The sequence below is a fragment of the Camelus dromedarius genome, chromosome 3, assembly GCF_036321535.1.
Source record: "Camelus dromedarius isolate mCamDro1 chromosome 3, mCamDro1.pat, whole genome shotgun sequence".
NCBI lineage: Eukaryota > Metazoa > Chordata > Mammalia > Artiodactyla > Camelidae > Camelus > Camelus dromedarius.
In genome coordinates, this window is record NC_087438.1 from 28419174 (window position 1) to 28541069 (window position 121896).

General features: G+C 37.8%; 3 protein-coding genes and 1 non-coding gene across 10 annotated transcripts; 2 read left to right on the plus strand and 2 right to left on the minus strand.

Moving 5' to 3' along the window:
- Window positions 1–39589: 39589 nt before the first annotated feature.
- PTGER4 (prostaglandin E receptor 4) lies at window positions 39590–51672 on the plus strand. The gene is made up of 3 exons (XM_011000707.3): window positions 39590–40179; window positions 40638–41557; window positions 49715–51672. Exons 2-3 carry the CDS (start codon window positions 40679–40681, stop codon window positions 50303–50305), a joined length of 1470 nt encoding a protein of 489 aa, XP_010999009.3. The 5' UTR covers window positions 39590–40179; window positions 40638–40678; the 3' UTR covers window positions 50306–51672.
- Window positions 51673–61872: 10200 nt separating this feature from the next.
- On the minus strand, window positions 61873–90324 carry TTC33 (tetratricopeptide repeat domain 33). Of its 6 annotated transcripts, none has more exons than XM_064480300.1 (6): window positions 90199–90324; window positions 85918–86139; window positions 75335–75484; window positions 68568–68649; window positions 66998–67129; window positions 61873–63902 (listed from the first exon to the last, which is right to left on the minus strand). In XM_064480300.1, the coding sequence occupies exons 2-6, from the start codon at window positions 86136–86138 to the stop codon at window positions 63549–63551; spliced, it is 939 nt and encodes a 312-aa protein (XP_064336370.1). In that variant the 5' UTR covers window position 86139; window positions 90199–90324; the 3' UTR covers window positions 61873–63548. The 6 variants fall into 6 exon arrangements, with proteins under 6 accessions (XP_064336370.1, XP_064336373.1, XP_064336367.1 ...); XM_064480303.1 differs by lacking the exon at window positions 90199–90324 and adding an exon at window positions 90113–90160; XM_064480297.1 differs by lacking the exon at window positions 90199–90324 and adding an exon at window positions 90058–90130.
- Window positions 90325–93771: 3447 nt separating this feature from the next.
- Window positions 93772–120593, minus strand: PRKAA1 (protein kinase AMP-activated catalytic subunit alpha 1). 2 transcript variants are annotated; one of them, XM_011000726.3, is made up of 9 exons: window positions 120457–120593; window positions 110734–110875; window positions 108964–109057; window positions 105541–105685; window positions 104099–104186; window positions 101954–102178; window positions 99641–100127; window positions 99402–99528; window positions 93772–96693 (listed from the first exon to the last, which is right to left on the minus strand). In XM_011000726.3, the coding sequence occupies exons 1-9, from the start codon at window positions 120581–120583 to the stop codon at window positions 96449–96451; spliced, it is 1680 nt and encodes a 559-aa protein (XP_010999028.3). In that variant the 5' UTR covers window positions 120584–120593; the 3' UTR covers window positions 93772–96448. The 2 variants fall into 2 exon arrangements, with proteins under 2 accessions (XP_010999028.3, XP_031300322.1); XM_031444462.2 differs by lacking the exons at window positions 108964–109057; window positions 120457–120593 and having other exon boundaries at window positions 110734–110861.
- TRNAA-UGC (transfer RNA alanine (anticodon UGC)) lies at window positions 97881–97953 on the plus strand. Its single transcript has one exon. It is a non-coding gene; the product is annotated as a tRNA-Ala (tRNA).
- Window positions 120594–121896: the final 1303 nt, after the last annotated feature.

Consider the following 121896-nt stretch of genomic DNA (forward strand, 5'->3'; position numbering starts at 1 on the left):
AATTTTAGCTATTCTTGGAAATACATAGTGGTAGCATACTGTGGTTTTAATTTGCATTTTCCTGTGATTGTAAGTATAAGATGCCATTGGTATTTAGTGTGCTATAAAAAAAATGCTGCCAGTTAAACAATGACACAATGCTTTTTTATCACCTAGATATTGTATGTTGTAGCCTCCCTAAAAAGCTTTCTTAGTCTTATGTAGGCATAGTCTTTCTATTATATATCCCTCACATATAAATTAAAAAGTATATAAGCAAAATTAATTGGTGAAGAAACCCCTAAAACTTATTCAGATTTAGAGTCCAGCTCTTCTCAATCACGTTTTAGCTCAGTTATTGATGCTAGCATTTTCCATATTATTTTGAATTCTATGTCAACAATGGTACTGGGAAGGCAGTCTTTTATTTTGGAAATCTGCACCATTGTTGCTTCTGAGGTTTTTCTACAAGCCACTAACAGCATTAACAATATTCTGCACATTTTGATGCTGACACTTACTTATTATCAGACTGGATTGAATTCCTTATCAGAAAAGGTTAGTGTTTCTTGCAAGCGGCTTATAGACTGAAATGGCAAAAGGTTTCAGTTGTCCAGTCATGCTACCAGCAACGACCATCAAGACTGCATATGCCCAGGCAATGACAAATGAATCAGCTGCCCAAAGGTAGTTATTGTAAAATATCATCAATTGTAAGATACACTCCAGTTTCAGAGGTGTAAGAATATGTAAAATGGTGCATCTTGGAAACATGAAATATAGAAGCAAATAAGCATACTTTTAAAAGTTGTCTTCGTACATACAGATGGCCAACAGGCACATGAAAAGATGCTCAACATCACTAATTATTAGAGAAATGCGAATCAAAACTACAATGAGGTATCACCTCATACCAGTCAGAATGGCCATCATCAAAAAGTTTACAAATAATAAATGCTGGAGAGGGTGTGGAGAAAAGGGAACCCTCTTACACTGTTGGAGGGGATGTAAATTGGTGTGGCAACTATGGAAAACAGTATGGAGGTTCCTTAAAAAACTAAAAATAGAGTTACTATGTGATCCAGAAATCCCACTCCTGGGCATATATCCAGAGAAAACTTTAATTTGAAAAGATACATGCACCCCAATGTTTATAGCAGCACTATTTACAATAGCCAAGACATGGAAGCAACCTAAATGTCCACTGACAGATGATTGGATAAAGATGTGGTATATATATATATGATATTACTCAGCCATAGGAAAGAATGAAATAATGCCATTTGCAGCAATATGGACTGATCAAAAGATTATCATACTAAGTGAAGTAAGTCAAAGACAAGTATTATATGTTATCACTTATATGTGGAATATAAAAAACTAATGCAAATGAATTTATTTACAAAACAGAAATAGACTAACAGACATAGAGAATAAACTTATGGTTACCAAAGGGGGAAGGGAAGGAGGATAAATTAGGAATTTGGGATTAACATATGCACACTACTATATATAAACTAGATAAACAACAAGAAACTATTGTATAGCATAGGGAACTATATTCAATATCTTGTAATAGCTTATAATGGAGAAGAATCTGAAAAAGAATATATGTATGTATAACTGAGTCACTTTGCTATACACCTGAAACTAACACAACATTGCAAATCAACTATACGTCAATTTAAAATATATATATATAAACTTGTTTTTATCTTAAAGCTGTGTATTTCAATACAGAAAACACATTGATAAAAACCAAACATCCATCATTCTTGAACTGCATTATGCAATTTAGCAATTAATCATAATCTTAAAATACACTCTAATGGTTTACAAGTTAGTTTTCTCTCCCCAAGCAGACCACAAGCCCCTCTCCTTCAGAAATGTTACCTTGATTCCTCTTATATTGTTTACATCATTGCTTCTTAAATTGTATGTAACAATCCATTAACGAGTCATGAAATCACTTTAATGGGTCATGACCAGAACTTTTAAAACAAAATAGAATAGAATAAAAAATGTAAAAGTGTAATTTATAGTAAAGGTAAGGACCACTTCATAAATGTTTCAAACATTTCAAAAATGTCTGTTTTGGTCAATTATATTATACATGTGAGTACTGGTTGTGATATCAAATGTATTTCTTAAAACATGCCATAATAAAAAAAAGTCTGAGAAACATTACTATAATAGCATGAAAAGTATTCAATAAAACTGATTAACTGATTTTTGCAGATAGAAGCCAATTTTAAACTTTTTTAAGTGGCCCCAAATTTTTATCCCATTTTTAAAAGTTATTATCAGGTTGGTATATTTTTAACCTTCTTTCAATGAGGGCAATATTAGAATATGATTATAATATCACAATCTAACTTATTTCTGTTTCTAAGGGGAAGAGTCTCAATTCCTGACTCACAAATGAGAAAATCAGATTTGAGTCATCTGGACAGCACCCAAACTTTTGAGTCCTGGGTGATTAATTATTTAGCACTCTTTCAAACTTGAGATTCTTTAAACAATTATTCAACCTTTCTTTGAAAGAAAACGTGTTCTTCAATTCTTTAGTGAGTAAGTCTGACCCCAAGTCTGCGAATTCAAACCAATGACACAAAAATCTCTGATCCATCTCCCTTGAAAGCAATTCCAGGACTTTTTATTTGCAGTTTTTCAAACACACAATTTGGTGGGATCTCACCTCTCCTGCACATGACTTATCAAAATAGCTATTATCTCCCTACCTCCTTCTTCCAACTTAATTTGATAGTCTTCCAGGAGGTTTATACACACACACAGACATACATACATATATATACTTTCTTCCATCTCTCTTACTTTTCTGGTAATGTCCAGCTCCCTCACAAACTGGCTTCCTCCAGAGCTGTCAGGCTAATTTATCTCTTACTCCCCTTATTCTAGGTCTGGCAACACTAGGAAAATCTCTGCCCTGCAACCGGAAGATCTGAGTGCCCACCCTGGCCATGTCACACAACAAATGACCTCTGGCATTTTACTGAGACTCACTGGGCTCCAATTTCTTCATCCATGGACAAAATGAGCTCTCTGACTTTATGTGATCCGATGCTCTTTGATGAATAGTTTGCATATCTGCTCCACAATTCTATATGTTTTAAATATTTTTAAAATTATAGTCAGTTACATTGTGTCAATTTCTGGTATATAGCATAATGCTTCAGTCATACATATCCTACATATATTTGTTTTCATATTCTTCTTCATTATAGGCTATCATAAGACATTGAGTATAGTTCCCTGTGCTATACAGAAGAAATTTGTTTTTTTAATCTATTTTCTATATAGTAGTTAGTATTTGCACATCTCAAAGTCCCAACATAATTCCGTATCTTTGATGAACAGTTTTCAGATCTGCTCCAAGAGACGGGGGTTATAAGTAGTGGGAGTATGGACTCAAGACCATGCCCTCCTTTTAGCCATAAAAATTCTACTATAATCAGTTTTGGCGGTTAAACCTACATAAGATTTCATTTGAATGAATGATTCCTTGAACAAAAAAATAAATATATTATAGGAAATTTATTCAAATATTTTTTGAGTAGCCCCTATGTGCCAGGCCTTGTTCTAGGTCCTGGAGTTTTCCCTGTGAACAAGACAGAGAAGGCCCCTGCCCTGGTGGATATTTGAGAAAGTATTTATGTTATATAATTTGTAAGCTTGAAAACACTACACCAGGTAATATGCTTAATTACATTAAACGGAGACAATTTTGTAAAAAATAATTTATTTCATTGTTAGAACATTTCTATCAGACCTAGTATTGTTATGGTCCACAAGAAGAATATGATTGAAAACATCTGTATAATCAACTGGAAAATATAAGCATTGTATGAAGAGAACTAAATTTCTGTAAACTATATCTTACCAAATCAAGTTAACAAAGGTATTACAGCATTTCCTTTCAAATAAGGAAGTGCTGATAGAGATTAAAATCATGAGAAGAGAGTGAAATAAATAAGAACATATCAGTATTATTCTACTTAGTAGTAACTATCTCTTTCATAACAATGTAAAATCCTTGAGAGCAGGAGAGATACATCTATTATATACCTATTTCTTTCAACAGCACCTAAAATAGGGCTTTATTACATATAAGCCTAATGAATGAAGTATACCAAGCACTCAACTCTGGGAGATAATACCTTACTGCCATCACCACTGTAAGCAGAGTGACTATACGACCCTGGGTTACCCAAGACAGTCCCAGTTTAAGCCTATTGTAGGCTAACAGTGCCCTTCTCCACTCTCTTGGGGCCATGTTTTACAAATACATCATATGCTTGCCCTAATCATAAGCCTCAGCCATATTCACCCTGCCTTTAAGCTCCTTTTAAGGTAAGAAATTCTAGAACATTTGGCTCTAGTTCCTGATTTTATTTTACTCTATGAGCAAGTAGAATAAGTGTAGACCTTGCGAAATGTATTCCTGTTCCACTTTCATTATAGGATTATGGAGAACTACAATTCTTTGGGGGAAAGTTTATCTTGGGGAGACTGAGCTAAACAACACATATACCTTGCCTGTAAAGACAAGGCCATCAAGAAACTTGAATGAAAGGCAAGAAGTCTCAAGTTTCCACCAAAAATAAAGACATGACCTGGAGGGAACCTTTCACCTCAATCCTAATGATCTGACATTTCTATTAGGCGGATGTGCCCTGCTGCCTGCTACATCCAGGGATTTAGGAAAATAATTAGATCACATCTGTTAATCACTTTGAGTTCCATAGAAACAGATGTCAGATAAATTCCTGGCTTTGTCAGAGGAATGTTACAAAGGCCAGACCGTAGGAGAACTTTTCACTAGTCGTAACTTCAGGGAAATTATCCTAATTTAGACTCCAGCTTCCACGAAACACACATGATAATCATAATACAGTAGCACCATCTGACTTATCCATCTGCTTTCTCACGACAACACCATGAAAATGGATGGGGACGCAACAACTCTGGGAAAATGGTGGAATGTTAACATTTTACATTAGGGAAATGTGGTCCTGAGTAGCCCAGTTTTGAACATTAAGAATAAGCTTGATGAGAAATAAAGCAAAAGCAATCTACATCATTTGTATTGATACAAATAAAGTTCAGGGCACTGAGCCATGGACTTCTGATTTCTAATCCTCCTGACTTGGGCTTGGCAGTGATGTAAGCAGTTACATGGCAGCCCTAACAATGTACCAGATGCCCTAGGGAGGAGGTCCCAGAAAAGGAAGAACCACCTCTCTTCTTCCCAAGGTGAAGTCAATTCCTGCCCAGTTTTAGAAGTCTAAAATTAGATAAAAGAATCCTGAAGGCATTCATCTGACCCTAGGGAAAGTCTGAAGCTAGGTACCCCACTCAGGTACTCTTAAGAATAAGAAATGTATAAATTTATGTCAAATTGACAGGTATATGTCACCCTGAACCTAAACAAGATAAGGCATGTATCCCAAATTTAGTTCTGGTAACATTAACATATTTACTTCTCTTTTCCCTTTTTGCTACTTCTTAGCTACTGCACTTTATTACCCCAAAGTGACAAGTTAACCTCTCTCTATTTTAATTTCTTTATTGGCAAAATTATGGGGCTGCTGGGAGTAGAATGGGGGCAACATTTAGGCAACAACAACCCAGAGTATCAGAAATGCCTTGTATTTTTTTCATGAAGCAAAGGAATAACTATAATCTCCCTACCAATCATCCTGGCAAAGTGTGGGTGCCAAAGTGAAAGGAATCTAAGGCACCAACATCAAAGCAAACTAATTCTGTTGCTACAACAAAGGACAGTTATGGTGTAATCAGAGCCATACCAGGTTCCATAAAACACTTCAGTTACCCACAATACTCACTGCAGCTTCTTCCTAGTTTCTCTCTGTCTTCAAGCTGAGTTTGCAGTCAAAGTGTCTTGCCCACTCTGTGGCCCCAAATGACTTGCTCCCAACTGCCCTGACCATAGAAAGGGCACAGAACCAGACATGGAGAGCCTGGGACCCAGCACACTCCCAAACAATAACTAGTTCTGTGGCCTTGGTGCAGGAATGTAACCTCCTGGACCTTTTTTTTTTTCTCACCTGTGCAATGAAGGGTTTGATCTCCATGAATTTTAATATCCCTTCATATTCAAATATCTCCAGTTCCCTAAAACTCCACTACTGTTTTTTTGTTTTTTTTACATCCCCTCCTTTCTATCTTCTTACAGTTGTGCTCATGTTCCCAAGCTTGGCAGAGGCAGAATGGCTCAGAGGTTAAAAAGCACAGCTTTGGCACCAGAGAAAGCAGAATTCATGGTTCAGTCCTGCCTTCATACCAGCTGTGTAACTTTGGATAAGTCATCTTGCCTTATCTGTAAAGTGGGATTAATAATTGTACGGCCCTCATAGGGTTGTTGTGAGGGTTAAAGAAGATACTGCATGAAAAATGCTTAGCACATATTCATTTAATTATTCAAGAACCTGCCATGTGATGGACATAGTGCTGGTCCCCAGAAGTACAGCAGTGAGAAGAATAAACAACGCCTCTGCCTATATGGAGGTTATAGTCGTGGAGCAAGCTCTTGAGCAAGTTCTTGCCAAAGTACAAGAGTGATATGTGCTATGAAGAAACCACCTAGAGACAAGATGCTAAACTATGTAACAGGGAAGTTAATTTGGGGGATGGCATGGCAAGAAAAGTGTCCTTAAGGAAACTTTAAGTATGAGTAGTTGGGGAAGGGCTTATGGAAAAACCCTAGAACTAGAAGGAGTGGCCATGACCAGAGACCCTGAATGCAGGAGAGACTAGAGAAGTAAGCATGGGCTCCATCATGCAGGCAGAAAAGCCATGAAAATGTTAGCTGTTGTCCCCACGAATGTAACACATCCAAAATGGAATCTATCTTTTCTTCTATAGCAACTCCTCCCTCCTGCCTTCCCCCCTTTCTTGTCACAGTAGTGTCATTCTCTAGAACTTCATATTTTGAAGTCCTCTTTGATACTTTTCTCTCCTTAGCCCCTTCCACTCATATACTCTACAAATTTTAAGTACCTACTGTGCTCAAGATACATAATCTATTGTTTCAACTTTTCAGAGTTTCTTCCACCCTGTGCCCTTGTTTCTGCTCCTACAGCTCCTCCCAAGGCCTTATGATCTCATGCTTGAGTTACAGCAATAGCCTCCTAACTAATAGCCTTATCTTTATTTTCTATTAAATCTATAAAGCCTGTCTACAGACTAAATGCCACTGTTATTCTTGTTTATTACTGCTTAAAAAAAAAGTGGCCTCTTATTAACCTTCAGATGAGACCAGTTTTCAGAGTCCTTTGAGAGATTTACTGCCTACCCATGGGCTGCTTCACAGGGGGGAAGTGGGACCTCTGTTCTCTTCAAACTGATCGCCTCATGTCTCCAAACACATAAGAGTTCATTACAGATTCTAAGTCAGTGATTCTCAAACTATGGGGCCACCTCAAAGGTTCTTAAAATACCCGTGTCTGGCTCATCTGTAGAGATTCTGGAGAGAACCTCAGTCATTGGTAATTTTTTTAAGCATCCCAGGTGATTCAAATGTGCAGTCAAGGCTGGGAGCCACTGCTCTATGCACTCAGCCTTGCTATCTCCCTGCCTAGGATGCCTCCTCTCCTTTCTTCTTTCATCCTATCTCCTCTGTCCTTATGAGGTCAGCACTCTGGGTTGTCTTTGTTTCCTCCTGACCATCCAACTGCCACCTTTCTCAAGACCCTTAGAGTATTAATGGTGTGAATCAATTATTTTGGTAACTCCACCATAGAAAGTTGTTTCCAAAAGCTTCTAAGTGGGAGTTCTAGAACTCAGTACCTCAGAAATATCATGGGATAAATACAAAAACTAACGAGTCAGTCTTGGAAACTCACCACCATTTATGCAGTTTTATCTATGGAAGGGTAAATCTTTTCCTATTGAAGAACCTAAAGACTATTAGGAAAATGGGTTCAGATTTCCAACTTGACCTTCCAAGCATGCATCCCTGCCTGTCCTTATTGCCCTTATCAACTCTACAGGAGCAAGGAATTCCATTTCCTTAACATCTCACATGCTGGAGACACAGGACAAACCTTCAAGTCCCTGACGACAGCTTTCATGTCCTGAGGCACCTACTAGAGCCTCCACCCCTATTCGTACCTGTCACCTGGCTGAGTACATAGTATACATGCTGCATAAGTAGATGTATTTTCTCTCCTCATCTTGGAATGAAGCCCTTAATATAAATGGATTTTCTAAATAACCTAAGTTTACCTCTTTGAAGACATTTTTTTGTTTGGTTTAACCATTTTGACAGAAATCTAATTGAACACAGTCTTACTTACCTTACTGAACAGAGTAAATGGATTGAAATAATTTCTTGATCATTCTTCAGTGAGCAGGAGTGCTATGTAGCACCATATAGATCCCTGAAAGTGTTTTGAAAGTATCTAAACTTTTTTTCCCATACATATTCAATTATCTCAGACATAAACAGTTGGCATGAATAACTGAAAGGAAGTAAAATAAGTCATGACCATCCACCTTGTACCTGAAACCTTCAGTACTTGTGATCAAGTGCCTACACTTTGCTGTGTGTACTCTGTGTCTTATGGATGAAGGCCTGAGGGTCACTCCTCCTCCAACCTTCAACAACAGGCTTAAATTCTGGGACAGATATGTTTCTACACTGCTTAGAGGCCTTTTTGTTTTATGAATCATTAACCCCAAGACGGTCAGAAGCCTGAAATAAAGCGACTGTGTAGGAGGGATCGTCTTGGGTAACAGTTACTTTGCATTAATTATGCAAGTAATTCTGGTCTTCTGGTGGGAAAATTGCAGTAGTCAATGACCTACAAGTGAGTATTAGAGCAATATCCCCATCCCCACCCCCACCCTAATCATAAAACATAAAAATCTAAGTAGTCTTTGTTTTTGTTTTTTTTCCTAAGTAGTCTTTGTATTACACTGAATATCTGCTTGGAATTAGAGAGCCATGGACTTAGAATATTTCCAAAAAATCTGCCTGGCCCCCAAAATGCACAGCTAGATCCTCAAATGTACTCCATGACCCTCATATAGTAAGGCTCATAATTCCCTAGTTATAACCTTATACAAAAGGTCCTGGAGCCTTTCCAAAATACCCATCACATCCAAAATAAGACATGCTTTAGATTTAGGCCAAAGTAAGTATGCATATCTAACATGTTATGAGCAGCTACAGGCATAAGGTTCATTTGCCCTATTTGATAATTTTCTGATTGTTGAACCTGGGGTAAGTATTTAATGCATATATTTTCTTCCTACTTGAAGCTCCTGTTCTTTCTCAAAGAAGAGTAAAAACTATTGCTGTTATGGAGTCTTCACATCTGCAAATAAATCCTCATTTGTACATTTTGTTGGTGGTTTCTCTCTCTCTCAATTATTGGAATCTTGAAATGAAGGTGAATCAGCAACAATGACTGCTGCACTTAAGGAAATGTGTGATCTGGTTTATAATTTATGTATTAGCTCCTGTAGGAACTTGAGTACTTAACTCCCAATTTACGATGAAAGTATGAGTAACAGCCTCTCTCAATTTACATCTGATTCAGCTTGCTCATTTTATCCAAATCTAATGTCTAGATTTAGTTCTCATTCTACATTCATTTCACCGGCAGTTTAATCCCTAAATGTGGAGCTGCAATAAATTTGCATTTCCCCAAAACACATTCTTTCTAGTTTTGAGACAAATCATAGTATAGCGTCTTTGACATTCTCAGAAAACATAACTGCTCTACCTGATGGTAAATAGCATTAAACAAAGGAATAATTTTTCAGGGAAAGAAAGAGAGAAAAGGGCAGTCATACAAGGGAAGCACTTTTTAATCTGATGACTTAAAAATCAACTAAATATCGCCAAACTTTTCTAAGGATCATTTTATTTGTTTCTTTTTTATCATCACATCAGATTTCAACTTCCCTGCCGGGGGTGTGGGGACAGCACAAGTGGCAGAGCACATGCTTAGCACGCACAAGGTCCTGGGCTCAATCCCCAGTACCTCAAATTGACACAACATTGTAACCTAACTATACTTCAATTAAATAAATAAATAAATTTAAAAATAAATAAATAGAAAACCTAATTACCTCCCCCCGTCAATAAAAAATACACAAATCAATAAACTTCCCTGTCTGGCTTTCCTTATGACACTGTCCTTCCCACCTAGTCATATTTTCCACTTGCCCCCAACACAGAGTGTCTGCTGCCTTGGGTCCCACACAAGCTCTACTTAGTCCCACCTCTGTAACTGTGTCTCTTGACCATCTAGGAAATGTGTGCATACTGGAAGGAATGCTAGAGTAGGAGCTGGGGTGAGCCTGGATTTTATTCCTTTCTTGTTAATAAACTGAGGGACCTTAGCTATGTTACTTAACCCCTCTGAGTCTTGGTTCCTTGATTTATAAAATAAGAGTATATTAGCTTGATACAGTCTAATTATATCACTTCTCAGGCCATTCTCTATGTCTTACTAACCAAAGTATCTTTTTTTTTTAATTGAAGTATAGTATCTTTTAAATTTCCTAGTACTTACATCATTTGATATAATATATTTTTATTTATTTATTCTCCTTACATACCTCTATTAGAATGAAAGCTCTGGATGGACAAATTTTCTTCCCATTTTGCTCACTGCTATTCTGCCAGCACTTAGAAAAGTTCAATGCATCATAGCCACTAAATAAATATTTGCTAAATGAATTAAAGCATCAAAGAATCATATGTATTATTCTTCCTTAAGCAGACTCTGCAAGTCAGATTTCCTCCCTCAGATTCTGCTGACTACTCCAAACCCAAACCTTCCTTCCACGCACTTCTAACGCAATTACAGTTAGGGCTATATATTTTGGCACTTAAGAATTGTCTGACTATTTCAGATGTGTCAGCACCAGCTTTTTGTTGTTGTTGAGTAGACATTTCTTAGGGCCAAAGGCTATGCCTAGTCTGCCGTATCTTTTCTAGGTAACTCATTGTTTGAAATGACGGAAAATGTCAGCCTTCTGTTAGGAAACTAACTCATGTTTAGTCATCGGTAACTCTTATCTGCTCATCTCCACCTCTTTTCTCTAGACAGGGCTCATGTAGGTAATAAAACCACCCAAGACATGTCTGAAAGCAGCAAAGGAGAAGAGCAGTCAACATTTCCTTAGCCAGTCACTATCCCATCCATGAAAGCATGTAATAGTGTCTGCTGGTAAGAGAGAGACTGCAGGGGGCAGGGGACGTTTTTTAGGGAGAATCAGGTTAAAAATAATTGGAAGAATCTTTCAAATAGGAGAAAGAAGTAGAGGACTTGAATTCAAATTTTAAAGATAGAACAGAATTAGAATTTATGGAGAGAGAATAGAAAATAGAATTTTAGAAATAAAAAAGCATTTTAGACATTGTCTCTTACACTGCATCTGTCTGAGAAAAATTGAGGATTACAGAAGTGAAGTGACTTGTCTAAATGCAAACAGAAGTTGAAGTACAATGAAACACTGCTGATTAAAATCTGATCTGATAAGTTGAATTTTCTCATTAAAGATAATTTTCTCATTATGCATTTGATTTGTAGCTACGATCAAAATGCTTTCTAAAATATATCTGCAATCATATACAATATACGGGGACACTTGTATTTCTAAGCATAGCCTAGTTAAAGTAACTGAATCTGCCTTTGATATTTTAGGGACATATTACTGAGCATCAACTATAACTGCAGCATATTAAAGATGTGAAAATTAAAGAAGCAAGAAGAACTGAACTCGCTAGTCTCCAACAGTGGATTTTGGGACATTGGTTTTTAAAATACATTGTTTTCTGTTGATTTGCTTCTTTCTCCTAAAAGTCAAATGCTTTAAAAAAAATTAAATTAGAAGTCCAAATTAGTTCATTTCCAGTTCTCATTTTATAATCACAGAATACAGTTTTTTAAAAAAATGAATAAACTATATCACTGCAGAAACTCTGATTTTGCTTTTATGCAGAGGTGTTAGTGAATTAGTGAAATACATCTTTATTGACTATGCTACTATTTCTATTGCAGAATCATGGAACATTGGATTTGGAAGAGAATTTAAAGAACATCTTGTCCTATCCCCTCACTTACCCATGAGGGGACTGAGGTCCAAAGAAGCTAAGTGACAAGCCCAAAGCCATACAGCCAGTTAGTGTTAAGGCGTCTAATAAATCTAATCTAATAAATCTTAATTCCCCTGATGGTTAACTTCAGGACTGTGACCAAAGGTATCCAAGTTGCTAGAGGAGGCAACCTCCCATGGGCTACCAGCATTCACCTGTAACTCTCAGTTGCTATAAATCAAGACACACACACACCACTTCCTTGTAATTCCATAGGCCTATTTGTGAGAATGTAATTCTTCATCGCTGGACATTGCCCTGTTGGTCCTACAAAGGTTGCCAAGTGAGTGCTCCTGATGTCCTACTGAGCCCTCGATCCTTCCTGCTAAGTGACCCACAACATGAAAGCCACACCTGTGAGGTGTTGAGAAAAGTTCATTCTGTGCTCTAATCAAATTTCTGACATGATTCCTTTCTAGGGCACTAACATCAATCCTGCCAGAATTTCACTGTAATCTTCTTTTTTTTTTTTTGAGTATTCATAACACATGGCACTCACTGTAAAAGACCGAGGGAGCTACAGTTTCTAAAGAAGGCCATTGTAGCTATGCTGGTAAACTCTCAAATTTGGCCTGGGAAGCAGAAATCTTAATTCCCCAGGTTAAATTTTACTTTACTGGTGGAATACATTCTGCAGTGAAATAACTTTGTTTTATTTGTTCATTTGTTTAATTGTAACATTGAGATAGGAGGAAAGGGGGCAGGGCATAACCACTGAAGGAATGACACAGAAATGAGGACACAACAGACTGCTTAGAACCACGATGGTGGAAGATTCGACTTCCAGTAGACCTTGAGCCTCATGGCACACCTACAGGAGCCATGACAGTTCCTAGGCTGCCCATAAAAGTAGGCAAGGGAGCCCTGTTCCTAGAAATCCCTGCCCCTTCCCCAAAGTAGTAGGAATAATCCTCCTACTCATTAGCATATGAAATTACCAAGCCCATAAAACCTAACAACTCTGTACCTCCGGGTTACTCTCTCTCTTGCCTTCTGAGACAGCCTGCACTCTGTCTATGGCGTGTGTGTCTATTTTTACTTTAAACTAAACACCTCTCAGCCTCTCTCCCTCTCACCTTTTTGAGATGATTCGAATTCTGCTTATGGAATGTGTATGTTCTAAGCTGTTTTCCCTTCTGAATGAGATGGACCCCACTCTAAATAAACTTGCTTTCACTTCATGACTTGCTCTTGAATTCTTTCCTGTGCAAGGCAAGAACCCATTCTCCAGCAACAACACCTCAAGTGCAGGAGACAGCTGGGTTGGGGGTCTACACCTATTTCAGTGAATTAATAAAGACACCTAAAAAAGCAAACATTTATAGCACTTAGGAGGCACCAGGCATTCTTCTAAGAGCTTTACATTGTTAACTCATTTAATCTTCAGACAAACCCTAAAAGGAAGGTGTTAATATTATCCCATTGTATAGATGAGAAACTCAGGCACAGATACAGTAGGTAACTCGCCCATTGTCACACAGCTAATAAGTGGTGAGGCCAGGATTATGAGCCCAGCAGTTCCCTTTACCACTATGCTAATACAAGTAATTTGAGAAGAGAAATTAAAACAGCCTTTTAACTTCCATTTTCTAAGCATTTCAGATTAAAGTATTTTGGGATCTGAAATAATTATATGGACAACTGAACCAATAGCTGAAGACTCAACCACGCAATCAACTGACAATTTTTATCATTATTCAGTTCACATTTTCACAGTTTTACAAAACAGAGTCAAATGCATGAGAAAATTTCTATACTATTTGACCTTGATAAATAAAATATGTCACTAGCTACCTACTATGTGCCAGGTTCTGGAGCAATAACCATGAATTAGTCATGGTCCTTCTCAAGACGCTCACTGTCTTATTGGTGGAGACAATATTTGAATGTAGGAAAAAATGGCAACAACACAGGCAATGCATGGTACATGTCAAACTGGGAGGCTGACAGCAAGTGTGAAAAAAAAATCCTTCTAGAAAAAATCTGAGCATTCAGCATTCTAAATACTAAAGAATAATTTAAAAAAAAGCCTCTTGGAATAACTCAAAGTTAGAAAATTGTGAAAAGTTTTGTATTTTCTATTACAATTTGAGGAGCTATTACTTTTCCAATCTTGGTATAATCAAATAAACATTTTACTAACTATACACTCTAATTAAAATACTTTGATTAGGATTTAAAAGGATTTTGAATTGGATACCAGGTAAATATTTTCTTTGTTACTGAATAACATCTTCTATTAAAGCTTCAGTGTGTTTAATGTTTATAGTTTCTTTCCATGTCTGCTTTTCTTTAAAAAATAATAAAGTAACATAAGTCCCTTGACTATAATAGTAGCAAGTTTTCAAAATAAACCATACAAACATCAGAAACACCAGCACTCTTAACAAGTTAATTTCCTTCCCCTACAAATGTATGATTTCTTGATTATTCATCATGCATTAAATGTGCATACTAACTTTATTTTATCTCAATTTGATTTTCAGTTTTAATTTTCTTTATTTTGCACAATAGGTTAAGGATTATCTATTGTTCTTCAGTAAAGTATAATTAGTTTGAACGATAATAGTCATTTTCATTCCCAACGAAATCTGTAAGAATAACAAAAAGCTCTAGAAGAATTTATCCATTGTCATGGACTGAATGGTGTCCTCCCCACCTAAATTCATACTTTGAACCTGAACTTCAGAATGCGACTATATTTGTGGATAAGACCTTTAAAAGAGGTAATTAAGTTAAAATGGGGCCATTAAGGCATGCCCTAATACAATTTGATTGGTGTCCTTATAAGAAGAGGAGATTAGGCCACACCGGTAATGTGCCCCCACAGAGGAAAGACCATGTAAGGAGAACACAAGAAAGAGGCAACCATCCACAAGCCAGGAAGAGGGCCTTCACCAGGAACTGAATCAGCTGCACCTACACCTTAGACTCCCAGCTTCCAGAACTAGGAGAAAATAAACTTCTGTTGTTTAAGTCAGCCTGTCTGTGAGATTCTGTTATGGCAGCCCTAGCAAATGAACACACCCTTGGGCAGGCTTACTTTCTTCTCCCATAGAGCCAATTTCTTAGAGTCAGTGCTTCAAGACCTGGTTGAGACATATTATCACACTTTCTACCAGCCTCTCCATGTCAAATTTCTTCTCCTCTTCTCTACTCAATCAAGTCTAATTTTAAAATACAAGCTATAGCCCTGGTGAAAGGGTCATTTCTGAAACACATGCAAAAATGCTGACAACTTTTTTATTTTTAGCAAAGACAGTAGTCAGAGCTTCTCTACAACATTAAAAACATTTGAGAGCCATTAGTTTTTGTCATGATCATTTAAAAATATCTTTTATCTAAGCATAGTTGATTTACAATGTTGTGTTAGTTTCTGATGTACAGCACAGTGATTCAGTTATATATATATTCTTTTTCATATTCTTTTTCACTATAGGTTATTACCATATATTGAATATAGTTCCCTATGCTATATAGTAGGGCCTTATTGTTTATCTATTTTGTATACAGTAGTTTGTATCTGCTAATCCCAAACTACCCCCTTTTCCCCTTTGGTAATTATAAGTTTGTTTTCTATGTCTGTGAGTCTGTTTCTGTTTTGTAAATAAGTTCATTTGTGTCATATTTTTTAGATTCCACATATAAGTGATATCATGTGATATTTGTCTTTCTCTGTCTGACTTACTTCACTTAGTGTGATAATCTCTAAGTCCATCCAGGTTGCAGCAAATGCCATTATTTTGTTCTTCTTTATGTCTGAGTAGTATTCCATTGTATATATACACCACAATTTCTTTATCCAATCATCTGTCGATGGACATTTAGGTTGCTTCCTTTAAAAGAAACCTAAAAATAGATTTACCATATGATCCAGCAGTACCACTCCTGGACATATATCAGAAGGAAATTCTAACTTGAAAAGATCCATGCACCCCAATGTTCATAGCAGCAATATTTACAACAGCCAAGATATGGAAGCAACCTAAATGCCCAATGTCAGATGACTGGATAAAGAAGTTGCATCATGATCATTTTTATTTTGTATCAACTATTGTTTTTAATCAAGCAGTAAGAGTATATATAAAGTTAAAAATGGAAGCTACCCCTACTTGTTGACCATTTACCAAATCCTTCTCCAAAGAAATATTCACTGTTGAAAATTTGGTGTCTAAAACTGCTTTACATATAAAATGATTATAAATCAATAAAAAATGTTAAAAAAAAAAACTGCTTTACATGGAGGGATCCCCCTTAAAACACATTTGCAATACTCTACAGGCTGCCTCCTGATTCTGTGAGCACTGCTCTAGCAAATGTCTCACTCCCTAGGAGAAAACATACCTTCTTCACTTCTAGAGCTGGAGACCCAGTCGCAGCCTCACAACCTGAATATCTGCCAGCAAGAGCAGAATGCCAGCCTTTGCAGACAGCCTTCCATAAAATCGTAATAAAAGTAGCCCAGCATTACTTAAACATTACATGAGTAACTGTTCAGATTTATTTGTTTCTGACATAATATGCCAAACCCTTGCAGTTGAAAATTAAACCATAGTATACTTCCCTCTCTGTTCTACAGAGCAATCACCTGTTTCCCTGGTGGATAATCAGAGGCCAAAGGGTGGGTGATTTATCACAAAAGAGAAACGGGAGGATCGCCAAGACTAACAAAGGGGCAGTGATATCCTTGTTCCTACTACATGGCGCAGGTTTAATTAAGGCAAAGCTAATAAACTTTCCCAGCAGTGTAAGGTCAAGTCCAGTCTTCTCCTTAAAGCCAAGGTGGCCAGCCAGACCACAGAAAATAGGAAGTAATAGATATTATGTTAATCACCTTTTTTATGGTCAATAGCTATGTTCCCGGGAATCAAAAGACTAGTGTATAATGATCTAGTTGGTTTCTCTAAAGCTCTCTGATAAAAGTTAATACAGCTATACAAATTAATGTAGGCCACACTCTCAGGAACTAAAAGAAAGACAGGCTTCAGGAAAAAGATACAAAGTCATTAAGAAAATTAAGTTCTGTCTTTCTTTTTTAAAGTTAACTTATAGGTTATTTTTCATGAGAGTGGCATATGTATGTGTGTGTGCACGTGTGTGTGTGTGTTTAAGTGTTTGAAACCTCTGTGTTCATTTTCACAATCATGTAATAATTGAGCCTGTTTAACAAGTTGCTAGAGATGATAGAGTAAATAGAAAGTAGTATTAATAAGTAGATAGGGGATTTATGCAAATTTTGTAGCTGCTAAATGTTGTTTGCAGGCTCAAACTTATATACATGGAAAGGGTGACTGTGGCTATATACACAAAATGGAACAAGAGAATTCAAAGTCAATGCTTAGATAATTAATGTGGAAATGTGTAATGATATACATAAAGAAGAGATGAATTACATGCCTCGTGTGGGGACACATTCTTAAGGGGACTTTAGGAAGAACAGCTAATATTTATTAATAAGGGCTCACTATATACCAGGCATTACTAACTATTCAATCCCCACCACAACCCTGTTTGGTAGGTTGTATTATTGTCCCTGTTTTACTGATAAGAAGATCAAGGTCCAGAAAAGTGAAGTGACTTGCCCCAAGTCATTAACAAGTTGGTGAGATGGCCATTGGGTCCCAAGTCCCATGCTCATCGTCTTTCAATGTCTCTTCAGGTCATGGAATCCCAAAATTGAAAAATATCTTAAAGGTATTTTATTTCAGTTCTCCATCAAAACCTTGAACAGGAAGTCCCCCAGCCTCCCACTGGATATCTCTGGAGGGAAAGGAGGCTCACTGAAGAAACCTCTATAGGAGCAGCTCTCCTGGAAATTTCTTCCTTCTAGGTTGAGCTGCACTTATTTCAGCTGGAACTTTCACTCATGCGTTCAGTGTCTGGTCTGCACCCCTCCCATAGCAGAGCTAATCCCTCATTCACGAGACAGCTTTTGAACATTTGTGGAAGACTTTCATGTTATTCCTTGAGACTTCTCTTTACTAGATACGTAGAAGGAGAGTGTAGCTCAAGTGGTAGACCACATGCCTAGCATATACAAGGTCCTGGGTTCAATCCTCAGTACCTCCTCCAAAAATAACTAAGTAAGTAAACCTATCTCCTCCACCAAAAAAAAAAACCCTAAAAATAAAAATTTTTTAAAAACCCACTCTCTTTACTAGATGCTGAAAGTAATTTCCCCACAAAAACAAACCAGATCACATCACTCCTTATTTGAAATGTCTGTTGACTCCTCTTTGCCTGTGAGATAACGTCCAAATTCCTTTGCATGGCATGCTTACATCCTGGCTGAAACCAAATAGAGTCTATTTCTTATATTAAATCTAAAATGGATGTTCCTTATCCATTGGCACTTACGCTCCAAAAGGTTATTCAGGAACCCAGGCTTTGTCCATCTGGTGGCTTTGACATCTCCAACAAGTGGCTTCTAAGGTTGCCACGCATATCTAGAGTGAGATGGAGATTAGCATGGGGGTGATTTAGACCTAGAATGGAGCAGATCACTTCCACCCAATTGCAATTGTGAGGACTCTACCACACGGCTTAATTTAAGTGCAAGGGCAATGGCTGTGCTCAGGAAGAGGAGAAAACAGCTTGGGATCAGCCAGCCGCTCTCTGGTGACCTGATCTTCTCTTTTCTGCCTCAAGTGCCACCATTTTCCCTTAAGCCACTGTATTCAAATCCAACCCACTTCCTAGTATTCCAGAGTGTATCAGGTCCTCACCTGGCTTTCTGCATGCTCTTTGCTATATCTAAGTTCTCTTTTTTGTCTCCCACTCTTTCTCATCTCTCGTTGCCAACTACCTGTGTTATTTTCTGACTCCTCTGTGTTCCCACAAAACTTGAGATATTTATGCATTGTAAATTTCATATATCTATGTGCTTATACATAAAAAATCCATTGTACTATACTCTGGTGTTTATGTTCTCTTCGAGATCTCTCAATTTTCCTTTTCTCATGTCTGTAGGCCTTCAACATCTCTTACCTGGACCACTGCAAAAACCTACAGCATATACCTTTCCGACCACCCTCCACCCTCCACACAGCTCCTGGAGTAATCTATTGAAACTGCAAATCATGTTGTGGAACCCACTTCCTACTGAAAACCTTATAAGACACAGGGCCTAGAGCAGCTAATCTTAAAACTGAGGGATTTCCCAGAGAGTTTCATGCTGCAAGTCTACAGTAGGGTCCAGGAAGCTGCAGTTTTAATAAGAGCCCTAATGATTTAATAAGAGCCCTAATGAATGTGAGTTTGGTAGGCCTTATTTTAAGAAATAATGAGTTACAGGATAAAGTACAAAATTCCTATCATGACTCTTATTCTATTAATACCAAGTTATATGTATGTCCCTGTAGATACATTACATTTTGAGTCTGCTGTATTTCTGTGCAAGCTTTTCTGTATACTCAAATTGTTCCTCTCCAAGTGACCTTCCTAATGGCTTTCTATTCACTCTTGAAAATGCTACCTAGACTTCGTCTATCTTGGAGCCCTCCCAGGCCCTCCATATAATTTCTTTCTCCTTATAATTTTCTGAGCATTGTAAATATATTTCTACACGTGTCACATTAGCAGAGATACCACTGGCTTGGACTGAGGGACAGAAAGAGTGCAAAGTGAAAAGAGGTCATTAGACTCCCCAACTTCTACAAGCAGGTAGTAAGCTGCAAGAAACTAGTCAGCTGTAGACACACACTATCTCTCGTGAAAAACAAACAAACAAAAAAACAATGGCCCAGAGGCAGGAAATGAGAGCAGAGGGTGGAGCCAAGAGCCATTCAAAATTATTTCCGGAACTGCACCCTGTGCCCATTTGGCTTTCAGAATCTCCACAGACTAAGGACCCTTGTGCATGTTACCCTTTATTCTTAATAGGATGGCTATAGTGGTTATGCCAGGACCATCCCACCCTGACAGGTTGGCTGTGGGAGGAGCAGATAACTTGTCTCTTCAATTAATAGGTCTTTGGATCAAGAGGAATTGGTATTAAAGGAGCTACATTTAAGGGACTACATCCAAAAAGTCTCTCCACACTTGGACCTGATTTTGAAGCCAACATTCTACATTTTAAGCTGATAATTTAAGGGAATGAGACTCTTGAGGGATAAGGGGCTAGTTTAGTATATTTTGCATGTGGGGGCATTATAAGTAATTTGTGGCCAGAGGAAGAACTGTGATGGTTTCCAAAATGTCCACAAATTGTTTGATACTCCTCCCTTCCAAAGATGGAGCTATTTCCTCTCCCTTTAATTGTGACCTGTACTTGGTGACTTGCTTTTAAGAAGTAAGATGCAGTAAAAAGTAACACGTGATAGCCGAAATTAGGACATTGATGGCCTACTCCTTAATCACCTTCTCTTTTAGATCATACCTCTGGGAGAAGCCAGCTGCCACATTAGGAGAACACTCAAACAGCCCTGCAGAGTAGCCCCTGTGGCATGTAATTGAGGCCTCCTGCCAGTAGTCTTAATAACCTACACAAAAATTAGTTAGTGAGTCCTCTTGGAACAGATCCTACAGCCCCACTCAAGCCCTCAGATGCCTACAATCTTGGCTGTAGTAGGGAAGAACAAATCTGACTCCATATTAGATCTGTCCCTTTGGTTCTAACCCTGTGCTTAGGCATGCTGGTTCTGCACCTTTTGTAAAAGAATGCTGCCTGTAGCCTGAAATATACAGGATAGCCCATCTTTAAGGCTCTGACCTTTAAGGGTATTAACACTTTCCCATTCATATAAAGATAAAAAGTGGTAGAATAGAAAATAACATTTGTCTTGTTGGAGGTTTACAGGGACACCGTGACCTGACATACATGGACAGCTGCAAGAACAAAGGATTCTGACACCAAGAATTTGCAACAACCAACCACGCCCCTTCCCTTTTTTAGTATAAAAGGAGCCTGAATTCTGACTTGGGTAAGATGGTTCTCCAGGACATCAGTCTCCATCTTCTTGGTCTGCTAGCTTTCCAAATAAAGTCGTTATTCCTTGCCCCAACACCTCCTCTCCTGATTTATTGGCCTGTCAAGTGGCGAGCAGAATGAGTTTGGACTTGGTAAAAGGCTGATATATTGACTATAATTCATGAGAGACTCTGAACCATAGTCGCCCAGAAAAGCCACTCCAAATTCTTGGCTCATCAAAATTATGAGATAAGAACTGTTTGTTACTTCAAGTAAATATCTAAGTTTGTGCATCCATTTGTTACACAGCAGTAGATAACTAGTGCACCAGGTAATTACAAATCTTTACTTTTATTCATTCAGGGCCAGGTGCTCTGGTAGGCACCTGGATATAGTAATGAACAACATGACCATAATTTTTCTTTCAAGATAGACTAGTGGGAAAGGCAGATATTAATAAACACATGCACATATATTTACATATTGTGATAAGTACTGAGAGAAGAGAATATGAAAGGAGGAGAAAAATGGGAGAGACACAATTTAGCTTTGGAGGAACTCCCTAAAGATGTGTCATTTAAGCACAGATCTAAAAGAGGAGCAGGATTTAGCCAGCTAAAATAGTGGGAAGAGACTTCCAGGCAGAGGGGACAGTTTGCACCAAGGCCCTGAGTTAGGGAAGGGTATGGATGGGTTAAAGAACCAAGGGACAAAGGAGGCAAAGTGACTTGAGCATAATGAGCAAGATGGAGATGGGGCTGGGGTTGGAAAGGGAGGCCAGAAGCAGCTCATGCAGAAACTTGTGGACCATGATGAGGACTTTTAGCTGAGGAAAGCCTCTCAAGGATTCTAGGCAGAAGAATGATGTGATTCAATTTATGTTATTAAAATGACCACTCTGAGATTCACGTGGAGAACTGATCAGAAAGGGATACAAATAGAATGGGGAACCTCTGAGCCTGGGAGCCTCTAAATGCAGACCAGGAGGGGAAAGAAAGTGGATCAACGTAGGTGGTGGAGATGTAGAGAAGTAAATGATTCAGGTAATACCAAGGGGTCAGAATCAAAAAGCCTTCAATCTGCCGAGTCCAGCAGAACAAGCAAAACTTCTGATTAATATAATTTAAAGCAAAAGCCAATCCCATTAAAATTTTTCTGAGTTATTACCTAGTATTTTACTGTTTAATAATCATTCCATTTTTTTTCTAAAATGACTCTCCAGAAACATAAGAACTCTACTGTTTCTCAATGTCTAGAGAAAGGAAACAGAGGAATACTTTTCTGAAGTTTGATTCTGACTAAAAATGTGAATTATCAAGCCTTTTATAAGATGATCCAATTATATAGCTGCAGCACTGAAGAAGTGAACTTGAGTTAAATAGAATACTACCTGAGAGAGAGTCCATTGTTTGTTGCTTCCATTTTATTGCTACTTGTGTAGTCATGTAAAACCTGAAGTTACATGTTTTACGTGGCGACCACAATTATACAGATAATATGCCCATAAGATTGCCAAGGTAAATAAGCTAAGGGTGATCCTTTGAAAAGCTAGATCTATTCTACCAGGTCAGTTTCAAGGATGTTGCAATCAAGGGGTGTGTTTTGAACTGAATGTTTCCTGTTCTGGTTACATAAACTGCACCACCCCTATGTTAAATACCATATGTCTTGGGCTACAGTTAGGAAAGGCTAGAAAAGAAATAAAAACAAAACACATTTGACTCCACAGTTCTAAAAAACTGAGGTCATGCAACGTAGAAGGGTTTCCTAAGAAAGTAACTGCTTCGGAGTGCTTTTCTTCAATTAAAGACATTTATACTTCAGAACAACAGTCCTCAAAGTGTGGTCCACCTGCATACATCAGCAATACCTGAGGTGCTGATGAAAATACAGTGCTGATTCAGTGAGTCTTAGCTGGGCCCCTTGTATCTGTGTCTTAAGCATTGAGGGAATCCTGAGTTTTACATATACACTAGAATTTGAGTATCTGTACTATAGGATACACTCAGACGGTTTGATAAAAACTAAGTATATGCAAAATTATCTGGTTTGATAGCCAAATGACATCAAACCATTTCAAAAGAAAGAGTTTTTTTGGTTAAATATGTATCTAATATTTTACTTTGTGGAGACTGACAGTGTTAAACACACATAAATCTTTCAAAATCTTCCATTCTTCATAGTTCAAAAAATTACTGTTGGCTATCAAAACTAAATTGCTCAAAGCAACATCAATTTTCTTTGAACTCTGGCTTTTTAAAGGGGATGAACAAAGAGGCCTGGATTAAACATTGTCTTGTGATATTTCTATTGCGGAAAAATGTGTTACAGCTCGGTGTTACAGCTCAGTTGTGACAGCAACCTGGATCCGGGCTAGAGACCAAGCAGCACTTGGAGAGTTGGAGAACTCAAGTTTATTACGCCAGCAGGCCCAGAGGAGTTAGCACTCCAAGTTTTTATAGGCTGCCAGTTTTACACTTTGCAACATCATATGCAAATAAAGTGTAACAGAAGTTGACCAACCAGGAACAAGCTTTGTAGAACTAGACCAATCAGGAGTGAGAGAAATAACCAATCAGGAGTGAGCTCCATGCAACTGAAGTACTACAAATGGACCAATCAGAAGTTAGGGAAGTGGACCAACCAGAAGTGAGAGTAATAACCAATCAGGAGTGAAGGAAATAACCAATCAGAAGTGAGCTCAGGGAACCAACAGAATTTTAGGGGTAAGTAAACCGTTTCAGAGGCAAAAAGTGTGATAGAGACTCTGGGCCAGGGAACCGGATGGTGCCCACACAAGAGTACTGGCCCTGCCTGGGCGTCCTGCTGGTCTTTGTATGGGGCTTCCCACCTCATTTCTATCATTTCTTAATCGTACTTTCAGGAGTCAGAATGTCTGTGGTTTATGGTGGTCCATGGCTTTGGGATGTGTTAGCTCATCTTGCCCTAGAGATACAACCTGAGACTGTACATTAATGATGATCTCTAACAGCAAGTGTAGCCATCTGACTCTGGTTGATTAGTGTTCAGTTAGCTCTGGATTGAGGTCAGAGGGGACAAGACTGTCCTAGATATCAGGCATAATAATAACAGCTAACAATTTTGGAGGGCTATGTACCAAGCATTGTACTAAATACATTTTAATGTGTTAACTCATTTAATCCTGAGGGAGGTTAGTATTATTATCCTGATTTTAAAGATTAAAAAAAAATCCTAAGGAACAGACAGGTTAAGTAACTGTGTGAGGTCACAGAGCCAGTAAGTGACAGAGCCTGGCAGAGTTTGTATACATAAACAATACATTACATTGCCCTAACAATAAGCAGTTATAAAATGTAATAGGTCACAAGAGCTCATTCACAAAACAATGAAGAATCGTTAAAAACAACCAAAAATCAAAATGAAACACACAAACAAAATCCTAGCAATAAATATAACCAAAAAAGTTACATTTTTAAAAATTTAAAATAAGACTAGTTGAGAAGACTCAATATTACATTAAATGGATGTCAATTCTCCAAAATAACAAAGAAATGGGGTGGGGGGTGAAAAAATAAGTGAGTAAGCCTCGTCCTCCAGATAGTCTTGTCCTCCAGGCAGTCACTAAGGAAATTACTGGAAGCTTGAACTGCCATGTGCTCCATTCACACAAAGGTAGTTCAAATCCAGCAATCTGGCTCAGCTACTTTGAGAAAAAGGCATAAGGAGGTGTCAAACAATGCACGTCACAAAATGAAGCGTTCTGCTCCACTGCCACCCAGGAACCCAGGCATCAGCAGGACAGCCTGGTCAGCATTCATTCACTAAGGTGTGGTCAGGACAACATTTAGCCACTGTTTTCCTGATAAAGATAGCAATGCAGGTTATAATTCTCTAGCTACACAGAAATAAAAGAGCCTTCCCTGAATCTCAAAGTGCACAAAAGGGGTTAACAGATCAGGCCCCTGCGATATCCTTCTGTTCACACCAACATTGTTGAGCTGAAGTCAACCAAGATAGTCTCCAATCCAGCTCTATGTACAGATAAGGAAACTGAGGTCTAGAACCGCTTGGCCTCCCAGATCACAAAACTATTTTAAACCAGAACCAGAGAGCTAACTACCCCCTTTCCCCAAGTTTCCTTATGGCCAGTCTCAAGATGCACATCCAAAGTACTGCAACCTATTTATAGATTAAACCAGCATTTCCCAATCTTCAGACATCTTCCTTCCAGCATCACGATTTCACCACACTATGTATTATGTCTACTACTATTGACTTTATACTTTCTTTGAATATACTCCTTTTTTCATACATTAACTAGCGCTTCATTCTAAGCAACAATATCCAGTCAATTATGAATGAGATGTGTATTTTTCCTCACACATCAAAATAAGTATGTCTCTACTGAAATTATTATGCTTGTCTCTAAACTACTCAGAAAAATAAATCATCCTTTGCCATATTTGGAAAGATCTTCCACATGTGTTCCAACAAATTCTGATCTGTTTCATGTTAATAGGTGTTAGTGATAAAAGAGCAAGATCAAATAAATCTAGGGCAGGCTAACTAAAATGAAGTTAAACAGTTTTGAAATTTTTTCATGATTGGATATCTCAGGGCCTTTCATAAAGCATGCAATGAGACTTTCTAAGGGGGAAACATAGTGCAGTATTTCCAAAATTTATCTATGAAACCATTTCTTCTAGGCAGAATCAATGTTGAAAATATGTTCTAAGTTCTATTTATTTTTATAAGGCAACAGTTTTTCTTTCTGAGCCCATAAATTATAAAAACAGATAGTGTATATAATAATTTACCTTGTATTCCTATGAGCATATTTAGAATATTTTTATGGTTGAAAAAAAGAATGGGTAGAAAATCTTACTCCCTCTTGCCATTTCAAAGAGTCAGTCTCTTGGGGAAAGGTAACTCACCTTGTTTATACTGAAACCCTACAGTGATACTGGGCATTCTAAAAGAAAACAAATCACTTCTAATAAGTCATCCAAATCTCCTACATTTCTGATAGTACTTCATGACACATAGGCTTTTTATGAAGGTTTGTTTTTGTTGCCTTGGGGACTTCTAGGTGGAACTTTCAAGAGTGACAGGCCTATAACATCACCTCGGTCCGTGACTGGGTGAAAAGGTGTAACTGATTTACCATCCAGGCATTTTTTTTTCTCTCTCTCTCTCTCTCACTCTGTCTCTCTGTCTCTCCTGGTCCCTCCCTTCCTTCCTCCTTCCTTTCTCTCTTCTCCACCCTTCCTCCTTTCAAATGCTTTGCTATAAAAAACCAAAAAGGATTTTTCATCTTTAGGCATTTTTAAGTAGTTGTCTTTTCATGGGGAAAACATCCCATAGTTACTAAATGAATCCTTTAAAGCCAAAGTGTATAAATATTTCTTCCTATTGCATTTTCAAATAAAATTAAGAACTAAGATTCAAGGCAAAGAAAATGCTGTCATACCGTTCTTCAGTATTCCTGTTAATGAAATTAAGCATTCCATTAGTAAGGAAGCATGCTGAACTGTTAAGAACAAGATGTTCCTTCATCCCACTGTGCACCAAGTCACAGACCATCCTGAGTATATTACTCTTAAATACTTATTTTTTTCCCAACAACCAAAATTTCACACCTGACAGAGGTTATTAAATTATCGAGTGAATTTTTAGCCTATGGAATGCTTTTTATGCTCTCACTCAAAAATATTTATTAACTAGAAAGTTACGTTCTTCTGAGGTTCCTCACCGAACACTGGAGTCAGGAAAACATGCAGAAAAACAATTCAGCTCTTGTGAGAGTCCACTAATGCAATGCAACAGAATCAGCCCAAATACACTCAATTCTCTGAAATATTTAAAGCAGATACAAACAGAGTAAAAATTGAGTTTTCTCCTCTCACTAATTCCAGAGTCAACTCTGCACTGCATTCTTAATGAAGAAATAAATAGTGTTTCACTCTTTTGGTAAGGGAGATAAATAAGAATTCAACTTGTATAAATATAATTTAAAATGTGTATCTTACTTTATATGAGTGAGAATTATTAAAATACACAAACGTCAAGAACAAAAGATAAAATAGAGATAGTAAATGTTTGATCCTTTAGGAAACATTCCCCAAAAGGCTCTGTTATTTCATCAAACTTCTGCGCCATAGGTTTCAGATGATTCAAATTTCCAAATATTTACTTTTGTGTATATTTAAACATCATACAATATCTACTGAACATAGTTAGGTTTTAATGATTGCAATTCATCTTTTTTTTTTCAATCATTTACTCCCTACTTAATTCCCCAAATTCTATTCAAAGTATTGGAAGGTTTAGCTAGTTCATAAGACATGAAAGCAGTCAGGCTGAAATGTTACAGTTTGACCCAAGAACAATCCGTTCCTGCCTCTTCTTCAATTTGTGTTCTGCAGCTCCCCCAATTGCAAATGTGGGTATTTTGCATAAAGATGTGTATGATACTGTTAGATATGCTCCAAACATCCTTGAAATACCTTTTTTATAGGCAGGAGCCTCTACCTTAGGTGAGATTTTTTTTTTTAAGTTACAATTTAATGATCATGAGCTCTCTCCTGCTATATCTTTTTCATAATCCCTTGGCACAAAGTTTGCCCTCCAAAGCAAAAAATTCGATAAAAGGTCTTCAGAGTGCTTCTCAAATCATCTAAGCAAAAAGCACCTCCCATACATACCTCTGAAGTTTACGGAAACATCTTCTACTACAGTCTATTCGAATCAGTTCTGTACATAGCATACGCTAAATCACGTGTGGCAAGTAAGTTTCCATTTCTCATGCCATCACTAGCAGGTGGGTGGTGGGCCCTTGAAGGAAGGTATGATGTTGTGGATTAGCAATGTCTGTAATGAGAATAGCAAGACAGGAAAGGATAGATGATGTATCTCCCACTCCCCCCATTTGCATCTGAATTTATGCTAATCCTTCTTACCTATGCCCATTCCTACCCCATCTCCCATAAAAGAGATGCACCAAATGACTGCAGATTTTTTGACTTTACATCCTGCTAGACCTGTAGGTGCAATACCGCCACCTCCCTTGTAGGTTTACCATAGGTTTATCTAAGATAAATACAAAAGGTTTAGCATAATCCCCTGCACGTAGTTTATACTGGATCAATGTTTTTCATGTTATTGACACTACTCTCCATTTTATTGTCATGCATGGGTTCAACTTAAGCAAAAAAGTTGATTTGGGTTGGGTGTTTGTGAACAGAGTAAGACAGAGGATACAGAAGTATTTGATTATTTAAACGTCACAGAAGCTATTATAGATCCCCTTGGTAGTTGCAGAAGTAGTAAACTAATCCACATAAAATAGAAAATAAATTAAGTGGCTATAAGCTCCCATCAGAAGTAACTGTGAATTTTCCATTTCCTGCTTTTTGCACCTACTTCCTGAACACCCAGGGATGAGTGGTCAGTGGCCAGACTAAATATACCAGAGAAGTTTTACCTTAATCTTTGATTGAAATGTGGTGGCTTCCTTCTTTAGTACATTAAGGGATGGGGTGAGGTGTTAAGGAGTGATCAGCGCTGGAAAGGAAGAGATGGTGTAATCCAGTGGTCAGGAACACACACTCTCTGCCACAGCACTTATGAGCTCTGGGACCTTGGAAAAATTATGTAACTTCTCGCCATTTCTGTGTCCTTATTTGTACCATAATAAAAAGAATTCACTGAAAGAACTTTGCACATTGCCTGGCACCGTGGTAAGTGCTTACGAAATGTTAGTTGTTGAGGCTGTTGATAGAGTGAGAAATGGAAAGAAAGGGGGAAAGAAAAGAAGAAAGGAAAGAAGGAGGGCAGCTCTACCTGGCGTTGCTCCCTCCATCATCATTTTAGGAGGCTGGCTGGCTTAATTCCTGGGTTTGTTGACTCAGGACTCAGAGACAGCTATTCTAGGGAGGAGGGGAGAGGCAGTATTGCAGAGCAGGGAGAAGTTGTAAAAAAAAAGAAGCTCCCAGGAGAGAGCCTTAATTTGAATTATAGGAAAGCTCTTATCATTATTATGGATGGAAGAGAGGAGAGATATTAGTATTTGTCTATGCTTAAAATACCACAGCAATTTACACATTAGCTCAGAGATCAGAGAGTGGGTAAGGGCTCTGCAAAAGAAATGATTCCTTCAAGCTCATTTAAAAAAAAAGTGTCCCACTAACCACCACAGAGCAATATAGGGATCATCTGGACAGAACTGAACACTTTCTAATAAATACAGCTTTTATAAAGTAACGGGGATCTCAGGCACTGTTCTCTAAAAGTGAATGTGCAGATCTGTAAAACAGCAGACCCGATCCTCCAACCTTCCTACACAAATCTCATCTCAGAAATACACAAGAAAAATGATCAAATGCAAAAACACGTTTTGTCAAAATCCAAAGAGTGTAAAGTAACCCTTTAAAAACAGCAAGGGAAAAATCTTTTAAAAACAGAAAGTACTGATTTTTTCAAAAAATTTATTTTAAAATCTTTCTTAACGCCAGCCCTTGGCAAGGGCTAAAAATTTTGATTTAGGGTTTAAAGCTGACTGGTTTGTCATTTAGGCCAAAAAGAGAGACCTTTGGACTTTCTTTAACAATCTGGGACTGATGGACACTTCATAAAAATTTCTAGCACCACTCTTTGAAGTCCAGGTGACTGTGCATCTTATAAGACCCCAAAGGAAACTGTAAACAGGATCTCCAAAATGATGTGAGCCCAGGCAAAACCTCATCTAAAGGACGGTCTCTTCCTCAAGAGAATTTATTTCATTTATATTCTTTTAGGGGCATTTTTCAAAAATGTTCAAGTTGGAAAATAAAATAAAAGAGATGAAAGCCAGAAAAAAAGAAAAGAAAACTAATACTTTTTTATGGTTTGTTTGGTTATAAAAAAAGTTTTAATCCATAGATAGAATATTCAGATAAGAACTGACTTCTATCAAAGTTTGAATTGTATGTATATAGTTTAGAGTTAATCACACTTTAGACAATTTAGACTGCCAGCAGATCTTCTGAAATCTCTGCGGCATATCACATTTAGATTACCAGCAGATCTTTTAAAATCCCTGTCAGCACTGGCAAAAATATGATCAGAGACGAAGACAAATCATTAACACAGACAGACAATTTTGAGAAGGGTATGCTGTTCTTCCAGCTGCTAAAATTTCTCCTAATTTTTACTTCTTAGCAACTGACACTTTTACACTAATTCACTACTGAGAGAAAAAGAATTTGTATTTGATTCTTAGTCCTCACATTTGATATCTTCAAAATGTACTTGTTTTTTCAACTTAAGTGTCCATCAGTAGATGAATAGATAAGGAAGATATATACAGATATACACACACACACAAAATGAAATAAATCAGAAAGAGAAAGATACAAAAGACCCAGAACTGCCAAAGCAACATTGAAGGAAAAGAACGAAGCTGGAGGAATAACCCTCCCAGACTTCAGACAATACTACAGAGCTACAGTAATTAAAACAGCAAGGTATTGGCACAAAAACAGACATATGGATAAATGGAACAGAATAGAGAGCCCAAAAATAAACCCACACACCTATGGTCAATCTTCAACAAACAGGGTAATAATAAACAATGGAGAAAAGATGGTCTCTTCAATAAGTGGTGTTGGTTAGGAAAGCTGGACAGCCACATGTAAATTAATGTAGTTAGAACATCTCCTCACACGAGACACAAAAATAAACTCAAAAAGGCTTAAAGACTTAAATATAAGACAGGATACCATAAACTCCTAGAAGAGAACACAGGCAAAACATTCTCTGACCTAAATCATAGCAATGATTTCCTGGGTCAGTTTCCCAAGGCAATAGAAATAAAAGCAAAAATAAACAAATGGGACCTAATTAAACTTATAAGCTTTTGCACAGCAAAGGAAACCATAAACAAAATGAAAAGACAACCTGGGACTGGTAGAAAATATTTACAGACAATGCAACTGACAAGGGCTTAACTTCCAGAATATGCCAACAGCTCAATAACAACAACAAAAAAAGCAAGCAAGCAATCAAAAAATGGGCAGAAGACCTAAACAGACATTTCTCTAATGAAGACATATAGATGACACATGAAAACATGCTCAATATTGCTAATTATCAGAGAAATGCAAATCAAAATTACAATGAGGTACCACCTCATGCCAGTCAGAATGGTAATCATTAAAAAGTCCACAAACAATAAATGTTGGAGAGGGTGTAGAGAAAATGGAACCCTCCTACACTGTTGGTGGGAATGTAATTTGGTGCAGCCATTATGGAAAACAGTATAGAGAGTCCTTAAAAAACTTAAAAAAGACTTACAATGCCATCCAGCAATCCCACTCCTGGGCGTACATCCAGAGAAAATTCCACTTTGAAAAGATACGTGCATCCCAATGTTTATACCAGCTCTATTTACGATAGCCAAGACATGGAAGCAACCTAAATGTCCACTGACAGATGACTGGATAAAGAAGTTGTGGTGTATGTACACAATGGAATACTACTCAGCCATAAAAAATAATGAAATAATGCCATTTGCAGAAACATGGATGGACCTGGAGATTATCATACTAAGTGAAGTAAGTCAGACAGAGAAAAACAAATATTACTTGATATCACTTAGATGTGGAATCTAAAAAAATGAGCCAAATGAAGTTATTTACAAAACTGAAACAGACTCACAGACACAGAAAACAAATTTATGGTTACCAAAGGGGAAAGTAGGGGAGTGATAAAAATGAAGAGTTTGGGATTAGAAGAAACTAACTACTATATATAAAATAGATAAACAACAAGGTCCTACTGTATAGCATGGGGAACTATACTCAATATCTTATGATAACATATAATGAAAAAGAATATGTATGTGTGTATATATTATATATATATATATTACATATATAATATATATATTACATATACACATATGACTGAATCACTATGCTGTACACCAGAAACAAACACAACATTGTAAATCAACTATATTATAATAAAAAAGAAAGAAAAAGAAAAAGTGTGATCTCATTTATATGTGAAATCTGAAAAAAAACAAACACAGACTTATAGATACAGAGAACAAATGGATGGTTGCCAGAGGGGAGGGGAGTGGTGTGGTGAAATAGGTGAAGAGGATTAAGAAATGGAAACCTCCAGTTAGAAAACAAATAAGCCATGAAATGTAATATACAGCATAAGGAATATGGTCAATAATATTATAATAACTCTGTATGGAGACAGATGGTTACTAGATTTGTTGTCCTTTCATAATGTATGCAAATGTCAAGTCACTATGTTGCACACCTGAGACTAACATAATATTGTACATCAACTATATTTCAGTTGAAATGTATCTGCTTTTCTTCTGTTACATTAAAGCAATGAACCTTACTGCAGAACTGCCTTAGACAAATTTTACGGTTCTTTTAATATATAACCAACCTATTATTTTATAGGAAGATACACAAAATAATTTGGCATCAGAAATTCATACTAAAAATTGCTGTTTATATGAACAATCACATCTCATTTCTTATTAGATCAAGCACTATAGCTTTTTAAAAAATAATAATAAAGAAGTTGTCCTATAAAACAAATAAATAGCCTTCACTTACTTTGGAAGGTCTGCTCTGCCTCAGACTTTCATACATTTAGATCTTCTTAAACTACAGGAAAGTTTTAATTATAATTTTAGTTTCCTTTGTGATCCATACCCATTAACCTGAAATGCAAGGAGCAGGCCAGGCCTGAGACTAATCTGGGGCTTGATTCTCAACAGATGGCGAAGTTGGAATTATCCTCAGAAAGCAAGCTGCTTCATTTCTCACCCCACCTCACCCTCCCCAATGAAGAGCTTTGAACTTCTGTTACAGGAGTTCACTAAGCATCACAGTCAAGTGACAGATTCTCTCAAGTCACAGGTTCCTCTTTCCAAACTTTGATATTTTCCTTTACTTCAGTGCACCTCACATGGGTTTATTCAGCTCCTAGTTTCCTCAAGATCCATTCACTGAATTCTCAGAAGCCTCCTCTGCTCTAGTTGTTGGTCTACAGGATGTCCAACTGACTTGAGACATTAGACAGAGTGGATGCGGAGCTCCGAGCCAGAGTACGCGTAGTGCTTCCTGTACTTGGAGTGGAAGATAACCTGTTGTTGACCAGAGAGCTATTTTGAAGGGACGCAAACAACCCCCTGGTTACAAGATACCACCTGTCAGAATGGCCATTCCTGCTCTCAAATCTAAATGAAGGCTGTCCTTTCTTTTTTCTCATAGCATCGATCCCAGTTTGTAAATGTCTAAGTGTGTATGCTTATTTGAACGCCTGTTTCCCTTTCTGGACAGTGAGTTTTCCCCATTACATAGTAAGCTGCATGATGGCAGGAACTGTTTTTGTACAAAGGATGTAGTCAAAGGTTAGCCCAGCCTTATATAGAAGTACTTGTTGATCACACGAGTGAGTGGAAAACTGAAAGGAAGAAAAGTTTGTGGTTGGTCATTTCAGGCACAATGAGTGCACCAGGCAAATGCACCGTGCTCAGGGGAGAATGAAAACGTCATGTTTCTCCATGTGCTTGGTCCACTGGAAAGATCTATGTCTGAGGATGCACACGGGGATGTGTCTGTTGGTGGGATGGGGCAGTGACTCGTGTATATGCTCTGTAGGTTGCATGTGTATCTACACGCATATAGGTATTGGAAGTGAAGAGACTGCTGTGAGACCAGATGCAAAATGGACTACATACAGATTACAAAGGCCAAGAGGGTAAGTTCTTGAACACTCATGCTACCCTAGGTGTGCCAAGCATCCTGCTAAGGTACTAATAAGTTTTTGCAGGACAGGGTCCCAGTGGCACCCTGGATAAGCTGATGCCAGGCCAAGGGACTCTACAGCTACATATAGGTAGTATCTCGTAGGACAAGCTGAGTCCTTACACCTGTCGAAGAACAGCTTCTTTCCTCAACACACTTCTGTTCACAAAGACACTTGTTCTTTTTCTTTTCATTTTTGACTGGAAATCTCCCCCTCCTCGTCCCCCTCCCCTCTGCAAGGTCCTCACATTGACTTCCTGCTTCCAGGCAGATTTTCGTTCATTTCTCTCAAATAAATGTGCTTCTGTTCTTCTTATAAAGATCTGAAAATTAAAAATTGGAAATTTATTCTGGAGGAAAACCAGGTAAATTCGCTAATATCTCCCTAATAGCTCAACTGTGATTACACGATCAATATAAGATGTACTCCTGAGAAATGATCTAATAAAGTTAAGCAGTATGAGTAGGCAACAGAAATCATCTCATTGAAAGTAATTCTTCCTTTCTCATCAAGGGAAGAGAAGGGGATTGCCTAAATTATCTGAATAAGTACTTTAATTCTCTCTTTGTGATTATATACATAACCAGTCTTTGGGTTGTTCTCGGGCAAAAATAAGTTCTACCAAAGTTATACTTACTCAACTTACTATGATGCCCTTTAAACATTTTATAACCAACAACTAATCATAAAATAATTAGAAACAAATTTGGTGAACACAACTGTATGTAATAATAATAACTACTGTATAACAATAGGTTAATATTTATTGTTTTTAATATGTGCCAGACATTTTATTTATATGGATTATTACATTACTTAAAACTTCGAAAGAACCAACTTAGTAAAAGCTCCTTTTCACTGAAGCTTAGGCAACTCAGCTTCCCTATTATGACCTTTTACCCAGACTTTATTTATCCCAAAGACAATGATATTGAGGGAGAAAAAAAGAAGACTATGAGTCATATGGTCGGAGTTCCAGTTTGGGCTAAAAAATATAAAGATTAGGGATAGAGGTTTGGAGATCAGACAGCCCTAGATGAAAATCTTTGCTCTGCTATTTATCAATACAGTGATCTGTAATTTATTCGACCTCTCTGTGCTGGGTGGGGTTATTATTCACAAACAACAGAAACTGATTATGGTCAGTTTAAGCAGGAAATAATTCATTGGAAAGACAATCAATCATACAAGGAGTCAACAGAAAGGCTGGCAGCAGCCAACTCATCCAAGGTCACATTAATCAACCTGGTGCTTTAACCAGCAGCCACTTAGACTGCCAGACTCTCAGCACCACCGTCCCCAGAGGCTGAGTAGTCTTTTAAGAAATGATCATGTCCCACACATTCCTTCATCACACTTCAGTTTGCTCAACTGTCAACTGGGCCTACTGCTAGGTAGTACCTTCCTCACAAGTTTATTCTGAGGATTAGATGACTTACGCATACTTCACTCCACACAGTGTCTCAAACAGGCTAAGCACTGGCTAAATTTCAGGTGGCATTACGAATTCTTGTGCCTGTGAGCAAGTCTCATAGCTTTTCTGTGCCCACCTTCTCATAACTAAAGAGAGATGACTCCAATCATACTGTGTTAGTCAGTTGGCACAGGCAAACTGCCCAAACAAGAAGCCCCTCAGCTCTCAGGGGATTACTTCTCTTTTGCATCACTGTCCAGTGAAGGTCACTGGGCTTGGAATGAGGTCCCTACTCCATGCAGCCATTCAGGGACCCAGTCACCTTCTATCTAGTGACTCTGCCATATACCAGGGCCTCGTATCTTGTCAGAAGAAAAGGGAACACAGCACAGAGGGGTCTCTAAGGGACCAGGTCTAGAAGTGGCACACATCACTTCCTCCTGTTTTCCATTGTCTAGAATTCAGTCATACAAGCTTCACCCAAACAAGGAGAAGTCTGGGAAGTAACATCCAGCTACATGTTTAAGAGGAAATGGAAACAGGGTTTGGTGAAACGTCAGTCTCCATCACACCTACCTAACATCCTCGGGGGTTGCTAATCAGAGCACATGTGAATGCAAATGTGAAAGTGCTATGGGAAGTGGTCAACAAGCTACAGAGGATGCTGGTGTTGATGATTAAGCCAGGGAGTCCCTGTGTATATTCTGAAGTACTAAAATATACAGCAATTTGGGAGAAGAAACTGAACTATAATCAGAATGTCCATCTTCCTATAGAAGAGACACCTGAATGCTTTATCTCTGCACCTGTACCTTCAAAACTGAGCAATACTAAGTAGACAATCTCCTGTGTTTGTCCATTAGCCCAATCCACAAGGAGAGCGCAGTGGAATTATCTGCTTGGAGAAGAAAGAGAGGAAGATTAAATGGGTAGAAAGCCATCCCTTGAGGAGTGTAACTGTCTGAGTAGAAGGCAGCCTGAAGCAATCACTTGGTGGCGACCAGCCTCCACAGCAGTACTTTATCCCCAGATGAAGACATTGGGGAGTTAATCACAGTAATGACATGTGTAACAACTCCAGGCACTAGACTCAGCATAAAATTTATGCTTAGAAAATGAAAATAATTAGGAGGCCAAACATTTAAAATACACCACTAAAGAGTGAGGGCAGTCCTTAGGATCACAGTCCCAAACGTGGACCTCTTTTCATGCCTAAAATCAGGTTAATGCCATGCTTCTAATTCACTGAAACAACAGGGTGAGCGTGTGAAAGGCAGATGTAGCCAAGGGTACTGTATTATTTGTACCTGATAGATGCCTTTTTCACTGTTCTGAGTATCCGTATGGCCTGTCCGGAATGACAGAGAGCAAACACAACTTACACAGTCTTTGCTACATAAATGTTAGCACCCTAGGAATGCTCTAAGATCTGGCCAGCTTTGGATTAGGAAGAGGTCTAGGCCAGATCTGATTCATCCTGCTGCCTTTCTCCCAGGAACCCATTGTTACCCATTCATTTGACCCAAGGAAGATTCAACCTAGTCAAACGGAATGTGGTCCAGAGCCTGCAAGCAGACTTTGCTTTTAAAGGAGCTCCAACCTTATGGTGTTTACTTAAAAGAGCAGTCCAATAGTTAGCTAGCAGAGAGCAATCACACTGATCAGTCAGGACATTCTTGGACCAGTGCAAACTTTCAAAGAGGGTTCCATGACATTTCTAAAGAAGTGAACCAGGATCTTCCAGTGCAGAGAAGTAGATATTGGGGCAGAAATTGCAAGGGAGGATAGAAAACAATGCTTAGAATAAACGTCTTTTCATTAAATATGCAATGACAAGAATTGTCCACACAATCGTGACAATTCTTCTTTTCCTTCTGCAATGTAGATTCTCGGTAGAATATGAGGGAAACTAAATTACACTGTCCCATTTTTCAAATTAAGAAAATAAGTATTTGTTTCCCAAATCTTCAACTGTACTTCTAAAGGCGAAACTTAAGTTTTAATAATTAATGCACCAAAAGAGAGTACAGGTAAACCTCATTACATTTTGTTTTTTTTTAAGTCTTGTGTCCTGGATTCTTATTTATTTTCATTTTCCTAAAGCTACCATGGAAAGAAAATTTAAAAGACTAGTAAGAAAAACAGCTCTACTGATAACAAGCCCAGTTTATCCATGACGTGGTAAAACCTGTACTACTTACTAATTCTCTCAGCAGCGTGCCTCAATTTTTATATGTAATACACTCTTCACCATGAAAAGTTAACAAGTGCCAATCTTAACTGTTTTTCATTTTAGGAATTTCAAATGGAAAAAAAAAAACAGAAAAAAATACTTTTTTTTTTTTTAAACAGAAAGTGATTATAAAGGGAACTTCCCACCTCCCCGTCATATTTTTACTGACAACCACCTGACAGGGTAGTAGTGATGCAATGTGGTCAGGGAAGACTGCGGGTAGAATGTGCAATTCCCTTTTTCTAGTGTTGATTCGTTTTCAGTGCAGACACAATCCTAGAGTTTACTACTCAACGGAAGCACAGACAACAGGAGTGGTTAATAGTGGTGATTAAGAGAAGACTGAGAAACTGGCCGCCTTCCATTCTTTTTATATTGGCTAACAAATGTGTGTTTTTCTTTCTGAATCTCTGGTATTCATGAAACAATACAAACAACTGAATTATGCTATATATATATATCCACATGGTGCCTGTGTGATTCTAGATATTTTATGTCTGTAATTAGTTGAAATCTGGAATGCCCTCCATGTTTCTCCTATTACTCATTTGTCACTGTGTCATCTGAGAATAACTGGAGAACCAGATAAATTCTTAGGTTTGTTCATTCACGAAATAACATTTAAGGCTTGAGCGCCTGCTTTACCATATGAAAGAATTATTTACCTACTCTGTGAGGAAATGCAATGTGTTAAAATGCATGTGTATAACCCATGAAAATAGGTTTTCCTAAGAACTGAAATTGCGACAGCTCACATAATCTCGTTTTATGGTTTAAAAAAAATGGTGAAGCAGTTATAATTACTCCACGAAATTTTCCTTTTTTTTTTTTTTTTTTTTTAGTTTTCCCTTCTGACTTTAGGTAATAGCACAAAAAGAAGCGAACAATGAGTAGACCGAAAAACTGTTCCCTCCACAAAAGAAGTTAAATTGTATCTGGAGATAAAAGGTAGAGCAAATAGGATTTTCCAAGAGTTTAACCATGGAGGTAATGAGTGGAGAATTCCTTTACTCGAATGACTTGCAAATCCTAGTTTCACTGCATCAGCCTTTCCAAGGATTCCTGGTGAAGGTGTCTAACAAATATAACAGGGCCAAGGCACGAAGCTGGGTCTAACCGTTCTAAAAGGGCGGAGAAGTCCTTCGGAGCCAGAGAAAGGCTTCCGCGGGCAGGCAGACAGTCCTCCCACCCTTACCGACCCTCCCCTGGGTCATCTCATCGCCACTTCCCTGGTGGTGCTCATCTGCTCCATCCCGCTCGTGGTGAGCGGCTGGGGCGAGGGCCCCACTCGGCCCTTTTCCTGCATTCTCCTCGCCTGTCGCGGGCCATCTCTCCGCACCGACGCAGGGCTCTGCCACCTGCGCCGGGAGAGGTTGCTGTCCCGTCTCCTTTTGCCTGGGGCTGCCCTACCGAGCACAGCCCACAGCCTGCGCACTGCCAACAAACTCCTTTCACGGTGAGAGGATGTAGTCTTGGCTGCTTCCCCGCCCATCCACCCACACTACCGTTGCGCTCACCCTACTTCTGACCCGGGGCCACGCGCCCACACATCCTAGTTTTCCACCCTATTTCTCCTCCCGCGGCCGCGCGCGCGCACACACACCTCGGCCGCTCCAAGGTAGGGTCCTAAGCAGCTGACCTCCCTTCCAGCACCCAGATGTTGCGACCCTGGTGTGGAAGGTGCGAGAAATAGCCCACTCGGAGCGAGAGGCAGTGAGGAAGAAGAGATGCTGTTTTCAGAGCTGGCCCCCCTGGATGCCGAGTTCGGAGTAGCTTAAGCATGCGCACTGGAGAGCGCCGGGGCTTCCCCGAGGGTCTCCACAGACGGCAGCCTCTCAGCACCATCAGCCTGAGGCGCCGGGGCCACGTCTCAACCACCCCCGCCCCTCGGAGGGCGGGAAAGCCGCGGGGAGCCGCCCCGCGAGGCGCTGCGGGACCCGCGCAGCCCGGAGCCCCGCCCTCCAGCCCGCCGCGCTTCCTGGGGGCGCGGAGGAGCGAGCACGCGCCCCGCCCCTTCCCGTCTGGCCAATGGGAGCCCTGGCCGCGCGCTGTGTGTCCCCGCCTCCTCCAGGGAAACTTGAAGCAGGAGAAAAGTTTGTACAGAGGCTGGAAGGGCAAGAGCGGAGCTCGAAACCCGGCAGCCCGAGAGGAAGATGAACTGCCCCAGGTCAGAGCCTCAGGCCGAGTGGACCTCAAGCCGCCCCCAGGGCACCATAAGCTGTCTCAGCTGCAGCCGCCAGCCCCGGTAGCCGTCCGCGCTGCCCTGGGCTGGGAAGGAGGGCGACCCGAATCGGGGACAGAAGCTCAGTGCCACCTGCGCGCGCGGCTGCACACCTGAGCGCTGTCCGCCCGCGAAAGAGACCTGCGGACCCCTCAAAGCTTGGATCGTCTTTGAAGAAACGAAGATAGAGGGGAGGGGAGGGGGGGAGAGAGAGAGAATCCAAGATCAGTCTTCGCTGACCCATCCCGCTGCCCTTCTGGTTCTCCAAGTTTTTGAAAGCTGACCACGGACGGACTCCAGTTCCGGAAAACTGGCAGCCAGCGAAAGTAGGCTCTTAGAAAGCGAAGGCTTGGCAACTCCACATTGAGCGGGGCAAGGCTGAGTGCAGGTTGAAGGCGTGTCCAGGACAACTGAGGCTTGACCCTGGAGGCTTACGCAGCTGCCATCGCCGCGGCCACCACAGGTGAGGTAGGGTTGGGGACACTGGGCAAATGTGGTGAGTGAGGGCTCCTTGAGCAGAGCCAAGGAGGAAAGAGCGCGGTCTCCAAATTATCTAACATATCTTGCTTTCAATGAGACTTTTATTGACTCAGAATCTGCCGGGAAAACGAGAGAGCAAATTTTCCCTTGAGATAGGTCTTGTTCATCTTGGCAGTGGAGTGAGTTGGGTTGGGGGAGGAGGAGGAGAGAATGGCAGTATCAATTTATAAATATTAATGCCAGTAGAGTGGTGCTGCTAGCAGGACGTATCCGGACCCTGGAGATTTCGATAGCCGCAATTGGTAAGTGGCTACAGTCCACAATGTAGGATCGAGTTGCTCCCCTGGTCTCACCACATACTGTTTCTTGGGCGCGGGTCTGACACCTTGCAAGTGGTCATTTCCACTCACCGCCTCTTTGTCTATCTCCTTCCACCCCCAGACCCAGCCTTGCACTCCAAGACTGTACTGCCGGCCACCACCATGGCCACGCCTGGGGCCAATGCGTCCGCCCTGGCCGCCGACCGACTAAACAGCCCGGTGACCATCCCGGCGGTGATGTTCATCTTCGGGGTGGTGGGCAACCTTGTGGCCATCGTGGTTCTGTGTAAATCGCGCAAGGAGCAGAAGGAGACGACCTTCTACACACTGGTATGTGGGCTGGCGGTCACCGACCTGCTGGGCACGTTGCTGGTGAGCCCTGTGACCATCGCCACGTACATGAAGGGCCAGTGGCCCGGGGGCCCGGCACTGTGCGAGTACAGCACCTTCATCCTGCTCTTCTTCGGCCTGTCGGGGCTCAGCATCATCTGTGCCATGAGTATCGAGCGCTACCTGGCCATCAACCACGCCTACTTCTACAACCACTACGTGGACAAGCGGCTGGCGGGTCTCACGCTCTTCGCGGTCTACGCGTCCAACGTGCTCTTCTGCGCGCTGCCCAACATGGGCCTCGGCAGCTCGCGGCTGCAGTACCCGAAAACCTGGTGCTTTATCGACTGGACCACCAACGTGACGGCGCACGCCGCCTTCTCCTACATGTACGCGGGCTTCAGTTCCTTCCTCATTCTCGCCACGGTGCTCTGCAACGTGCTCGTGTGCGGCGCGCTGCTCCGCATGCACCGACAGTTCATGCGCCGCACCTCGCTGGGCACGGAGCAGCACCACGCGGCCGCCGCCGCCGTCGCCGTGGCCTCAGCCGCCTGCCGCGGCACCCCGGCCGCCGCCTCCCCCGCCCTGCCGCGCCTCAGCGACTTTCGCCGCCGCCGGAGCTTCCGCCGCATCGCGGGCGCTGAGATCCAGATGGTCATCTTACTCATCGCCACTTCCCTGGTGGTGCTCATCTGCTCCATCCCGCTCGTGGTGAGTGGCTGGGGCGAGGGCCCCACTCGGCCCTTTTCCTGCATTCACCTCCCTCCTGCGTCTCCAGCTCCCTCCTCTCCCTCTCTTCCCGCGGCGGTAAACGCGTCTCCTCCAACTCGGGACTGGGGGTCCCACATTCAGCTTCTCACAACGGGCCCAACCCCCTTTTAGGCCGCATCCCTTAAGAGATGTAACAGGTGCTTTCCCCTCACATCTCCGAGTTTCTTTCCCCGAAAGCCAAGTTTCCCTTCTACCCCCGGGACAGCCCCTACCCTTTGCTGCCTGACATTGGTCTTGAGCCTTCCGGGAACACCTGCCACTCTCTGTCAGATGTGGAGGGGAAACCGCTGTAGTGTGACTTGGCCTCGTCTTCCACTCTGTCAAGGGCAGAATCCAAACTCAGGGGTTGTGATCTCTTTGGTGTACGCTCCTTACAACAGTGGGATTTTTATGTTTTGATTTATGTTGGGTTTTTTTTTTCTTTTTTTGTAGCTTATGTAGAGTTTTAGAGCTAGAAGAGATAATGGTTGCTTTCTGGTCTAGTCTAACTCCCTCACTTTACATAGGGAATGACTTGCTTAAAATACGCTGTCAAGCTACATGCCCTGCTCTTTACCGTGCTGTGCCCTGGGAGAGTATCTCAGTGGGTCACACTTCCTACCCAAGCGTGGCCTTAATCAGGGTCCTTCTTTTTCTCTCAGGACCTGGCAAGCAAAGTTTCTCAGAGGGCCTATTATGGGCAGGCTGATGTACAAGGGGTATTGAATTTGAATTCTCAACTGTGAGAGGTACAGTGTCGTTCTAGAGAAATGGAGCTTTAGAGAGGGTTGTCTTATTTACTGGAGAGCCAGAGTCTTGCAGCTTGTGATGGACCTCAGACTCATCTGACTCCAAGCCCTGCTCCTGTAATATTACATCATGTCTCCCTCTAATTTTGACTTACCCAATAGTATATGTGTTTGAGTTTTGGTACACCTCATTTTCAGGACACCGCTTTCTTTAAAATTGCCTTTGGGTTAACTTTTGAAATACAAGCAGGAAGCTGGAGGACCTACCTAGTTCTCCTGAACTTTGCCTATCACTAGAAAAGAATGCACTAGGGGGTGGGGGGGATTGCTCAGTGGTAGAGTGCATGCCTGGCATGCACAAGATCCTGGATTCAAACCCCAGCACCCCTGTTTAGGGAAAAAAATTAAATTAAAATTTAAAAAAAAAGTAATGCACTAGAAACACATGGGCAGATGCACATAATACTTTAGAGTTTCTCTTGAAAGGAACTAGTTCTGAGTTTTTCCATCTCTCAAAACACTGCATTCCTGGAAATTCTAAACTGCCTACTCAAAAAGTTTTGTTTCTTCCTTATGCTGATTGGGAGCAAGAGAAAATAAACATAACAGGCTAATATTCCTTCTTTTCCCTTATTAATACTCTTCAGGGATCTTTAATATAGAAATAATATTTCTTTGGTAAAATTGACTGTAAATGGAAGGAGCTTCGAGGTGGCTGAGAGCCAGCATACAGTAGCTTCTTGCCAATTTGTCTAAACAGAAGTAAATATAATTGGGCAGAAGGGCCTTTAAACCATTCCAGGACCCAGTATGATTTACAGAGTTAATTGAGCCACATAAATATATTTTACTGTCTGTAATGGTAACTCAGAATAAAGTGAGATTTTGGAAGAAACAACCCTGTTCCTACTGGGGCTTGCTTCTGCGGCCTCTGCCTTATGTTTTACAGAACAGTAAATGCCAAAGTGAGTGGTTATTATTTACAGAACATCCATTTTGAGGAACTGAGGAATTAGGGCTAGAAGCTTAGCAACATGCACATACTTTTAAAATGTGGTTTGGTTGGAAGTAAGCATGTGAAGCTGTTGATTACTGCACAGTCACAGATGAACTGTTTTCTTCAAGCCTCTTGTGGGCTGAAATGGTAGATCTGACCCTACGGTGCAGGGTCATTTATCACAGTCTTTGACGTTATTGGAGAAGCAAGAAATTATAGGAGCAGTATTTGTGGTTTGAAAATTAACCACATTTTAACTAACAAGGACTATCCACTCTACATAAAGTCAGTATCGTGTAGTAGATAGTAGGTAATTTTACTCTGAAAACTGAAAATGGCTCCGCTAAGAAGTAATTCCATAGACATACCTTTAGAGGTAATAAGGGATCATACAAGTAATGGGGCTTCAGTTTTTAGCCTTTAGTTTTGACTACTAAAATCTAATTTCAGAGTTAACTTAATTGTATTAATGATGAGCAATGGGGTCATTGTCCTACCCACCACCCACAGTTTAGCAAGTACTGAAAGAATTAAAAGAGAAACTTATCCACAACTGTGATCTTCCTTGGCTTACTTTTACAACTGCCTTGTTTTTTCATGTTTCTCATATTCATTTTGTAATTTAAGTTTCAAGTTTCTGAACTCTGACTTTTAAAGCGGACAGATCTATCTTCAGTTCCAAGGAAACTAATGAAGCATCTCAAATCAAGCTAGTTGCTAATCCTATTTGAGGCAAATCAAACCCTTCGAAACATTTTAAATGCTTTGGAAATAACAGATCAAATGCACTTTACGTGGAATTTTAGCAAGCTTCACTTACAAGGAAAACAAGGAGTCACTGCAAAGTGGCCATGTTTTTATCTTTTGGACACCAGGAAGAAAACTACAGTGAGTCTTAGAAGGCAGGTGATATTGACTTGAGTATCAAAAGTAAATTTTAATTTGTCATCCAAAATATAAATGTCTCATAAATAGAACTGAGAATGAAAATTGGAGAAAGGCTGGAAAATTAGTTGTGGATACATAAGGAATTGTGCTGAATTTGCAAAATTTCTAAAGTGAGTCATAAACAAGAAAGAGAAAAGGTGCAAGTACAGTCAGCAGGGAACATTCCATGACAAAGTATAGTGGGAAGGTGGTGCTTAGCATTTTGTCTATTTTTCTATTTATAACCAGGCTCTGGTTTTTTAAAACACAAGAGAAGTTCAAGTAATAAAAGAGTCTATGCTTCAGGTAAATAAGAAGGATGAATTCTCTAGAAATACACAAGCAAGACAGCCTCATAAGGTCCTAGTGTTAAATGCTGCAGCTGTGGACGTCTGGTGCCTAATTTTGCAGTTACTAATGTTATAATAATGATTATAATCCAATCTTTTGCCTCAGGGCTAAACAGATACACTGTAGGACTTGGAAAGGCATTTTCCCCCATGCAGGGGCAAGCCAAGGCCCTATTTATTGCTTACTTGTTTCTTTTATTTCCTTTCTCCTTACCTGAAGTAACAAGCATTCATCCCTATTAGGGAGAGAATGGCCAGTTTGATTCATCTTCTGCCTGGGATGGGTAAAGCTTAGGTCTTCAGGAAAATAGCTTCCTGTGAGTGTTTATTTGGTTCCTTACTATAAACTAGCTGTCTGTGTAAAGCTTTCATCAGCATTTGATCAGCAAAGGTTTATTAGAGCAGAGGAAGACTGTGTAAATAGATACACTTGTTTACTGTAGACAGACTGGAAATGGAATCTCAGAACAACTTGCTGGGGTTTCAGATGACTGAGAATCACATCTAGAGGTCCAGGAGGGATGCCGTACAGCCAGGCACTACTACGGCAGAACCTGAAGGATTTGATTACTTTTTCAAAGAAATTCGGCAAAATTAAAAGAGAACATTTCCCCAAAGCAGTTTTTTAGTTATAACACAAAACTGCAGACCCAGTAATAGTGCCGTGAAGACTTCAGAGAAGCATATACAAGTATGGTATTTTTCTGTATCTCATCTGAATCTTGAAAACAGTTCTAGGAAGAAAGTTGGGCTGGCTGATATTTTCACTCGTTTTGCACCTCAGATTCCTCAGATGAAGGCTTTACATCACCCTGCAACTTCCTGGGTGGCTGTGGCGGAGTCCTGGTCTAATGCTTTCTTGCCAGGTTTTGCTGAGCTGTCAAGGCTTGGTTTTCTGGAACACCAGCTAACAAGATATTTTCCCTCTGGAGCTGACGTGATTCTTTAAAAAAAAAAATTATAATTTATTTACATTTTTTCCCCTTAAACAGAGGCAGTGGGGATTGAACCCAGGACCTTGGGCACACCAAGCATGTGCTCTACCACTGAGCTATTCCCTGAACTGGTTCTTGAAGGTGCCAATTAGAATGCTGAAAGTTAGAGTCTAAAAAAATCAAACACTTCCAAAATAAATTTTTGATGGACAGACTGACCTATGGAGATTGTCATTTGCCCACAGTTAAATGGCCAGTTTAGTGACACAGAGGGAAGCAGCTCTGAGAGCTCCTTCCACTCTCCTTAGTGATTTTTTTCTCACTCAAAAAAAAAAAAAAGTGATAGGAATTTCTAGTAACAGCTGTGTCAATTTTGGACTCTTCACAAGGCAGTTAGATAACTGAGCACACACAGATCATTCCTTTTATGTGCTCGGAACAGAACAAGGAGCATACACGCAAATCCAGTTATAGGATCTCGTTATTTATTGGAAAGCATTTCTACTCTGACAGTCAATTACTGAGTCAGTCTAATCAAAATTTCACATTCTTTTTTAATTAGACATTCCCTGCCAACAGGTTAATTCTTAAATAGGAAGTACGTGTTTTTGATAACGTGTCATTAACTATACCCCAAAGGTACCTCGAAACTGTGGTTTTCAAATTCTTGATATATCCCACAGTGGCCAAGCTCCCACATAATTGCACTAAGCACTTACATAATTTGTACATAAATTATAAGGAGCAGAGCGAGGACTGGAACAGAACGTGGGTATTTCTCTTTACAACATAGAGCCTCTCTTACACTTTCCTGTCATCATGTCTTCTTCTGAATTTACCAGATTTTCTTCAAGTTATGCTTCAATACTCCTGAATCTTAATCTCTAGTCATCCTCAAGAAGTTTAGAATATTGTCACGTTTGTCAACATTAACGATAAACCACAGGTGTAAATCGGCAGCTGCTAAAAAACAGACTAACTTTTAAAATTGTAAGAGAATACATATGTTGTTTGGTTTGTATTTGGTGAATCCTTTGAGAGTGTTTCCCCCTCCCACCTCCAACTCAGAGATTCTGTTTTATCAGCAGCACACCCTTCCAACACTGAAAATTGCCTGAACATGTTTATTTGTGTAACATACAGAGCCCGTTGGACAAGAATTCCAGAAAAGTGCTTTCACTCCCAACATGACACTGAGGCACTGGTGTAGACAGCCCCATTTTCATCTGGGGTTTCCCCCTGTGGGAAGAGCAAGTCAAGTAGCCTTTAAAGTTAGGCAAAGATTTGCTCTATTTTTTTCAAACCTTACGAGGTACGTGGAGCTTTTGTTCATTTTTGTCTTCTTTTTCTCTACTTCAAGGCAATCTCCATTGAGAACAGGCTCCAAAGGAAAAATCATGCATCTTGATGTTTTTCAAATGATTTGACCAACTTTTGAGAATGTTTTACCTGCATTTGGACCATTGCTTTTCATACTCATCCTTATTGCTACCCTGGGAGCTCCTCTTTACTGAAAGGCACTAAATGACCAGGTTCAGTAGCTTGTGTTAATTGTAAGCTCCCCTCCAGAGTGGAACTCCAAAACAAGGCTTTCTTTTATTCCCTTATACAGTAGTCAAAATTAACTGCTGTGGAAGTAGGTCACAGAGATGATGCTTTCTTTGCCTCTCGTCACCTTTGATTATGAAAGCCCATTATTAATTATAAATTATTTACAACACTGACTTTTCTAAAAGGTCATAGGAATTGAAAAATTAAATAATAAACTCCTAATACATTCCCTTAAATAGCTACAAATTTCATTCCTTCTATATTCGTTGTAGCTGTTCAAAAAATTTTCTCCTTTCAGTAGTAACCATTTTTCCTTTGAGGAAGTGATGGGAGAAACAACTAGCAACAAAACATTTCAATGTTAAAAATTTGAGAAATGCAAAGTTTAAGCGTAACCAAGATTCTGCTCTGAAAGAGGGTCTTGGGGATGGCTGAGCGAAATACTTCCCAGGGAGGCCTGTGGGAGCGAGAACTCCCAAGTGGAGCAACACTGCCACCTAGAGGCTGGAAGTCTCAAGTTCGCAGAATTCTTGCTTTAGGTTTTTTTTCCTAGAGGCTCCGCACAGAGAAGGGCCTGATACTAACAGATTTAAATCCAGCATTCCTTTTACCGTTAGGAACATACTGTGCGATGTGAGTAAAACATAGATCTCATGCTTTTTACCAATACTTCCATTGTCAGGAAATAATTCTTAAACAGAGAGCCAGCCAGCCTGGTAGAACAGAAAAAGCAACATGGAAGTCCTCAGGAGACCTGGGGCCCAGACCAGAATCAGCCACCAACAGGGGTCGAGGGGACCTTGGTAAGGTCCTCAAAACCTCCGGTCTCGGCAACATTTCCTCCGAGAAAAAGACAGCATTTTAAATAGAGTAATATTATGTGCAGAGTCATGGAAGAATGAAATGATATGCCTTCTGGGAACTTCAAATGATTCAATGAAGAGAGTGAATTTGTGTAAAATTAAGGAACACTATCAGTTTATTCCTTAGAGGAAAAGGCACTTATTTTTTTCTCTTTTCTCCCTCTTTTTTTAATTGAAGTATAGTTGATGTGCAATATTATATGTTACAGTTGTACAGTATATTGATTCACAATTTTTAAAGGTTATACTCCATTTATAGTCATTATAAAATATTGGCTATGTTCCCCATCTTGTACAATATATCCTTGTATCTTATTTTATACCTAATAGTCTGTACCTCTTAATCCCCTTTCCCTCTCCCCAGTGGTAACCACTAGTTTGTTCTCTGCATCTATGAGTCTGCTTCAAAAAAGCACTTGTTAAACGTACACTCTCACATTTACTCCTAAAGAGTAGATCTTAAAAGCTCTCATGAGAAAATTTCTGTAACTATGTGTGGTGATGGATGTTAATTAGACTTATTGTGGTGATTATTTTGCAATATATACAAATATCAAATCATTATGTTGTGCACCTGAAACAAATAGTGTTATATGTCAAATACCTCTCTCTTTTATATGTATGTATATATATAAAATTAAAAAAAACAAATTTTACTCTTAAAGGATCATGATGATGACACGAATGATGAGGTCTGGGTCTTCTAATTCCACTAAGATCTTTTATTTATTTATTTTTTTAAACTGTTTTTTTTGTTTTGTTTTGTTTTGTTTTGTTTTTAATTTTTAGTGGGGGGTAGGTAATTAGGTTTATTTATTTTATTTATTTATTTCTTAGTGGAGGTACTGGGGATTGAACCCAAGACCTCGTGTGTGCTAAGCAGGCACTCTACCACTGAGCTATACCCTCCCCCCAACTGAGATCTTTTATATAAAAAAAAGAAAACCATTCCAGTTTTCTCCCTGCATTTCTCACCTAAATTACTTGGGGGGGGGCAGGTAATTAGGGTTACTTATGTCCTTTTTAAGTTTAGCGAAGTTTCACTCATCCATCAAAACTCAAGGCAAGATCCCCCCTTTTTTCCCCTATTGATTGATTGACTGAAGAACAGGTGACATATAGAAAAGGTTTTTGAAGCTAGAGTTAATAACATTAGATGATTATTATAACTGGGGAACAGACTCATAGAGAAAATAAAAATGATTCTCTGGTCATTCTAGAGCATAGGAAATTCAGATAGTGGTTTCAGTATATGCTTTTTAGACTCTAAAATAAAGGCATCTCTGGGCTTTTCTGTGATTAGATGATTAGTTGACTTCCAAAGTAAGTTTCATTTAAGTATATACAGTGTCAACTGAAATAAGGGAAATAAATAGCTATTGGGGGAAAAAAGATACTTCAGTAGAATTACAAAAGCTTGAAAGCACTCACAGAAATGAAGTTAATAAGATTGTTCTCCAGGAAACTTTATGCACATGTTACCTGTAACACAGCTCATTTTTTATGCCATCTTTGATCTGGGGAAGATATTCACAAAGTAGTTACAAATATATTTAAGTTACACTAACTAGAAACAAATATTTATCATTGGTTTTTCTGAGGCTTATTGTGTATGCTGCTCTTTTCTTGGCACTTATTCACAGAAAAGGGAGCCGCTACCTAACATTACTTCGTTAGACATTGCATGCAGATGTTTTCCCAGGTAACTAATGATAAGCACTAAATGTGGGCATCTCATTTACGCAGGTGCGAGTGTTCATCAACCAGTTATATCAGCCAGATTCGGAGAAAGTCATCAGCAAAAACCCAGATTTGCAGGCCATCCGAATTGCTGCTGTGAACCCTATCCTGGACCCCTGGATATATATCCTCCTGCGGAAGACAGTGCTCAGTAAAGCGATAGAGAAGATCAAATGCCTCTTCTGCCGCATCGGCGGGTCCCGCAGGGAGCGTTCGGGGCAGCACTGCTCGGACAGTAGAAGGACATCCTCCGCCATGTCCGGCCACTCTCGCTCCTTCCTCTCTCGGGAGCTGAAGGAGGTCAGCAGCACGTCCCAGACCCTCCTCTACATGCCGGACCTCAGTGAAAACGGCCTCGGAGGCAGGAATCTGCTTCCGGGTGTGCCTGGCGTGGGCCTGACCCAGACAGACACCACATCGCTGAGGACTCTGCGAATGTCAGAGACCTCGGACTCCTCCCAGGGGCAGGACTCAGAGAGCGTCTTACTGGTGGACGAGGTTGGCGGGAGTAGCCGGGCGGGGCCTGCCCCAAAGGGGAGCTCCCTGCAAGTCACATTCCCCAATGAAACACTGAACCTAACAGAAAAATGTATATAGTAGCTAAGGAAAGAAATACAGCACTATTTCTGGAAGCGTCTAAAATTCTGTGCAATAGACACATAAATGAAGTGTTCAGCCGTGCTCAGAAGGGCTCTTTTCATCCTACAACGCACAGTAGAGAACGTCCTGGCTTTCGAGCACTTTTCAGACAATCACATTGATTCCTATGGGTCCCGAGGTCTGAAGCACATTGGTGGCCACCTCGCTATTACACAGGATTTTGGTCACATCTTGGTGGCTGGGAAGATCTACTCTCAATTTTTCTACTTGACAGGAGGATGGCATAAGTTCTGCTATTTTCGTAACATCAAGAGCTTTATATCTGGCACACAGCAGAAGGCCAGGTACAGAAGGGCTCGATTCTAATAAACTATGAGGACTATCTTACGGATGATATGTGTCTCACTAAAGCATGAAATGTGAATTTTATTGTTGTAAATATGATTTATGGTATTTAAAGTATTGTCTTCTCCGTGAGAAGGTATATTGTTAATACAAAGTATAATGAAAGTATGGTAACCCCTCTCCTCCTAGTATAACCAGCTGAAGTTGCAGATGATAGGTATCTTTCATAACCAAGGTCAGGCCATGGTGTTTAAAATTCATGGTGAGAGTCATGTCTGTAAAGGAGATATAAATTTTTAAAAGGAAGAGTTTAGCACTATGAAAAGAATAAAATAAAATTCTATTTAAAGTTGTGAAAACTACAGGCCAAAATATTAAAAGTTCTTTCCAAGCTATGTATAATACATAGTGAAAAACTTTTAGTGATGTTACATGTATTTATCCAGAAAACTGTGATTTCAGGACAACCTAACCTGCTGGTAAATGTTTTGTATTTTTGTCCCCACTAGCTGGTAATTTTTAAAAATGTAACATAAGTTTGAAAAAGCCTTTAGTAAGTAAACCCGTAATTGAAGTGTATAATATAAAAATAAAAAGCCTAAGCAGCTTGTTTTCCCCCCAAAGTGTGCATGGTTTTACTTTCCTATGGAATGATCTAGAATATTCTTTAAAATTTAAGAGAAAGGCAGATTGCACCATGACAGCTTTACTTGGAGACGTGGAATGACTGGGTAAATTAGCCTTTCACAGTTGTCATAATTGTTTAACAACAGAAGGGGCATGTAAGGGTCATCTTCTAGAAGTTGTGTGTAATACCCAGTAATGCTGTAGACATATTTGAAGGAACTTTCTCAAAGAAATATTAAGCATGTTTTGTTGCTTAAAGTGTTTTTGTGAATTGCTTGGTTGTAATTAAATTCTGAGCCTGATAGTGATGTGGTTTTAAGAAGCAGTTGTACCAACTGAAATTATTTTGGAGATTATAATAAATAAATACACTCAATCCGAGTTCCATATCAGTTTTGGAAAACGTGTGTGATTTTTGTTTGCTTGTTTCAGGTCATCTTCTGTATCTTTTTAAATTGAAATACTTAAATTTTTTTATTTTAAAATAATGTCAAAGGTAGACAAAAGTTGCCAGAATAGTACAAAGCCTTGGATCCATTTAGTGAAGAACGATATTTAGAAACCAAGATCTGGGTGCGAAGTGTACTCAAAATTACCAGTTTGTCCAGGTGGTAGGGGAGACAGTGTTATGCTTAACTTGCTACATGTAAGAATCCAAATATTTATTATAAAAAATTAGCATAAAGGCGTGGCCCTTCCTATTTGTAAATTCTCTGAATCGGAACTTAGCACACATCAGAGTCATCTGGGAAGCTTGTGAAATCGCAGTGTTGGACTCAGTAGGTCTGGGGTGGGTCCTAGGTGATGCTGACACTGCCAGGGTGCAGACACACTGAGGAGCAACAGTCTCCAGGGGTGAGGTCGTGATTTTCTGTCTGCAAATTTTTAAAAGATATTTTTGGATGGTATCAGAAAAACAAGACCGTCATCTTCACAGACCTGATGGCCTAGTGATTTTCAGCTGAGGGAGGGCTAACTCAGAAAAGCGGATCTGGATCAAACTTGTAAAATGTTGTTTCACCATACTAACCAATGACTAAGAAACAATGTTTTCAGAGAATATTTTACCTGTGAAAGAGGCTTTTGTTTTCTTCCAAGTATACGGACAATGAGATGACATCTAGATTTATATATTAATGAATATATGTATGCACCACCCATGTTCATGGGGGGAAAACAAAAGCCTCATTCAGAAGTCAGCATTACTCATAGTCTAAAGGCATAGTTTCATTCACCCTTTACTTCAGGCTCACCATCCAGAACACTGATTCTGGCCTATTCTTTTTTTCATTATTGAAATAAATTTCACATACAATAAAAAATTTTCCCTGTAAGGCATTTTAGCATATTCGCTGAGTGCAACCATCACTGCTGTCTAATTCCAGAACATATGCATCATGCCAAAAAAGAAACAACACACCCATTTGTAGTCCCTGCCAATTCACCTTTTCCCCCAGCCCCCAGCAACAACTGTTTCTCTATGGATTTGCCTATTCTGGACATAAATGGAATCATACAATATGTGGCCTTTATTTTCAAGGTTCATCCATGTTGTAGCAAGAATGAGTACTTCATTCCTGATTTACGGCTGAATTAACTTTGCACTGTATGGATATACCACATTTTGTTACCATACATCAGTTGATGGGCATTTGGGTTGATTCCATTATTTGGCTGTTACTAATAATGCTTATAGCCATGTATAGTACAAGTATTTCTGTGAACATGTTTTCAATTCTCTATATACCTGAATGTGAAATTGCTGGGTCATATATTAACCATATGTTTAAATTTTTGAGGAACTGCCAAATGTTTTCCCAAGTGACTGTACCATTTTACATTCCCATCAGCAATATACAAGGGTTTCAATTTCTCCACATCCTCATCAATGCTTGTTATTATCTTTTTTAATTATGATAGTCATCCTAATGAGTATGAAGTGGCAGCTCACTGTGGTTTTGATTTGCATTTCCCTAGTGACAAATGATTCTGAGAATCTTTTCATACGCTTCCTGGCCATTTGTAGATCCCTGGAGAAATGTCTATTCAAATCTTTGTGAATTTTTAAATTGGATTATATATCTGTATTAGTTTGCTAGGGCTGCCATAACAAAATTCCACAGACTGGTTGGCTTCACCATCAGAAATTTATTTTCGCACAGTTCTGGAGGTTGAAGGTCCAAGATCAAGGTGCTGGCAGATTTGGTGTCTCTCAAGGCCGCTCTCTCTGCGGCTCGCAGCAGCTGTCTTATTGCTGTGTCACATGGCCTTCTCTGTACACTTGCATCCCTGGTGTCTCTTTTCTTAAAAGGACACTGGTCACACTAGATTAAGGCCCACCCCTATGACTTCATTTAACCTTAATTACCTCCTTAAAGGCCGTATCTCCAAATACAGTCACACTGTGGGTTAGGGCTTCAGCATATGAATTTCAGAGGGGTACAGAGGGATACAGTCTTTTTATTGTTGAGTCTGGCTTATTCTAAGAACAGCCAAAGGAAGAAAAACTTCAGTTTCATTTGCTATCCATTCCACATTAACTTATAATACTTAATAAGTATGTTATGTGAAGACAGTTTTCTGTTGTGGGAAACTTGTTTCTGACAATTTAGAGCATCAAACTTTCCATGCAGGGAAGTTCTGATTGTCTACCTGTCTGATATTAAATCCCACCTGGTCCCAATAGAATACAGCAAACAGGAAGATACTTTTAAAACGATCTCATAATCTTTAAGACAATCTCAAAATCAAACCAACCAGGTCAAGTGTGTTAGAAAAGACTGTGAGATTCGTTCAGCTATGAAAATGGTACTTTGACCCAGAAGACCACGGAATGCAAGGGTCATTTCCCAAAGTACAGCCACCTCTCTCCACAAGTTTCTTATTGGAATCACAAACACAAAGAACCATGGAGAAATTGAGGCATAGTAGTATTCACTGTTAGCTACGCCTTTTACCTTAGACCTTAATGCAGAAACATCTGCATTATATGAAACCATCATTTTTCCTAAACTACTTGTAATAGTTTCAGAAAAAAACCAGCCATGAAATTTGCTCTCTTCCCACTGCTCCCCCAACCTCCTGCCTTTCCCACCACCACTGAATCTGAGTAAGATGCTGTTAAGTATGATCTATAAGATCACAATTACTCTCCAGGGATCCCAAGAAATGGGAACCAGAATGGAATCAGAGAAAAGGAGAGAGAGAACATTTGACCCTATTGTTCAGCCTGGAGCTGCCCTGGGCCACACCTGGGGCTTTAACCCTAGGCTGGAAGCACTTTGGAAAAGAAGAGAAGAGAGAGAGATAGTTGGGCTTCTTGTCCTAATATCAATATCAGTATCTCTACCATTCACTCACAACTTTGTATTTATCCCTCCAGGCCACCCACCCCCTTCCACACCACGAAAGAGGACAGAAGAGCGTACTGGACATACCTGTATCCTAACAACTTTCAACCACAGCAAGTCCATACACTCAAATCTGAACAATTAGGTAAATATTTCTCTTTCTTGAGTTCAACGCATGGGAGAGACAAAAAGATTTCCAAGAATAATGATGAAAAAGACCTCAAGGCAACAGCCTGCAGCAGGTCAAGAGCACAGGGAAATCAGACTGAGGCAGGAGAGGGGGCTCTAGGACGTCCCTAGGCTAGGAAAAGGAAAATGAACAGATTATTTGATTTTTGGCAATACTGAGGGGAGAATTTTGTAATATGGAAAACTAAAAAATGGAAAAAAACAAGGCAATTATTGACTCCATGAAAAACAGAGAAGTACAAGGAAGGTAAAATAAAAGACAAGGTGAGATCAACTGTGAGTAATAATTAGTCGTATGTAACAACGAATATAGATTGAAGCCAAAATTATAATCAACTTTATTAGGATTGGAAGCAGAAGTAGTAAGTAAGTATACTGCGGAAATGTAAGAGACCTAAGTCAAATTCCTCTATAATAAAAAATCAATAGTTCATGTCATAAATTTCTAAAAGTGAATAAGCAGTGAAATCACAATGGTGTATATATACCCTTCTACACCAATCATATTTGTAAAGATTTTATAGTCTGAAAATACCTAGTATGCTTTAGAAACTCTAACACACTGTAAGTGGGGTATAAGACTGATAGAACCATTTTGAGAAAATGACCTTGGCATTATCTACTGAAATTCAGGATACACACAACACCAATTCAGTATAGTAATTGCAGGGACTGAAACATGTATGTCTCAGCACATGACTTCACAATGATACAAAAATAAAACAAAACACCTCACCACTCACCTTTAGAAGATGCTAGAGAATCACCTTTTTTTGTCACTGCTGGGCCTGCTGATGCATAAAATACTCATCTATTCCCACTCTCCTTCGCCTTCCTAAGGAAAACAAAAAAACGGTAATCCTAATGATAGGCAGAAAATGACCTATTATTTTGAAAAGTGCTAAATACAGGGGAAGAACAAAGCCTCCACTACATAAACTGCCTGTACCACATACATTGTTTCCAAGGTAACAAAATAGCTGACAAGAGGAAGTTTTTCTTCAAAGGCGTTTTCTAGTGCCAAAAGTCTAACAATTACCACCACTTTGTAGTGCCTAATAATCTAGGCAATGACAGTCAATGGCTGCTGACATTACAAAGAGAAAGAGCCAGAAATATTTAACTTCTGGTCTAAGTACCCAAAGCCACCCATGATGTATTCTTGCCAGAATCTAATCAGTTTATAGGAAACACAGGTACAGAGGAACATTAATCACATTAGGTGAGATGCAATAAACAAAATACAAAATGTGGAAAATTCTATAGGACAAATGACTTAGTTTTTAAAAAACGAATTGCAAGGGGAAAAAAAAGGAAGGGGAACCTACAGATTACAAAAGACTAAGAGTCATAACAATGCAATGATGGACTTTTTTTGGATCCTAATTTAATCAAACTGTATTATCACTCAGTGTGACACAACTGACAAGGTCTGCACTGTAGCTATTTTTGAAACTGAATTTGTAATTAACTTAAAACCTTCCCCCAAACAAAATGCTAGCTCTAGGGGATAATTCTTGTTAGTTCTATTAAATACTATTGAATGAAATACCAGATCTACAACAATTCTTTGAGAAAAGAGTAGGTGGAAATACTTTTCAGCTTTTTTTTTTAAAATGAGGTCAGCATTATCCTGATTCAAGAACTAAAAAATGCATTAAAAAACCATAGACCAGTATTTTTCATGAACATAGAAATCAGACATAAAAATCCTTAATGAAATATCAAATTGAATCAAATGAGACCTAAAAAGGATACTCCATCATAACTAAGTAGGGCTTATCCCAGAAATGCAATTGATTTGACATTTTAAAAATACATGTAATTCATCATATTAACAGAATAAAAGAGAAAAATCGTATGTATGATCTTCTGATGGATGCAGGAAATACATTTATCAAAATTCAATACCCACTCATGATAAAAGGTGTTCTCTAGAGTAGGAAAGGAACTTCCTCAATTTAATAAAGGACATGTAAGAATTATAGTTACCATCATACTTAATGGTCACAGACCAAAAGATTATAAACAGAGCAAGAATGTCTATTCTCACAGCTTCTATTTAACATTGTACTGGAGGTTCTAGCCAGTGTAATAAGGCAAGAGATAAAATAGACTTACCATGTCATTAATCATCCCACTCCTGGGCAAATATTCAGAAGAAACTCTAATTTGAAAAGATACATGCACCCCAATGTTCATAGCAACACTAGCAATTGCCAAGACACGGAAGCAACCTAAATGTCCATCGACAGATGATTCGATAAAGAAATTGTGGTGTGTATATATATACGAATACTACTCATCCACAAAGAATAAAATAATGCCATTTGCAGCAACATGGATGGACCTGGAGATTGTCCCATTAAGTGAAGTAAGCCAGAAAGAGAAAGAAAAATACCATATAGTATCCCTTATATGTGGAATTTTTAAAAGTGACACAAATAAACTTACAAAACAAAAACAAACTCACAGACTAGAAAACACACTTATGGTTACCAAGGGGGAAGTGGAAGGGGTGGAGGGATAAATTGAGAGTTCGGGATTTGCAGATACTAACCACTATATATATAAAAGATAAGCAAAGTCCTATTGTATAGCACAGGGAACTATATTTAATATCTTATAATAGTCTATCATGAAAAAATATGAAAAGGAAATATATAACTGAATCACTATGCTGTGCATGAGAAATTAACACAATACTGTAAATCAACTATACTTAAATAAAAATAAATAAATGAATAAATAAAATATACAATCCAAAAAAATTAAAAAATAAAAGCCAAATGGTTTGGAAAGTAAGAAGGAAAACTGTCTTTATTCACATGACTATATGTAGAAGAGCCTAAAGAATCTAAAAAAGCTAATGCAACTAATAGGTGAATGATCAAGGTTGCAGGCTACAAGGTCAGTATACAAAAACTGATGTTTCTATGTAGTAATATCAAATTGGAAAACGAAATGTTAAAAACACTTCTTGTAACATCATCAAATAATATGAAATCCTTAGGAATAAACTTAACAAAAACATGGGAAACAAACTTATTCACAGAAAACTAAAAAACATCACTAAGAAATTAAAGACCCAAAACAATGACGATTATGCCATGATCATGGATTCAAAGATGTGATATTGTTAAAACAGGAATTCTTCCCAAACTGATTTATAGATTCAATACAATTTCAAACAAAATCCCAGCAGACTTGCATGTAGATAGAGACAAATGATTCTAAAACGTATATGAAAGAAACTAGGATAGCTAAATAACTTGAGAAAAAAAAAGACAAAGTTGGAAAAATCACACTGATTTTTAAAACTACAAGTTTTAATCTCTGGTAATCAAGACAGTGTGGTATTGGCGTAAGAATATATACAATATAGATCAGTGTAACAGAATGAAGAATTCAGACAGAACTTCAAATAACGTGGTGAAGGTATTTTGACAGGAAAGGGTAGATTTTTAATGAATAGTACTTGACCAACTGAAAATCAAAAAAATGAACCTAGCCCTTTACCTCATACATTTCATAAAAATTAATTTAAATCACAGACCTAATTATAAAAGATAAAACTGTAAAACTTCTCGCAGAAAACATAGAAAATCTTTCCAAACTTGGAGTAAGCATAGATTTCTCAACACACAAAAAAGGACGACCATTAAATATATATATATGTAAAGTGGACTCCATCAAAATTAAAAACTTCTGCTCTGCAAAATTTATCATTAAAAAAACAACAAAAAAAAAGCAAGCCACACATGGAAATAAAATATTCACAAACATATCTTATAAAGGATTTTTATCCAGAATATGGACAAAAATTCTTACAACTCAACAAGATAACCCAAATAAAAAATGGTCAATATATCTGAAAAGGCACTTCCCCAAAAGATATAAAAATGTCAGATAAACATATGAAGCAATCAATGCTCAACATCACCAAGGAAATGCATATTAAAACCACCATGAGATACCACTACCCACCCACTAAAGTTACTAAAATGAAAACCAATGGCAATACCAAGCATTGACAAGGATATGGCACAACACATTGATGGCTGGAACGCAAAACGGCATAAATACTTTGAAAGATTCCGTTTCCTCTAAAGCTACACATATACTGACTGTAAAACTCAGCAGTTCCACTCTCAAGTATTTAAACATATATCCACACGCAGACTTGTGACATATGTATGTAGCAGCTTTATTCATAATACGTCGAAACTTAGATGTCCATCAACAACCTATATGTCCATCAATTGATGTGAACAGTTACAAATTGTGGTATATCCATACAACAGAATAATACCCAGCAATAAGATACATACAATGCACAGATGAATCTCAACATGGATGGATTTCAAGTGTTATGCTGAGTGAAAAAGGTCAGAGTATATATTGCATGGGGTCTTTATTTGAAATTCTAGAAAAGTCAAATCTAATTCATAGTCACAGAATGAAAATTGTAGTTGAATAGTTGTTGCGGTGGAGGAGAACTGACTACAGATGAACATTAGAGAACTTTTTGGGATGGAAATATTCTACATCTTGATGATAATGGTGATGGCATGGGTGTTCACACTTGTCAAAACTCTTCTCTGTAAACTTACAATGAGTTCCTCTTATTATATGTAAATTACTCTCAAGAAAGTTGACAGGGTGGGCAGAGGAAACCATGATTGTTTTACATTCTTTCCTTCAAATTAAATCTAGAGTCAAAATCATGGTCTATCATGCCAAGTCAGTAGCCCTTTTAAATATCCTGAACAAACGTTTGCATTTTGCCTTGTAACTAATATCACCCATTTTCAATAGAATTGCCGTGACTTAAAAAAAAAATCTAAAATTAGAGATAAGTTCCCAGTTTGGGTTTTGTCTCAAGCTTACTTTGAAATATAATCTGCACTAATCTTTCCTAGGGTTTGAGGGAGTCAAAATAACACCCCTTGTCCCCTCCTGACTTCTGAGCCACTTGAGAGACAAAAAGAGTCATGCAGAGATTTAATATGTCAGATTTACTGCTGAAGAAGTCTAGGTTAGAGGATGTAATTTAGGTTTGTGCCAACAATGGCCACCTAATATCAAACCTAGAATCAGACATGTTCACTACGGCATGGGCAGTCCTGCACAACCACAGGTCTCCTCTCACAGGGACATAGAGCCTTCACTGCAAAGCATACAACATTTCTGGCAAGAGATCACAACATAGGCTCTCTATAGGCATCCAAAAAAAAAAAAAAAAAAAAGGCAGACCGGGGCTTGTATGTCCAATTCTTTATCCTAAACTCCCTTGACTGGGGAGGTGGGAGAGAGGGGAAAAGGGAGAGACTGGAATTCCTTAGTTAATGGATGTCCAAAGCAACAGTGTAGGAAAAAGGCCATTCCCACCTTCTATCTTCCCAACAATGTAGATCAGCATTTCTCAACCTTTCTTCCACCTTGGCACACACAGCAGCCAAGTTAACACAACAACACGTTAAGGCACAATTCACAGTACACTAGATACAGGGCTAAACCTTCTCTTCCATTCAAGTGGGCATATTTAACCGCATGTGACTAAAATGACATATTTTGTTTTAATTTACTCTGGTACTGAGTAAATCAATTATAAATTTGTGAATTTTATTATTTTAAAAAAACATTATTTTCTCAATCCTAAAATGTCATCAATTACAAAATACACCATCAGTTTCATAATAATCTCTTAGGAAAAAGATACTTAATATACCCATTGATTTAAGATCATTATAGAACTATGGTCCTTGTGTCAACTCATAACTCATTTAGATACAGGTATGTCATGAAATTAAAGTCCAGAGTCAATTTAGAAGGGCTTCTGACTCATGAAGCCTGAAATTAAAGAAATAATCATTTCTTTATTCTAATAAATAAAGAATATTTATTTCTTTATTCATGAAACAAGCTTTTGACATCATTATATAAAACACAATTTTCAAACTGAAAAGGCTATACTGGTCAGTTATAATCGTGGAAACTCTAGCTTTCTGAGACAAACTTTTTTATTTAAAGTCTTCATTATAGTTTCAACACAGAACACCAATTTAAAAGCTGATTTCATACTTTGACTACCATAAAATTGGGTACATAGGCCCCAATTAAAGTAGATCTAGGTTCTGTGATCTATTTCGTGTGTGACTTTGTTAGCACATTTAAGACAAATACTCTATAATCTAAGAACTGATGTCTAGAGAATAATAAATAATTCTCAAATTATCAGGCATGGTCTGGATGTGTGGTTTTCCGACCAATGAGCATCTATGCCATACAATTTTCAAACAAGAAAAATACAAATTATATTCAATATAATTTTAGTCTTTACAGGGTTGTTTCAGGAAGTATATTAAATATCTTTAGTTATATCACTATCATGAACATCAATTATTTTTCTTTCAGATTCAAAAGAATTTATTGCCATAAGCAAGCTTAGTAAGATCTATCAGTATTCACATCCTTATAAAATAACATATGCATTTTCTCTTCATGCACAGAAGAGTGTTAGCTAAGCATCTTTGGGGGCCGAAGAAATGAGCTGCTTTCTTTCTCCATAATTCATTATTTCTTTCTCTACTCCATCTTACATCTAAACCATCTTATGTCTTATCTCTGAGTAAGGAAGGGACTAAGCTGGCCTACCCCATGTCAATACAGAGGAAACAAGAGGTTCATAAACAGAATCTAGTGGCTACATGTACTCCATCCTCGGTCTTGCTTCTTTTGGGTTGACGTATAGATCTTATACCAAGAATAGTCCCTTCTGCCCTATGATACCAGAAGTAGTGAATTTCCACTTTCAGGTAAGGAAAAGATTACAAAGAATTTCTCCTTTCTTAAAATGAAAAGAAAGGAGGTTAAATAACTCAAAATTAACTCAAGTTCTTCTACAGAATTCTACAGAAATAGCATTTACTGAATACCTCACATGCAAGACACCATACAAGGGGCTTACATATTTTATTTTCACATAAGAAGGAAATTAAATAAAGCAATTTAATTTTTCAAAAGCTAACAACACAAAATAATAGGCAAATCTTTAAATGGAGGAAAAAAACCTATTTATTCACAAATTGCACAATAAAACACTCATTATTCAAAACAACAGATGGTAAGTGCTCACCTCTCTAGATACCCAACTATCTACCGTTTGACAATATTCCTTATTCAACAGAATAAAGTATAATTAATATTTGTTTTTTGGATCATTCTAAAACTAATCTCTCTAACAAGAACTAACTTTCTGGTATAACTTTGGAGAAAAATATAATACTTTCCAATGCAAATGCTGACTTCTCCAACTCTTAAAAAAAGAGGTAAGCATTCCACTAAAAGAAATGTTCTCTAAACCATCACAGAAAAATGTACTCCATTATGCACATGCTCCAAGAGGGTAAGGTACAATTCCTTAAAATAAAGAAGCTTACTTCATCTCTAACAAGTATAAAATTAATTTTCAACTAATAATAGCTTCCTGAGTTTCAGAAGTAACAGTATCAGCAGTTCTATATAACTGTACTATAACATATGTAGTATAAAAATAATAATTAACATTAGCAACGACAGTATTGATTTGTGGATGTGACTATAGCCTTTCAATGAAATATCCTCTTCAATATATCCTCTTTTACCCACGGGATTGCACTGTAGATCACATTTCAGTTTCTAGTATGTTGTGCCTAAGGTATTCACTCTTTGGCACTTTAATAACACTCCTACATTTTAATTTATAGAAAGATATAATTTAGCTATTTAAAACTGTGATTGTTTCTCAATTCACTGACTAGTTCTAGAAAAGTTATCTAGAAAAGGAATTCTAAACCATCAGCTAGAAAGTTATAAGAAAGAAATTAAGTTATGTTCAAGGTTTTTAACCTTTTAAAAGCAAGGAAAAGAAAATACTGCTTTTGACTGGGACAATATAGCAGTACAATTTGTTATGATTTATCCATAAGAGCCATTCATTTAAAAAAATGCACATCTTAAAAATGACTTGCTTGTGGTAAGGACTACCTACTTTGATATTAAAAAAAAAAAACATTCTGACATTTAACAGTACTTCACACATTTAACAAATACTGAAGGTGGCAACTTACCATCGTTATAATAATTTTAAGTCAAAACATAAGCACAAATCAGAATTAAGAGAAACTTCAGAAAATGTTCAGAATGTACATATTTGCATGCATTTCCAGCTGGACTTTCAAAGATTCCACATAAAACCAACTTTGAATCAAAATGAATGTCAAAAAGATTCAAGCTTTGTGACTCTACTCTAATGAAACAAGAAAAATAGAAGAGTGAACAGTAGCAGTGGTATCTTTGCAGCAGGGAAAGATATCACCTACTTCCTTAATCAGAACACAAAGTCAACAAGTCAACATTTTAATAACACTGGCCATGAAGTTATTCACTATTTGAGAATGTACTTTCCAAGTTGTCTTTAAAATGCATTCACTTATATATCTGGATTAAATTAAGTTTATTAATCAAAACCCACTGTACTCAGAATTTTAATCTTAAAAAGCTGAAAACATAACTTATGAAAGCATAGTCCAAACACTGTACAATAATTCTTTCATTTAGTTTTCATATGCCTCATCTGAAAAACATATTTTACAAACAGGAGTTTTACCCTGTTTCTCCAGAATAAATGTCCCTAAGCCTTAAACTGTGTAAGTGACAACACAGATTCAAACGCTGCCTGCTAAGCTTCACCGGGCTTTGATAAAAACAGAGCCATCTGGAGGTGCAGCACCATCTTCCTCCTCAGTTACAGTCTCCACAGTCCCGGATGCCGACACGATAACCATTGTTTTACTTGCGGAAACCGTCTTCTGCTTTTCAGCAATAGCTGCACAAACAGCAACAATCTCATCGCTTTCAAAGTCATAGTCAGGAATTGACTTTGGTGAGAACTGCGTTACCTCTGCGGATGCGTCACTTTTTTTAATCCTCTGTGCTACCTTCTGCTGCTCCTGTAGTGTTCTTGCCCAAGAAAGGTCTTCTTTCCACATTTCAGGGTTCATTGGATAGATGTGAAGGGCTACTTGAAAACTTCGAATTGCCTAGGGGGAAATAAGGTCAGAGTTTTTTGTCTGCTTTGTTTTGAAAAATGAGTGTATTTGTGGGGAGGCTGATAGCTCAGTGGCAGAGCAGGTGCTTAGCTGTACAACGTCCTGGGTTCTATCTATCCCCAGAACCTCCATAATAAATAAATGAATAATATTTTTAACTGAAAAAAACAGAAAATAAGAAAAATGAGTGTATTTAAGATAATCCACACAATATCCACAGCTCTGTCTCTTCTTTTCCTTAACATATTAGACTATAAAGATGAAAATTAGAGCTATGCTCTAACCACTGAATGATGATTGTGGTTAAAAAAAAAAAGTTATAGAATGTGAAAGAAAGTGACTGACAAACTGCTGATGAGGACTAAAAGTCTATTAAAACAGAGGTACTGTTACTACGGTTCAGAACAAGGCAAATGCATTGCTCAGCTTCTGCAGTTCGGCAAACATACGAATGTGCAGATTTCCAGGAAAACTCATGATTAGAAACATACCAGGAACACGTATCTCTGAAGCCAAGAGTTTAGATTATAATAATGATAACGTATCTTGAGTGTCACAGGAGACAAAGAAGAACATTATATAATAATGAAAGGATGAATTCACCGGAAAGATACAACAATTATGTAAGTATACATGCACCCAACATCAGAACATTTAAGTGTACAAACACTGACAGAACTGAAGGGAAAACAGACAGCAATAAAGTATTAGTAGACTTCAATACCCCAACTTCGATAATGGATAGAACCAGACAGAAGATCAATAAGGAAAGAGAAGACTTGAACAACACTTTAAACCAAAGGGACCTAACAGACATATATAGAATGTTTCAACCAACAGCAGCAGAACACACATTATTCTCAAGAACACACAGAACATTTTCTAGGATAGATCACATCTTAGGTCACATAATAAGCCTTAAATTTAAGAAGATATATCAAGTATCTTTTCTGACTACAATGGAATAAAACTAGAAATCAACAGCAGAAGGAAACTGGAAAAATTTACAAGTATGTACAAATTAAACAGCACACCCTTGAACAACCAGTGAGTCAAAGAAGAAGTCAAAAGAGAAATTAAAATGTATCTTGAGACAAATGAAAATACAATATACTAATACTACAGGATATAGCAAGAGCAGAACTCAGTGGGAAGTACACAGTGATAAATGCCTATGTCAAAAACAGAAAGATCTCAAGTAAAAATACCTAAAACTTTACCCTCAAAGAATTGGAAAATAAAGAACAAACTAAGCCTATAGCCATTTTCCAACATACACATTCAGATCCGTATAAAAATCTAAATAATTACTCAGAGATATATCCAACCATTGACTTTTAATTTACTATCTGTTCCATTTATCTTTGTATTTTCTTATGTTTTTGTCCATATGTATATATAGTAAGAATTGTTAGATGTTAGAAATTTTAGCTTGCTTTCAATATATTTCTTTACAGTATCCCTTCATTATGACATTGAGCAAAGTTATTTTTTAACCATTCTAGTGTTTCAAAAGAACAGCTTAAATTTACATAAAAATTATAGATTCAGATTTTTTTCAAGTAGAGCCCTAAAATTATATTAAATGGGGAAAAAAAAAACCACTTTCAATTCCTCCAAGAATTTTACAACATAAGGATCAAGAGGAGGAAAACAAAAAAAACCAGATCAACAACTGGTACTCCTATTTTAAAAGGTTAAAATATTGAATAATTTTACTTCTACTGGCTGATTCGAAGTGTCTCTGTTGTCTCATTTGCAGTATATTTTCTTTCTTTATAGGGTAATCTTTGTTGAACATTATGTCCTAGAGTTTTTTTCCCATTACCACAGGCACTTATAAGCAAAACAAATAATGATTTGTAAGTTTTTAATAAAGGAGAAATGGGAAAAAAGCATTATAGGATAGTTTTTTGTTTGTTTTGCTGTTAACCTATTAGAAAACTAAATTCCTTAAATTTCTTTTTCCCAACTCTGATATGATTTAAATCTTTAGATAAAAAAGAGAAAAGAGGACTACTACATTAAATGGCAAGGGAAGAAAACCACCTTTGGTTAAACTGGTTTCCATCACTGTGAATCTTATTCAGATTTTTAAGTTACTTTATTTCAATCAATTCTGTTCTAATCAAAATCAGTTATTATTTCTAAGAACTTAACAAACACCTTTTTTTGGTAATTAGAAATAATGATATATTTATAAGAGTACCAGAAAAATCTAAGTTATCCACAACTTACTAGAACCATGATTAGTAAAGTTAAATTCAGGCTTTGCAAATAATTTCAACCTTTAGGAAACTTTTTTGGGTTTTTTTGTTTACCTTATTTCTAACTGTAAAAAGCTAATAAATGAATGAAAAATCTTAATTTACTTAATAACAAGAAGGAAACTTGGCACTACTTTATTAGATTTGCAAACATTTTTTAGGAAATTAGCTGTCAGGTATATATAGTTCAGTCAAAACAAACACAAAAACAGGACAATTCTCATAGCCAACTCTGACCTACTTGGCCTTTGCTGCCTATAAGGTATAGTCCAGACAAGTTGAAAAAAGCATTAAGTATCAGTTTTACTAAATGTTACACAATTATTTCATAAGCTTCTACCCTTCCCCACTTCTCCTCTCACTGAGCCCAGCAACTTTTCAGTCTAAATATTTATCACCACACTCTCCCATATTCTACTTTGTTCCTTCCTCAACATAATCTTTCAGTGGTTTTGTCTCCATGGTGACACTGATAGCACTTTATAATGTGGTAAATTTAATGATGCAGGGAACTAACCTAAAAGTGATTTTATATTTAAATACGGTTTACCAAATACCAATGTTTTGTTAATTTTTTTTTTAAATTCCCACGATGCCAAATACCTGAAAAACATTCTGACCCTGATGTCACTGATGTTTGTAATGAAAAAAATTGTTCGGTAACAACTTTGACCTGTGTTTATTGATTAATACCTTTAAAAGGTTATTTGCTATTTACTTTTTGTGTAGATTTGATAAATGGCTATTTACTTTTTGTTTCAGCTGATCAAAAACATGTCAAAATAAAATGTCATCATTATAATAATCTGACTTCCCTACCAAGACTATCTCTCCTAATCCAAGTTGAGCACGTCCCAAAGTTTGCCAAGACTCCCATGAATGTGGATTTCTCTGGACAGCCATTTCTGCAGCATGAACTGCTGGGAACATTTCATGAAGAGACATTAGGACCTACAGCCAAAAAAGAAAAAACAAAATCCATCAGTAATAGTCATAAACTTGCAAACTAAAAATTAGAAAAAAAAAAAAAGGATAAATGTATGAAAACAACTCTTTTCATTTTTAAAAATATATTTTTAGTCTGGTAAACATACCATTTCTGTGGTTTTTGACCCCCTCCTCTGCTATTAAGGATTAGAAATTATATTCTTCCTAACTGAAATAACTATGAAAAATATATATCACTTCTTTTTCAATTATTGAACCCTATTGTCTATCTAGTAAAAACCAGGTGGTCATATTCTGGCCACGGTGGCTCAGAGCTATTTGAACTCTCAATTCCCCTTCTATTTATTCTAATCACAATGTGGTTTTTAGGGAACTCTGGCTCCTGCTGTCAACTAGATAAATTTAAAGTTCTTCAACCACCCATCCTGTCCCTAGTGAACATCCTCCTGCTATAAAAATCATTTAAACACTCCACCAGCCTCCTCACAATTGGGTTCTTCAAACCATACAAACCAGAAAAATCAGGGAGTTCCAGAATCTTCCACTTCAATTTATGCAAAAGGTCTGGATTTCATGTATAATCTCTGAGACCATTCACATTTCAAGATTTGTGACACAACCATCGATATCAGGTTCCAAATTAAATAACTCATTTCATACAGTTTGTCACAAATCCTACATTTAATATATACATATTCATGACTGAAAATTAGACATATCCAAATGAAGGTCCTCACAGCACTTCATTTGGTGGATATAATTTATTCAGGTTTTTCCTGCATAAACTGAAAGCTAAAAAAGGATATGCCCTATGTTGGGGATCAGCATCTGAAAGGTATCTGTTACACGGTGTGTAGATCGAAGATGAACTGCAAGTATTCCCTGCCAAAAGTACGTTTAATGCTCTGTTAGAGATTTTAAGTCTCTGGGATGATCTAATGCAAGTGCTCAGAGGTTTCCTTTATGAACTTTCCCACAAAACAATAGAAACGTATTTTTAAAAACAAATGTTGTTTTTAAACTATTAGCAAATTGAGTCTATTCTGACCTTTTGCTAGCTAAGGACTAAGCCATTTCTAGAGAAATTATCATTTAGAATCCAATCCATCCTCATTCTGAAGAGACAGAGTTATTACTATAAACACTACAGTTAATATCCAAGGAAAGCTAACACATATAAAGAGATCACCAGATACTTTTCTAAAGATATCCATCTGCTCAAATCTCATCCAGAGTTTAGGTTGAAATAAAAGTTAACTTCACTGTGAAGGTAAACAAATTTCTTAATTTGATGCTTAACGAAGAGCCATAAATAATATAGTGACATATTTTTTCCCAAACAAACTGCATTTGAAAGAGAAAATGGGGGGAAACACTTTTGGGTCATCACTGCTCACCCAACACAGTGCAAAATGAAAGTGAAATTCTTCATAATCATTACCTGTGATTTCATCTCATACAGGGTAGCATCATTTGGGGTTAACTGTAGTGCTTCATCCCACTTCTGAATCGCCTCTCGATATCTATGGTTGTTAAGGTTACATTAATATCATATTTTCAGTAATTCTTTGAAAGTACATGACCAAGTTTAAAAATCAGATACTAAGGAATAATTGTTTATAAAGAAATAGCTCTATTCAAGAACTGATAATGATGATGTTACAAAAGCAGAAAAATTTAGGAGATGAAAGGAAAGGACAGGAAAGGAGAAAAAAGCAAAATATAAATAAAAAAGACCTTGGAAATCTTTCTCCAAGATTTTATTTTCTGGGCTAAGAAGTCACCACCAAAATGTTTTTTTTCATCAATGTCTGCATATGTTGTCACTCATTTTAAATGCAATACAAAGGATTTCTCTCAAGAATTTATAATCCAGTTGCAACTGTTGGCTCTACTGCAGCAATCTAGCTGACCCAGATGACAATTTAAGATGCTGCCAGGTCATTTTGTAAAGATTTTTCAGTTTTCAATTCCTATAAGCTCCATGAGCGGGACCATGTCTTGTTCATCACTATTAATATACGGTAAGTTTATAAGAAATGAGCCACATGAATGAAAAATAGTGTGAAGACACTGATTTCCACTATCACCTTTTCACTGATGCTCTCCCAGTCATGACTCTTTTGAGCTAACATCTCCACCTAGATGCCAAATAGACACCTCAAACTCAATATGCCCCAAACTGATCTTAGCATACTCCATGCCACATCTGCAGAAGCACAGCGTAACTTTTTAAAAAAAATAAAATTAAAGAATGACTAAGTCCTACATGTTATCCAAGGAAGTCATCTTCATAGCATCCTTCCCAAGTGGTTAACTCATGTATACTTGAATATTCCTAGGAGAAAGTTCAAATTACCAGAACATTCTTCATTATAATGACATGAAACTTTCTATCCTGTACCTTTCCCTCAGAGCTACTCATTCTTTGTAAAGCTAAACGGAAAATAAATAATCCGCCAATTTTCAAGGTCCTAGCTACATACAGATGATCTAGGGAGGTTTTGGAGGGGAAACACACATATATGCTGGTTCCCGCCTCAGATCAATAAAAACAAATTCTTGGAGTAGGGCCCAGGCATCTGTACTTTTTAAAAGTTCCCCAAGTTATGCTAATAAAAATCAGGGTTGTGAACCACTGATAATATCTCTCATAGGATATTATGCCCCATCATGCACTGCCTTCTCTTAAATCACTCTGTTACCTTTCATTTCCTCTGTACATAATTTCCAACCTATTATGTAAAGATCCAAACCAAACATAACAACCAAAACATGGGCTGATCTGCACTGATTATTATTTAAGGAGGGAGTAGAAAACGAAAGAAAGAAAGGCAGAATTTGGTAGAAAATACAAAGTTAAAGAACACAAAAAAAGTACACTCTGTTTTCACCTTGCTAGAGCATTCCTTTACTGGTAAACAGTTCAAATGGGCAATACCATGTCCAGGATCTTATGCCATCATGGCAAAATGGCAAAAGGGCTTCAGCCATCTTAGAATAAGTTTGCCACACTGCCAACCGCAGGCTAGCAGCAGGGGTGAGGGTGGACAGGAGTGCACTTTATAAAGCCTGCCTGAACTGCCACATGGGTTGTAGCAATGGTTACTGTTATTCTGTAGCAGCAGACTATGGATAACTGTAAACTGAAGATTCATTCCACAATAGCTGGCACTCTCTGTTTCCAGACAAATCACATCTGAATATGCAGATTATCAGAACTACTGTTAATAACTTCTTCCCTAATAGGGACGCTGGCTGAGTCCTGAGGAGATATTTGTCTGAAGACTGTGTTTGAAGCTGGGTGAAAGACTACTCGAATTTTAGGAACTACCAATGATTTGAAGACATTGTGACCATTATTGACCTCATTTTTAAGATGTGCTACAACAACGCTGTATGTTTTTCCCTGCCTCTACCTATCCGCAGTATTCTTATGTTATGAATCAAATCTCTAAGAGTTTTACTAAGTGAAAATTACTTCTCTATCAAAGATTTTGCCAAGCTCAAGCGTTTGTTTAGAGCCAGGATCCACAAGTGGGACGTAATAGTGGAGACAGGCGTCTCACTGGCTGCTGTCCCCTTCCATCTCACCTCCTTCCACCTCACCCAGAGATCCCTTTGGAGTGCCGCACACACCACTCTGCTTCCCATGGACTCTGGCACTCTGCAGTGTCAGGCTATGCCCACTTGCTGGGCCTGCACGACTCTCCATACAAACTCTGCGAAGTAGCTGGTAGACATAGGTTGGCTAAACCACTGTGTACCACTGTCCACTTCTACTTATCCTTCATGGGAATCTGAGGTTCACAGTTATTTTAAAATAATTCTCATGTCAATGTCAGCTTAGATCTGCCTAGTGCACTTCAAAGTAAGCCATTTAAGAATCTTTTCAGGTACCATTAAAATTCTTTATTTGTAATTTCCAATTACTCTATTAAAATACTATCAACTATACAGAATTAATTAACTAGCTGCCTCTGTAGCATCACCACCTATCAGACAATAATACTACTTGGATTAATATACTAACCCCTAAAGGGGCCCATTCTTATAGTCTTTCCTTTCCCAGCCCCTCAGGTAAAACAGCCTCCTTTAACCCAAATGTACTTTAAAAAAAAGAAAGATGGAAGAGAAAAGATACAAGGACTTCACCTGGTATCAACTGAGCAAAACAAAAAAAGAAAGAAAAAAAAGGAAAAAGAAACACACAGAGAAGGAAGGAGAAAGTCTGAATTCTACCAGTGGACTCTTAAACAGGGATTAAAAAAAAAACAACAACAAAACACCACAGCTTACAGACAGGAGGGAAAGAGGAGGAAGACAAGGTCTGCAGATCCCAGTGGACCTCATCCTTCTTTGAGCTACACATGTACATCTATTAAGGCAGCCCAAGACTTCAAATCTATACTGGCAACTAAAATACAATGATGGCTTATATTGCATATTCAATATTTTTTAACACAAAATGTTCTTAAAAGAAATCAGGTCTTCCTTATATTTATTACCTGAGTAAATGACACCTGCTTTGATATAAAAAACTGTTTCCTGGGTATACAAATAGAGAAGAATCAGATAACAGAGGAAAGTGCCCCCCTCCACACACGATTTCACCACCCAAAGATGATAACTACAGTTAATACAACATTTTATTATATATACTTCCAGTTTATCTTAATATAACGTATATAACACACACAAAACATTTTTCTCAGGTCTTGAAATCATCAAATGCTTCTCTCTACAGCATAATGCTTAAAGACTGATTACTACTATTCCAATGCAAACTTCATTCAAATGGATCCTCTATTGTTAGACATTAAAAGTCACCCTTTGGTACAAGTTTCCAGTTATAAGATGAATAAATGCTAGAGATATAATGTACAGCACTATATGGAGACTACAGTTAACAATACCGTATTATTTACTTGAAAGTTGCTAAGAGTGTGAATCGTAAATGTTCTCACCACACACAAAAGAAATTTTGTGAGGTGACAGATGTGTTAACTAACCTTATTGTAGTAATCATTTTGAAATATATACATGTATCATATCATCACACTGTACACCTTAAACTTACACAATGTTATATGTCAATTATCTTTCAATAAAGCTAGAAAAAATTTACCCTTTGGCTATAATTGTCTTGGAAGAAAGTGGGCCATGAATAATAATTATTAAAGATAAAAAATTGTATTTTGGAGGACAAATACAATACATATATTATATCTGATGTAAAACTGACTGGAAATGAGATCATCTTGGAAGGAAGGTTGTATAACTCAAGATATCATTCACACTGATTTCTTTTAATTAAGAAAAAAAGCCAATGAGGAAAAACAAATATTATATTTACCTGTCTACACAACCCCCCTTCAGATTCTATTAATATCATCTGCCAGCTTTACAAGGAACATAACTTCAGTTCCAGGTTGACTGTGTTATTAGGACTAGCAATGTCTACATTAATCAAAAATTCAAATGACACTAAAACTCTTTAAATGTAAGATTATATCTAAAATACAAATCATTTTCTGGCCGTTTAATCCTCTGAAGCTAGCCTACATGTTTACCAATTAGAATTACAATTTTAAAATTTTAGTCTGACAGAAAAGGGAGAAGATTCTTATAATGGAACATAAATAAAGCAGTAGATTCTCATGTCTTCTCCCCTCAATCTAGTCTCCAAAATCCATGTGCGTTCACACACACAGATACACTTAAAAGCTCTACTTCAAATGAACAACTACTTTTAATTTAAACTATGTAAACAATAAGAGGACATGTACATGAACACTAATTATTTTCAAAACCTTTGTAAAAGATAGAACTTTTTCCTTCAACAACCTAGATATAAAACTAAATCTCTAAACAAATGATGAGGGAAAGTTCTTAACAGGGGCAAAACAGCTGATAAATGCACTGTTAGAATTTTAAAAATCATTACTTATGTGAGATAACGGATCTAGCATTGATCATCAATAAAAACCATTAGGGAAAAAAGATGGATGCAGAACTGTATAATGGGAGGATGCTGCATGCTCTTGATCTTAGCATCAAGGTACACCCAGCCATTATAAACATCATGATGTGATGCAATAGAAAGTAAAAAAAAAAACAGTGAATATTCTGGGAAAAAAAAACCCTAAACTTGAATCGAAGCTGCTAGACCTAACTTCCAGCTTAGAAAATACAAGAGATGGAGGGAAAAAAATTAAATGATTCAGAGGAAAAAAATCAAGCAAATCCAGAGTCTGAGACACTCAATTAAGCAATTTTCCTGGTCAATTCTAAAAGTCAAAATTTTAAAGGTGAGAGAATTGTTCTAATGTTCTAAATACAGGTCCACAAACTTTTTTCTGTAAAGGGCCAAACAGTAAATATTTTAGGCTTTGGAGGCAGGATGGTCTCTGTTCCAACTACCTGACTCTGCTGCTGTAGTGTAAAAGCAACCACAGAAAACCTGAATGAGTGGTGCTGTGTCCCAACAAAACTTTATTTAGAAAAATAGATGGGCACACCAGATTTGGTCCACTAACAGTGGTCTGTAGACCCTGCTCCAAATTAAAAGAGACTAAAAGCCGGGGGGCGGGGTGGGAAGGGACAGACTGGGATTTCAAAATGTAGAATAGATAAACAAGATTATACTGTATAGCACAGGGAAATATATACAAGATCTTGTGGTAGCTCACAGCGAAAAAAAATGTGACAATGAATATACGTATGTTCATGTATAACTGAAAAATTGTGCTCTACACTGAAATTTGACACAACATTGTAAAATGACTATTACTCAATAAAAAAATGTAAAAAATAAATAAAAATTAAAAAAATAAGAGATTGTGCAAAAGTAAAAAAAAAAAAAAAGAGAGAGAGAGAGACTAAAAGCACATAACCTGTAACATTATAACAATGTTATGAGTCTTGATCGGTCTTCAGTCAAAAAATCAGCTACAAAAAAACATTTTATGGACAATTGCAAAACTAAATACGTATGAGTCACTAGAATATTATTAGGAAACTAAAAGTTTTTAATGGAAAGTTACATGCATGACCCCTATCTTCATACATGTACACACACGCACAGCCATTAAAATCCAAGTCTGTTTCTTGATAACAATATACTCAAAAACAAAAAAGAAAAAAGTAAACTATATTTTTTTAAACGTACATCTAATATGATCTAGTAATTCCATTTCTATAAATCTTTCTTTTAGACTGAACTGTATGTATGCACATTTAGACCTTTGAAGGATATCCACTATATCACTTGTAAAAATTAAAGATGAAAATATCCTATTTCAAAAGAGGTATAGTTAACATATTTTAATACATCATATAATGAAATACAAGTAATCCTTTATATCTAAATTTCTCTAGTTCCTGATTTTAGACAGTAAAAGCCTGGAGAGTAAGAGATCTACTATAGAGCTATTAAAAAAAAAACTGTTCTTTATGTAAGAATACAAAATGATCTCTAAGATATATTAAGTAAAAAAGGCAAGGGAGAGAATGGTATATATATTATATTTAGAATGCTATCATTTATGATGTTTTAAAAGATCTATAGGGTGGGGAGTGTATAGCTCAACGGTAGAGTGTGTGCTTAGTATGCACGAGGTCCTGGGTTCAATCCCCAGTCCCTTCTTTTAAAAATAAATAAATAAATAAATAAATAAATAAACAAACAAACAAACAAACAAACAAACAAACCTAATTACTGCCCCCCTAAAGAAAAAACAAACCAAAACAAAACAAAAAAAGATCTATTAGACCCACATGTTTATAAATATACTCTTTGGCAGGATATTAAGAAACTGGTAACTGTGGCTGCCTGTGGGAAAGTGAACTAAGAGACTAGAGGACAGGAGTAAGGGCAGGACTCTTCACTGCATGTCCTTTGTTATTACTGCATCTGCTTTTTAAAATCATGAGTATGTACCATTGTCTTTTTCATTAAAAGTTTCGAGAATTAAACAAATCATGAATCTGGGAAAGAGCACATAAAGAGAGAGAGAGTAGATAGGAAAGAGAAAAGAGGCCAGGGCTGGAGTTTTCAAAATTCAGAGATCAAGCAAAGAAGGAAAGACCAGCAAAGACAACTGAGAAGCAGAGGGAAAAAGGAAGGAGAAAATTCAGGAGTGTGTGTGATTTCTCAGAAACCAAGAGAGAAGTCTGTCATGGAGAGAGTGATGAGTTACTGAATACCTCAGAGAGATCCAATACCATGTAGGTCCTCGGTGACACTGATCAAAAGCAGTATTCTTGGAATGGCAGGAATGGAAACCAGGCCAAAGAGTGAAGCAGAAGTAAGGAAGTGGGGACAATGAGTGATGACAACTCATTTGGGAAGTTTTTCTGAGAATTCCAAAGAGAGAAACGAGAAGATTACTGGGCAGGAATATTACATCAAAGGTGGCTGACATAAACCTCAAACGAAATGTCCAAACTGAACTCACCATCATCTCCTACTCCAAATTTACTCCACCCTTATATCCCTGACTTAAAGAACAGCACCATCAAGTCACAAGAGAGAATCCTGAAGCCATTCTTCACTGCACTTCTCCCTGCCCCACCCAGGTCACATTAGTCTTCAATTCTCTAATTCCATTCCTTGAACCCACTGTCACTGCTACGACTCAGTGTAGGTCTTCAGTCTTCCAGGACTGTCAAAAATTCAATTAACCAGTCTTCCCGAGACCAGTGTTGCCTGACTCCAATCCATTTTGGTAAGTTCACTTAATGATTAAAATATTTCAGTAGCTCCTGGTTACCTTAAGGACGCTGGAGTTCAGGCCTGTTAAATTCAGCTATGCACCTAACAGTCATGTCTCTGCTCCCAAGTCTCCATTTACCTCTAGACACTTCTTTCACCAGACATTGTATATTATGTTCCTTCCAGCTGTACTGAACTAGTTTCAATACTTCAATGGGAGAGATTTTCTCTGGTCTCCTCCTGGTTTTGCACATGCAGACTGGAACACTGTTCTGTCCCTTCTTCAGCTAATTTTCATTTGTCTTTCATGACTCTTCTGATGCTATCTTTTCCCAAAATCTTCCCAAACTCTCTTTAATTCTTCCATTCCCCCATCTAATTAAATGTCCTCCTTTTATATTATCCCATGAACTCTCTAAAACAGTACTCTTTACTCCACATCAAAACAGCTTCTCTCTTTGTGTCACTCCACAAAAGATGCTCATCTACTATTTTCTTTGTGGCATCAATGCCTAACAAAAGCACTAAATAAATACTCAAGGAGTAAAAATAGATAAAAGAAATTAATACACTAAACTAAATTAGGGTGAGGGGAGCAGAATATAAAACAACAATGGCAACTGATGTTGAACATAATTTTATCTTTGCTGAATCACAGAGATTTTTAGATGTTACGCAGCTTTAAAGTAAATTTTAATTACTTGTCTGATACTTTAAATTCTTGACAAAAGAAAAGTTGCATACATTAAAACACTGCTAAACTCAAAAGCTTTATTCTATATATAGTTGATTCTCATTCCCAGTAGTTATGTTCTGTAAAGTCACCATAAAGTCTGAATGAGCAAATACTGAATCATCACTCCTGGAAGATATTCGGGGTTACGTTCCAGACCAGCCAGCCTCTGGTCTCGACATTTTTATCAAGTGATTAATATATAACTGACTGATTAATATGGGATTTATGTGTGTTCCTGTTTAAAGACACTTATTATATATTGCTGATTCACTAACACTGAACTCATGGCCTGCAGCACTTGTAACTTATGCCTGGACGAAGCTAACCTAACACACATATTTTCTCCGTATGACACACATCACAGCCTTCTTAACAGCACTTCTGCACTACACCTGTGGGCTATTTTAAACAGCAAAATCACAAAAAAAGGCAAAAAAATGTGGAAAACATAACACTACACAGACCACAGGGATGACGCTTGCTTTCAGTATAAGAGCCAAATAAAACAAGAAGGCAGAGGGAGCATTGTCTTGTTTGATTCATCTGGGAACATAAACATCTGGTGACTCAAATTTTTCACAGCTCTGTGCATGCCCACTAATGACTATGAAAGCACCATGAGTACTGATTTGGGGGTTACAAATACATTTTAGTGAGTAAGCGAACTCACAAATACAGAATTCATGAATGAGGACTGACTGTATATAAGAAGAAATGTTATAGCATTTTTGTCTATGTCAAGTCAAAAATAACTAAACACAAATGATCATCACTTTCCACTAATATCATAAGATTTCTATTTGACTCCTATTGTACAATTTTATGTGCTCACGTAGAAATACCAAAACGAATTTAAAAGCTATTCCTATACAGCTACATTTCAGTACATAAGTAGCTAATATTAAGATTCATTTTATTTTCTTATTAAAAACTATGTTGTCAAGAACATTAAAGTTTTAACCTTATTTTCTATTGTGTTTCTAATATTTATAATATTTGTGCCTCAAAATGTTTAATGACAAAAATAACTTTTCTGGTTCAGTTTAGATTTTGCTTTTGGAAATGACTTTCCTTTGTTCAGCATATAATATTTGAATTAAAGTTTAATTTACTTCCTTGGTTTTGTGGAAGCTTCCATAGAGAAATTATAATAAAACTGAAAGTAGTCTTAGACAGCTTTAAGTGAAAATTGTATGATTTCCAACGTAGGTAGACCAGATTCCAATCTTTAGGCAATAGTCAATTTCCTGAATTAAACCAAAAAAGAAAATCTCTAAATTATTTTGAGTTTGCTCTATCTAGAATTTATAGAGTAGCATTCTGAAGAAAGCAAGGAGAAAATACTGTGTGGTTACACACAATGAGCATTCATCATAAGAAACCTAACATCTCGTAAATCAGACAGGCTTAGAAAAAAAGAAAGGAAAAAAAAGCAAAAACAATGAAAGAGAAAAAATATACTTCCCAGTGGCATATTCTCTCAGGACAGTCATATTTAAGGAAAGGGGATCTGGAGCAGGAGGAAGCATTGAGATGATGCTCACAGTAGAGTTTGAGTACGTTTTTATCAGGCAAGAGTGAGGGAAATGATATAAATATGCTTTAAAAATAAGTACTACATTGCTCTGGATTTCAGTCACTATCACTTATTGAAATTATGTGGACACACGGAAAGAGTAGAAACAAATTCTACCCTAAGACAAGAGTAGCAAACACCTTAATTCTTACTGTTTGATCTCATCATTCCAGATATAGAAATTATAAGATAAGTCAAGACTAGGGGAATGAACATGTGTGGAAAAAAAACAAGCGATTGGAATTCCAGGAATAGCAGAGGTACCTTACGACCCTGGGATATCTGAGGGGGGAGAACATAGCTCAAGTGGTAGAGTGCATGCTTAGCATGCACGAGGTCCTGGGTTCAATCCCCAGTACCTCCTCCTAAGAATAAATAAATCAATCTGATTACCTTCCCCCATCATGAAAAAGGAAAAAAAAAAAGCAAGACCCTGGGATATCTGAGGTTTCAGGAGTTGTTGTGGTTTCTGAGGAGGGAGCTAAAGGTCAAGGTCAGCATACAGTGAATATTTTAGGCTTTGTGGGTCATACATTCTGTTACAACTACTCAATTCTGCTGTGGCACAAAATCTGCCACAGATGATACACAAATGTGCGTGTTTGTGTCCCAATAAAACTTTATTTATAAAAATAGACTGTGGTTTGCCAACTTCTACTTTACTTGGCCCAACCACTGTTAGAATTTGTCACATTTGTCAAATGCCTTTTTTTTTTTTAAACTTTCAATACTATTTTCTGCCTAACTCAACTGGGGGCAGTTATCACCCTATGTAGGGTATTGATGGCAATTTATAGAGGCCCTTGGGTTGTCACTAAGACTTGGAGGCACTAGTGTCAGGGGATCAGGGATGTTAACATCCTGCAAGGCAAAGGATCATCCTGTAAAACAAAATGTCCTGCCCAAAATGCCAACAGCACTATTACTAAGAATCATGTTGGCTCATCCTACTCACTCCCACAAAGCTGCTTACACACCTAAGCTTAAGTTGTCCCAAAGTACAAAATAAACCAAGAAGTTCAAGATGACACTGACCATCACTAGGTCTGCTTTCTCTTTTCCTGAAGCCAGAATGCAAACACGAATTTGTGCAAACACAGGCATACAGATTGAAGGAAAAATGTCTTTCCAAGTTGCACTGATTTGACTTGAAAACATAACCATTGCTGTCAGCAGAGGAACTGCTAAAGGAAATATGCTTTGTCACCCACAGCGTACAAAGGTTGAAAGAAACAAGTGAGCTGCTTGCTACTGGTTAAAGAGAAGCAAGAACTGGCAGATACTGATTTCACTCCTTTTTCACTCCAGCTTGCTGAATTCCTTCCCCTCCTTCATGTCTCATTTCTCTCTTTGATTTACTTCTCCTGACCTACAAATAAAAGGTGGCACCACCTACTTCCTCTATTTTGGGGTCATAGGAAACTTGGCACCTACTAAATCAATGGTCTCACATAACCTCTACAACGTATCTCTTAATTCAACCTTGGTTTGGAACAGACTGAACAGACACTGCCCTACTGCAGCTGCTGGATAGGAAGCATTAAAAGATAAAAACTTGGTTTAAAGTCACTGTGGTTAATAAGTGACCAAAGTCTGATTCAGGCTGTTTAAAGACAACCTTAACAGTATGCACCCGAACTAGCACAAAGAAGGAAGCAGAGTGAATAGTTCAGGGATTGCACCAGGGCAGGGTGAGATATTACCCTACACTGAGGTAAAGAACAGCTGGTGATCAAGTCAAATAAGTTAGCACGTTTATTTACCAGATAGAAATATCAACATGTTTAGCTAACATGTTTGCTTCCAATTAGATCTGTAATTTACTACAGCATCAAGTTTAATGAGCTATATAGTTACCAGTTTATTCATTTAATAAACATTTATTGAGCACCAGAGTAGAATACAACTCCAGGCCAGGTGGTATTCTAGGTACTCAGGAAGCAGGATTTAATAAGATATAAAAGGACTCTACTATTCTAGAGCTTACATCCTAGAATGTGCATAGGAAGAAGGCAGAGAAAGACAAATGTAAGTTAAAACATGGTACATGCCACGATGACAAACACATGGAACGATGTGATGGGGGTGACCAGGTGGCTACTCAGAATGCATGGTCAGGAAGGATCTCTCTGGGAAGGCATCTGAGCTGAGAGCTGAGTGACAAAAAGTAGTCAGCCAACAGACAATCTGGAGAAGTCCATTCCAGACAAAGGAAGAGCCCAAGGCAGGATCAAACACCCTACACTCTGAGGCAAGGAAAGAAAACCAACATGGCTCCAGTGGAAGAAGGAAGGGTTGTGAGAGGTCAGAGAGGCAGTCCAAAGCCATGATCACGGAACTAGCAGGCCTTGATCATGAGTACAGATTTACCTGTGTGAATTATGGGGAATTTGTAAAGTTTCCATGGAACACAGAGACATGAATTGATATGTATGTTGAAAAGATCAGTCAGGCCCAGGGGAGGGGAATGGACTCCAGGGGTGTAAGAATGAGCAGGGGAAACCTGTTAGTTAGGAGACTACCAGGGTAATTAATCTAGGTAAGAGATGACAGTAGATTAGACTAGGATGACAGCAATGAAAACAGACGGGAGGATAAAAGTGATTTAGAATATGTTAAAAAGTAAAGTGGCCTCAACTTGGATAGGGTATGAGGAGTAAAAAAAGCAAAGAATCCAGGATACTGTCTTAGCTTGGGTGACCTGGGAAATTAAGCGTGAGGCCTAAGCATACAAGCTGACCCTCTGTGGAGGGTAGGATTCAAGGGAGGCAGGAGTAAGGGGAGAAAAAAAAGAAAAGTGAGGCAGGAAAGAGGGAGAATAAATACAAGGCATATGCTAAGCTGGCAAAAGCTTCAAGAACAAACAGAGATGATTGCTAATCTTGTAGAACTTCTTCAGAGACAGTGTGAAACCTCTTTGTATTGGAAACAGTCCAGTGGGGAAAGGAAGAAAAATTTATCTGCAGCCTCCCTCCCCATAACCTGTCTGCCATCAGTCAAAGTTGGCCCCACAAGGCTTTAACCCACTCACACTTCTGGGTGGGTGACCCTGTCCCTCTAGAGCACCTCTAGGTCCAACCTAGCCAGTGTCAAGGTATGATGGTCTTTCATTATCAGTTAGCACCATTCGTGGGGGCTCTCTGGCCTGTGATGACAGCAGCAGCTGCCAGCACTTCATGGTAATAATAATATTTGTAATAACCTACAATGGAAAATAATCTGAAATATATATGTGTGTATATCTCAATCACTTTGCTACACACCTGACACTAACACAATATTGCAAATCAACTGTACTTCACTTAAAAAAAAAAAAACATAGAAAAAAATGTCATGAGCTGTCTCAAGAGCAGGCATTTGGAGGTGAGTGGGGCTGATTGGCTCTGGACTGGCCCATTAAACCAGCAGAGATGACTCCTGGCTTTTGGGCTTAAGCAACTGGGTCAATGGTGGCACCTTTTATTACTGACATGGGCAATACTGGAAAGGGCCAGATGTTGGGGAGAAAAATCAGGAGTTCTGCTCAGTACATGTTAAGTTTGAGATACTAATTGGACACCCAAGTGGGTATAAAGCAAGCATGGGAGACTCAAGAGTCTGTAAATGAGGTGGGAGGACACCACTGCAGCCACTGGCACAGATATGGTACTGAAGGCAAGCGACTTTGTATGTTTAAGAAGGGCAAGAATGCATACGGAAAAGGGAGACAGTATTGTCTAAATACTGTGGCCTACCGATATGTAGAAAGTGAGCAAAAGAAAAGAGCAAGCAAGGAAGATAGACAGGCAGTGGACACTGACACAAAGGGAAACACATGAGAGTGTGGTGCTGCAAACTGGAGCAGTGTACTGAGGAGGAGCGCTCTGCTGTGTTGAGGACGTGACGAGGTGTACAGCAAGTAAGAACCAAGACACGATGACTGGATTCCACAACATGGAGGTCACTGATAACCTTTTCAAGAGTGGTTTCGGTGAATGAGTGGGGACAGAGGCTGACTAGAATGGACTGAAAGGATGATGATTCATCAAGAAATGGAGTTTGTGGTGAAGGGAAAGCAGAGAAATGGTAAGGTGAGTGGAGTCAAGGGAAGGTTTTTAAATGGATCCTATTAGGGTATGTTTGTATACCAGTGAGGGGGGCTAAAAGAGACAGGGAGGGGCAGTTCAGGAGTAGGGGATTAAGAGGTACAAATTATTCTGTATAAAGTAAGCTACAAGGATATATTGTAGAACACAGGGAATATAGCCAATATTTTATAAGTGGATATAACCTTCAGAAATTGTGAATCACTATACAGCACACCTGTTAATTTATATAATACTGTACATCAACTATAATGCCATTAAAAAAAATAGAGTAAAAAAAACAGGGAAAGAACAGGTGACATCAAAATGAAAGGGGATTTTAGGAACAATATTCCTGAAAAGGCAAGGAGGGGTGAGGCCTAGGCAGGAGTGGAGGGATGAGCCTTTGGTAAAAGCAGGGGCCTTCATTACCACAGAGTGAGTGCAGACAGCTTTCATGCAGACACACTCAGACTGAAAGACGTGGTGGTGAGAAAAATAAAGGCATTCTACACTGACTGCATCTATCCTCTTCCACGGAATGTGAGGCGAGATCATTGTCATTAAATATATCCAGGCTGGCACTCAACAGAACATGTTTCACATGGCCAGATCACCCCCAAGTTCACTTTGGTAGGTATGCTTTTCCAGACAAGAGACAAAATTCATGTTATTAATTCTAATTATATTCCTGCTTCACACACATACACACTAACTCTCACAGAGAAAAAAAAACATCAGATCATTTAGCTGCACAACCAATTATCACCATCTAGTGGTTGAAACCTTAAAAGCCAGTATATCAAAGTTGGGACCCACACGGTAATTCTTGAAAAAACATATGCCATTTAGCAATAATTCTAGAAAAAGATACCTGATCAAAATACCTTATTAAAAACTTTAATACTATATGAAATACACCAATCACATATAAAATCTTAAAATAAATTACCTAAACTACATTTATCGTGTGCCTACTAGGTGCCAGGTGGCATGCTAAGCTCTTTTCCCTGGACTTGTTCTTTAATCCCCCAACAGTCTGAGGTAAGTATCACCATTTCACATATAAGGAAACTAGAAACTGACACGTAAAAGGTTAAGAATCTGCCCAAAGTTTACACAGATAGAAATTATAAAGCTAGGATCTAACTAGACTTAAAATGACTTCAAAACCCTCACTCATAACCACTAGACTCACTATATTGTCTCTGTAAGGTCTTGGGTAGAAAAGTAAACCAGTCTTTTGTTACAAAAAATCATGAATACTACAAGGCACAACTTCAGAATGTAAAAACCATTCCACCGCAAACCAAATTTTTCTCAGAGTAGTTATAGTTAGTTACTAGTGAAGTAAACCAGACAGCAGGAGACTCTGTGATGCTTAAGAATCGGGCCTCCTTCAGAGAAAGAATGCAATTAACACACTTGGATCATGCTCTATTTAGTGTGTTGAGACAACTCTCTTAAAGTGCTAAATAAAACCAAATGAGAAAATCTTGAGGGTAAAAAAAAAAGAAACTCACAAGGAGGCAAAAGAATGTATCCCATAACTCACAGAGAAAAAAATGTGACAATGAGTGTGTATATGTCCATGAATAACTGAAAAATTGTGCTGAACAGTGGAATTTGACACAACATTGTAAAATGATTATAAATCAATAAAAAATGTTAAAAAAAAAAAAAAAAGAATGTATCCCAGGAAGTAGAAGTAGCTCCCTCCTTTTGTCAACCTCCCTCCCTCCTTCTCCAGCAACTCCTCCAGAGGCATCCCTACTTCTCTACAGTCTAAGGATTATTCCTCATTCCAAGTTCAAAGCTGTCCCATATTTTGTTACTTAATCCTTACCATCATAGCTTGTGGGGAAAGGAATGAGACTCAGAAAAGAGCAATAATTCTCAAGTGTCATATTCTCATGCAGGTGAAGAGCAGGAAAATTCTATTCCCAAAGGCTCTTGGTGGTTGGGAGATGAAATAAAAAAGGTACTCAGAATTCTATGTTCTAATCTGGAATCTAAAAATGTATATTCCTATAGATATAATGCAATATATGGTAGTTAATACACAAAAACCTATCTAACTATAATATAGCAAAACATAGCAGGCTTATAAATATTCAGTAACTATTGAGGGCCTGGTAGGTGCTACAAATTGTTTTAAGAGCTGCAGACAGAGTACAAAGTCTATCTAGACAAAGCTCCTACTGTCCTGGAGCTTACAGTTCCATAGAGGAGAGACAAACACAAACAAATAACTAAGTAAGTGTGTAAGGTAATTTCAAACGGGAGACATACTAAAAATCTTAAAGCCACTATGATGGAGAAAGAGGGAGCACAGGGGTGCTACTTTCAACTGGATGGTCTGGGAGGGAGGGGCTCCCTGAGAACAGGACACATGAGCAGAGAGCTGAAGGACAAGACGACAGCATCAGAAAACAGGAAACTAGAGCTTTTCAGACAGAGTCATAAGACAAAGTTGTATTAAGAACTGTGTTCAAAAACATAAGGAAAGCCAACATGGTTAAAAATGCAGCGAAAATGATGGTGGGGTAAAGTGAAGTTGATCTGGAAGACAGGGACTGAGTTGTATCTTTTTTTATTTAACTTCACTATTCTTCCTTATGTTATTTTCTAGTCCTCATCTTACTTTCAATCAAGTTTAATACTCTCTTAGATATTTTTAAACTATTATTTCTATTTATTTTTGGCTTAGAGTAGCCAGAAGACTAATTTCTACCAGATTCCTTTAATTCTGTTTAGTTATCTTCTAAAGCTGTGTATACATTACTCCAAAACAAATGCTAAAGAGCTAAAAAACTTAATCATCTCACAGTGTTCTCCATTCAAAATAAAGCAACCAATCCAGCTGATTTCAGTGAAATGACTCAATGTTTTGACATGTAGGCAAAAAAAAAAAACAAGAGTGATTTTGTTTATCCACAAAGTTGCTATCTCTCATCTACCACAGGAAATTTCAGAGGGAATCCCATGGCAATAACTGAATAGCTTTTCCCTTCCACACTAGTGTGGTCTAGAGAAAAAGAAAAAAACAACAAAGCCGATGAACCTTTAACAGGCATTTACAGGCATTTCTAAAGATGTTTTATGGACACTCTGAAAGTCATTTCATAGATGTGGAAAATTTATAGTTGGTTTTCTTCTAAGGCAGAATGGCCAATCTTGAAAAGTTCTGCAAGAGAAGAGACTTTATGCCTAGAACACCACAAATGAGAATTCACAGCCTAACATTAGGCCATTAAGCTGTTAATTGTCCTTAGTTGTTATTTATTTTCTACCCTTACTCCCAATTTGAGGAGCTATTACGGTTTAAGCATCATGTTATGCTTTATATTAAAATACATTAATAAAAGATTACTCTCAGAATAAAAAATAATAACATGCCTAGAAACAAAAATGCTGGTTTCTCAACTTTGACTTAATTATGACAAAAATGATTAACAAGGAATCTTACAACCATCCTTACCGACTGGAAAAAAAAAAGAAGAAAAAAGAACACAGAAAAGGAAAAGAAGTGCTTCCGTTTAGCACTATTTCCTGTAATTCCTCAAACTCTTCGACACCACACGGGAGACACCAGTCAAAGGCACATGGGCCAGACTTTAGATCTCTGGGTGATCTCAGGAATACTCTGCCCTACCAAAAACCAAAACTGTTCTCTATAAGAAAACTCTAAAAACATACCTTTTATTTTCTGCCAAATTGGCTCCCTCGTCCTTCAACTGTTTACTTTTCTCAGCACAGCCTTCAAGGAGAATTTCCTTCCTCCGTTTAACAGCATGAAGCCAGTTCCCTTCATCGTTTTCAACTGCATCCTTCTCATCAGCAGCTTCAGCTTCAAACTGCTGGGACGTGACCTTGGAGACCTTCTCGCCAATCTTCCTTTTCCATCCGAAGGAAGCCATTCTAGAAAATTACAAAGAAAGAGTTTTAAATTTCAAATTTGGCCCTTTATAGAAGTATTCCAACAAATAGGTAAAGAAGGGATACTAAAATTATACTGTCACCATTTTTGTTTAATTGATTGAAAGATTAAGACTGTTCCCATTTTTAGCCCCTAATTCAATAGTGGATCTAAATAATCATCGAAGGCTGCTAACAACATAAAAAAAGACAGGTGTACATTATGTATCTTCTGGTGAAGGTGACACAGCACCTGTGAAGTACTACTGCCAAAAGTTAATGTTACATCAGAACAAGCCTCTACCAATTTATAAGAAATGTGGGCTATTGTAAAATGATTATAAATCAATAAAATGTTAAAAAAAAAAAAAAGAAATGTGGGCTACAGATGAGCATGCTAAATGTCAGAGATGCAGACAGCAAAAAAACAGAAACGAAAGAAAAATAAAACTGGTTTCTTTAAGACATAAACTGCCAGGTTTCTTCAAGCAAAAAAGGCAAATTGGGAGGTAACCCCTAGATTAAAAGAGACTTAAGAGACATACTAACCAGATATAATGTCTGGATGTTTTTCAGTAAGTCCATGGAGGAAGAAACCATTATAAAATAATAGGGGAAACCAGAACAGTGATTTGATATTTGATAATATTAAAAAACTCCTGCTGTTTTAAGTATGATAATAGTATTATGATTATGTTTACAAAAAGAACATTGTTCTTTTAGGAATACATACTAAAATTGCTTACAAGAAATTGCATGATATCTAGGAATTATTTCAAAGTAATCAGCAGGAGGAAGGGTGCTATGGAACAGTGATACAGATAAAAAGATTGCCATGAGTTGATAAGTGATGAAGATAGGTGATGAGTATATAGGATTCCTCTCTTCTTTCATATACATTTGAAATTTTCCATAATAAAAAAGTTTTTCAAAGAGTCAAACTCAGTAAATGTACTTAATTCACAGGTTAATACAAGGTTAATCAAAAAGAACAAAAGTTAAACTGCTTTGTAACTCTGCAATGATATACAAATAAAAGGGCTAAAAGAGAGGGCATAATTGATGGAACAAAGTTAAAGGAAACCCTGAAGAATTTAACAAATATGTATTTAGAGAAGGGATTTACGGAGGCATCAGAGAACTCTTACTAGTTACAGTTACATGGATGGGGTTATAGATACTGAAAAACCCCTGGAATGGTATATAAATTTTTACATGCTTTTGTGTACTCTGCACAAGTCTCTAAGCTTTCATTCTATTCTTAAAGGAGTCTATAACCCCAAGAAGACTATGTTCAATTGACTGATCAATGAGATGGATAAGGAAAAGCAATGAACCAGAGGTCTTCATAAAACTATCAAAGAATGGGCATTGCGGGAGTAAGGGAGGGAGAAATGAAACAGCGAATAAGTCCTAGCAGACATCAAGATCTTCATCACTGATGCACATGGTGAAGTAAGTATAACTAATCACTAGGATGAAGGAGACAAAGAAAGTGAGGGTGGCTGTGAGGTCACTAACATAGAAAGGCCCAAGATAATAACAGATTTTGGAGGGGTAAGAAGACTGTGGATCATGAATCTAAGTTCTTAATGAATATGACAAAATGCCAATAAGTCATAGCAATCAAGAAATGCATAGACTGATATGAATGAATCACATGCTTTCCACAGGAGCAGGGATTTTTAGAAAAGCCTGTAGGAGCAATAAATTATAAACTATACTAGGGAATCAGGACAAGGCCAAACTCTCTCCCCAGACCCATTACAATATGGAAGAATGAGTTTGTTATATTTGAAAATGACTACAAGTAACTTAGGGAAAGAACTAAGAAATGGCTGAAAATGGAAGTGTGGTTACTAGGGAACAAAAGTCCAGAGGCACAGAAGGGGGACCACAAGAGAGCATGGATCGTTAGGAAAGTCTCACGAGCTATCAGAATATGTCAAGATAAGAAACAAGTCTTATATTTATGACTGTCCCTAAAGGTGACAAGAATGAGGATGTTTAAGTTTTCTGGCTTCAAGTTTCCAAATGGAACTTTGTTTCTAAAGCACCAACGTGAGAGACCAGCTAGCGTGGAAACCCTAGCAATACAGATGGAAATCTGGTGTGTTTACTAAAGGCAAATTACATTAGAAATCATTGATCATGTCTGTAGATTACTGGGAGCAGGGGTTAGGGTGGGGAGTAAAGGAAAAAGGAACAGACAGATCCACACATTTTAAAAAAATTAATAGGTCAACAAGAGGCCCCCTATTCCTCCCCCATCCTCCAACCCAAACCATTGTTACAAATGCTGAGGATAGGCCAGGTTAAGGCCCCAGATGGTTCTCAAACACGTATGAAAAATCCACATTCAGCACGGCCTCAGGTGTTTCTGCCTTTCTCCTCCACAAATCCTTTAAGACCTTCTAGAAATCAGAGGCTGTGGAAGTCAGGACAAAATGAGGTTACAGGGGTGTAAGATGCCTGATGATCACTAACAATTGACAGGTTTAGCCTTGAAGAGAGGGACAAGAAGACATTCCTCTCAGACAAGAGTTAATACTGCGTGAAAAGTATAGGCAAGCTTGGGGATAGAGGGAAAAGGAAACCAAGGATTTTATAACCCCAAGCTTCACATTTTTCAGAGAAATAGGAGGCTAGTCATCTGCTTCAAGTATAGTGAAAAGAAATGGATCTGAGTGCTTGAGAAGAGAAAAAAATCTGAAACAGTGGCTGTTGGTAACAGGAGAAGCAACAAGGGCTGAGTAAAGACAGCAAACAGTCTCAAAGGCCCACCGAGGTTAAAAAGCAGAAGTCTGCTGTTACCAAAACCACTAGTACAGTTTTATATTTTCTTCAAAACTGTCCAGGGACCACAAGACTAGTCAATACAGTACAGGATAAGTGCTACTGCAGAGTAAACAAAGGATGCTATGACGTCAAAGAGAGACACTTGAGGCTTCGTGGTGGCCGTTAAATTTTTGTGAATAAAAGTTAGCCCGGCTTAAATGGAGAGTGGATCCCAAGACATCAGCAAAAACACTTTCCGCCTCGGAAAATCTAACAGTCGGAGTTGATTCGGGTATCTTAAATAAACAGTACGAATTCACTGTTCCTCTAAAGCTATCTGAACTTGAAATTAAAAGTCCTTATAAAGAAAGCTTTCCCGAATCTACAGTTACAAGTACAAGGCGCAACATTTTCTTTGCACTGGGATAAGAAATCATATGGGTGAGTCATAATCATACGGGTTTCATATTAAATTCATGAAAAAACACAAATTCCTTTTACACAGAATTATAATGAATGCTACGAAAATTGTAAACAATGACGCTGCATTCCAAACTCTTTTTCTAGTGCAATGACCCATATAGTTGGCGCTCAATGACCGTCGATGTTTTGACATTTTACCCTGCCACAAGCTGGAGAATGCTTCCCTTCACTGCGTGGGAGGAGGCAACACTCAAAGCGAGAAACCTGGTGAACACAATCAGGTAATCAAAACAACACCCTGCCGGGTATACGGCCGTATTCGGAGGTGAGGAATTCAAGAAACGATTTACCCGAAAATGTTACCGCAAGAGAGAAGCCAGTATCGGCGACTTCCCTTCGTTTTCCACAACAATAAAAACGTGCGAAGTTCAAAAGGTTGCCTGGACGTCACCCGAGAGTCCACGGCCCCGCCCTCCGCCGCAGGCTCCCGGCCCGCGGCGGAGAGCGGGCTCGCTTCCGCTCCTCCCACCGCTCAGGGCAGGTCCAGGCCGCGCCACCTGCCTCGGAAGCCGCCCCGGACGCCGGTGAAGGGAGGGCCCGACCCCAAGACTTGCTGGTCCCTAGCGACCAACCTTATCGTCCCGGCTCTGCCACACCCGCGCTGGGGCCCTACTCCCACTTCGGAAGCTCCTTTCTCCCGTCACCACAGGACCCACGAACCTCGTTTTCCACCGCTTCTTCCGGCGTCCGCCACCAACCCGGGAGCCCCTGTTACCTGATGACCACTCCCCGGGTCCCGTGTTTACATTCCGCTTGGCCTTTGCCCACCGGAAACGGAAATGATCATGCCCGACCTCCTACCTGCTTGCCTTTGGGGCCTGGTCTCCCAAGAAAGGGGGTTGGTCGACCCCAGGCGTCCGAACCGTCCAGAGAAGCGAGCAGGGGCAGGGAAGAGGCGACTCTCTGCGCTTTTCTCATCGGCAATTCCCGCGCTAGGACTACAAATCCCAGAAGTCACTGCGGCCGCCCCCACCCCATTACCCTCCGGGGCTGGTAGTCGGGGACGCCCGGGCGGGAGCGCCCTCTAGCGGCGGACGGGAGCGTGACGCGCCGGCGCACGCATCGCGGGAGCGCTGGAAACTGCGGCTGTGCGGGCCGAGTGCGCGCCCAGAGCACAGCCCTGGCGGTACCGCGTGACCCATCCCGTCTGCAGGTAAAGCCTACGAGTCACGGGAAAACGATTTGGCGGGTAATTCAGAGCACTGACGCGTGGTCTTCACTAAAGGAGTTTACAGCTTAGTGGTGAGGTCGGCCAGATGCAGAGGACTGAGGCATTACTCGATTGAAAACGGGTTCAGGGACGTCTGTGGCTCAACTGTCGGGGGAAAACCCCCCAAAAGTTGGACCCATCTTCTCTAAAGAATTATGGCCTGAAAGTAGTTGCCTTGAAAATAAACAAGTGGGGACATGTAACACAGGGAAGTATTTTAGGAAGATTGAAAAATTAAGATTGTTGATTTCTCAATGTTCCTGTCTTGTGCAGAGGAAGAACATTTTTGTAGACCAGGTTTTCTCAATCTCAACGCTGTAACTTTTCTAACTGGATAAACCTCTGTTGGGAGAAGGGGAGGGAGGCTGTCATGTGCGCTGCCGGGTGCTCAGCGGCATATGTGGGCTCCACCCACTAGACGCCATTAGCATCCTCCACCACCACCATCGGTGACAACCAAAAATGCCTCTAGATGTTGCCGGATGTCCCTGGAAGGAAGATGGGTCTCCCATCCTTGCCCCATTGAGAACCACTGATGTGGAGCAGTGATTCTCCAAACGTGATCCTCAGACCTCTGAGGGTCGTCAAGATCCTCTGAGTCCAAACTATTTTCATACTAACATGAAGACATCATTTGCCTTTTTCACGGTGTTGACACTGACACTGAGAGTGGAAAAACTGGTGGCTAAAACCATTAGCGCTCAGCACGAATCAAAGCAATGATACCAAGCTGTACTAGTGGTCATTGTATCCTTCACCAGCACATGCTGAGTGAGGGGGAAAATGCAGTCACTCAGGAATGTCCTTGATGAAGCAGTAAAAACTCTTATTAAAATGACCCTTGAGTACACAATTCTTTTTAATATTCTGTATGAAAAAATGGGAGGTAATCATAAAGTACTTACGGTGTGTGTTGGAGTATGATGTCTCAAGTTAAAAGGACTTGTGAGATTAAATTATAAACTGAAGTAGGTAACTTTTTTTTGTGGAATACAACATGCGCTTCAAAGGACTGACACACCTGCTGGTTATTCAGGCTTGGGCCTGACAGGCATTTTCTTAAAAGTGAACAAAGGGTTCAAGAAAAACAACTAACAGTGTTGCCAATGATAAAATTCAAGAATTAAGCAAAAATTATGATTTTGGAAAACTTGTATTTGCCATAATTTTCTTGCCTGCTTCCCAGTACTTCTAGACTTTTCTGATGAGATCGGTGGTGGTATCAGATGTGATTTTTATTTATGTTGTTGGATTAAATGTTTCAACATTTGTAAGAGCGGCAGAAGTGAACCAGTATGTTCAAGACGATCAATACACAATTGTGGTAGCCAGCCTCCAAGGTGGCTGCCTATGACTCCGCTCCTGGGATTCCCACTCTTGGTGGTTCCTTCCCACCTTACACCCAGATTGTTCTGCGTTGCCTACAGAATAGGGCAGAAGTGATAATATGTCACTTCTGATATTAATATAAAAGACACTACTAAGGGGGTAGCAATGTTTCTTCATCTGGGTGGAGGTTTACCTGGCCACGTTCATTGCAAACCTGAAACAGTGAAAACTCATCAAGCCAAATATTTATGATTTGTGCACTTTTCTGTGTACATCATGCCTCTATAAAAGTCTTTAAAATACAGGTTATCTCCCTAACAAGGCTCTCAGGATTTACGCCTTATGGTCACATATGCTGTGCTTGGCTTATAGTAGCCATATAAGGGGATATACCTTGTGGAGCAAATGATTAAATGGTGCTTGAAGCTGTACCCCTTTCTAGGGGTCTTCCCTAAATCTCTCAAAGAACTTAACCTTGATCCACTCCACCCTGGTAAAGGCTACCTCCAATACTAAGTCTTTACACCTCACCGCCACTTCCTTACTCGCTTTGGTCTATGATCATGATGCATCTATTGATTTATTTAATAATTTCCCATACTGTCTGCTTATAGACAGCATGATCATCATCCATGTTGCTAGAAATCCTCTAAATTTGTTATAATGTTTATTGTCATTCATAATAAATAGAACAGTCTATTTGTTTACAGAACAACTAGAACAGTTCAATAAATGATTTTTCAATTCTCTTGAATTTCTTGTACAGTTTCGTTCAGTCAAGGTAAATGATTTTACCCAGAGTAAATAAGTTCCCTAAAAGAACCACCTATGTGCTGTTCATAACACTCTTATTTTTGTTTTTCTTTTTGGTGGGGGGGGGACTAGGTTTCTTTATGAATTTTTAAATTAATTTCTTATTTTTTAGTGGAGGTACTGGTGACTGAACTCAGGACATTGTGCGTGCTAAGCATGCACTCTACTGCTGAGCTGCATCTTCACCCATAACACTCTTTGGTACTGTTTCCTTTTGTTACAATTATAAAGCTACTTTAAAGATTCAGAATGGCTGACAATTTAACACAAACCCTGCCAACAGTGCCCCCTGGGATGTAAGATTTCTTAGCAGCCAAAGATAACTTGCTTTAACTTTTGTTGAATACAACTTAATATTTTATTCAGGTGGTTAAATTTTAGAGGAAACAAAAACTCACTAATTTAGATGAGACAAAAGTCACAATATTCAAGAGCTAAAATTTGGTCAAGCACTATATTTTACATTTAGGCACATTGTTTAAAAGGTGCACAGATAGTCGGCCTTTTTTTTTTTTTTTTCAATTTAGTTTTCCCAGAAGTTAAAACAGTTAAGCACATTATAAACCTATGAAAAATGATGTTTTTCTTTATTATCCATTTTCCAAATCAAAGTATTTGAAATTGTATTGTTTAATATACTCTGGTCAAAACATACATGAACATGTCTAAGAAATATTGTACCACAAAGACTGATTTCTACTCTACTACCAACTTACGGTTACGTTGTATGTGGACTTTCACTCATCTGGTCAAGAGAACTCACAATGAAAATACGATTTCTATTGTAGATGGGAGCGATGGAAGGAGTCAAGAGGGAAAGATTTAAACACATTTTTTTCCCCTTTCATCTTAAAGGTGCATGGAGTTCTACATCCACCCACAGTCCACCAATCATTAACTTACTGTGAATGGTATTTCTGCAAGGTCAAAAAGGGTGGAGGGGTTGGGTGAGAGGGCTGGACTTTATATAAAATCACTTAAAACTCTGAAAAACTACAAAACCATCCCAAGAGAAAATATAATCAAAGTAAAAGCAATGGAGTTTATTTCAGTGAAATTATTTTAAATTAGCTATGATATATTAAGCTCCCATATTCCCCAACCTGGTAGAAAAGTTCCTCTCAGCGAGAAGTCATTTATCTAAATGGCAAAACTTTTACATATCAGTAAAATCTGTTATATTTAAAACTATGTATACAGTACATTTCTGGCAGAAACCTTATACATCTTTCAGTTGTCAAGACAAAGTAAAAATATGGTTGCATAAAATCACAAAAAAATATAAATTGCTGAAAACATAATAAAAAAAGATTAAAAATCATTTGCATTGACTCCCTTACATTTTCAATTAGTAAGAATTTGCTAACAATAAATTTGTGAAAATTCTGATGCAACCTTGACATACTCATCCAAAAGTTGTCATTTCAAATATCCCACCTTAAAAAAGAATTTACTGCAATAGACTGTGCATTTATACTATTTGTACAAGTGCAATATTTAAATATCTTCAAAATAAAACTCAGTAACTAAAAGGAATCACAATAACTTAAAAAAGAAGCAAAGTTTACAAAATTAACAATTTTTAGAAGATCCTATTTAACTGGTTCCTCTTTTTGTTTCTCACGTCCCATAGCAGGTTATGAAGACATTATAACAATGTCTTAGTTCTATATACAAATCTGTAGCTTTAAAAATACAGTCTTCTGTTCTTAACATTAGGAACATAATGCTGCATTTAGAGAGCCTACACGAAGTCAACATCCCCAAAACAGAGAGCCAATACAAGTTATAAATACAATTGGAACTTATATTTAAATAGAACTCCTATAATTGTATTCAGCTTTCAGATTCTAAGTTGAATAGAACAAACCCTGGACAAAGGAAGCAAGATTTTTCTTTTGAATTCAGTGCATGTTTCTAAGGGTGCTGGAGCCAAATCTTCAACGACAGTAACTATGCAAGCTGTCATGACATTTGAGTACATTATTTATCGTCTGTTTACATAGGTGCTCACTGTATTTGCCAAAAACAATCCTATAATACAAAGAGTCTTAAAATAGAAAACAAAGATGGTTCTGTTGCAATGGAAAAGTAATTAATACCAAAAAAAATTTCTTGAAGTTAAAATAGTATAAGGCAATTATGAGTGATACAGTATTTTATTTTTTATCAGCATTCCCATGATACAAATTTTATCTGAGGTGACTCTAAATCTTCTCTTACACCTACTATGCAATGCATTATACTAAGAGCAAGAAAAACAAAACACAAATCAGAGCTCTTAGGAAGATTAAGCGTCTTTAGGAAGTTCCCATAATGCTGCCTTTTAAAAAGTAATTAAAATCCAAAATAAATGTCACCATTTAGAAGAACTGATTTGTTCCATATTTTATCAAAATAATAATAATGTAATATCTGACTAAGGAGACATAACTAAATGTAATGTGTAAACTTTAACTGGATCCTGGTTTTAAATAAATTTGGAGGACAATGGGGGGAAATCTAAATATGCATGATTAGATAGCATTAGGGAAATATTAATTTTGTAATGGTATTATGATTTTTTTAGGAGAACATCATTATTTTTTAGAAGATGTTTAAAGTGTTGAGAGGTGATGAGTGTATCTGCAATGTTCAAATGGTTCAGGGGAAAAAAGCATATAAACACACACATATATATATGTGAAACTGTACCTACATACAGATACAGACAGAGATAAAGCAAATATGGCAAAATGTTAATGAGTGTTGAATCTAAGTGGTAGATACAGATGTGATCACCTTACAGCCTTTTAATTGTTCTTTTAAAAATGTCCATAATAAATTTGGAGATAAAGCCGTATCAGAGCATTTAAACAGTTTGTAAAAGATGTTTTATGCACTGAATCAATTTAAAAGATACATGATTGAATGACTAGAAATTTTTGCATACATTCAACACTGACTGACATGATGAGCAGAGGAATTTGTGATATTGGCAAAAACAAGATTATTTACAGTATATCCAACTCAGCTCTTGTGACAAAGAGTAATTTATGTATAGAATATAGTGGGACAAATTGTAAAATTAAACTTAGTGCCTAGAGTATCTGAATATGTAAGTTCTGTGTTTTTGGACTTACCAAACTAAAGAAAAAAATTTAACCATGTCCAATATCTTTAATGTGACTTGCCATATACTACAGAATATTAAGGAGGGGATATGGAAAAATTATTCAGACTGTCCCTACTGTTGAAGATGTTTGCTATTCAAGAAGGAGCCCAGAAAACAAAATCACCTATAAAGGTCTCTGGGGATTCTAGGCAAATATTTACTGAATAAATGTATGAAGCAAATATATAACACATCAATATGTAATAACACATGAAGGCCTTTGTGGTAAATTAATATTCAACAAAGCCCTGTATACACTAAATATAAAACAGCCAAAAATCAAGTGAGCCTGAGAGCCCTATAATTCATTGTGTATATTATATTATGCTATATACCTACTGAACAATGAACAACAAAATTATCTTAATTCACTTTTGCACATTATGCTTTTAACTATTAATCATGTTCCAATCCCTGTGCAAACTGCATTCCAAAAGGCCAATCTTCGGTTATAATTATGTATAACTTGATTATAAATGGAAGCATTTGGCTATGACTTATTATGCATGCTTATTGCTATCAAAGAAATAAGAAAAGTTTTAGGTTTACTGTGCAAGAATTTTAATTAGATTCGCACACATCTCAAAAAATTCTATTGTGTGACTTCCAGGTCTTGGAGTTAAGTCAACAGGAGAAGAGTCAAGTGAGGTGACAGATGAGGTAAGAGAAGCTTCTGAGGATTTTCCTTGAGCCTCAGCATCTGAGTCATTCCTTTGGCAAGCTCGATAGTTGCTAACTGAGCCCGATCTCTGTGGCGTAGCAGTCCCTGATTTGGCTTCAGTAATTTCATCTGGGTAAAAAATATTTCAACTTATTACAATCCATGACACCCTCCCCAAAATTTTAAAGGTATTTAATTTGCTTCTTTAAGTGAGATCACTGCCAGCTATCAAGAGCATGTTTATTTCAAATACCCTACAAAATAGAGACAATGAGTCTGGATTAAGCCACTTGCCTTTTTTACACACAGCAATGTATTCCCCTGATGTAATTTTACATATGTAAGACTGGGTGCATATGTAGCTACTCATCAGTCTTGCAATCAAGATTAAGAGCCCAATAAACTAATAATAAGGCTTGATAAATATTCCCCAACAATCATAGTCAATCTTTCTATATTAAAATCATAAGTGAACTTAAAATTTGGAAGGAATCTTAGAAATCATCTCATCCAAATTCTCATTTTATTGATAAGAAAACATAAACCCCCAAAAGTTAAGTGACTTGCCATAGGTAATGAACAGACTGGTAAATCCAGAACCCAAGTCTCCTAACTTTCATCTCAGTGCTTTTCATTCTGCCACCTTCTCTTCATATTTGATTTAGGGTCTTATAAAAAAACAATTCCAGTGAACAAAAATCAAAGAAAAACTAAATTTGGCAAAACAATACAAAAACGGAAAATGGTCATTCAGTCGGTAAATTCAGGTACTAATAACCTAAGGTTACAAATTTAGTCCAAATATAGTGAAAAAGCTAAAACCTGTCCCATATCTCAGACTGCATGAGGATGTGTTAGTAGAAAAATATCATCTGGACATAAAGATAAGCAGACAAATGAGTTTGTCCACCACATCAGAGCTCAAACCTGTGTCTTTCTGATACTATGTAGGTATGATCTTTTGAGTTTATAAAGAACACAAAAAATTCATAGGTAAATTCATCTTAATAATTCCATACAATCTTAGATGAACGAAAGTGGCAACATATATTAGTTTAATTGATTTGGCCAATGATGAATTGTCATAAACTTATACTTAATTAAAGGCTCTATTTGTGAGACAGCATTTATAGATATATACATACACACACACACACACACACACACACACACACACACACACACACAGCTGTACCCTTTTATAATGCTGGGGTAGAGAAAAAGAATACATATTTACTTGAACTATGAGTCAAGTGTTCCATCAGTCTTTTTAATAGACAAGTTAAATTAGGTTTAAGAGTGTATATGTGGGGGGGGGAGGGTATAGCTCAGTGGTAGAGCACATGCTTTGCATGCACGAGGTCCTGGGTTCAATCCCCAGTACCTCCATTTAAATAACTAACTAACTAACTAAATAAATACCTAATTACCTCCCCCAAAAAAAATTTTTTTAAAAAATGTATATGTGTGGGAAATCTGAATTAACGTAAATTTTAAACCATGGTATGATCTTGCACCATTTGCTAGAAGTCTGCTAGTCTATTCATATATACCTTGGCATATAAGATATATTTCCCATTTAACATAAAAGTAACAACAACAACAAAAAAAACTTCTGCTTTCTGCAATTAATTAATTACCTCAACTTAACCAATCTGAATAGTTGAGAAGGAGATATTCTGGCAAACTACACATAATGGTAATCAGAGATACATACTCTAAGTATAGATTTTCATTTTCAAACTACTAAAACAGTAAAACAATATAATGTTTCTTTAATAAAACTCAAGAAGATAGTTTAAAGCCTTATAGTGTAGAAGGATTAATATTTTGACAACCAATTAAAATATCTAACTTTAAAATTTTTAAATATTTCAGTGATCTGATCATCAGGTTGTCTATGACTATTTATGACTGCAGGGAAATAGAAATGTATAGCAGTTTAGGTTTAAGGTTAACAATGTCATTTTAGCTAACTATGATGGTCATCTGGGACATAAAATGCTCTAGTCCCAGGAGTCTTTACACAGTGCATTCCACATAAAAATGATCTATTACTTAAGAACACTTTATTGAAAGGTAAATGAAATTGGAATCATGTAACTCTCACAAAATTAGTATCAGAAGGAAGGAAAAGGCTGCTTCAGAGGGGAAAAATAACCAGAAGAACCGTAAGTTCCTAACTGTACAAAACATTTCTCTCCCAGCCCTTGCAAGAAACCTTACTCAGCAAATAATTCTTTGTCCTATAAATCAAATCTATTTATAGTGCTTTGTATTCAACTCTAAAAGCTAATAACTATTCTTTAATTCTTGATGAGGGACGGTAATTAGGTTACTTATTTATTCATTCTTAAAGGAGGTACTAGGGATTGAACCCAGGACCTCATGCATACTGAGCATGTGCTCTACCACTTGAGCTATACCCTCCCCCTTGTTCTCTAATTCTTAAATGAATTTTACTAGATATCAGATTTTTTAAGTTTAGTAATAAAAACTAACAGAAAAGTCAACATTTATTTCTAAATAAAACATTTCATCTTACCAAAATGAACTATACTGAACAACAAAAATGTAGCAGAAACTATCGCTTTAGGATCAGACTGATCAGGCTTTAAGGATTTTAAAACAAGATAATCTCCAAAGGACAAAACACTATTAACAATATTCACAGATGTTGATAACACAAAGGCACAAAACCTCACATTTTATGTTCTTTTGCTATTGAATTACTAGAACTATTCTAGAAGCTTCAAAAGAAACAAAGATTTACTAAAACGCCAAATTGGGTAACAAGGTCTAATGTGTCATCTATATTGTTTGTGTGATCTACATACCGTCAATACTACGGAAATCCAGTAAGTATGTTCTACTATCCACTTGGTATAACTGTAGGCTCATTTTGGAGTATGTACTTGTCACGGGATTCTTCCTTCGAACACGCAAATAATACGGGTTTACAACCTAGCATATGGTATGAACAAAAACAAAGTCAAAAGCAATTCTTTTTAAAAACATTTTATAAACTACAGGTTTGTCATGTATGCTAATAATCAGAATGCCCTTTCTTTCTTACCTTCCATTCATAATCCAGCTGTTTAATTGCTCTACAAACTTCTGCCATGATATCATTCGGTCGACTTTGACTTCTAATTCCCAAATGCCATTTTGCTTTCCTTACACCTTGGTGTTTGGATTTCTGTGGATTTAATTCATCAAGTGTATGGCGTGCCCTTGGTGTTTCAGCAACCAGGAATGGTACTCTTTCAGGGTGGGGCCGAGTCAAATGGTGATCATCCAGAAAAGAATCAGGCGGGCTTGTTGCCAAGTAAAAATCTTTGGCCTCATTCATTATTCTTCTGTTATCTATTATGAGGTGGTAAGCGACTGCCAAAGGGTCCTGGTGATTTCTGTTATAAAGGCAGCTGAGAACCTCCTCTTCTGAGCATTCAAATTTTTCACACACTTCTTTTAAGGCTTCATCATCAATCATGGTTGAACTATATGATGGATCCTCAGGAAAGAGATATTTTGGAAGGTCCTGTTTAAACCATTCATGTTCCCTGAGAGAAAACGGCAGAGGTCAGAAGGATTTTGAGTGGAGGTGAGACTGAAAGTAACAGTTTGGGGAATTTAGGGTATGAATTCATTTATATTTAGACTTATACTGTATTACCATTTTTTTAAACTGAGATTTTCCTCTTCTGGGTCACATTTCATTGTATATACTGTCTAGAAATGCTACAGCCTTCTTCTGATTGTATGAGGGAGAAAACCCTGCTGTAGCAACCGGAAAAGGAAGTGTCTACACTTTTATTCAAAGCTTTGGAACAAATGGCAATGAGAAACAAATGGCAAAGGCCATCTTACTTCCAGCTAGGAAAGAGAACATAAGTCTGTGGTTTCATTATAATACTCTTTGGATATAATGTTAAGTGAAAAAATAATGCAACAACAAAAATGGCTATTACTGAGTGCTTACTATGTGGCAGATTTTAAGCTAAACCCATCAAAAACATTATCTCACCTCATTTTCAAACAACTCTATGAAAATAATATCCCCTTATGTTAAATGAAGGAACTGAGGATTTCTTAACTTCATATATAAAAGTTTAATAGTAAAAGCTTACAGAAAAAGTCATACATAAAAGGATATTTTTGACCTGAACTACATTAAAAAATAAGCTGAAGCTAAAAACATCAAGTAAGGAAAACACCCAAAAGAACAATAATATTCTTCTGGGTGATGGAATTGTAATTCTCTTTTCTAATGTTTTGGTGTTTTCTAAGTCTTTTTCAATTGCCACATATTTCATTTAAATTGGAAAAAATACATAAAACACAAGAAAAAGCATCTCTCACTGAGATATTTTAAAATACAAATTTTAGAGAATGATTCATCCCTCTCCTCTAGTGGTAAAATCATGCCCTGCCATTCATGGTCTCTTTCTTAGCGAGTCTACAGCATGGAGTAAATGAGAAGGAATCAAGCTTTAAGTTCTACTTATGATCTTTCCTTCTTCCTCATTACCCTAATGCTTTCTTCTTTACTACTCTCAGACATACATCTGATTTCTTTGTCTCTTCTCCCTCCATCTCAGAGAAATATGCTTTCTAGCCATTAGAAAACCAAGACAAATTTCCATAAGGAAAAAAGAAGTGGAAATGATGGCAGAAGAAACAAAGTTTGCAGTGATTTTTAAAAATCTTCATCAGAAATGGCTCCCCCAAATTTGAGAAGGGATTTTGTCATCATCACTTTTGCCTTATTTAAACTATTAGGTTGAATCATATGAAACTGGCAACACTGAATTTTTTTTAACCTACAAAACAGCAATTTCATATGAAATTCAATGTGTATTACTGCCCCCCAAAAAGTGTCATTGATTGCATTAAAATTTTCTCATTCTTTAAAATAAAAAGGAAAAAAATACAGTAATTCATGAGATCAGAACTCAAATAACAATACACAAATTTACTCCTCAAAGTATTAATCCCCATGAGAATATGTAAAAGTCAAACATGAAGCATACTATTTAAAATCTTAAAGAATCACTACCAAATCTAGTACCCCACCAGGGTCCTTTTTATTTTTCATTAGCTTTTTTTTTAATTTAAAAAGTTATGAAATGTTCATTGTTAGAATTTCAGAACCAATAAAGAAGCCTAAGTAAAACGTTAAAGCCCTCCCACCTACCAATCTTACTCCCCTGAGGCGGCCAGCTTGGTGTGTATTTTTAAATATCATAATAAAATAAACAAATGAGTCTATATACTATCCTTAACATAAAAACAGGATTACATTGTACGTACTGTCCTGCAACTTTTTCTTTCACTTAATTTATATCACTCATACTATCAGATCTGATCACCAAGTTGCTTTATGTACCTGATATCTTTGATTGTGGCTCTCTTCATGGGATCCACCTGCAGCATATGTTTCAAAAGGCTAATCACAGAAGGATTTAAATACTGAGGGGTATAAAAGATCCCATCACATATCTTCTTAAAAAGAGTTGGCACATGATCATCATCAAATGGAAGGGTTCCACACAATAAAGCATAGAGAATAACGCCACTACTCCATATATCTACCTCTGGGCCAGCATACAGTCTGTAACAGGAAACAGCAACAGCATTACACAATTGTTAGCAACTCAAGAGTCAACCAATGGTTTCTATAAGTCACCACTGCATACTATACATAAAGATTCTGTACTAATTCTATCATTATCTTTAAAAGCAAAAATTAAGAATTTTTTTAAGGTACAGATTATAGCTAAAATCTTCTTCTCACTATCTTATAAGGGTCATCATGATATCCAACCAATAGGGCCAAACTTTGAACAAACATATCATTACTGAATTTAAAACCACTGTTTTTTTCCTTACAGAGAGATTAAATGATCTTTCATCAACAGAGAATGTTCCTTACTGATGACTCTAAAGCCACTCCCCCCAGTAACCCAAGACCTCATACCAAAGTCAAAAGGATTAGAGGCGGTAGAAGGAAGTCCAGCTAACTGATTCACAGAAGATTTTAAACTCTTATTTGCAATACACTGTAGACTACTGACTTAACTAACTGCAGACTAGTTAGATAACTAAGTCAAAGCCTGGCTTCAGGGAAAGGATTTCTTTCAATTGGTCAAATGAACTGTTGAACTGATCAATAAATACTGTTTTGAAAGTAAAGTTTCCATATTTTAGACCTCACAGAAAGACTTTATCCAAACTGGGAAAATTAGACTCCAGTAATGGTCCATGGCATATATGCATAATTACATTTCTTTTTATTTATTTAATTAACATTGCCCCCAGCATCCAGGTCCTGAATTGTTTTCTTACCAAAATAATTTAGACAACTCATATGAAATAATTTAAACATTATGTTAATATAAAAAAAAAGATGAACCTTGATAAATCTAAAATTAGATATTTCTGCCTTACTCATAGCCATGTCTTAACACAAATATAATTTCTCTGAGCAGTCTAGGCAAGCAAGCTTATGAAAACAGTAAAAAAAATACTACTATATTTCTGCATTATGAATTAATCAGGATGTAAAGCATTCAAACAAAGAAACATGGTTTGAATGAAAAGTTATTAAAAGTTAATTATAAAAAACTAGTAAACAAACTTTAGCCTCTCTGTTTTCAATTTCAGTGGTATGGTGAAGAACAATTACTCTTGAAAAAAATTAAATTTTCCTGTCATCTAAACTATTAAAAAAGCTGCCCTGTCCAAAGATCCTCATGTTCTCAATGCTGGTGGTTAGTAAATAGAGAGATTAAAATTATTATAATATTTCAGTCTCTAGAAGATTCAGAGAATGAAAATTCAAAATAAATGATATCTGAAGATTTTATCAGTACTTCAGTCCAGTTCCCCAAGACCCCCTATCATAAAAGCTAAAGCTACTACAAAATTCCATCTATTGGAAAAATTAAAGGGGGGAGGGTATAGCTCAAGTGGTAGAGCATATGCTTAGCATGCTCAAGGTCCTGGGTTCAATCCCCAGTACCCCCTCCAAAATTAAATAAACAATAAAACCTAATTACCTCCCCCCTGACAAAAATAATAATATAATAATAATTTTAAAATAATACAATAATAAATTTTTAAAAACTAAAAAAAATTAAAGCTACACATTACATTTTAATTTTTCATCTAATAGTAAACCATTTCTAACTACTAGATAATTCTGTATTATTCAAGTTTTTAATGTCTTGCTTATCTTTAAGACTCACTAGTTTTAAACCTTCAGTTTCTTTCACTGGGGAAAAAAATGAAAGTACTCTCATCTAACAAATATAATGTTGACTTGCAAACCAACATTCTCCCCTATAAATGGAGTCCTTAATCCTTATTCACTTATGTTTTATTCTTAAAACAGAATACTTTCTGGATAAGAAAAGAATAAGCCTTAAATTTCTTTCCTTTCATTAGAATTGAATATGATACTATAGACTAACAAAATGTAGGAGAAAAAGACAATTACAAATATACTGGTGAGGGAAAGGTCAAATACTACCTTCCTGAAATTACTTCCGGTGCCGCATAGTTGGGTGAGCCACAACTTGTTCTTAAAAATTCACCATCTGACATCATGTTTGAAAGACCTGAAAATGCACAAAATCCACTACTCAAGATTTCCCAAGGACAAAAATACAAACAAAACTCCATTAAAAAATAAAACTGAGTTTGTGTTAACATGATAAACCATCATTTTGTTCTTTGCTTCAACAGAGTCCTATAGTCTTCACTGTTCAAAAATCTTTTATTTCTGGAAAACAGTTGTAATCTGTTTCAACTTTTAAATTTAGTGCATTGTTGGAGTGTAATGAATACGTACATATATATATATATATATATATTTTTTTTTTTTTTTTTTTGAGGGAAGAAGTAATTAGGATTACTTATTTGATGGAGATACTGAGGATTGAACCCAGGATCTTGTGCATGCTAAGTATGTGCTTTACCACTGGGCTATACCCTCCCCCACAATGAGTACATATTAAGCTACTTGTTATTTTGCTTACTAGAATAAACTTGGCTTGTTAAGTTTTATTAACATAGAATACTAGGGAAAAAAATGGAGGACAGAGGAGTAGCAGAATTAAAATGGAAAGTTTCTATTAACCCTTGTTCTGATTCTTTAAAAAAAAAAACAATAATTTTGAATATCAAAGTTCCTTCATAATTTTACTCCAAAAAGAACCTCTGCCTCCTCAAAACTGCAATGTATAAAAATAATGACAATTAAAGAATAAGGAAGTCAAATAATTTAGTCAGTTAACAACAACAAAAAAACCCAGTAGCTCAGAGTTATTTGGCATTATTTAGTGAAACTCTATAGGTTAAAAAACATATATACATATACAAAACTAAGGAAAATATAATTCGAAAATATCTCCTCTGATTTTAACTGAAACTAAGCAAAGAGAGTTTTAGAGATTCACTTTTCTCTTAGGTTTAATAATGTCAATAGCAATTTATATAGGAAATAAATTCATTAAATTTTCCTCGAGCTGAAGTTATGCTTTTCTATCATTTAAAATATTTTATTTTTTAAAATAATTTTGTTCATATAATTTACCTTCTGGCTTTCAAAGTATGAATAACTCCATCCCAGTCTCTCTCAGTCTCTCTCCTCTTGCTCCATACTCGATCAAAAGAACACACTGGAAATAGGTTGCTAACTTCTCCTTCATAAATAATAGTCTCTTTTCAAATGATGTCTCTAATGCTGCCAATTTAAATTGTTTACCTAATGTCATAAAATTCAATTTTAAAGACATAAAGCTAAGAAAAGAGTATTCTTTATTTTTATTCCTTCTTGTATGTTCAGACAAATGGTGAAGATATACCACTTTAGGATACTCAGTCTATTATATAAAAGTAAAAGTTATCTGAAGAATGCTACTGATGTTTATTAAACATAAAGAATATATGAAACTATGAAAATCTCCTTACCAAAATCAGCTATCTTTGCATTCATGTGTGCATCAAGCAGGACATTTTCAGGTTTCAAATCTCTGTGCACCACCATGTGCCTGTGACAGTAATCCACACCAGAAAGGATTTGTTGGAACAGACGTCGACTTTCTTTTTCATCCAGCTAAGAAAAGTAGAGAGGCATCTGAAAAGTGTGTCTTTCAAAAGAAATGATTCTACCTATAATTCTCCAACCTATATAACTGTGAAAATGCATGAAACCTTCCAAACGAACCTCACTCACGAGATACTTTTGAACTGGGGAGAAGATATAGGCAATGCAAAATGGAAATGCTAGGAGGACCTTACAGCTCAAACCAGTAACTCAGCTTCCTAATATCATCACTCTCTTGACTATACTCTAACAGCTTGCTTTCATCTAACTCTCATGTGCTATTTCAAATAATTTCAATTTCTACTTGAAACTAGACATGTTTTCTCCTATAAACTGGAAATGTTTAATCCTTGATTCCTTAAACAAATATTTATTGAACACCTTTGATGTGCCATGCACTGTTTTAGACACTCATGATCTAGCAATGAATAAAACAAAGGCCCTAATCTAAAGAAAATATATAATAAACAAATAAATATAAGTAGTGCTAGTGTTTTGAAGAAAAATAAAGCAGGATAAGGGTACAGAGAGTTATGCTGAAGCGGGGAATACGGTTTTGGACTATATGAGGAAGCAACATTTAAGCATTGTTAATGAATTAGCAAGCAACCATGTTATCATATATCCTGAAATAAAAGACGTTTTAATTTAATGAAAGAAAAGCCTTAATTCGTTCACTTTATAAAATATAACAGCATTTATCTTTGCTTACTGAAAAGATTTTATCTTATGCTGTAATTGTATTTTTAAAATATTCTTTAAAAGTTTCTCTTTCCATTTATCCATACTTTATTTTATATTTTTTCCATAAGTAAAAACCATTATTTGGATATACCTGCTCCCAAGAAGTCATATTTAATAAAGGAGCTATTACTCCTCTAGGCAAAGGACTCTAAACTTGCAGTTCTCTAACAGAGGTCACAAATTAGGGTTCTAAAATCAGACTCTCCAACCTTAAATGGCATGGATAATCTGGAAGATAAACCAGTCATTTCTTTTGAAAGCAAAACTAAAACTATCAAAATACCAAGAGATACCCTCCCTCTAGAAAAAATAATACATTAGCAATCTAACACCTTTATTTCTAGAAGAAATGTAGGTTCATTTTTTAATACAACTTTATATTAAACATAGTAAATGAAAAAAAGAATGTGTTCTAAATGTGAAAGTGAAAAACATTTGATTATACAAAATACAAGAGGTAAAGTAACTAGACAGGCTACAAAAAATGAAAATTATATTAATAATAAGTACAGTACAAAGGATCAAAAAGGGGAAGTCTACAAAGAAAGATTAGAAAAGTCAAAGCATATTTTCCTTTAAACATGGCAGATGGAATCTTTTGTCCCCACTCCTTTAAGTATCACTAAAATGACAGCATGTAAAGACAAAAGAGCAAGAGAAGAGAGAACAGAAATCAAGGAGTCACTAAGCTGGAGAGTAGATGAACGTTGATGAGACTTGGCAAACCACAGAAAGCTGAAACCTAAGCCTGTAGGGGTGGAAACCAGCAGTAAAACTCGTCCACACAGACTCCTGGAAGGGCTTAGATATGGGAAGTGCTGGGAACTTCTGAAGGTAGAAGTGAGAAGTGGGCTGAAAACAGGACAAGTGGTTGAAAAGGAAGTTTTAAGCTCACCCTTATTGGGGAGTAAGACCCATGATTTACTCTTTAGTAAGGCTGAACCAGCTCTGTTCTCAAGGACACCAAAGTAGGAACGAGGCACCAGAAGGAAAATGTGGGGATTAAGTGAAAGTCAACATACTAACCAGTGAGGTTTGTGGGCCTTTCCCCCATTTAGTTCCCAGAGTGCTGGCACCTAAGCTAATACCCTCAAGGAAACTGCAGGTTTCTTCTGGAGCAACTATCTGATCCAAGGAAAAATACCTGTAATTACTGATATTTGGTGTTCCCTAATAAAACGGACAGGTCCCTGCCTATGCGACCTATGGGAAGGCCCACCAATCCGTAAGTTCCATCCATGTGAGCTTGGCATTTAGTATCTCTCAAATGAGTGGACAACCCAGAATCACCAGACAGCTGAGCAAGAGCCATGCACAAAAGACAGAGACCAATAAAATGAACAGAAAAAACAGGGAGCAGGGAGCACGGAAGGTACAGAAGCAATGAAGGAAACAGAAGAAAACTTTTTTTAAAAAACGAACTGTCATCCTCAGATAAGTTTGTTATCTCCATGGAACAAAATAATAAGCTATTTTAAAGACAATTTCAGAAAGCAAGAAAAAAGACCTTTGAATGGAAAATGAAAGCTGCAATTTTAATATGCAACAGGCAAAACTGAAGAAAACTCCCATCATGTAAAGTAAAATGATCAAGACATGAAAAACAGAAGGAAAAAGATACAAAAGCAAGATACCAATTCAACCTGTGCCTGCTCTCATTTTTTTAGACAGAACACTGGGGCAGGGAAGAGGGTGGGGAGGATGTGGGGAGTGAAAACACAAGGAATACCTGACACTGAGATGAACCACACGAAGAAATGGTAAAATCAAAAGTAACTTGGTTAATGATTTTGATTTTGATGAAAGGAAACAGATATGCTATACAGGACAAATGAATGTATGATATAAAGAACTATAGATTGGGAGGGAAAAAAACTGGCTTCTCAGTGCTCAACACAGCTCTTCCAGAAAGAGGTGTGCATACCATGTACTCTGGGTGTTCAGAAAAGGACGGGCGAGGGGCAGTGTTCAGTTTTTGTATCTGTAACTTAAGATACTATTCAAAATGTCTTCTGAAGTTCCTTCCAACTCTAAATTCTTTAAGTCTAATTCCTACCTCCTTCATGGTGCCTGTTCTTACCATTCCAGGTACATCAGATTTCTGAAACCGAAAAATGAATGCAATTTAAATGTGGCTAGGGTTGACTAGCAAGGCCTAGATCTTTAAGTATTTAAGAATATATTTCTTAAGGATTAAATATATACTTTCAGATATATATTAAAAGTATCTGTATGCTCCAGAAGTTAAGTCTGAAGATCATGAGTTCTGGGGTCTCAGTCCAATTCTGTCACTAGTAAATCATGTGACCTTGAGCAAATATATCAACTATGAGTCTCAGTTTCCTTATCTGTGTAAGTAGGCTAAGGAGATAATCTTTAGGATCCTTCCTTGCTCTAAGTAGTCTGTATTTCTAGGCAAATATATGACTAAGGGAACTGGTTGTTAAATAGACCTCTTAACAAAACTGCCTTCTGATATTCTGATACTAGTAAGTGATAAGGGGAATTACAAATATACACAGGATTAAATCAGAACTGCTTACCCTTCCATTTTTACAGATATAATCAAATAGCTCTCCTCCTGAGACATATTCCATCACCATGAAAATATCAGATGGTGTACTGATGACCTGGTACCTGGTAAGAGAAAACATTATCTACCAGTATTAAAACATGTATATTCATTCATTCAATAAATATTTACCAAGCGCCTAAAATATACCAGGCACTGTGCTAGGAGCTGGGAAAATTACAGGGAATGAAACAGATTCTTTGCTCTCAAAGAGTTCATGTTCCAGGAGCCAGGAAACAGACACTAAATAAAAAAGCAGTATCTCAGGTGGTGGAACATGCTATGAAGAGAAACAAAGCAAACTATTGGGAATCTTTAATACAGGGTGTTCAAGGAAGGCCTCTCTGATTAAGTAGCACTTAAGCAGAGCCTGATGGAAATAAGGGAGCAAACTATGCCATTTTCTAGGAAAAAGGTCAACCAGGCAGAGGGAACAGCAAGTGCGAAGGCCCCCCAGGTGGAAGCCTGCCTGGCCTGTCTGAGCAATGGTAAGAAGGCTAAAGCAGAGTGAGCAGGGAGAGAGAAACAGGACATGGAGTCAAAAAGGTAACGAGATCAGAGGACATAGAACCTGACAAAGCCATGATGAGGTTTTGGCTTTTACTCTATAGGAGAAAGAAAGCTATTGAAGGTTTTACGCAAAGTAGTCATGCGATCTGGCTGATTAAAAGGGTGACTTTGATTTACAGCAGCAGTGTGAAGAACTGACCGTGGGCAATGCGGTGGGAGCAGGGGGCTAATGCAGCAGTCCATGAGAGAGATGAAGGGGGCTCACGCTGGGCTGATGACAATGAAGGAACTGAGAAACACTCAGATCCTAGATACATTTTTAAAGGAAGAGATGGAATGGAGGGTAGGGAGTGAGAGAAATAGGAAAGTTAAGGACAGTTCGCCGTGAGGAACTGGATGTTAACTGAGAAGGTGAAGACTGGAAGATGAGGCGTGGGAGGTTAATAAAGAGTTCAGTTCTGGCCATGTCAAGTTTCACACGCCTCGTACACATCCAAATGGAGATGTGAAATAGACAGTGGGCATATGAGTCTGGAGTTCCATGAAGAGGTTTCAAAAGCAGGAGATGTATATTTAAGGGTCATCAGCATAAAGATGGTATTTAAAACCATGGCACCTCAACAAATGAGAAGAGGTGAGAGTTGAAACAAATTTTGAATCAGCCAGTTCAGTACAGAAACCTAACTGGTTTAAATTTATGCCTGCATAATAAAGCTGAGCAGTAAATAAGTTATCTGTAGACCCTACAATTGGCAACTGTGAAACAACAGTACTATTACGGCCTTTTGAAAGGTTGGATTTCTGAAATTCTATTATTTGTGATTTGTTTTATCAGATATAAGCAGTGTAGAAGGGATCCCTTTCTATTGCGTTGTCTCTAGTGAGGCTAACTGACATCATGTGGAAACTGGGAGGTCAAGAGTTGTTACCACCAAATCATTGTTGGTTCTACAGCAACAGGGGCACTGAAAGTTACCTATTGGAAGGGCATCAATACAGAAGGTAAGAGAGAATGCGAAAGAATGACAGCTGATAAGCACAAGGGCAAAACATGAATACAGGCTTAAGCGACCATGAATGGGGTTAGAGAAATACAAGAACAGGAAGAAATTTTAAAACCCTCAGGAGCTGACTAAGAAATGTCACTCATCTGTCTCACTTGTTAGATTAAGCACGTGAACAAAAATGATGAATAAATGATATGACTATATTAAATATAATTGGATCTTACAGTTTAATTATATGAGGATGCCTGAAAAGCTTGAGGTTCTGAATCTCTCTGCGGATTTTTCCTACTACATCAAGGCTTCGAATCTTCTGTCGATTGAGTATCTTCACAGCAACTTTATGCCCAGTCAATTCATGTTTGCCAACTGAAGGAGAAATAATTTTAATAAATTAGTGCCAGGTTTGATTAATAACACTTAGAACTATTCTAAGAGTAGTAGTCTTAGCGTTCTCTGAAAACACTTGAGAAATTCTAAGTTCCTTTCAGTTCTTCCTGATTTACCCCTGAATGTCTGGATGTTTAAGAGTGACTAAATGGGAGAATACATAAGAAACTAGTTAAGAGTGGTTTCCTCCAGAAAGGAAAGCTGGAAGGCTAAGGAAGAGAGAAAGAAAGAGACTTCCTTTTTGGCTCTCTACCTTTTTGTACTTTTAAATGATCTTAATTTACTCTTCATTTTTTAATCTATCACATTTACAAATTGAACTTTTTTCTTTTGGTGGGCAATTCTATGGATTTTAACATATGCAGAAGTTGGTGTAACCACCATTATAATCAGATACAGAATAATTCCATCACATCATTCCAAAAAACTCCCTCATGCTAGACACACTTCTATCCATATTCCCTTGAATCTTTTATATTTTGGTTCATGAGAATGACTATTTTATAGTGATAAAATACAGCAGTTATGAAATAAGAGAGAGCAAGGCAAATTTTAGAACAGAACTGAAACCACTTAGAAAGCAGTAAGTTGCAGCAGAAATGTGACAGAGAATTTTATGGAACACATACCAAAAAATTTGGAAGAAATTAGCAGAATAGGAGGGAAGGTGATAGACAAGGCGCAGAGAATCAAGTAAAATTCAACTCATGAATAGTAAGGAGTAGAGTATCATTCCACCTATAAATAATAGAAGCCCTCCCACCAAAAAATTAAAAAGGCAGAACAGACAGAATGAAATCAATTACCAATCATGGTATAGCTTGACTTTCCTCTAATACTTGAGTATTTCATCAAATTATAAATTAGTTAGAAGTACAGAGGCATAACTTTTCCAGTTTTGAAAAGGTGGAAGAAATCACAAAAGTGTAATTATATAAATATTCAAATAAAAATCAAGACAGTGATGGGGGAAGGAAGGTATCGTGACAGCAACTGTAAAGAGATCATTCAAATTCTCACACATACACACACATACACATTACAACTTAAGTAAACAGGCAGGGTACATGATCAGTTTGGTTTTTAATGGAAAATTAGGATACTAATTCCTTTTCCATGGCTGGGTATACCAACAGAACATCTTAGGGCAATAAAAAGGCAATTCATGTCCTGCAATAGTACTAAGGGTAATATTTCATTTTTTAAAAAATGTGTAGTTCCCCTACTCATAATTTAACTTAGAATTAAGTAGATGAACGATGTGCATAAAAATGTTTATTATAGTGTCTAATGTAAGAAAAATACTGCAGTTAACCTAAATGACCAATTTCAGAGAACAGTTTAATACATTGTCATTCCAACATAAGAGTCTGAGAGGAAGACTATGGGAAATGTTCTCATAAACATGAAAATAGCAAACAAAAATTGTATATGCATTCTACATTTTCCAGCTACACAAAAATATTTACATAAAAATGATAATGTGCTAAAATAGTTATTCTACATTGATCTGTTTTCAAATTTTACTTACTTATTTATATCTTTTCAATTAAAAAAATTTCCAAATGGAAGAAAAAAATAATAGATATTAGCAGATTCACCTCTTCCTGGATTAGGGCTGAGCACCCAATTCCACCTCCACATGAGAAGGAAATCTGTGTACAAAGCAGAGACTTCGCAGTCACACAGACCTGGGCTTTGTTCCCGCATAAAGGTACTTACTAAATGTTTGACGTGGGCAAGTTAAATTACTTCATCCTTCTATTTAAAATAAGAATACAAAATATTCCGTAAGGGTGACACGAAGTAGGGTTTGTAAAGCAATTTCCATTGTGCCCGGCACGGGAAGTGCTGGATAAATAAATGGTGGCTATTACTATTTAGGGTTATTTATTTTCCATTGCTCCCAAATCTGTCCCCTATTCCTATCTAATCAGTCCTGTGTTTTCTAGTTTAATCCTATATAGCCAGTTTTATCTCAGCTCTTTGATTTGTGCCCTTTATCCACTTAGAGTCAGTAGCATGCCCTTGTCCAGGCACATCAGTACTAAATAAATAAATAAATAACAGCTGTAATTTCTATACATCTAGCTTCCATCCCCATAAACTTCAATCCCACTAACCTGCTCCATCCTCCCCCACCCTGTCAACACCAGATATTTCTAGCTTCCAAAGTTCAACCCATTTCCTGACTTTGGTTAATTTTCAACATAATATTGCTAGACATACATACACATAGCGCCAAGTCCTATACAGTGTTTTCACCTACTACCCAAAAACTGTAAAAACACTTACTCGGTCATAGAAGAGCAGAGGTAAAAACAGGTTCATCTGATTTAAGTTTAAATCAGATTTTTTAAATGATTACTATTTTAAAATTATAAATCTGGTTGATTTATAATATGTAACACAATTAAGTTATACAACTCACTAGTTAATCATAACATAACACTCTGTACCCAAGCACCAACCCTGGAAGACCGGTATTATTAGCAACAAGTAACTGAGGCACAGGAAGATGAAATACTGGCCCAAATTTACGCAGCTAGTGACAGACAAAGCCAAGATATAAACCCAGGTCTGTCTCAAAAACTTGTGCCTTTTCCAAAAATGGTAAGTGAAATGTGATACTTTTAAAGAGATAATCATCAAAAGACTATTACATGGTATAATAATACAAATATAAATATTCTTTTAGTAAAACATAAACAGAAGTTGAACATATCAGAGGAACCCTTAATTTACAGTCTTACGGTGTTGAAAAGAATAGACTGAATCCTCCATTTAGAATAAGAGTTATTATAAAAATTCATTCATTAATATAAGAAATAGTTATTGAGTACCTGGAGCACCTACTATGTGCCAGGCACTGCTACTGTCACTTTATCTTGCATGAGAAAATAAATCCGCTCGACCAAAAACCTGCCTCCTATCAATTTCAATGTTTTAAGACAAGATACCAAGAAGACATTTTATTCATTCTATCAAACCAATTGAAAAGTTACTCAAAAAGTACAACAGATCCTTGAACAACATGGGTTTAAACCATGCGGGTCCACTTACAGGATTTTTTTCAGTAAATAAATATTCAGCCTCCTTATCTCTGGATGCAGAACCTGAGGATATGGGGGGCCAACTAACTATATTATGTCACTTAATATAAAGGACATGAGCAACTGTGGATTTTGGTATCCTCAGGGGCTCCTGGAACTAATCCCCCACAGATACTGAGGGACGACTGCATCATAAGGGAGAAATGAAGTGCATAAAACTAAAAGCATATAAAATATAATGACAAATATAGTGGGTTGAATAGTGCCCCCCCCCATTCATGTCCACTAGAACCTCAGAATGTGATCTTATTTGGAAACAGGGTCTTTGCAGGTTTAATGAGTTAAGGATCTCAAGATGAAATCATCCTAGATTTAGGGTGGGCTCTGTATCTAATGACTGGTGTCCTTATAAGAAGAGAACACAGGCGCACGCACACAGACACAAACACACACACACACACACACACACACAGGCAGCCACGTGACGATAGGCAGAGACTGCAGTTTTGCTATGACAAGCCAAGGAACACCAGGAGACACCAGAAGTTGGAAGAGGTAAGAAACAGATTCTCCCCTAAAGCCTTCAGAGGGAACGAGACCCTAGCAACCCCTTGATTTCGGACTTCTCTTCCAGAATTCCAAAACAATTTCTGTTGTTTTAAGCCACCCACTTCATGCAGCCCTAGGAAACTGATTGGGTTTTTTTTCTAAAATATGATACTCACCATTAAAGTTAACAAGTTAACAAAAGTAATTATTTTTTGAAAACAGATTTTCTAAACTGCACTACGCATGTCCAAGAATTCTTAAACAGAACACATGATGACAGGGAACCAAGCAAACGTTCACCTTGTATGAGCACCAGATACTCCCCTGTGCCCTCACACAGTGACACCCATGGGAGTTACTCAGCTGGATAGGACATCTTGCTCCCAGGCTATTACGTTGCAGCTCCTAGGGTTTTCTGCTTTTTGAAGTTGTGTCTCATCCTTCACAGCCTATCAGGAGTCAACTCTTAAAGCCTCCTCTCCAATGATCTAATTTCAGGATTTTAATTTTCTATGGGCTAGAAAAATCATAAAACTAAAATTATTAGAATAGGGCATGCTTTGCATGTATGAGGCCCCAAGTTCTATACCTGCAACTCCACTATAGTTAAACTGCTGAGTAGGCATTCCAACTGACTTCTCACCACTGTTTAATCCTTGGAAGGGATTATAATTTAACAACAACAAAAACATAAATAGTAGAATTATTAGGAAAGATTTTCTAAAGTAGGCTCTACAAAACAATAGACTGGAGACTCTCCGCGGAAGAGTCTCCTCATAATGAAGGAGTCTGAGAAAGGATGTATGTTCCCCTCTTGGAAACTCATTATACATATTAACACAGTAATAGCTCTGAAAAGCCTTACAGTAAAGAAACCTGTTAAATGTTTAACCTGGTATTTCCCAGTCTTAACTGGATACAGGTCTTTCCCTCCATGATTTTAAAATAACGTCCCAACATTGATGACTCTAAATATTTTCTCAAAGTAGACAGTATCTCCTATTATTTTTCTCCCTTTTTCTTCCCAACAGTCTTGCTAAATAAGGCCATAATATGATAACATGTTATGTTTTCCCTACTTATAGGAACAGAGATATTTGCCTTGAATCCAACTGCCGACATACTTCAATATTAGAATTTCAGTAGCATAATACTTTTGAAAATAGTTATCTTCTTATAGCTTAGGAAACACACATTATCACATCCAAGCCTCACAATAAACCTATGATGCAGGTAATATGATGCTCTGAGAGATGATATAACTTGTTGAAGGTGGGACTGGTCTTCTAATTAGAAGAATTCCCAGTCTTTGACCTATCCACTCTACCCCACTGACAATGTGCAGTGGGAGGGGGGAAAAAGCCTTATTTAGCACAATATCAAAAACCTAACTTTTCTCAAAACTAGGCTAAAGATTCTCCACTGACTAAACTCAGTTGCAGACAAATTAGCTGGTGCTCCATGGTCAATCAATGCAGTAAATGGACTTGGTCAGGAATAATGCATTACTAAGATATCACTCCCCTTTCCAAAGCCTAAAACTGGACTCTTCAGACGGTCACTGTTTTACGGTAATGTTAAGATGTTACTTTTGATTGAAAGGGAAGATGGTTATTTCTGCCATGGAAGACATGAGTCACTCACAGCAAAGGTTACCAGAATTCACGTCTCCCTCACAACAACAGCAACAGATGAGTCAACTAAATATTAGCTAACAACCTGTTACTGCTTTCTAAAGGGAACTCTGTCTGACTGAAGCACACAGTAACAGATGCTCTTCTAATCAGAGGTGAAACAAGATCATACTCTGAAAGGAAGAATTTTAAATACTGACAGATGCCACAAAGATAAAAATACCTACTAAAGATATTCTAATCACCTCACCATTCATTCCTGCTCTAAAATTAAAAACATAAAAACCTCACAGCTAAAAGTATCACAGAAGTAACAATCCTGTAGAAGGATGAATTTTAAAAGCTATTGAAGGAAATTTGAGAAAGGCCCCTTTTCGGAACAAAACATTTCAAGCATCCCAAAAGGCAAACTAAATACGCATGTTCCACCCAACAGCAACTTAAGCAATAAAACGTTTCAGATGCACTGAAGCCCTGTATGACTTCTTCCAGATTCCTTTATCCTCTCTCCCCCTAGGGATTCCCACCATCTTGAAGGTGGTGTTTGTCTTTCCCACATGTATAAATCCATAAATGACATAGTAACAATGTTTTTCATGTTTTCTTTTACAAATTTAATTTTACATATTCTTTTGAATACATAACACCTGACTACACAATTCAAAAATACAAAAGGATATACAGCGACTGTCCCCCTGCTGCCTAGGTCCCCTCCCTTGAACAACTAATGCAACACAGTTTCATGTGTATCTTTAAAGAGACATCGGACACATACATACCAAGTAGTCACATTTAGATATTTTAATTTGCCCCTGAATTTTTATACACAAATGGTAGATATACTATACACTTTGTTCTACTATCCCCTTTTTCCTCTTAAAAATATACCTAGGAAATTGTTCCCTATATTATATAATCTCTTGCTTTTTTTTCCTTCTAAATGTTTGCAAGGTATACCACTGTATGGATAACCAAAATTAACTGCTGTCCTACTAGAAAGATTACTTCCAATCTTTTGTATTTGTAAACAGTATGGCAATAAATAACTCATTATTTCATACACCTACTGGGTAAATTCCTAGTTGAATTTCTGGGTTAACTTTAATAAACACTGTCACATTCTGTAGAGGTGGTACCAATTTATACTCCCACCAGCAATGTATGAGTGTTTTTGCATGGTTTTAAATTTTATATAAATAACACGACTGTGCATACTCTTCCACTTCTTCTGGTTTTTGTGGCCTAACCTTACAAACTTGAAATTCACCCATGCTGATATATATATATATATATCTAATTCATATACAGATTTTTTTTTTACTTAAAGAAGCTTTAAAATAACTCTGTGACCCTTCAGCCAAAGAGAACAGCCACCTATTTACCTGAAGTTGCAGTTTTATATATAAATACTCACCAACTCAATAAATAGATTGTACGTATAAACAACTCGTTTGCCAAAGACTACCCACCCCACTAAAGAGGCATCTTCTCTTGGAAAACTAACAAAAACTGCCATTTTAATTTACTGCAATAGTAACATGACTCTGTTCATTCATGCTTTTATAACTGTTCTGTCTGAGAGGAAAGGGGCGTAGACCCCACAAGGGGAGTAGAGACTAACACCTTGAAAACCAGGAGGGGAAAAAAGCTGTCTTGGAAATAATAAGATAATTCAAGCACAATCCCGAACTAACCCTAATTGTCTGTTTAAAGTTTCCCCTCAAAATGTTACCATTAAATTACCAGAGGATTTTTTAAAGCCTGTAACAAGAAACAAAATAATCCCTACGAATTTACAGGCCTCTCTGCACCCCTCCCCCAATAAGTTTCCTCTAAGATGGAATATCGTATTGGGAATGTTTCTGCTTATCAGTAGCACATCTTCTACTAGATGCCTTTTCTATGTTTAATTTACCAATGTGTATGACTGATTTTAAAACCTCTATTCCAAAGTATCTCCACTGAAATACATGGCTAATCATATAATTTATAATAATTCTTGTCAAATTCCTGGCTGTGAGCTACCAACAACCACTATAGTAGCTATTTTTGCCTGCTCACTGAGCATCTGTGTCCCTCTTTTTCTCTTCTAATACTCATTTCTGAGTAGGTATCTACCCTGTCCCCCATACTATCCAAGCACTTCAGAAGATGCTCTCCCCCAACACACACACACATCCAAGAGTGAGCCATATTCCTCCAAGGGTAATGCCATCTCCCTGCTTACAGGAACACAAACCTAAGTCAGTTAGCACACAGCATCCCTGGCCAGAGGGGCTGAATGAGTCAGTGAGACTGAGGAGTGCTGTGCTGGGGCTTCCTTGCTCTGGACAGAGAACCACATATGTTCTTGGCTAGGGTGAGTTGGATTTTCTTTTATTTGGGGCAAGAAGCAACCCAACTGTTTAACAACTTAGAAGATGCACTGGTTGAGGATTTTGACCATCATCAACTAATGTATTTATGAACAAATATAACCATGACTATGAAACCCATAACCCTTTGACTAATACTGGCCTTCCTATATTTGGAGAGACTGTTGACTTTAACAGTGTGTGGTACTTCAAGAGAGGCACATGTGGAGGAGTGAAGGTTAAGGAACAGCAGTCACTGGAGGGATTCATGTCAGAGCCACATCACAGATCAAATCCGGAAAATGAAAAATGTCCTCTTTCCTATCTGCCATGCCAAAAGCCACCTGGCAGATAAGAAAGCGAGATCTGACTCTGCTCAGATCTATATTAGGAGAATAATGAGCATCCTAATCCAAGCAGAGCTCTGGGAGGGGTGAGGACATCAAGACTGTCATCACTGTTTTGGGGGCATTAATGAGTACCTCTTACAAATACTTGTAAACTGAAAGCAGTTTGTAATTGCTAACAAATAGAGACACATCGCCAAAAATAAATAACTTCAAGGCACAGAAACATCTTACTGGTCTAATACAGACCCACCCTAATGGCTGTTATTACCCTATTCTGGTATTTGTTTCTTACTTTCTTACGTTGTTGGCCTTGCTGATTTTCCTAAGAAGGTTTAGGCAGTTCCTTCTCTGCGGCCTATACAGCAACTTTCTAGTTCTATGACTCAGAAAGGGCAAGAGAAGGAAGGGCTCTCCTCTTCCATCCCTAGATGAAATCAGAAAATGTTTATTTAGCTCTGGAAGAGCAAGGCTCAGTTAATCCACTGTACAGACTTTCACAAACTTTTTTTCTTTCAAGTCAAATATTTAACCAAGAGATTTTATATGCAAGTCACAGGCTACTATTTATCCAAAGCCAATGCACAGAATATTTTTATCAGTTCCATACTTCCTTCCTCTACATCCCCAATAATAAAGTCAAATATTTTGAAGAAAAAATATTTATGCCTCACAAATTTGCATTAAACTTTTTGTGCCAGAATTGGTGGCTTGGAGAGCAAGTCTGTTATTTCCAGACTACTAACTTGAAACACAAGGGTAAGCGATTCCACATTTTTCTTAAAAAAAAAAAAAATCAAATTATGTGCACTAGGCTGTTTATTAAAATATAAACTAAATATCATGTGAAAATAAATGCAAACGAACTGCATCAATGAATTAATAAATACTGTCTGGAGGCAAAATCTGCACTACCAACCAGGTTTGGCACAGAGACTGCCAAACTGTTAATTCAGAAACACTGAAGGCACGGAGTCTGCATTCAGACCGTAAAGCATGGATCGCAAATATATATAGGATCAGTTTATATTCATTAACTCCTCCGAAAAAATTAATGATACTTTCTGACGAGATGGCCTTTTTTTTTTTTTTTAAATTTTGTAAACTATTCCCAAAGCAACCTTACTTCGGCGGAACACATTTCACGCTTGAGAATCAGCCAGGGCAGGTAAGTCCTAAAGAGGACGGAAATGTGGACAATGCCGAGGACCGCCAGGGAAGCGACGGGCTGGCCCTGAGCCAAGGAGCACAGCCGGGGCGAACGGGAGGCCGCCTGCCCTGGGTTCCCGGCGGAGACCCCGCGCCCGCACCCAGCACCCGGAGCGCGGCGCGCAGCCCCAGACTGCCGGGCCTGGGAAAGTTCGCACCTCCGCATCCCCGCCCCTCGCACGGACGAGCCCCTCCGGCCGCGGCGCCGTCCCCATGGCGACCAGTCCCCACCCCACCCCCACCCCGCCTCGGGAGCCGCGCCGCAGCCCCGCGGCGGCCTCGGGCTCCGCTCCCGCCGGAGTCAGGACGGGAGCTGCCGCGGAACGCCGGGGTCGGGGGAGGATGAAGAGGTGCGAAAGGCGGAAGTCGCCCAGAGTCCGGGCGGGGGCCGAGCCTTGCCCCGGAGTTCCTCACCCTTCACTTTCCCGAAGGTCCCGACCCCCAGCGTGTCCCCCAGGATGTAGTGGCCGATCTTCACCCGCCCGTCGTGTTTCTGCTTCTCGGCTGTCGCCATCTTTCTCCAGGAACTGAGTCTGCGCATGGCGCCGCGGGAGGGGGCGGAGGGGGCGGGCAGGGCAGCGCCGGGGGCGGGCGGGGTGGGGGTGGGGACGCGGGAGGGGAGCCGCGCCGCCCAGCCGCCGCCCTGCGCCGCCCGCCGGGTCCCCGCAGTCGGCAGTCGGGCGAGAATGCTCCCCCTGGCGGGCGGGCCGGCGGGGGTCGCTAGGAGGGGTACCGGTACCCCACTCCACTGGGGCGGCCGCCCACCTGCGCGCGGGAAGGGGCTTCCTGGATGGCGAAAGAGGGCGGCAGTCCCTGGGCCCCTTTCCTCTCTGGCGGAGTCTCTGCCCGCATTGGTCTCCCTTTAATATTACTCCTGGGTCAGGGGGACCGCTCTCCTTGTGATTCCAAGGAGGGAGATGGGCTGTGGGGAAGCCTGCGCGGGTAGAGCAGATATGTGGCTTGTTACTAGTGCAGCGTGAATTCAAACATGTCAGGGGACACCGCCCTATCACTGTTTTCTAACCTTTTCATTTTTCTTGTTGGGATGGAATCTGGAAGCCACTGGGAGTTGTCGCTTGCATCTTTGATGAAGTTACCTCTTCCTCCACCCCTACCCCCACCCCACCCCCCGCTGCTCTTTTTCACTTTGAGCCAGTAAGTTGTTATTGGGCACCTCGGCAGCTCAAGTAGCAGTGTTGTCGGTCTTGCTGAATGCTCTCCTGAAATATCCTCCCCAAAACAAGCTCTATTGGAAGAAGCAGGTTGGGGACATGGGTGAATGTATTGTGTTCGGAAAGTAGGATGTTACTCAGACATTTGGATGTATAGGATTAATATTTTTAGATTATCAGTAAAGTGTAGGCTTTGAACTAAAAATAAGGCTTACATTTGCACCGACAAGAGCAGTCGACAAGTATGAATTGTACTTGAAGTAAGAGTCTATACAAAAGGGATCGTGGCATATCACAGGGGATATAGAGAAAGTATGCTTATTTGTAATAGAATGTTTAAATGAGTGTGTTGCAGTGCCATAGCATTTGGAGTGGTGTTATTGAGCAGAGTTGGACTCCGTGAAAATAACATAAAAAAGTAAAAAACAAAATATTATCTTTTTCCTTCCCGATGAAAGTTTCTCAACTCTACTGAATTTGATGCACTTTAAATTTATGAAATGAAAGTAACATTCATTAAGCACAGCTTTGTTCCAAGCAAGGTACTGCAGGGGAGGCAAAAACCTTTGAGTTTAAAGGTTGGGTTTGTTTTTTTTGTTTGTTTGTTTGTTTTTTTTGTTTGTTTGTTTGTTTTGCTTAGAACCTCCAGAATGGGCACAGCCCTGCCACTCATTTTAGACTT

Coding starts and splice junctions, on each gene's coding strand:
- PTGER4 (XM_011000707.3), top strand. CDS start 40,679: ATGGCCACGCCTGGGGCCAATGCGTCCGCCCTGGCCGCCGACCGACTA. Junction 41,558..49,714: donor TCTGCTCCATCCCGCTCGTG/GTGAGTGGCTGG, acceptor TCATTTACGCAG/GTGCGAGTGTTCATCAACCA.
- TTC33 (XM_064480300.1), bottom strand. CDS start 86,138: ATGGCTTCCTTCGGATGGAAAAGGAAGATTGGCGAGAAGGTCTCCAAG. Junction 68,650..75,334: donor TGGTATTGGATCTCTCTGAG/GTATTCAGTAAC, acceptor TAACAACCATAG/ATATCGAGAGGCGATTCAGA. Junction 63,903..66,997: donor GATTAGGAGAGATAGTCTTG/GTAGGGAAGTCA, acceptor ATTTCCCCCTAG/GCAATTCGAAGTTTTCAAGT.
- PRKAA1 (XM_011000726.3), bottom strand. CDS start 120,583: ATGCGCAGACTCAGTTCCTGGAGAAAGATGGCGACAGCCGAGAAGCAG. Junction 104,187..105,540: donor TGCAAAGATAGCTGATTTTG/GTAAGGAGATTT, acceptor GTGCATTTTCAG/GTCTTTCAAACATGATGTCA. Junction 100,128..101,953: donor GCCACAATCAAAGATATCAG/GTACATAAAGCA, acceptor GTTTTCTCTCAG/GGAACATGAATGGTTTAAAC.